The sequence below is a fragment of the Peromyscus eremicus genome, chromosome 7, assembly GCF_949786415.1.
Source record: "Peromyscus eremicus chromosome 7, PerEre_H2_v1, whole genome shotgun sequence".
Lineage (NCBI taxonomy): Eukaryota > Metazoa > Chordata > Mammalia > Rodentia > Cricetidae > Peromyscus > Peromyscus eremicus.
The window spans coordinates 70,544,816-70,688,994 of NC_081422.1; the positions used below are offsets into that span (position 1 = coordinate 70,544,816).

The window sequence follows — 144,179 nt, forward strand, 5'->3', positions numbered from 1 at the left end:
GCAAAATGACTATATGATTATTTTCAAATAAAATCTCTCTTAAATATTAAATATATCTGCTCTTAATATAATCAGAGTGCCTACTGCTCACTATGAGATGAAGAACAACTTTATAAATATGCTTTTAAACTTTTAATTTCATTTAGAAGTGAATACTTGCTTTGGAAGAATTTTGCAGAGAACAAATTTGATATAATTATTTCAATCCCATGATTTACATCTATATAAAATACATTCTACACTTTCCGTTTGTGAATGAGTTAGTAGCAAGCCTCCTCCTTTCCTAACTTCTCATCTCTTAGCCTCAGGCATGCTAACATGACTAACACAGAGTGTAGTATAACTAAATGGGTATGGGGTGGGGGTTGCAACAGTACTGCCAGTGTTGTGGTGGGGATCACTGTCTTTGGTTGTGTGACTACTCTGCCATGCCTGGGAATCCTCAGCCTTTCTCCCCCACTAGACTACGACAAGCTTTGTTTCATGTATTTGTTGTTGTTTGTTTTCAACGATGGGGACTAAATGCTAGCCTAGTACAAGCTGCTAGGGAAGTGCTCAGCTATTAAATCCTGTCCCAGACCTGGACTATAGCCCTTCTCAAACCCTGGCTGCAGCCACCTTCTCTCACTTCCTCTTACCTACCACACCGTGACATTCTTACTTCAGCAAGGGATGACTAACTCATTGTTCCTAACTTGAAGAACACAATAATCTGATGTTTTAGCTCTTAATTTAAATGTTAAATCCTCCCCAGAGATGAAAATGATTATGTATTAGTAGTTGCTGCAAAATTTTTACTTTAACACAGTCATTTTGATTCTGTATTGCACACACACAAAAATCTTAGATACTGTAAGGTTATAAACCTGAGAATATTTAGTAAATGAAACATAAAATTAGTGGCAAATTAAGCTTAATAGTATATATTTCATGTGATTTGGAAAGGTAGATTTTGAATATATACAAATTGTATGCTATTCTATTCATAAATGGTCTTCCAGTTAGCACATTGTAATGATAGTTTTTGTGAATTAAAAAAAAAAAATTAAGTCGATTAACATATGTCTGTTGTTAACCGAGAGTAATTGTTACTTCTTTTATCAGGGAAGGAAATGATTAATTTTCGGTAATTTTTAGCAACCATTTTGAGTTGTGAAATTAAAATAACAAAGAGGTTATAAAAAGAATTAGAAAATTTCAAACCCTTAATTGCCACAAACTTCAGTTCACAGAACTAAGAAGAAATAGCCTAAAATAAATTCAGCTGCAATTTAAACGTATAACATGTTCGAATAAATGGTCCAGGAAGTATTTAAAATTTACTTATTTTCAAAGAGTGATCGATTTAAAAAAAAAATGGATTGACATTTTAGGTTTAGATCAGCTGGATACTAAAACTTCCGTTCACAGAGTTTGTATAAAAGGATTTTTTGAGTCGGGTTTCCTCGTCATAGCAATAAATATTCTACCAGTTTTGAAGCGGTCCTGCCCCGTTGGCTGCTGGGAGTGTGCTTATGCTGGTAAGCACCACGTGCTCTGAGAGTTTTGATACATTATCAAAGTTGCTGATCTGTGTGGTCAAGGACTTCCTGCTCTCTGTGCTTGTGCGTCCCCTGGCGAGACGATCTCCTTGGCGATGATGAACCCCGAGACAACAAGAAAAGGCAGCTTTAAATTCCTCGCGAAATTTTCCTGGCAGACCAGAGAGAATGGAAGGAAAGTGAATTATGCATAAACAGCTCAACACCTAGTGCGCGAGGTACAAATGAGTCGTTCCCTTGAGCCAAACTAACAGTGAGGTGGAGCATTTTGCATCAATAAAGGAAATAGAGAAAGGAAATTAAACGATGAAGTATTTTCCTATGTAATAGTTGGCGTTTGTTTTCTTTCTTTAAAGTCAAAACACCCTGTGTTTCTCGTTAGTTTTTAACCCTGTAATAATACTAAATGGCTCTTAGAAAAAGTTGCATAGACACCTAATTGCTTCAAAAGCCACGAAATCTACATTGTGTATTACTAAATAAACAGAGATGTGTTATAGTATAAAGATGCTGGTGCTGTAAGAGTTCAACAAAATAGAAAAAAATAAATTGAAGTATTTATGAAAATTCGCTTTCATAATCCATGTGTGGCAACATAGGAAAAGAAAAAAAACTGGAAAAATCTTAGGAAGTACTTATTTTAAGCTATTAGTAAGATTTTAGGCATTTAAGAAGATGAAATGATCACCTTTATTAGAGTGAAGGGAGTTATTGGAAACTGTTTTTAATTCTCTCTGTGCCTAAGCTATCCCACTAGGCTTTTGAGGGACTAAGTGTGGTGACCATTCACAGATAATGGTAGACACGCGGCAGGTGGTAGTCTGGGGCCCCTCTGACTCCCTTTAACCTTATACCGGAACTCTGCCCTGGTCTGTGCCTTCTGCTTCCAGCTCTTGTCTCTCCACTTCCTAACATGTGTCCCCTACTCAGTGCAAGCTCAGAGCACTAGCCAGTGTGCACCAATTCTTTTCAAGTGACAACCTTGCTCTTCAGAAATAAAATTGGGTTTCCTTTTCTTTTACCAACTAAACTTTTTTAGTACATGAAATCATAAAAAATATATATTTCTGGATGTGATATTTCAGTAAATGTATGCAGTTATCAAAGCTTAAATGGAATTCAATAGATGCGAATGTTTGTTATGTATTTATGGTAAGAACACAAAATCCTTTTTCATTTCTAACTTTTTGAGATCTATAATAGATCCTTCTATTTGTAATTTTCTTCCCATCAAGTCTATCTCTATCTGACGGTTCTAACTACTTAGACAAATCATGCAAACCAAAAAAGCCAATATGAATTTGGAAGACACACATTGTTTATTAAATGTACAGTAAATAGTTTTCTCGCATATAAAAATGACTAGTTAGAAATGGAAATAAATAAATAGCCAAGTAATTGGGAACAAAATAGAACAAAAATGTAGCTAACGGCAGCACAGTTCTTATGGGGTCACTTGTAGGTTTCCCAAGCTCCAGTGGGTGGCCTGTGCTCTCACACTTAGGGGCAGCTCTAAGTGGATTTTGTGAGTTATTAAAAAGAACAAGCAAACATGAACTTGGTAGGGGTATGTTTGGGAGATCATGACGAGGATTTGGAGGGAAGAAGTGAGGGTAAATAAGATCATATCTCACTGCATATACATACATATAACATAATAAATAATAATAAATATAACATATTAGTTATAGGTGTGTGTATGTGTATATCTTTTTAACTTAAGTGTTACTTGTGAGCAATATTTTTTTTGATTAGTGAGAATTCTTTAAGTGACTCGAATGTTACCCACAAAAATTAAAGTATAAAAATATCTGAAAGTTGCCGGGCAGTGGTGGCGCACGCCTTTAATCCCAGCACTCGGGAGGCAGAGCCAGGTGGATCTCTGTGAGTTCAAGGCCAGCTTGGTCTATAGAGTGAGTTCCAGGAAAGGCGCAAAGCTACACAGAGAGACCCTGTCTTGAAAAAAAAACAAAAAACAAACAAACAAACAAAAATATCTGAAAGTGGGTTGGTTCCAATCCAGTTTGAATTAGGCTATGCACTTTGACAAAACAACAACAACAACAACAACAACAACAACACCCATGTCTACACAAAACAGATACTTTTCAATCATAAGTTTATGTAAGGGATGCAAGACACTCAAAATTTTCACTTTCCCTTTATCGTTTATTCTAAGTTTTCCAAGAAAGCAGACTAGATCATGCCCTCTGAAGATCTAAGTGGCATGAATTCACTCTCAAAAAGAAGAAATTCAGAACAAATCTAGTCAGGGGCTATCATAGCTCAAACAGAGACTAAGTTCTGCGTCTACTTGAGAACTGCTCCAGGGCATCTGTTCTACAGGCATCACTCTTGAGGAGAGGCTTAAAGAAGAAACATCGAAAACTTACCACTAAGAAAATTATAAATGATGGGGTTCGCCGCACTATTAGCATATACAAGCCAATGAGAAAATGTGAACCAAGCGTAGACAGTCTCTCTGTCTTCAGTGTGTGTGAACATCCCAAATACTCTGCAGGAAGAGAAACAGAAACAGAAAATTGAGAGTGACCTTTAGGTAATTGATTCCCAAGGTGAACACAGCAGTAACCCAGCCCCGAACTCTGTGACAGGCACTGACAGCGCAGTCTCTTTAGAATGGTTTCTGGTACCCATCAGAACCTCCGGGGTACACATAGTGAATCAAAAGCTGGATCAGCTCAGAGGAAAAGGCTGGAATGAGGAAACGCAAATCTCTTGTCAAGAAGATAGAAGCTGAATTTCCCATCTGTCATCTTGTTTCTAGATGTGACTGACTAACCTTATTGCTATTATGCCACGGCGTACATTTTTAAAAATTTATTTTATGTGTATGGGTGATACTCTGCTTGTGTGTCTGTGCATCACTTGTGTGCATGCCTGGTTTCCACAGAGGTAAAAAGAGGGTGCTGGGTCTCCTTTAACCAGAGTTACAGATGGTAGTCAGCAGCCATATCGGTGCTGGGAATTGAATTCTGGTCCTCTGAAAGACCAACCAATGCATTACCCACTAAGCTATCTCCCAGACCCATTGTATATATTTTAATTAGCAGTCCAAAACTGGTCTTCTAAATTCTTCCCACTTTCATTTGTGCATTGATGGATGTATATTTTCTCAACTTTAATGATTCCAGCCTTGTTGAAATTTGTCATGAGATGTCTTTGTATACAGGCAATAACTAATTTTCAGTGGGTAAGATTCCGATAGTCCTTAGGTTCATGAGCTTCAAGTTTTCATATATTATGTTAAACTAAAAAATATATTACAGTACCCTCAAAGGCCACTTTTGAGCAATTTTAACACTGTTTTTCTTTGGTGTGGGGAGATTAGACAAGGGGTAAAAGCACTTCCTGTGAAGATTTAATGACCTGAGTTCAGATCCCCAGAACACACATAAAAATCCTGATAGAGAAGTGCACGTTTGTAGTCCCAGCAATCGTACTGTGAGACTGGAGGTGGAGACGGGAGAATCTCCTGGAAGCTCCTAGGCCAGCTAGGCTGGAGTGTACCGCACCACTGCAGCAACAAAGCACAACCCTGCTTCTTCCATACCTGTGCTATGACATGTGTGCAGCAACACACACACACACACACACACACACACACACACACACCACTAAAAAGAAAAAAAATCCACTGTATTCTATTCTTACAAATCTCCCTCTCTTTTTTTTGGTAGAATTTAATAATGATATCCACTCACCCATCCACATAACTTGCAGCTACTCAGTAAGTCCCAGGATGAAGAGACAAGGTGTTCTCTCTTGGTGGCCCTATCAGTGATTTTTATCTTATGTTTGCTTTTTAAAGAGAAAGGTGCATGATAGAAATGAATTTCTGGGACAAAGTGATGCTCTATAGAGTAGTAGAAGTTTGCAAACCACACACACACACACACACACACACAGTGAAAGAATGTGGACAAATTAAATACACATAAGATGCAATCACTAGTTCAAAACCTCGGAAACACTAGACCACTTTGAGGAAGTTAGTTTTAACCAACCAGGCAAAAGATTACATTACAAGAAAAAGAAGGAAGGACTTTACAGTGTGTGAAAAATAAATGAAAACAAGATTGATGAGCAAGGCAAGGCTAAATTTACATATATATGCAGTAAAAACAAATTTCAAAATTATTTTAAAATGTTTGTTTGTATGAAAATAGGAAGATGGCTCAAAACTTGAAAAAAAGTTTTAAATTAAACTTAAAATTCCCCCCCTAGGAAAGGAGGGTGTTTAATTCAGAATAATAAGATGAATATTATTGACAAGAGGGCATCTGGAAATGATTAGAGGGGGAGGTGCAAGAGCAGAGATAGAAGAAATTCAAATGTGCACCCCACAGAGTGCTAAATCCATTTTGAAAATATTTGATTTAGACTAGCAAAATAGAGGAGAAAGAGAAGGGAAGAAGAGGAGAGGAGGAGAAAGGGAAAGAGAGGGGAGTAAGGGGGGAGGGGGCGAAGAGGAGGGGAGAGGGAGGGGGAGAAGGGAGAGGGTAAGAGGGAGAGGAAGAAGGAATCTACTCAGTGTCGTTCATGTTTATGATGTTCTTAATATCGAAAAACATAAACTAGTAAAGCGCTTAATATATTTGTATTTGATTTCTGTGAGGAATGGAATGAGAGGTCAGGCTTAGCAGAGGCAGAGGGTAAATTATGTCTTGTGAGCAGACAACGTATCTCAGGAACAGGAGCTTTCAAAACCTTATACGTACAGGGCTGTAACGTTTCTGAACAAAAGTTCATTTTCCACTTCTTCACGGAAAAAGCCTTCAAACAACCGAAAACCAAGGTCAAAGAGGAGAGCTCTTTGCAGCCGGTTATACCACCTTCTGTCTGACTCCAGCCAAGACACCTGCCTGTCTCCAAGCTCCCCAGCTGTGAGGAATACCATACCGACTCTGACTTGGGGAAGAGGGACAGGAGCGATTCCAGATTAAGTTCGAAATCTGTTATACCCAGAGTTAAGGTTGCCTTGGGACCAGGGTGTGTGCAACAGGGTTGCTGTTTCCCAGTGAAGCTGGCTGCTGCTGTGCCGACAGACTGCACCCCAGACTGCACCCCAGCATCTGCTGCTCACGTCACTGGTCAAAAGTCCTTTGAACTTCATTGTGCTGTCTAAAGTGTAACAAACTGTGCACTACTAACTGGAAAATGTGCCGTATGTTATAGTAATATACTATGTTAATATGTTATATTAATAAGCAACATATAACACGTGTCACACTATATTATATTAACATAGCATATATATGTGTTATATTAATATTGATACTGAAATCATTCCAATGACTTCAAGAAATAGACATTCTTCTTTCAGTTTAACGTTCAACACAAAATATCTGCTTCACTGATTCTTTGTTTAGTGCCCCAAACAAATTATTCTAATCTCCTTTTTATCCTGAAAAATATTTTTTTAACAGAAAGAATTGTAGTGTGGTTGTTTATATACTTGAGAACAAAGTTGGAAAACCCATTTTATTCTCATGAAAAAGAACTCATAACTGTAGTTGACTTTTGTTTATGAAATTAGTCATTGAAACACAATATTTAGTACTGTTTCCTTCCACTAAGGCTTAGCAGTCAACCCCAAGAGGTTAGGAAAACAACCCTTTTATCTCCCACTCGGCTGTGAATCTTCACTGACTGACCAGAGTACTTCCTTAGCATGCTAGAAGGCTGAGGTTGCCTTAAGTGCTCTAACAACTGCATCACTGAGTGGGCGAGCCAGAAAGTATCTAGGAGAGGGTTTTGTCTGTTTAGAAAGAAAAGAGTTCTTAATTAAATGTCAAGCTGCTTCATTTTCAAGTAAATACACGGGCTTTACCTCTTTAGCACATTGAGGATGCTGATTGGTAGATAGCAAATTGCAAAGACCAGAAGTACAACCATGAGCATCCGGGCTGTTTTCCTTCTTGCTCGGATCTGCTTTATCTCAGCAGCCACAGCGCTAATCCGGGCCTTGCTCTGCTGTCCGGACCCTCGGGGCTGAGAAACCGGCTGCTGCGGCTGCTTCCATTTTCTCTGAACCACAGAAGAAGTTCCTGGAATCTGAAAGGACAGGGGATCCCTCATTGATACTTAGCAACGTTCCACATAGAAGTAAAGATTAAGAAACAGAAGTTTAGAGTTTAGAATTCCCATCTCCCCAGAGCACTGGCTTGGTTGTATGTTTTTAGCATTCATCTAGTCAAACGCCAAATAGACATTTGCATGAGAAAAAAGTTAAACAAGCTTTTGTTATTGTTGTTGTGTTAAAGCATGACAACGTTATCGCGGTCTAAACAGAACAATAGAAAATACATACCATGGTTAAAAAGAAATAAAATATGGAGAGAAAAATTCTAAGAAATCCCGACTATAAATTTTCATTACAAAATCTAGATTCAGATGACACCTACGTTTAAACACTCATCAGATAGTGGGACTGAGACACAGTACACACACAGAGACACGCACACGCACACACTGGGACACACACGCACACAGACACACAGACACAGGCATACACACACAGAGACACACACATACACACGCACACACACCAAAAAAACAAAACACTTGAATGAATTTTTGGTGCATCGATACTGCCATCTGCTGTCACACGGAGACATAGCACCCAACCGGCTACTGCTTTTTATGAGGTTTTCTGCCTCTGATTCAGACAAAGCAAATCTATGCATAGAGGGAACAAAAACAAACTACTCTCTGTGATTTAGTGTTCACATTTACAAAATTGCCTGAAACTAATTTTGCAATTTGTTCTTCCAGAAAGCACACAAGTACAATGAGAATCCTTCCAGGTCTTACACTAATATTCCAAATAGCTACAATTTGTAGCAATTACATTACACAACATGCTTTTTTCCTTTGATTTTCAGTTAGTTGATAATAGCAGAAAGTTCTGCCAAGTACAATATTTTCTTAATTATAATCTCATGAAAATTGATAGACCTTAGCAAAACATTAAAATTCAGCATGTGCCTTTTTTTTTTTTTTGATAAGATGTGCCAATAAGTACACCACTGGGACAGCTTGATTCTGTTCCAGTTGTTCAGTTGGTACTTTCATCTTTTCGCTGCACACTGTACAGAGCAGCGTGTTCCCGTGGCCTTTCAGAATGAAGGTTACATGGAACCCGTGGTTGTTTACACTATACGATCAAAGTCTGTTTGAGAATCTTTCATTTGAGAATGGAGCTTTGCTTTGATGTCCAAACAGATGAGTCTCATTACAGGAGACCCCACTTGACCATATTCTCAGTTCAGGAGATCAGCGATGCTAAGGAAAACCTGCCCTGCAACGGAAACATCTCACAAATGGGTGGGGCCACTTCACCAAAGCGCGGAGAGACAAGAACTGAAACTTCTCCCTCTTCTGTGATTGTCAGCTGAAAACTTTTTAAAAGGCTTTTCAACTTTTATTTTATGTATAGGAGTGTTCTGCCCTCTTGTGTCTCTGTGCACCACATGTGTGCCTGGTGCCTGCATAGGTCAGAGAAAGGTATTGGATTCCCTGGAACTAGCATTGGATAGTTTTGAGCTGCCATGTGAGTGTGTGCTGGGAATTGAACCTAGGTCCTCTGTGAGAGTAGCCAGTGCTTTTAACTGCTGAGGATCTCTTCAGTCCTGTGGCTCTCTTTTCAAAAAGTAGTTTCAGAAAACAACTTCTGTAGAAGTAGCAATGGATCTTAAAAAGTTCTGGAAGATTCTATCACAAAAGCTGGCAAGTGTCTGTCAAGTGGTCTCGAAGTGGTTTCTAAATAAAGCCATACAGATCATTCTGTTTTTGAGTGTTCCCATGAAGGAGAGAACCAATATTCTGCCTGATGACTTCTTCAAGTATCAAAAACATTCCCATGAAGAAAAAGTGCCCTGGGGGAAGAGTTGTGTCCCTTGCAACAAAAAGAGAGAGAAATGTGGCAATGCCACTTTCAGATAAGGACCTGAAGGCAGAAGATGCTTAATCCTTCAACTCATCCTCCACTCATAAGAGAGAGAAGGCAGAGAACCTGAGCAGCCCCAAGGAGAGAGCAGAAAATTCATTAGGAGTCTTTACATCAACTGACACTCAAGACTTGCACATGACCTTAAGTCATGCTCAATGTGTCCTTAAAGGCAAATTATAAATCTCATTTTATAGATTTTGACTGAGAAGATGCTAAGTAGGATATTTCAGATCATATTTTTAATTTGTACAAAACTTCAAAACACATTTTTAGTTGTAAAAAGTTTTCTTTGGAAAATTTACATACAAGAGAGTAAGCAGTTTTTGTGTGTATGTTTATATGCATGTATGTTCAGATTCATGTGTGTGCCCTACTTTGCTAGTGTGCATGTGTATACACATGCACTAGAGGTCAGAAGATGACCTAGGCTGGAATTCCTTGGATGACATCCATTTCATTCTTTAGACAGGGTCTCTCATTGGCCTGGAACTTGTCAAGTAGGCCAGGTTTTCTGGCTAGGTAGTCTGGCTCCTCCTTTCCAGCTCTGAGATTCCAAGCATGTGCTATGATACTCAGAGTTTTTGCATGACTTTGGGAGTATTAAAGTCTTGTCCTGACGCTTGCAAGGCAAGGAATTTGCAGACTGAACTATCACCTCAGGCCCCTGAATTTTGAGTGCATGTCATATTACATTGAAGTAGCAATAATGACATAAAAGGACCAGAGAAGACAAATTCCAGGAGTTTGTCCTTATGGAAGGTCTTTCACCAATATGTCACTGAGGGCTCCATAATAGCTAACTATAGAAAGCAGGCCACACATGACTTGTTCATCACACTGTAAATGAACTATGAAAACTATCTTTGATATGGGAACATACTATAAAAGAAATGTGAACAATAATTATTAGTTCAAAACACCATGGAAATGATGGACACTGAAAAAAGAAATTAAATAAACTGTCAGATAGAGGAGAGGTCATTCATGTTTCTGGACTGGCAGAGTTAATTTTATGAAAATGGCCATATAAATAAAAGTAACCTGCATATTCACCAGGCAAATCCCCATCAAAATTCCAATGACATTCTTCAGAAAACTAGGAAATAATCCCCCCAAAAAAATCACAATCACATGTAAACACAAATGACCATGGGTAGACAAAACAACCCTAAATAGAAAGAACACTGCTGGAGATATCATAGGAGCTGGCCTCAGATTATACTTTCAAAACACAGTAAAAAAGACAGCATGATATTGGTACATAAATGGACATGTGTAGCAATAAATAGGATAAAGAACCCAAGGATAAATGCACATCAGTGGGTACGTAAATTTGAAAAAGGCATCAAGAGCATTCATTGGAAAAGAACAGCCAGTTCAAGAAATGGTGAAGACACAGCTGAATATATAACATTCAGAAGAATGAACTTAGATCCACATCATCAGTCTTCTACAAAAGTCAATTCAAATGGCCAAGAACATTAATTTCAAACATCATTTTTATTTTTAACTATGTGAATGTGTCTGTGTGTGGATATCTGCGTGTGAGTGCACATACCCACAGAAGCCAAAGGCGTTGGATGTCTCTGGAGTTGGAGCTACAGACAGTTGTGAGTTGCCTAACATAGGTGCTGGGAACTGAACTTGGGTCTCCTGCAGGAGTACGACATGCTTTTGACAGCTGAGCCATTTCTTCTGCTCCATGACCTTAATTTAAACCCGAGACTTCTAGAGCACAACATAGGGAATATACTTGTTTTGGGTATTGTCAATGATATTGATAAGAACTTTCTGAATAGAACTCTAATGATGCAGGGCATAGTCCCAAGAATCAAGAAATAGACTTTAGGAAATTTAAAAGTTTCTACACAGCAAGGAAAATTATCAGCAGAACAAACAGATATCCAACAGATTAGGAAGAAAGTCTTTGTCAGCTATACCTCACACAGGGAGCTTGATATATGGAATAAATAAAGCACTATAAAAATTAAATACCCAAACCACAGAACTGCCAGTCAATAAATGGGCTAATGAAATGAACAGCTAGTTCTCAAAAGAAGAAACACGCCGGGCGGTGGTGGCGCACGCCTTTAATCCCAGCACTCGGGAGGCAGAGCCAGGCCGGATCTCTGTGAGTTCGAGGCCAGCCTGGACTACCAAGTGAGTTCCAGGAAAGGCGCAAAGCTACACAGAGAAACCCTGTCTCGAAAATCCAAAAAAAAAAAAAAAAAAAAAAAAAGAAAAGAACAGAAAAAAAAGAAGAAGAAACACAAATGGCCCATAAATGTTTTCAACACTGTTTGACACCCTCAGCTATCAGGGAAATGTAAATTAAAACCACTTTGAGACTCTCACCCCTATCAGAATGACTACTGCCTTAGGCTTTCCTTGCTGGGATGAAATGCCATGAACAGAAACAACTTGGGGAGGAAAGTTCTTGTAGGGTTCACAGTCCATCATGAAGAGAAGTTAGGGCAAGAACTCAAGGCAGGCACATGAGGCAAGAGTTGAGTTAGGGGCCCTGGAATATGAGGCAAGAACTGAATTAGGGGCCCTGGAATAATCAAGAGGAAAGAACTGAGTTAGGGCCCTGGGCGAGTGCTGCTTGGCTTGTTCCACATGACTTGCTCAGCCTCCTTTCTCCACCACCTCTTGTCCTCCCACCCCCACCCCACCCCCACTTCCTTTTATTTATTCTTTGTATCTTTCACATCATGCATCTCCATCCCATTCATTTCCCTGTCCCTTCGTATCCACCTTCTGCCTTTGGAACCTCCCCACCCCAAATAAAATAATAAAATAAAATTTAAGAGAAAAGAAAAAAGAGAGAAGGAAAAAAAATCTCGTCACGGAAGCTGTAGTGTGACACAGCGAGTCACGCAGTCAACCCTTTTATCCGTATATCTTTACTTGCAAGTGTTCATTGCAGAGAATCATTGGTCTGGTTCGAGGCCGCCGGTTTCTGCTCCACTCTCAATGCTGGGCCCTCACTGGAACTCCTCTTGATTATCCTGCTGTTGCCCTGTGTTGTGGAGATCCTGCAGCTTTGGGTCTGCAGGACCGGTTTCTTCACGTGCTCCAGCAGAACACCAATGAGGTGGATGTTCTGGAGAGCTGCCTCTGCTCCTCATCAGCTGCAGCACTCAGGAGGGTGGCACTATGCCACTCCTGCCTGGGCAACAGAGTAGAGCTGACCCTGAAGGCGTAGGCTTGGAAGCTACGACCCTGAGGGCATCAAAGCAGGAGAACCACCCGCCTCTTGCTCTTCGCTGCAAGGTGTGAACTCACCAGGACAATGCCACAGAGCTCACGCTGGTAGTGAAGACATGGGAGAGCTAGCAGACTGACCAATTGGCAAAGACCAAGGCCCAGAACCAGGATCATGTGTTGACCCACCCCAACAGCCTGCTTTCTTATAAGCACTCAGGACCACCAGCGAAGTGGCGCCACCCATGGTGAGCAGGGGACCTCTCAACATTATCCATCAAGAGATTCACCACAGGTTTGCCAAAGCTGATGGGCCAATCTGGGGCGGGGTGGGGTGGTGGGGGGAGCATTTTCTCAATTGAAGTTCCTTCTTCCAAAATGAATCTATCTTATGTTAAGTTGACAAAGAAGCAGCTAGGGTAGCTTCATCAAGAAAACAAATGACAACATGTTGGTGAGACTGTGGAGAAAGAGGTGCCCTTATCCACTTCCGGTGAGAATCTAAACGAGTGTAACCATTATGGAAATCAATATGAGGGTTCCTTAAAATGCCCACCCAGTTCTGACTGCTGTATGACCCAGCCATAGCGAAGATTCCATATTATTCTACAGAGATAGATAGTTACATCTGTACTGGTTGTTGCACTTTTCACAGTAATAAGGGAGGGAACAGGACCAGTCTAGATGTCCATCACCATCAACAACAAGATTAGTAGTGAAAATGTGACGCACTTTTCACAATAATAAGGGAGGGAACGGGACCAACCTAGATGTCTATCATCATCAACAACAAGATGAGTAGTGAAAATGTGACACATGCAGAGCATTGAAGCTTACTCAGCTGTTAAGGAAAAGTTAACTATGAAATTTATGGGAACAGGGATGGTATGGGCAACTATTGTATTAAGTAAGGTAACCAGGTCTCAGAAAGACAAAAATCACATGTTCTTTCTCATCTGGGGCTCTTCACTTTTAATGTTTGTAGAATCTTGATGACTCATTCTGTCCCCTAACAGGTCTGTTCAGATTTTCTAATTTACATCGATCAACATTTGTAATTTGGGCATTTGTTTTGTATATGTTTATTTTATCTATTGTGTTCCCTTATTTCTCCATTAGTATTTTATTATTGTTTTTTTATTGTTTTCTACTATGACATTTAAATTTTATTGTGTCTTTCACTAGGTACTTTTTTGAAAAAAGTATTTTTTCTAGTAGTTACAATATACAGCTTAATTTAAACAATGATTAATACTAACTAATCAAATTTTAATATGTATAAATGTATATTTTTTCCAACATCACTGCACACCCCCTTCATCTTTCCTATAAGTTATATTTATACACTATAAGCTGGATTTTCAGTTTTATTGTTTTACATACTGTATTTCAGGTTGGATATAAACAGAAAAGAATTACAAACAAAAATATCTTTATAGTAATTTTTTAATATACCTTAGCAATTACATTCACTTGTGCTTTTTTATTTCATTGTTGAGCTTGAGCATTGCTTTCCTGCTTCTCCTAGTCTTCTATGACTTTCTGTCTATTTTCTCATACTAGACTGATTAATATTACTCAGATATCACTGCATGAATTCTAATTTCTCTAAAAATGTCGGTGAATAAAAGGTAGACAGGATCATGGACACAATTATAAAACTGAAGGTCTTTCAGTCTTTCAAAAGTTAAAATCCCATCTTACTTAATAGTATACTGTTGTTCACCTCTACTATCTCACATAGTATGACACACAAGTGCTTAATAATATCTGTGGAATTACAGAAGTTTACATCATAAATACAATCTGTTATTACTTCTCAGAAGGCTCAGAACTGGACTGAATACTGAAGTACGCACAAATAGCCAAGTGAGTTAAGCTTAAGAAGTCTCTGAATGAGAGGATCTTGGGAAACCAATCTGCAGTTTCATCATCAGTGAATTTTTTTTAAATCATACTGTCACAGGAAAGGGGAGTGGAAGTTACTGATTTGAGCAAGACAATGATAACTAAAGTTCTTAACAAAGTCAGACAAGGGCACACAATTTGCTCACTAATAATTTTACATTTGCTAATTCAAAAGTACAAAACAGAATCCATGCATCTTCATAACTTTAAGCAAATAGGCTAGGCCCTTCACTTGATGACTCTCTTGATGTGGCCCATGGCAAAGGCAAGGCCTGCCGACTCTGTTTAGAGGCAGTAACAGTGAGAAGCCAAGCGTCGTTCAAGCAGAGTTCTATTTAATTATCCATCTGGGGTCAATTTACTTTATTACAGCTGTAAAGTGGGCTCAGCTCAACTTGCCAATTTCCATTCCAATCTGCTTTTTAAATGTTTTAGTTTCACAGTTCAGGCATTTTACTGCAAATCTTTTAAATCATGTGGATTGTACTAAGTGGGACATTTCATCAAAAAATGTAGATCAGTTCTAAGCCTGTAATACAATTTGAATTTATTTTAAAGTTTTGGGAATATAAGCTTAAATAATAAATAAGCATGTTGTTTATGGTTTAAGAGTCATTCACACATTAGAGCACATTTTTCAAGTTCCTTCTTTGTGCAAGGCAACAGGTAACAGTTGTAGACACAATGGTAACAAGACAAATTGTGTATTACTTTTAAGGAGTTTTAAAGGTACATTAATTTTAAACAAGTGAATATGGAAATATATGCAAAACTACATAATGGGAGATGATCTTAATATCTAATATGCTCCTCAGAACCTCAATCTATACTTATAACATCTGTATAACTCTATTGTACATTAATACTTTTTCTTTGTTGAGAAATTGTCATATTCTAATTTTTTCTAAAAGCGTTCCTCTGAATGGATGGACAATAGACTGCTATATGTCCTCACTTACTTAAATTCTCACTAATTTTTTCTATTGTGCTCATTTTGGCATGTGATGATTAGAAGGATACAAAGATTCAGGCTACTAGGTACTGTCATCAATTAATGGCCTACAGGGATCATTACAAGGCTGCTCTAAAGTCCCATAATGGAAGTTCATTTTAGGGATATTACTCAGTCACAAGATTTGTCACTCAGTGGCAAAGATGTCACTCAAAACATGGCCAGGCTGTGAGTTTGATCCTCTAGCATGGAAAAAAAATGAAGACAAAGGGCAGAGGTCACAGACTAAACAATTCAACACATGCTAATTTAGAAATGTAAACAGACTTAGTTGAAAGTCCAGCTAACAACACAGACTGTTGAGACATTTTATTTAATGATCTGGGTACTTGTTTCAATGACTTAGATCATGTGTATGAATTTGGGAGCTGTGCAACCCACCTTAGCCATGATGGAAGCAAGGCCAGAGATGTGACTCAGTGGTTAAGAACACTAATTGTTCTCCCAGGGCACACATGTGACAGGTGACAGTTCTCTGTAACCCCTATCCCAGTAACTTCTTGGTCCCCACAAGCACTGTACACACATGATCCCCAGACATACACACGTGATTGAATAAAATAAAAATTTTAAAGATGATGAAAGTCACAGGAGTCATTGACAAACTTTGTGTAACTACCAAGTAGCATGCCCAGAGGTCAAACTCAAGCATGCTAGACTGCATTTGTTTTCATCTTTTGTTGTGTTGTGATATTCCATATCATCTGCCCTCACCTCCTGAGAAGGCCCTGTGAACTTGTGCCTTTTGTCAGAGACTACTTAAACATCTGACTCTGGGGCCAACGAAAGATTACAAGATGTAGGCTCATAACAAATTTCAAGAGGTAGTAGATATTTTTTCAGCCTTTTGGCCTTTCCTGAAATACCAGAGTGTCATGTCCCAGAAAGCACCACTTGCATAGACTGGTGGAAGAGCAGCTGACCTCAACATTGACATGAACTGGGAGTAAGACAGAGTTGTTGCTGAGAACAGCATGCATCATATGGTAGAGTAGCCTAGCAAAAGCGGATACAGTAACACATACAAGGAAGTGGGATGTTCCAATAACAAAGCATCCTAGAATGAGTGCCATTGGCTTTAAGTCTGAGAAAATAGTTGCTTGGAATTAAACAAATCACTTCTCATGTCTTACAGTAGTTTACCTTGTTTTCTTGCTTTGTTTTGATGAAAAGATTTGGAGAACAGAATATGACTTGGCTTTGCTACTGGATATAAAAATGTCACAGAAGTTATAAATAAAAATATGTAAATATAAATAAAATATATTAACGTATAATATAATATATGTAAAATATAGTATATATAATATATGTAAAATAATATATATGTGTAAGCATAATGAAAATAATTATTAAAAGAAAAACTTGTTGTAAAAAATAAAAGAAAAAGGAAAAATTAGGAATTGTACAACATACAGGACTAGAAATTGTAAAAACTGTTTGGTTCCAATCAGTGAAAGATGGTCTTAAAAAGGTATTTTGAATACCAAAGATAGAATAAAAAACAAATGAAGACTCATCCTCAAAGACCAAATACGACATTTTAGAAATGGAAAATAATTAATGCTAAGGATGTTTTAAAATGCTGAATGGAAGTCTAGTATTTTACGAGCTTCCACGTATATATGGAAGCTTATAAAATAGAACATTATGTACCTGCGTTTACATATAGATATATTTATATGGAGTTTAATGGTTTAATTGGAGTTACTGCAGGAATAATTCTCCTCCCAGAAGCTATAAGTTGCCAAATAAAAAGCCTCTTGCCAAATGTTGAATTATTGGTCAAGGAAGTCCCATCCAATACTCAAAGCAATGTGGGCTATTGCTGTTGTTCATTTCCTACAGAATTTGATGGTAAGACACTGTTGCTGACAACACATGGAGAAATATAGTGCTGACAGGGAAGCTTCCTTCCTGCTAACTAATTTTCACAGTATCAGAAGGTGTTACGCAGGTACTGGGGTTGAAAAGTCATCAGCAGCCTTACTCAGCTATGACCCTTTGAGCTACAATAAAGACAGGTATTGTAAGTTACACTCATGGATGAAATAATGGTATAAATGTTATGTAGATAATCAACCACTTTCTGGTTAGAATTTAGGGGAAAATTTTAGCAAAATAATAGTGACTGATTCATCCCTGGAGTTTGTGAGTTCCCCTGCCTTGGATTTTTGGTGAGGTATTTCTAGAGGAAACATGGAATATGGCCTTAAATCAAATATTCCTGTTTGTGTGACTACAAATTGGTGTAGGTCTTCCATCTCTTCAGAGAAGTTTCTTTGTTGCTATGGGTGGCAGTTAATTCAGAAAGTTGCAAATAACTAAAATGCCTAATGAGTGTGTGTGAAGTACTCAGTCACGAATGGTACATATCTATCACACCCTCCACCCTCACAATTCAGAGACCCATGCAGGAGGACCTGGAATGAAGAGATTTGTAAGAGCCAGAGGTTATGAAAAACAGGGGCCAAATAGCAACTTCTGAAAATGACAAGACCACTATACTCATGAACTAACAGTAGCTATGGTTGCCTATATAATACATGTCCAAGTTCAAGCCGATCTATTGGGGGCCTATGGAGAGCCTGCCGCAAGGCCACCTCCATGGTAATGCAAGAAAATCCATGAAGGTGGTGAGGGCTAGACTTTTTTTTTTGTCTGAGGGTATTTAGAAATAAGTTTCTATCTATCTGACTGGTAAAATAAGAAAATATACATGCTTTCTGATGCTAACTTTCTCTTTTACTTCGTCTTAAGAAGTGGTCTCTGACTCTTTTTGCCTCTATACAGTTATAAATTTCCATATAGCCATAGTTAAGCATCTTATTTATATAGCTGTCATCATATATCATTTTACACAGTTCCTAGGCATGGCTCCTCTATGGAGCAGCAGTTCTTTCATATAGCTTTCTCTCATATTTATTTATATATATTTATATTATTTATTATTTATATTTTATTCATTTATTCTTTCATCCATTTATTTCCTCATAATTTTCTCATGTTTTTTATGTTTTTCTTTGTCTCTCATCCAAATATGCATACATATTTCATTCATATTTTGCAGCAGTTCTCACACAACTCTCTCTAGCCCTCTCTCTCCTTATTGTCACTGCTGATCCCCGTCAGTCAAAATCTGGACAATTATAAGTTATAGTTTTAGGGCCCTACCCATTCTCAAAACATAAGATAAGTCATGTAGTTTCTCTTAGGCTAGTAATGTCATATTGACCCATGCACATAGATCTAAGTTGGTGAGGGGTCCCAGACATTAAACAACTGGCTGGACCTTGAGCGGTCAGGGTATGTGCAGAAAGGGAGCTATTACAAGGACTATGTCTTAATGAAAACAGCCTGGCTTTGAATTAGCAATAAACAACATTTGGGAATTAGTCTTTATATATATTCTGTAGGGACAGCTTAGTCTGTTTTGGACTAGTTCTAAGGTCTTTGCAAAATGTGTCCTCTGATCCCCAGGTAAGCTTTATTGGGGTACGCAATATGTCACCACAGAGAATATTGAATCCTGTGTCAGAAAAGAAGAATATTCTGGTAATATTTCTGTTCATCAGAATTATACAGCTTAAACAGAAATCCACAGCTAAATGTGTGCTCAGAGATGTAAAACATATTACCAAAAGGCTGTGGGAAGCCCCCCACAGCTGTTCTTATTAGGGAGGCAAGGCAGTGGCACCTGAGAAAATTACAGGCAGAAAACAACCAGTTATCACAGCCAGTGACCCCACGACTTTGCCAGTGAGGCTCCCACTAAGGAGTTTATACGTCTGATGGGTGGACTTGTCAAACATTAGTTGTCATCTGCTGTATATTCCCATGGCCCTTGGAACCAATCAATACTCCATTATGCAGATAGGAGAGGCTCAGGATCTCCTACTCCTATTTGAGAAGCTAGAAAGTTGATGGATGATGGGTAGTATTGGAGGTTGGGAGAAATAAGTTTTCTTTAAGCCTGTGGCTCCTTCGGTAGGTCAGCCATACTTCATTGGATGTCTTCAAGTTCATGAATAAATGAGAAGCACAAATTTGACTCAGTGGATTATAAAAATAAAAAGAGGATATGACCTTGCAAGGGAAAGAGTGTTGATCTGGGAGGAATTAAGGAGAGGAGTGGTGAGCAAACATGATTAAAATACATTGCATAAATATATGATATTCACAAATAATAGAAATGCTACTTATTAACAAAACAAATGGAATTATTCTTAATGAATTAAGATGATCTCAGTAAGTTCTTTCTCAATAAAATATGTTAGAGAAAAGAGACCAACAACCTGTTAGTTCTCAAGCTTAATAAACTCAGTATACTGGCCATAGTTATAGAGAAGGGAAGAATATATCTTTATCACGTCGTATAACTTACTAAACATAAGAAGTTGAGTGATATCCACTTTGCCTATTTATAATTCTCCACACGCTTGTTGATTTCTTTCAAGTCATCAAGATTAAACTTAAATATTACCAGCCTAGGCTTAGAGATCTCCCACTTCACCAAGCTCTGGTATCTTGTGCTTGTATTAAAAGGGCTGTTTCCACTATGTACCTGACTATATCCCCTCTAAAGACTGAATTTACTGGTGGTTTAGTTTAAGGCTGATATGTAAAAGATATTAACACATGACAAATGAATCACTAAGAGAATGAATGAAATCTCATGAATGGTTCAAATTTCTAGTAAATCACAGTAACCCTAATTCAGAATTAAAAAGTCTTCAAAACAACGACAACAACTTAATTATACTGGGTACAGAAGGGGACAGTAGGATGGGTGATGGGGGAGCAGAGGAAAGAACCCTAAGTCATCTTATTCTTTAAATCTACTGTAAATGAGATCATTGAAGTTGAAGATATAACCCATACGTTAAATGTGTTACAAAAATTTCATTTAAAGTACAACCATTTGTATTTACACTTTTCAGGAACTGGAATTAATTTTTGTTACTTATAATGAGAAGTAAAATTAATAATTTTACTCCCAGGGGCTGGAGAGATGGCTCAACAGTTAAAAACACTGTCTGCTCTTCTGGAGGACTCAAATTTGATTCCCAGAATCCACAAGGTGGCTCTTAATCATCTGTAATTCATTCCAGGGCATTCAGTGCCCTCTTCTGGTCTCTGAGAGCACTGTGTGCATGTAAGTGTGCTGATATACATGCAGGCAAAACACTGCATAAATAAAATAACAATAAATAAATCCTTTCAAAAAATTTCAAATCGTTCTTCCCAGATTAAAAAAAAATAACCCAGTTAATTATTAAGGTTGGAATTTTATCAGAAGTGTAGCCTTCTTAAGGCAGAATTTAAGACATTTGCTAAATATTAGTAAAACAGTATTTTCACATCCAGAGTTTCATTACTTTAGAACAAACAATCCTGTGTTGTATATATTACATGAGTTCAACGAATTTTAAATTTGTTTTTATGTACATTCTAAAGAAGACACAGACAAATTATTTGATATTACTTACCTGTCGGCACCAGAGTTTACGGAATATTTGCAGATAAGCCAATACCATAAGACAGAGAGGTGCCATGTACGTCACCAGAAAGAAACAGATGTGGTACATCTTTGGGTAGACGTCACCTGAGGTGAGAGTCGAAGAGTAAAACCTGACATTAGAACGATGGACTCAGAAGAGGGGTCACTTCAGCCTTTCCCTTTGAAGAATAAATACACTTTCTGGAGAGCTTCATCTGCATATTATATACACACAAGGGAAAATAATTTACAATATTTCATTTAATATACTCAGAGAAATAACAATTAGTCATTTCTAAATTGGGTGTGATCACAATTTAACCATGATCAAGAAATTTATGTAATCAAATGGCTCTTTATTTGGCATGCCTGCATTTGGCTAATTAAAATATACTATTTGGATTGTATTATATGTTCATTTACTAAAAGAGGCCTGATAAAAAAATATTTTTTAGTTTTTTTTAAATAAAAAAATGACTAAACCCTTGTTTAAAGAGGAGCTAAATATAAATACAGTTCTCATTAGAATATAAGTGGCAATATTTGAAAGGATTAGAAGGATCAGAAGGCATGGCTTTGCCTGAGGAAATGTGTCACTGTGGGTTGGCTTTGAAGTTTAAAAAGCCCATGCCAGGCCCAGGCTCTCTCTGTACCTATGAAGCAGGATTTAGCTCTCAGCTACCTCTCCATACTATGTATGCTTGCATGTGGCCATACCCCTCACCATGAGGATAATGGACTAAACCCCTAAAACTGTAGGCTTGTGAAATGTTTTCTTTCATAAAAGTTACCTTGGTCATGGTGTCTCTTTACAGCAATAGAATAGTGACTAAGCTAGCTGTGGAATTATCACCTCTGCATTTAATTAAGAAGTGATATAAAGAATGAAGCCTTGAATATTTGATTAAATTCATCATAAGAGCAATTTGTATTTAGGATGCATCATAATAAGTGCATTAATAACCATAATAATGGTCATTTACTTAGCAATCTTGCACTTAGTTATATTACTGGTTATATTTTAAACATATCTATAATTTTAATGGCCTCTGCCATCTTAAATTCATAACTTCTTATCTGGGATTGATTGAGTTTGAGTCTAATATTTTTTGTACTCTTCGCTCTGAAATTATCTTGTTTCTTATTTTTTGTATTGTATTCTGTAGAAAGAACAGCATGGTACATAGGCTGCTGGGAGGTGTAAGAAACCAATTTGAGGTGTCCTTTTTAGACATTTCCTGGGTCAGGAGACATTTATCTGCCCCATTCATTTCTAACTTTCTTTCAAGTTTATCTTGTAAAACAGGCCATTGAATAAAGAGTGATAGAATTCAAGTACTGGAGTAATAACAGATATCATTTCCATTTGAAGTACAGCAGCTTGAACAGCATTTGCTGGGTCAATTTCAAAGCAACAATTCTCTGGTACCTGAGTGGCTTTGAACTATTATTTGTTTTAAAGAAAATACATGCCACATGTACTTCACACACACACACACACACACACACACACACACACACACACACACACACACACACCTTTGAAGCTTATGCATACTGAATCTCTAATAGCTGCATTAGACTAAATTGAACAGGTGGAGGAAAGTAAGTGGAAAATTTAATAACTAGCTAGTAAGTATATATTATGATGATTACTTATGCAGAAAAGTTGATCAAGCAAAATTCTACTACAGGCTAGCAATAGTGTATTAATGGAGAGGTTATAATAGTAATAGTCTTAAAATCTGCTTTAATTCTTAAATTTAGAACTAATTGAAAACTCGATCTACTGAAAATTTAAGTTGCATGTATTGAAAAATATCATTGAGTCCTTCACTTGATAATCATCATTTTCTTCAAAATATATTTGTGAAACATAATCTAGAATATAGTTATATAAAATTTGTTTTGCTTAAACACTGCCTGAATTAGTAAGCAGCATTTTGAAGGCTGATGACTATACATCTGTGTCTCAGACTGAAGACGTAGCTCAGTCAGTAGAATACTTGCCTATCATGATTTGAGTTTGATCTCTAGCATTGCACAAAACCATGTGTGGCGGTGCCCACCTATAATCTCAGAGTTAGGGGGTAGAGGCAGGAGGATCAGAAGTTCAAGGTCATCTTTGGTTGTCTGGCAAGTTTAGTGCCAGAATGGGATAATATGAGAGCTTGTCTCAACAGCAGCAGCAGCAGCAGCAGCAGCAGCAGCAACAACAACAACAACAACAAAAATCAGTGTCTTTATTCAACTGATGGAAGGCAGTATCTAAATAAATTCTTCTCTGTACGAATCTATAGGTCCATATGTCATCTATCTATCTATCTATCTATCTATCTATCATCTATCTCTCTACCTACCTATTGCTATCACAAATCAATGAATCAGACACAAATTTGGATATTTAGAGTGTCTTTAAAATCAGAGAATAAAGAATACTACTCTTCAGAAGAGTTAAGGTGCATTATTTACCTAATTATTCAAAATTTACAACATTCTCCCTATGCTATACTTGTCAGGGACAAGTATGTTAAATATAATTTGCCAATACTCAATTTGACAATTTTTAAACCTTATGGGTTTTTTAAATTTACCTGAATATTTATTGCTTTATTATCATCTCTCTAATGAATATATTGTAACTGTTTCTTGATACACATATATACATATTTAAGTACTTTCTAACTCTCATGAGACAAAAACCATAATTACTCTGACTATAAGGAAGGTTCACTCTATTGGTTTTTTTTTTGTTTGTTTGTTTTTGTCAGACCACCAAAGTACAATTTGTTAGCTCCAGGTGGAGAGGTATTTTCAATCTACAGTCATTGCTGGTTGCGGTGGTTCACCTTTGTGATCCTAGTTTTCAGGAGGCCTGGGCAGTAGTAATTTATGTGTTGAACCATGGGTCTGAGGACAATCTGGGCTTTAGAGTGAGTTCTAGGAAAGCCTGAGCTACAAAATGAGTTCCAAGACTATCTTGGGCTACATAATGAGACCCCTCTCAGATAAAATTCCAGTATCTAAAACAATATTTGATAAACAGTTTGTACTCATAAAACATTTGATAAAGTGATATGAGGTGGTTACTTCTTAGAATGAGTGTTCAAAATGCATAGCTTTCCTTTAAATAAACTTTATCTTGAGGAACTAAGTTTTCATTTACTAATCAAGAAAGTATGAAAATAATCCTGGACATTATACAATTTTATAAATATGGAGGAGTGGGACTGAAGCGAATAATAAACATGGTGAATGGTGATGTTCAAGAGCAATGACATTGATAGTACAGACCCGCATTGCATGTTAAAATTAACATCTCAGACACATACCTTGGTTTCTTCTTCATTGGAGTTATCTGTCTTTTTGTTTTCAGCAACCATGCATATGATGATTATGATCATTTTAGAAATCATTGGTTCCTGCATGGCCATTCACCCTTGGCAACATGGCCATTAAGGGGTTCCCAGTCATCTTGCACCATGTGTGAAGGGTACTTATTTGAGTGACTTCTCAAAGTGATTTGATAGACAGAGGCCAATGGGAGTTTTCTTCCTATATGGTACCATTTGATAATTAAAGCACAATTGTTTTTTTTTTGGTAACTGTTTTTATTGAATTTAGGGGACAGATTAAAAAATAAGAGTCCAAGATCATAAATTAATCTCGAATAGAAGATACTGTATTCTATAGTCAATATGTAAATTGGGATATTAGGGATAGCCACCATATAGAGAAGTAGCGTTATAAAGTGTTTCCTGTGATGTGTGATGTTTTGAGTTATGGTGGCTGTCCTGTTTCTTTGTTTTTTTTCCACAACTTAATGTAAGCTAGAGTGATCTGGGAGAGGCAATCTCAGTTGTGAAAATGTCTCTACCATATTGGCCTGTAGGTTAGTCTGTGTAGGGTTTTCTTAATGATTGATGTGGGAAGGTCCAGCCCACTGTGGTCAATGTCATTCCTGGGTAGATGTCCCTGGGTTGTGTAAGAAAGCAGGCTGGACAAGCCATGAGGAGCAAGCTATTCAGTAGTATTCATTCATGGCTTGTGCTTCAGTTCCTGATTTCAGGTTCCTGCCTTAAGTTCTCGCTCTGACCTCCCTTCATGGTCGACTATAAGCTATAAGACACAATAAACTTTTCCTCCCAAGTTGGCTTTGTCAGTGTGTTTATCACAGCAACAGAAAGCAAACTAAGAGAGTTATAATGCCTCTGCGGACCTTCAATCTTCCAATTTGGGCATGGAATTTTAAATAGTTTCCATGAACAGGGGGTATTCTATGTAAGAATCTTAATATTAATACATAAGATTTGTGAGGAGTTAAGTGATCAGAAATTATTTTAAATTCTTTTATATTTTCCTTACAAGCAGTAAACTATCAATAATTTATAGCTGAATAGCTGAAGAACAAATGAATAGTTCTTATTGTTTGATTATTTTATAGATGATCATTTTAATTCAATATTAATTAATTTTTGCCCTTAGAAGCATTTTGAGTAACTGTGGACTATTATTGAATTGCTTTCAAGTAGTTTTATCAATGACTTTTGAATATCTATATAAAAGCTAGATAATAAAATAGTGGAAATAGATATAAATTTTATGTTTACATTTATTGATACAAGATGTTATAAAAACACAACATGGTACTTAATTACATTTATTGATAGGTTGATAGGATTCTGTAGTTTGGTAATCTTTTCATTAATGGAGTTAATGATGCTTGATTGTGTGTGTAGAGCAATCATTTATATTATACTCCATGAACATATAAATGAAACTCATTTCCAAAATACCTTAGAAATTTTTTTCTGGTATATACTAAGCACTAAGTATTTTCTCTGATAACCCTCTCCATAACCTCAAAGGATTCCCACATTTCAGTAGGACTCTTGCGACTGACATGCACAGTCTGCTTTATAATCTTGAACAGACAGTGTAATCTCTGTAGGGCTCAATTTAGTCATGAATTAAGAAGGTTCAGGCTATGGGTAATGGGATGCTTTCCAGCTAAAATTTACTGTAAAGAAATCATGTAAGAAGTGTCAACTCTCCGCTAAAGTCATTTCTTCAGGTTGCCTATACCCCAGGAGCTATGCTTCCCTTAAGATGGGGGCCCAGTGAGTGGGTTACTGTACTTCCTGCAACACATCTTTTCCTTTCCTGGGATATCCCTTCCCTGCTCCTAGTTGGCAGAATTCAGATTCACCTTTAATACTTTGCTGAAATATTAGCATCTCCTTTGAAGACATTTGTCCAAATGGCCAGGACTGAAGCTGTTCTCTCCTTTATGTCCCTAGTACTCAGTACACAAGTCCATTAATCACACTGTAGTTTGTCTCTCAGCCTCACTGGAGAATGCGCTCTCTTAGGCACAATGCCTAGCACATTCTAGATGTTTTTTGCACATTAAATAAATGGGACATAGGATACTTAAGGAAAATATTTAGGAACTTTCCATTCAGTTTATTTTTGGCTGTATTATTAAATTTATAAAAAATATAAAAGATAAAAAATCAAAAGCATTATAACATTAGAAAAGAAGAGTAAAACTCAGTGAAAAGAGATTTAATATCCTGAGTAACAGGAAATTCAAATTGTAAAATTGTACTTATTACAATTCTGTTTTGATTTGCTTTGGTTTGTTTTGATTTTTTCTAAGACTGAGCATCACTGTGCAGCCTAGTCTGGCTTAGGATTCAGGATCCATCTACCTGAGCCTTCCAGGTCACCTGGGTTGATTCATTTTTCCAATCAGTGTGACTACATGTCTATTTAAAAATCATTCTTTCCTGATGTGCAAATTCTGTAAGTATGAGCAATTTCAGTGTAATTAACTAGAAGAGGCCAGTTTGTTCCTTTCGTGTAGCTAGTGCATGTCATACTGAAACATACAATTTTTATTATTCTTTTTTTCTGTCCATATATGTGTCTTTGCCATGAATGGATAACCATGTTCCCACAGTTTGGGGTTTTGAGGCAAAGAATCACAAGGCCTCCAAAATTCTGCTTGTTTATATATCACTATCATGGGTGCTAGGTGTGTACATATGTACACCATACAGAGTTGACCTCTAACTGATATAATTCCTCACTCAGTGATTGAGTGTCTCTGTGAGAAGGTAATGCTCTCAGAACACTGTTCTAAACTGAAGACAGACAAACAAATGAACACAAACCTAGTTTCCTCTGAGGCAGTTAAGAAACTGGGAACTTCAGATAACATAACGTTGAACCATCTTAGAAATGTCTTTTTATTTTAAACAAGAAAACAAGAATTTATTGGTTTTCTCTTAACATTTTAAGCAAAGATTTTCTTATGGTGTTTCTATGCGTATCTAGTTTCGGGTGAACACCTCCCCTCTTTTCCCTAGCCTCGTTTCTGGCCTATTCCCTTCCATTCCCAGGAAGAACCATTCCACTTTTAAAGTGTATGTGTTCTCTTGCTCTTCTTGCCCCCCTCTCTTAGAGTGTCTTTTTTTTCTTCCCCTCTCATGGGCCCCCTTCTAGTTTCCTGGTGTCTACCTTCCTTCATTTGCACATAAATTAACATTTTCAAAAACTAGATGCTGAGACACAGACATGAGAGAGCACATGTAACATTTGTCTTTTGGGCCTTGGTCCACTCTATGTAATATTTTTGTAGCTCCATCCATTTTTCCTGGATATTTTATTTTTCTTTATGATTGGATAAAATTCAATTGTGATACGTACCACATTTTTCATGGGCATCTATGCTGATTCTCTTTCTTAAATATTATGAATAGAGAAGTATTAACCATAAATGCATAAGTATCTCTGAAATAAGATATAAAATCCTTGAAGATTTTGCTCAAGGAGTGGGATAACTGGCTCATATATAATCTCTGTGTTTTGCTTTTTGAGAAACTTTTGTATTGATTTTCATAAACTGTTAATTTGTAATTTGATTTGTTTCATTGACTAGTTCATTTGTTTTAAGTAATAAATAAGAAATAACTAAAAATGAGTCATTGATAACTCCTCTATACATTTCCATTGTGAAAAATATGAAAATTAAAAATTGTACATAAAGCACTTACAAATGATGTGAATTATTTATGAAATTGTGTTGTGCTTCAACTTTGTTTTCGGCCTTTTGGTGATCTCTTTTAGCAAACACTAATCAAATATATAAGCCTAACTTAGCAATAGTGATGCTAATCCAATATTTGCAGATACCCTGCCTATTTGTGAGCACATGAGCAAAAACGACTTACCGCCCCAGCGCTCGTCACATACTGTAAAGAGGGTGGTTTTATTGGCTAAGCCAGGGAGCATGCTGCTGCACTCCATGACAATGGCTTGAGGGATCATTATGATGCAGGAGACAATCCAGATGATGACGATACTGTTTCGAGCCCGTTTGGCTGTGCTCTTGAACATCAAAGGGTGACAAATTGCATACCATCGGTCCAAGGCAATGCAGCTCAGTGTGAGAACAGACACAGACACTGACACAGTCTGGAGGGAAAGGAAGGAACACGGTTCAGGAGAATTGCTAGGTGTCACAAAGAACGTGAGAGCATTTGCCTTATCAGCAAGGTAGTTACAGCAGAAAAAAAAAAAGTGAATTCAGGGTAGCTTGCTCTACATATTAATTCATGTAAATGACTTTCATGTTAAGAAAATGGATGATGAAAATAGAAAACTAGAAATGCATCAGGAAACTTTGTACTTCCTTTCAGATGTGAAGTAGGTGCTTTGAAACCTTGCAATTTTCTCACATTAAAAGTTTAGTTTATAATATTTGAATCATTACTATATCTACTTAGTTTTGTAGCTTTTCTACTGATAGTTCAACTAGTATTCTCAGAGGGAAAGAAATTATACATGGGTATATTCCCTTTCAATCAAAAAGAATTACATGGCATGTGTATTTTAAATTATCATGTAAGTTTTCACTGGTTACATTTCATTAGCATAAATACCATCATGGGTATCTTCTTTCGTATTTTTAAATAACAAAGGTTAATTTTTTCCAATTTATTTTCAATATATTGCATACAAATAAAAGTCTAGATTACAGAAAAAGAGATTCTGTACACGAGTATGTGCACTATAGTTTGCTCACTGACAGAATTAGTAACTTGCTCCTAAACACATGTAGATCCTCTCGGTACAGACTTGTATGTAAATAACATCACAAGTGATTCTTCAGCTTGGAAAGTTAAAGAAATTAACATTTCAACCCTGTTGATTCCCACATAATCAACATATGGAGCTATCTTTAATAGGGTTAGGGTACAGGATTATGGAATTACAGTTAGTTGAGATGCAAAATGCCCAACTGAAGGCTTCCACACAAGCGCTGTTTGCATTATTTATTTATACTTAAATGATGACATTTATCATGATACTATGATTTTCATGTTCCATTCTGGAGCCTAGAGTTCTAGAAAATCTAACTACATCTAGAGCATTTCTAAATTCTTGGAGGGATAAGTTAATCTTAATAGTTGATGACTATTGAGAAGTTTAGGCACCTTCCCTCTTAAAAGAGCCAATTATACATGTCAGGATTAAGGAATAATGTATATGAAGATTGTTTAATAAAAATCTAATAGGTATTATTGGTTATGGAATTACAAATTATTAAATATGTAATATAGTTATTTTAATTATTCAGCTGAATTTATTACATTTGTATGATTCTTAAGTAATTTAAGAATTTGTCAAAGTATTATAGTATTCACTCACAAATCTAAGTTCTATTGCTTTAGAAGAAAAAAGAAAACATCAATCAAGTTAGTAAAAGCCAGATATAACCAAATACTTCTGTATAGCTTGGCTACATTGAAAGTGTACTATAACCCACATACATATCAGGAGTGAAAGCAATTAGTTTTAGGCTGTGGCAATAAGAGAAAAACTACTTGACTTGAAATGAAAGTGTTGATTCTTTTAAAAGTATTTGTTACTAATTAAAAAAAAAACAATTGTCAAACAGATACAGAAAGGCTGCACTCACTGCTTACCACTGAGATATCCAGTGTTGATACTGGCAACTGGTTCTTACTCTGAATGCATTGCTTTAAGTTCACGATGAGGTCATCACAGAGCTAACAGACTTATGTAAATGATCTAAATAATATATCACAACAGCTATATGAGGTAGGTCTTATTACAATTACCATTTTCAGTAAGTGAATTGCCAAGAGTCTATGTATTTCATCTAGAGATGGCAGGACAGGTATTCTAAACCTAGAGCTGATGTCTCAAGTTCCCCTTCTTTGACCACATGCCTCACAATTCCTTAGGATGAAAAGGAATCATTGAGAAAAAAAAAAACATGATATTCTTGATTATTGAAAAACAAATGCTCACAGTTACTTGAACTAGGAGAGGCTTAATCACTACTTTGTTCAAATGATTTATTTAATGATGAAGACTGTGAAGTAATTAACAGCATTGTTGTTTCAATTTTATTCAGGCATTAACTTGCTTGTTCAGCAAATCTCAAGTGTTATCTTCTTTAATTTTTTTTTACTTTCTAAATATCTGTATTTATTTCTTAACTCACTAACTATTTTGCCAGACAGTCCTGACTATAATTGAAAACATTAAAAAAAAAAGATTCCTCAAAAAGAATTACCTGTAAATAAGGAATGACCTTACAGAGGGACTGTCCAAAGAACCAGGTCTCAGTGATGTCAACAACGAGAGTGGCTGGAAGGCAGGTGATGGTCACGAGCACATCTGCCAGGGAAAGGTTGACTATGAAGTAGTTGGTGACTGTTCTCATGTGGTGGTTCTTCCACACTGCCACACAGACTGGTATAGAAAGAAATAGAGATGGGGAATAAACATAGAGACTAGGTAGCAAAGAGAAAAGTCAAAGGAATTAGCGCTGTTACAAAGTCCATACACATGAGCTGAAAAGGAGAGAGTTTAAGGCTGTGCTGTGCTCATTCAGTTCATTAATCTCTGGGAATTTGGAATCTAAGGTTAATGAGCTCCATTGACCTGACACTATATTATTTCCTGTTCATAAGAGCTGTACTGTTTTTGAGTTGTAAGTCAAGTCAAAGGGCAGCCCCTGATTGATCTTTCTATTATTTCAATACTCAATTTGTAGAAAAACATCAAGAGATGGTTGCTGGGCACATGTCTTTAGTCTTATAGAGCCTCAGCTCCGGGAGGAGGTAGAGGCAGCAGAGCTCTGTGAGTTCAAGATTAGCCTGGTTTACATAGTGAGTTCCAGATCAGTCAGACACTGAATAAAACTCCATACAATGAAACCCTACAAAAATTTAAAAAATAAAATAAAATAAAATAGTTGCTGAGGCTGAATTGAATGAGGAGAATTAGAGTTAGTAATCTTCAAAGAGACGTGATTGCCTCATCCATGACTTTGACCCATGTTTTCCCACAAATCTGCTTTGTGGACAACCGACAGAGGAAAACTCTTAACTACAGGAGAGAAAAACAAACAAACAAATAGAACAACCTCCCATCATCCAGCCAGGACCCAACCCCTACTTATCCAAACACTTAGCCAAACAGTTGACATATTTATGTTATTCTGTTTGGACAAATCTTACAGGAAGACATTAGCAGCCATGTTTCAATATGTGAGATAATTGAGACAAAGACATTTGTTGGACTTGTTTAAGAACTCATAAAGCATAAAAGCAGTTAATGACAGATATTAAATTCCAAGTGATATATGTGTTCTTTCTCCACCTAGGCTGTCTTCGCTTTTTAAAATGAAGAGGTTATAACAGAGTATATTTAAATTATAAGCTACAATCCTCTCTTTTTCATTACTCTTGATGGCTCTGAACATCACCCTGAAATCACACATTGTTGCCTCTTCCATGCACTGTGGAAAATTCCCTGTTTAAAGCTGTGCTAGCCCAAATGATGCTGTGACTGGTAACCTTAAGAAGTAGAATAGAAATACAAACACCTTTTGTTAAGCTTAAGTACCTGAAGAAGAACTTATTTTTGACAATCATCTACCATTTGGACTTTCCTATCTTGGAAAAAAAATTCTTTCACTAGTTCCTAACGCTGAAATTGGCTATCAGCTCTCAATTGATGTAATTTAATAAAATATTTATATTTTGGAAAATTTAATTTTGAGTACTTCGAAAGATCCTCTAGTTTCAGCAATATAACAGCTAAAACATCAGGTGGCCTTAATTAGGATACACTATAATATTTTCACTTGTGATACTGCCAGATAAGTTATTTCACATAAATATTTGAAACACACACATATCCTAACAATTAAAAAACATTACTATGGTTTGTAATAATAAAATGGGAAATCATTGAATATTTCTGGTACTTTTTATTGTATGCTAAACTGTACAACTTAGACCTAGAAAAAAACACAGTGCTTAAAAACACAGTTAATTATACTGTCCCTCCAGACCTATATGAATGCTCTTCCTTGCTTACTCCTAACTTCTTGTGGTCTGATGGCAATCATGGCTGAGTCTGGAAATCTTTACCTGTGTAACTCCAATCTCTGCCTTTGTGATCCCATGACAGTCTCCTTTGTCTAGATCTTTGTAGTCATCTTCTTACAAGAATCACATCTGTATGGAGTTACAGGTTCACCCTAATGCAGTATAAAACTTCATCTTCACAAATTAGATCTTCAATGACCCTATTTCCAAAGAGGATCACCTTTGCAGGCTGGAAAGGTGTCTCAGTATTTCAAAGCACTAGCTCTTAGGTTGGTTCCCAGCACCCACATGTCAGAGGCTAACAACTGTAACTCCAGTTTCAGGGAATCTGTGCTCCCTTCTGCCTCCTCAGGCACCATACATGCAAGTAATACACAGAAACACATTCAGGAAAAACACTCATACATGTAAAATAAAAATTTAAAAGTATGTGTATATAGAGAAAGTCACTGTCTGGGACAATAGAGACCAGGATTTCACTGTATCTTCTGGAGGTAAGCAGCAAAATTGAACAGTCACTATAATGAATAAGTATTTAAAGACCACCATTATGCCTATTTTCCCAGTCTTTTCTTCTCCACCTAAATTCTTAAGACTTTCATATGTACCTAAAATTCTGTATCACTTGTCATTCTGGTCCCTGTATTGTAAAGATGATCCAGATTATCAATTATGACTCTCAATGAGCCATATGTAAATGAACATGCTTCTAGGTGTAGTATGCTAGAGCAAGGAACACGATGACTGCTAAGTTTTCTATCTTACTATTATCATTCCAATGGCATATTGCTGTTCCCAGAGATGAGTGCATTGCTTAACCCTTATCAGAGAAGCTTCTTTTTGCAGTACATGACAACTAATACAGAGACCCAAACTGGACCATGTGCAGAGAGTGACAGACTTTGTAGCATCAGTCCTGGGATGTCTTCATCTAATCCCTCCCCTTAAGGCTCAGGGATTGTTGTAGAATATTATTTTAAGGTGTGTTACTTTTGTTTATGTTGCATTTGCTAAGCTCTGTGAAGCTGTGCTACTTTGCCTGTCTAAAATATCTGATGGTCTAATAAAGAGTTGAATGGCCAATAGTGAGGCAGGAAAAAGGATAGGTGGGGCTGGCAGGCAGAAAGAATTAATAGAAGAAGAAATCTGGGAGGGGAAGAATTAGCCAGAGAAGGAGGAGGACATCAGGGGTCAGTCACCCAGCTACACAGCAAGCCACAAAGTAAGAATAAAAGTAAGGTTATGGAAATAGAGAAAGGTAAAAGCACAGAGGCAAAAGGTAGAGGGGATAATTTAAAATTAAGAAAATCTGGTAAGAAACAAGCCAAGCTAAGGCCAGCCATTTATAATTAAGAATAAGCCTCTCTGTGTAATTTATTTGGGAGCTTGGTGGCAGGCCTCTCAAAAGAGCAAACAACCAATAACAAGGGATCTACGTGGAAGTGGAGGCAGAAAGATTGTAAGGTCCTGAGAAGGTGAGTGACTCCAAGAACACAACATATTCTAGACATAACAGGTCAGATGCATGTGTCAACCCAGAGACTGTGGCAGATCTGTGACCCCAGATGGGGTTCCAGCATTCAGAGAGGAAGTGAACACTGAATCCCACAACTGACCAAGAAGTCATTTGCAATTAATATCTGCAGGCAAAGCTTTCTTCAATGGGGTGTCACTGGGTATATCAACTACACTCAAAGTTAGGCTTCATGCCCAGGAGTGATGGGCAACACAAAATGAACTCTATAGGTTTGTTTTTCTCTCTGGTGTGTATGTGTGTGTGTGTGTGTGTGTGTGTGTGTGTGTGTGTGTGTGAGAGAGAGAGAGAGAGAGAGAGAGAGAGAGAGAGAGAGAGAGAGAGAGAGAGAGACAGAGAGAGAGAGAGAGACAGAGAGACAGAGAGAGAGACAGACAGACAGACATAGACAGACAGAGAGAGAGAACATGAAGTTGGGTGGTTAGGGAGTTGAGGAGGAGCTGGGGAAGGGGAAAGGATGATCAAAATATATGAAAAAATAGAACCCAAAGTCATAGAGTATTGACAACCACACTAAAAGGGGCATTCTCATTTCAGCTAACATAACCAAGAAAATCCCTCACAGACCCTCTCAGATGCTTGTCTCTGGTGATTCCAAATGCTGCAAAACTGAAAATCAGAATTAACCACAACACATTATTATCCAGTAGAGGTAACAAAGGAAAAAAATCAATAAGGAACATTATTGGAAGAGTAATGGAGCAGTTCATATTAGAGCTTTCTGTGCGATTGTGTTATTCTGTCACTTATAATAAGTTTAGAGTTTGTATTATGTCTGCCCCAATATTTATAGATTATGACTCTGCTTACTCACAGGGCTTTGCTTCTCCATGAACTTTCGACATTCTCCTCATATACAGCAAGGTGGTTCTATCTTCATTGCCCTGGCGTCTCTTGTGAAAACATTGTACAGTGTCAGGATCTGTTTCTAAATGGCCTGTAAACTACACACAACCCTGCAGGTATGTTTCATAAATCTGTGCACATGTGTATTTGTTTACCAAGCTACAACAACAACCACTTTCTTTTTCCACAGCATGCCAAATTCATCAAAAGCTAGGCTTGTAGCCTTTGCCCAGATTTTCTATTTCCCTGAAATGTAATATCCTTCCTTTTTCCTCCAGTGATCAATGCTTGAAATCTCCAAAATATCTTTCATCTGTCATGTTTTTCCTAGTCCTATTGAAAATATTCAATGTCACTCTAACTATTAGCACCAGCAATGTCATAGCCTCCTGAAAGCTTCTGACATGACATGTGCTTTGACCTTTATGGACAGTGTTCTTTGATCACATACTCTAGTTACAACTCTTTTAACTTTCACAGGAGCTGTCTCTATAGGAAATCTTCACCCAGGCTTTCTTTTTGGTTAAATTAATATTTAATTGTAGATGAAGTTCTAAAAGGTCTTATTAAATAAAAAACAAGGAGCCAAATATAGGTGTGAAAGCCTTAGATCAGGGAAATAGGGAAAGCCACCAGCCAACCTTACCTCACCAACTCTGCAGCTTCCAAATGCGAGTTACTTCCTGTCTACCCATGCCTTTATTGCCTTGCAGTTCTGCCCTCTCATTGGCTCTCTTAGCCCAGCTACCTAACTTTCTACACAGCTCTGTCACTTTCTGTCTGTCTGTGCAGACTTCCAAGTCTCTATGGTTGGTGCTGGGATTAAAGGCATGTGTCACCACACTTGACCCTGTTCCCTAGTGTGTCCTTGAACACACAGAGACCCTGCCTGCTAAGTGATAGGATTAAGGGCGTGTGCTACCACTGCCCAACTTCTTTGTTTACTTAAAATGGCTTGCTATTTCCTCTGATCTCCAGGCAAACTTTATTAAAGCACAAATAAAATATCACCACATTTAATTATGTAGTTTCTCACTCATTTTTCCCTCCAACTCCTGCTGTAGCCCCCTTGCTCATTCTCAAATTCATTGATTCTTATTCTTTAATTACTATTATTATATATACATGTATGTATAAATAATAAATACAACATGCTGAGTGTGTTTACTATTTCTTGGATATATATGATTAGGAAGGCAACCACATTACATTAGATAGTCAACTGGAGGCTCATCCCAGTAGAAGACTAATTCTGTCTCTCTTAGTATTCCGTACCTGCCTGTAGTTCTTTGTCTAGGGGTGGGATCCTGTGATATTTCCTGCTTCCATGTTAACATATCTATTGGTGTTGTCATTCTTCATGTCTTGTTTAGGCAGCCATGTTGATAAGGTATCATGAGTGTAGCTTCCTTGTCATTGTTAGGAGATAAAATTGCACAGCAGATTTCCCAGTCCTCTGGCTCTTGCAATCTTTACTCTGTTCTTGAAATGTTCCCTCAGCTTTAGGTATGGGGGTTGTGTTATTGAAGTATCAATTGGTCCTGAGAACTATGTGATCACTTGTTCTCTGTATTTTGACCACTTGTAGCTTTTCTTAATGATCTTCTCTGATACAAAGAGAAGCTTCTTTGATAATGGTTGAGAGAGATACATATCTGTGAGTGTAAGGGTAAGTGTTTAGATTGCACCTAGAAATTATATTAGTTTATGAAGGTGGCAGTAGTAGGCTCTTCTCTAATATTCATGACCTCACTAGCCCCAGGTAGTTGACCAGGTATTTAGTACCAGTATGGTGACTTCCTTCCTGTTAAGTAGACTTTAAATACAATTAGACATACCTTGGTTACTGCCAAGATATGATTGCCATTCTTGGGCCTTTAGGGATATCTTATTATAGTGGTCACTGTTGTTATTCATATTTATAGGCATCACAGCTGTGTAGGACTATCGATTTCTTTCCTTCCTTGGCAGCTTGTATTATGAAAGCCAGTCCCTAGGGAGGAGACTTTGTGTATCATCTAAGTTTACTCTTTTGAGCCTGGTGTTGAAAGTGCAGTGTCTTCAGAAATAGGAGCTTACCCTCAATTTCTAGGAGGCAACCAAGGGTGGCAGATATAGCCATATTATTTAGTGAGTCTCTCGGATGTCCCTGGCCAGCAACTCTAAAAAGGTTTTCCTGTGTCTGGTAATGGGATTTTTGTTAGTCTATGACTCTTGAGGGGAGCATTATCACTCTAAGTACTTCATTGAGAGCATATATATATATGTAAACACATATACTAATATATACTTCATGTAATTTTAGAAAAATATAAATAATATGATTATTTTTCAAACATCCTTAATGCCACTTATCCTTCTGTTCTCCCTCTCCTTCAATATATGCTTCCCTCCTCCTGCCTCACCCACACTTCTCCCATTTCCTCTTCATAGCATCTGAATCCTTCTGGTCCTCTCTTTACCCCAAAGTCCCTTTTTACCTCTTTGGTTTCTATGGTTACTCCAGCTTATATACTTGTATCTGAAGATTTGGTGTTAAGGATAAAAGATGAGGTCAAATATGCGGTATTTGTCTTTCTGGATCCAGGTAACTGCACTCAGCATAGTGTTTTCTAGCTCCAACATTTCCTTGCAGATTTCACTTTTCTTTGCAGATGAAGAGTATCCTATAGTGCATATGTACCACATTTTCATTAATCATTCATCAGTTGAAGGGCATTAAAATGGTTATTTCCATTCCCTAGCTGTTATGAATGAGTGGCAATAAACATGGCTAAGCAAGTATCTGTGAAGTAGGATATTGAGTCCATTGGGTATATGCCAAGGAGAGGTACAGCTGGATCATATGGTAGATTTATTTTTAGCCTTTCAAAAGTTCTCCACACTGATTTCAAGAGTGGCTGCACCAGTTTACAATCCAAGCCACAGTGAATGAGATTTCTCCTTTCCTCACACTCTCTCTAGCACTGGTAGTTTGTTGTTTTGGTCGCTCTTCCAGGGGTAAGATGAAATCTCAAAGCTGTTTGAATTTTCATGTCCCTAATTGCTAAGGATGAACATCTTCTGAGATGTTTCACAGCCAGTTCTATTTCTCCTTTTGAAAACTGCCTGCTCAGATCTATAGTCCATTATTTAAATGCCCCCTTGCCCTGACTCTTTGATTTTTGAGTTCTTTATGTATTCTGGATGTTAATCTTCTGTCAGACATATAGCTGGCGAGGATTCTCTCCCCTTCCCTGGGATTCTTCTTCACTCAACTAAAGGTTTCCTTAGTTGCATAGAAGCTTTTAAATTTTATTAGTTCTTACTTGTCATTGTTGGCCTGCATTCCTGGGCAACAGGGTCCCACAAAGAAAGTCCTTTTCTACACATATATCTTGTCGGGTAATGCCTATGTTTTCTTCTAGCAACTTAAATGTTGCAAGTTTCACACTGAGATCTTTGATTCCTCCAGTGTTAAATTTTGTGCAAGGTGATAGATATGCTAGTATTCCTGGCATCTCCAGAACCCGCTGTCTTTTCTTCAATGTATGTTTTTGTACTCTGTCAACTATGAGATGACTGTAGTTATGTGTTCTCATGTTTGGGTTTTCTGTTTTGTTCCGTTGTTCTACATGTGTTATGTGAAAACCCACAAGAGTCTGTTAAAGGATATCAAGCATTTGTTAAGATATAAAATGGGGACAATATACTCCCAGATACAGAACAAAGTAAACAGCTGTTGCTGTACTCCGTTCTGCCCAAGGGTGAAGGGAACCGACCGACCAGTCTCAGAACACCCAAGAGAGTTAGTGTGCCCCCTCCTTAATCTTAAGTGGTCACATACCCAGAAAGGGCCATGCCCATTGGGCCAGATAGCCCAAAGGTCATTGGTTGAACAGAACAAATTCCCACAACATACATGTCTGGTTTTGTACCAATATCAAACTGTTTTTAATACTGTGACTCTGTAACATATCTGGAAATCTGGAATGGTAATCCATTTAGAATTGTTTTTCTTTGCATGTTTGATTATATTTGTTTTGCTTTGTTCAGGGTTGCTTTGGCTCTCCAGAGTCTTTTCTATTTCCATATGATTTTAGTTATTTTCCCTCCTATTTCTGTGAAGAATATTGTGGGGATTTTCATTTGGATCCCATTATTCTATAAGATGCTTTTTTGGAGAATGGTCATTTTCACAATTAATTCTACCAATCCATGAGCATGTGAGGACATTCCATTTTCTAGTGTCTTTCTCAGCCTCTTTTTTTCCAGAGATTTAATATTTTCATTGTTGAGGTCTTTCATCTTCTCAGTTAAATTTATTACTAGATATTTTACTTTCTTTGAAGCTCTTGTGAATGACGGTGTGTCTATAGTCTTATACTCAAAGTGCTTGTTGGTGGTATATAGAAAGGCTAAAGGTTTTTTGTAAGTTGATCTTCTATTCTGCAACTTTGCTGAAAGTGTTGGACACTTCTAGAGGTCTGGTGGAAATTTGGGGGTCTTTTATGTATAATATGACACCATTTGCAAATAGGGAGGATTTGACTTTTTTTCCCTATTTGTATCTCTTTAACTTCCTTTTCTTGCTGCTTTTCACCTGCTGGTGCTTTAAGTACCATATTGAAAATGAGTAGGAACAGTGGACAACACTGCTGTGTTGCTGATTTTAATGGTATTGTTTTCAGGTTTTTCTCCATTTAGCATGACATTTACTGTCGTCTTCTGTTGGGTTTGTCATATATGAACTTTACTATGTTGAAGTACTCTTCCTTTAGTCCTATACCTTGAGATTTTTTATCATGATGGAGTGTTGGATTTTGTCAAATGCTTTTCCTGCATTGATTGAGAAGATCATGTAACTTTTTTTTTACTTTGGGCCTGTTTATATGAATTATTAAATTTATTGACAGGTGTATTGGCCAATACCTACATCTCTGTTATAAAGCCTACTTGATCATGATAGATAATCTTTGCAAGTACTTTATTGAGGATTTTAAAAGTCTATGTTCATTGGTCTGTAGTGTTTTTGTTTTTGATGTTGTTATTGTGGTGATGGTCGTGGTGGTGGTGGTGATGGTGGTGGTGGTGGTGGTGGTTTTACCTGATTTGATATTAGAATAACACTGGCTTCATAGAAAAAAAATTAGAAGTATTCTCTCTCTCTCTCTCTCTCTCTCTCTCTCTCTCTCTCTCTCTCTCTCTCTCCCCAATATCTGAAGAAGTGATGGCTATAGATTGTCTTTGAAAGCCTAATAGAATTCTTTTGTAACTCTTTCTGGGCCTGAGCTTCTTAAGTTGTTTGAGGCTTTTTATTTCTGATTCGGCCTCCTCATTTGTTTCAAATCTGTTTAAGGTTTTTGTTTTTTGTTTTTTATTTTCCCCTTGGTTTAACATTCATGATTTGGGTGAATCTAGAAATTTATCAATTCTTTTAGATTTTTCAATTTAATGGAGTACATTTTTTAAGTATTCTCTCATAACATTATGTATTTCTTTAGTATTCTTGTGATGTTCCCCTGTTCATTTTGGATTCTGTTCATGTGGGTTTTATCTTTCTTTCTTTTGGTTAACTGGGCCAAAGGTCTGTCTATCTAATTTATCTTCTCAAAGAAACAGTTCTTGGATTTCTTGATTCTTTGTATTGTTCTCCTAGTTTCTGTTCAGTTAACTTCTGCTCTGACTTTCATTATTTCTTGCCATTTACTGGATTTGGAGTGGTGAGTGCTTGTTTTTCTCCATTTTGAGTTGTGACATTAAATCTTTTATTAGTGCTCTTTTCGAGTTTTGAATTTTTTGTTATTTTTTGTGTGCATGTGTGCTTTGTCTGCATGTGACTCTGTGTGTCATACACACACACACACACACACACCAATATATGTATGTGTGTGTGTGTGTGTGTGTGTGTGTGTGTGTGTGTGTGTCTGTCTGTCTGTCTGGTGCCTGTGGAGGCTGGAAGAGGGCTTTGGATACCCCAGATCTGCAGTTACAGATGGTTGTGAACCACCATGTGAATACTGGGCATCAAATCTAGGTCCTCTGGAAGAGCATCCAGAGCTTGTAACCTCAGGGCCATCTCTCTAGTCACTCTCTGACTTTTTAACATAGACACTTAGAGCTATAACTTCCCTCATAGGACTACATTTGATATGCTCCAGAGGTTTCGTTGTTCTGTGTTTTTTTTAATTTTACTTATTTTCTAACCATTCAACATTCGTAAATGAGTTATTTAATCTCCATGATCTTGATATTTACTAGAGATTTGCTTGCTCTCTGTTTTAAGTTTCTTTGCATTATGGTCAGATAGGATACATGGAGTTGTTTTGACTATTCTGAATCTGTTAAGGTTTGTTCTGTTCCCAGGATGTGGTCTGTTTTAGGAAAGCTTCTATGATCTGCTAAGTAGAATGTGTATTCTTTGATCCAAACATCAAATATGGAATGTTTGTTAGAATATTCTGTAGATATCTGTTAAGTCCCTTTGATGTATTTTGTCATTTATTTCTAAAGTTACTCTGTTTAGTTTTTTTTATTCTTCTGGTGACCTATTAGATAAAGTGGGATATTTAAATCACCTATTGTTAATTTGATGATGCTATTCTGTGTCTTTAATTTCAGTAGTACCCTTTTTATGAAATTGGATGCTATAGAGTTGGGTACATGTATGTTTAGGACTGTAATGTTTTCTTTGTTAAATGTGTTTTATTAGAACAATGTGTCCTTTATTTCTTCTGATTTGTTTTAATTTGAAGTCTCTTTTGTCAGATATTAGGATAGCTACTTCTGCTTGATTCCTGGTCCCATCAGATTAGAAATTTTTTGTCCATCCTTTCACTATATGGTGGTACCTATTTTTAAGCTAAAATGTATTTTTTAAGACAACAGAAAGATGGATTTAGTTTCTTAACCTATTCAACCAGCTTGAAGTGTTGAGACTATTAAAGTTTAAAGTTACTATTGAAAGGTATGTGTCAATTGAAGTCACTTACATTTTTTGCTATTTGTTTTTTTAGCTGTAATTTGTAATTGTAATTTCAATAATTATAGTATCATTTGTGTTCTTCCTACAGTCTCTTGCTTATTCCTCTCTGCATTTCATAGTATTGCTTCCAATAGTCTTTTTAGGGTTAGTTTGCTAGACTTGAATTCTTCCACTTGTATCAGAGAAAGTTTTCCTTCCTCATCCAACAATGGCAGTTAGTTTTTCTGGATATAGCAGTCTAGCTTGGCATCCACAGTACAACTTGGAATACATTGTTCTAGGAGTTTCTTATCTTTCTAGGACATTCTTGATTTCAAAGTTTCCACTGATAAATCAGTTGTTATTCTGGTGGATTTTTCTTTATGTGTTTTTTTTTTCAGCTTTCAATGCTGTTTCTCTGTTGTGTATATTTAATGTTTTAACTATGTTTTGCTGTGTTTCTTTTCTGATCTTGTCTATTTGGTGTTCTGAATATTTCTTTTATCTATATGGGCATACATTTCCTTAATTTGAGGGCATTTTCTTCTGTGATTTGGCCTATGCCATTGACCTTGGATTATTCTTTCTAACCTATGTCTATAATTCAATTAATTTATCATTTCCTGTTATCCCCCAGTTTCTGTACGTTCCTTTCTTTTGCTTAGAAAATTATATTATTTCCTGGTATGCTCTAATTCCTCTAATTTATCTTCAAGTTCTATATTTGATCTTTTACTCAGTCCATTCTACTTGTAAGGCTTTCCCCGGGGTTTTCCAGTAGGGCACAGTTTTCACATCTATCTTTATTTCAGCTTGTGTTCTCTTCATATTTGTACTTCTTTATTGAATTTGGTTTTCAAAACCAGGCTCATGTTTTTGGTTTTCAAAATCAGTCTCATGTTTATTTTTATTTTGTTTTTCTTGGGCATCACACAGAGGTTTATCTCTTTATTGTCTTTAAGCTTATTGTATTATTTGTGTCTTTGTAAAACTTCTTGATATCTTTGATGAGATTTATGATTTTTCTTATAAGTTCTCTGGCCTGGGGTTTATCTAGATAATTTCCATTAGAGAACATTGTTGCAGGACTGATGGATTTGGGGGAGGCTTCCTGTATTGATCACATTATTTGTATTTTGTGATAAGACCTGGTCCTGGGGACTTCTTTTATTGTTTCTGTGTCTGATGTGGACATAGCAGGCTGGGACTTAATACTCAGTGAACTGGGCCCTGGTGCACCTTATTTCATGACAGATTGAGCCTGAGGGGTGGGTGCAGCATGGGAGGGATGAGGTCAGGTGGTCACAGAAGGCCTGGACTGACATGCAAGATGTTTGTCCAAGTCGGGAGCCTGGGGGCCACATGAGTATGCCTCTCCACAATAGGCCTGGGATCCTGGATGTGGAACGTGGGTGAGATCCTAGTATTGTGGAGGGTTTGTAGTGGAAGGATCAGGTGGACCCACCAGGCTGAACCCCAGTGCAAGATGTGCAGTTGGATTGGGGCTGCCATATATATATGGCAAGGGGGATGAAGTCAGGTGACTCTCGCAGGGCTGGACTGGTACTAAGCATCTGAACTTGGATATTTAGAAGTGTTTCTTGGTGTGGACATTTGTTCTCTTCTGTGTTGAGTGATTATTTGGTTCCTTGTTTAGTATTATCCCAACCTGTCAGGTTGTGGATAGTTGAATGGTGTTTGGTGTTCAATCTTAGGGACACTCTGTTTTGGTTCATTGGTGGGGTATCTAGAGTAGTCTTAGCTGGGTGGCAGTTCTTGTCAGACTGCACATGATGTGGGGTGCCCAGCAAGGTAGTAGGGGATGTGACTGGCAGATAGGCAGAAGGGAAGGTGTGTCTGGAGACATACAGGCTCTTCCAAATGGAAACAGCAGGATGCAGATGCTTGGTGGAGTGGTAGGTGGGACTACAAGCAGATAGATGAAAGGCAGACTTCTCAGCCAGTCTTCCTATTACTAGGTTCTAGTGGGAATTGTCTGCATCTAACAGTCCCCCATCCCTACCCCAATCCCCTGGTGAAACACCCAGAACACCAGAGAATGCTCCCATCTCACTTGCCTGTTAGGCATCTTCTGTGCACAGTTCAGAACTCAGCAGGTTTCCAATACACAAGAGGACAAGGCAGGAAGATTGCAAGTTTCAGGCCAGCCTGGGCTACATATCTAGGTCTTGTCTGAAAATAAAAACAGCAGTAACATTGTGCATTTAAGCAGGTAGATTTTATGTTATAGATATTTCATCACAAATTATAGAATTGCCTCCCATGATAAGAAAAGTCACAAAGTTGTTATAAATGATTTTTCTGAAAAATTTTATATAACAATTATCTCCTAGAATTCACCTTATTTTAAACTGATAAGTATAAATTATTAATAATATATAATAATGGGACATTACAGTATTTTAAATATATGTATTATTGTATAATATTTAAAACAATATGAGTACGTCTGTCTACTCACAGAATTGTTATTTATTGTAAAAGTTTCTAAATCCTTTACTGAAGCTTTTTTAAAAGTATGGTAATTATTTCTCCCTGTTTCTACCCTACTGTGCACCAACACACCTGAACTTCCCTCTCCTCCAACTATGACTAGTAACCATGGATCATGATTTTTCTCATCCACACCTACCCTATTCTCCTTAGCTCCTAGAACCACCATCCTATTCTCCTTGATTATGAGATCAGCTGTTTTTTTCAGATTACTAATATGAGTGAGGTCATGTAAACTTGTCTTTATGTTCAAGGCTTATTTAACTTAACATTAAAACCTCTAGTTTCATCCACATTGTTGCAAAAGACAGAATTTCATTTTTTTGTGCATTTGTAGTATTTAATTTTGCTCACTTAACATTTTCTTCATTCATTCCTCAGATGTTAGACACCATTGCTGTTTCTATTTTTTGACAAATGCAAGTGGTGATACAATGAATACAGCAGCACACATCTCTGGGACCCACGATTTCATTTTCTTTGGCTATTTATTGGCAGTGGGAGTTGTAGAAAATTTCAAACTTTTCTTGGTAAGTTTCTTCTTCCCTTTGCCTTCTTACCCTGACCCTCTGCCACCTGCAAACCCACAGGCCCAGTTTCCTACACAGAGCCTGCAAACCCTCTTTGTGTGACGGCCACTTTTCCAGCTCTCTTGGGTGACTTGATTTCCCTTCACGGCTGTCTACAAACTCTCAAGCCTAGTCAGACCTGTGCCTGCGACCCTCTTTCATTTGTGAACCCCCTTTGGCTCTCCCGGGGATGAACCCCTTTATTTGTGGTACACACAGAGCAGTAAGCCTTGAAACCATATACAAACACACAACAAAAATGGAATCTGTAGGATACACGCACATACACATATATATGTACACACATACATACGTATGTATATACGTACATAGGTATGTGTATACACATACATATATATGTCTGTAACAATAATAAATAAAATTGGCTATTAACTAGAAAAGTGCGGGTTTGGGAGGGGCTCAAGGGAGGGTAGCTGGGAGCAGCTGAAGTGAGGAAAGGGAGAGGGGGAAGTTATGTAATTCTATTTTAATTAAAAATATATTTTAAAAATAAAAATTACAGTTCCACTATGCTAATGTAATATCAAAAACATAAAACATATGGCCCATTGTAAAAAGTTTCATTGTAGTCTGTGAAACCAAGAATTATTTGAAACATTTAAAATTGCAGCATAGATGGGCAGTTTAGGTATTTGCACATTATTTACAATGCAGATATACTAATGAAATGTTTTTAGTGATTTTATTGTTTTCTAATTTGAAGCACTATATAGAATATGCATTCAGATATTTAAGAAGTCAGTCTCCTATAAAATACTAATCATTTCAGGAAACTTGTCAAAAAATAGTGTAGTTCCACCCGGTGCCACAAAGTGTCAGTGAAAGCCTTTGAAGCCACCTACTTTGACAATTCAGGGATTTTTTTAAACATTAAATCAATTGTAATTTTATTATAATGTAGAAATTAATATGTTCACTTTAAGTCAAATTCATATGCCGGAAGGAATACTGAAGAAAAAAAATAAACCATCCAATACCATCCTAATTTAATGGAAATGAGTTAGTTCAGATGAAATGATATATTTCTTTGTGAAAGAAAAATAAAATGAAGAAAGCCAGCAACAAAATGTAGGTGGGGGAGATTGCAGTTACCTTTTTTTAGTTTCCTGTGTTGAATCATTCATGGAATCATTATGAGGTAGATCAAAGAACCCAGAAAGTGAGCACCAATGTTTTCCTAACTCCAAACACCACGAAGGCACTTGCCCTTGTTCATCTCCACTTTGTGGAGTGTGGCATTGGTCCTTCTTACTGCTGCTTTGGGTTTTAGCTCCTTCTTCATATTTATCAACAGGCTTGTCACAACCTGTCTCCATCTCCACACCTTGGCAGAGTTTATACATCTCTCTGGCTCAGAAACAATGCACAGACATGGCATTTTCCTATTTATATGCTTCATGGCTGGGATCCTGCCAAAAAATGCTGCTGAATTATGAATTTGTCACTCAAAAGCTTAACTAATATTAATAGGCCATAAACTTTTAAAAATCAAGGTGCTATAAATGGACAGATATTTAAAATGACTTTCAGTTTTTATTTACTTAAGAAAATATAGGTCTGTAATTTAACAAATATCTCAGGTCTTCCTGGTCCTTATGTGAAAGTGGTCAGTCTCTTAAAGACTAAGAGTGTCACCATGGTGCTGATACTGTGAGGCAGTGTGGGAATAATTACCACACCATAGGGAGAATTGCCTGGGAAGGTTTAGAAAGACACCACACACACACACACACACACACACACACACACACACACTCAGTGTAGAGAGGAGGAGGGAGAAGGGAGTGGGAGGAGAGAAGGAAAGGGAGGGGGCGAGGGAGAGTCTAATGACAAACTCTTACAGAAAGAAAACAAACAGTTAAAAACGGTGCTAAACAGGTTTAGCACCTGCCTCTGAGTGCCACCCTGATTCTTAGGTGGGGTGGGTAGACTGAATCAGAATAGGCTCTGCATCTTTTGGGTAAAAACTTTCAGAGAGAAAAACAGTGCAGTTATTAATAGGTATGAACAGACATCTAAGTCTTCACTGAGGAGATGGCTCAGAGGTTGGGTGGTCAGGGCGTGAGTGGCCACAGCTGTGGTAGTGTCTGGGTGTAGTGTATAGTAACAGTATCACTTCCGTGTAGTGTGTATTGCTCACTTCTATCTTTTTCGTTCTCCACAGGTAAATCACCACAAGTCCCTATTCTAAGGCAGTCTTACGTAACTGTACCTGCACTTCTGCCCAGTTTCAGAGCTATTCAGTGGCAAACGGTCAGTTTTCATTTCTGACCTTTCTGTGCTCAGTAGTTGGCACACACAAGCAACTGATCCTTCTAGTGACGTTTGGCTTCTGTTCAACTTCATGGCAGAAGGAACTCATATTTTGATTATTTTACAGAAAAATTCTTTCAGTATAAGACACATGTAATCTTGAATTCCCTTATTTTTTTCTTCCTTGGTTATTGTTATTAGTCCCCACAACTCTAGTGTTCATCTCTAGTATACCAACAGTTACAATCAAAATTCCTAACTCCAGTTCTTGGGTACCTTTCTGTACCTCATATCTTCCCTCTATAATTTTGATGTTATAATCTAGACATTATCTTGCAGACTATGAAAATGACTGACTGGTTTAGAATAAGAGAATGACAATATCCTGCTTGTAGTTGTCAAAAAAAAAAGAACTTGAAAATTACACGTGACTTTAATGAAATATCAGAAGGATCAACTTTGACACTATTTTTAATTTCCAATTAAATCAGCTAATGATACAACACTAGTAAAATACTAGTGATAACAGTGGAGCTGAAATACAATGCTTCAGTGGGGAAAGGATTAGTTGAACGTGATATAAACATGATATGATGATAATTATTCCATGTGGTGTCCAGCAGCTGAGGAGGTATTCATGATACTCACCGAGCTGCAAAGAAAGAATTAAGAGGCTGTGTTCAGGAGCAGGGATATAAGATGAAGAGTTCAACCAAGTACATGTGGTTTGAAAACACATGTAAATTATCCTACTGTCAACATCCAGTTGACACCTGACCTTGTAGTTCTGTTTTTCAGGAGACATATTTCATTTAGAGGTGAATATTTGTGATTCATCAGAATAGAGGCAATGATTAAGCAGTTCAATGGCTAAGAGCAACCAAGGATAGAATACAAATAAGACAGCAAGTTCCTAAGTCATCCAGAAGTTGGGGAATACTCAAGAAATGCCAATTGTCCTCTGAAGTCACATTGATAGCGTTATCACATGCAAAAAATATATTCCTGGCAGTGGAAGATAAGTTTGCTGCAGAGCAAACACCCTACATGAGACATCTGGAACCTATGACAATAAAACCTAGGATCATGCCACCTTGCACATCCCCAGTCTCCGCTAAACCATCAGAATCACTAATTGGTCTCTTTGTTACTGGAAGACTATCATCAAGGAAATAACCAGAAGGACCAGTGTCTTTTGATGAAGTATAGAAGAAGAAAGGCTCTAGCACTCAGATCCTTTGTTACTACAAGCTAAGGATTTAGAAGAAAATTGAGAACTGAGCTCTTGGGAGACTTTTAGCAGAAAACTGGGAAATTCAAATGAAAAGAGTAAAATTGCTGGATCCCAGGCTGATCAAGGCAGTTAACATCTTTGGCTCTTGAACTGAAGCTCCAACCATGAATTCTAAGAGGAATGACTGTATCAGACATGGGCTCTAAATGATGAAGTTCATCCATTGACTAGACAGAAGTATTCTGTCCTGATACCAACTGCCCAAAGAAAACAAATTCTGTACAGGAAAAAAAGATAGCATTATCTGAAGCATCAAATAATTACTACAATGTTTTTCATGCAAAATGTCATTCCACTTATCTAATAAAAAATCTGCAGCTGTACAAGAAGGCAGCACCACATAACCAAAAAATCTATACAGGAAAAAAATGAGAAAATTGAGGTTGACTGTATTGACAATTGTAATACATTGCATGTTGTTATTGGGACCATCAGACAATAATTAGAAAAATTTGAAGAGAGTGCAGAATTTAAAAATGTGAAAAAACAACAAATAGAATTCACTGATTAGATGGAACAACGCAGTAGGAGTATTGAGCCCAAATAACGTAGAGAAAAACAGAAAATGCAGAAAAGTATACAAGTAAAATGTGGTGAAAGTTTCAGTATATAAGTAATTCAGTTCTTGACACACATGTAGAGAAAATGAAGTGAAAAAATATTTTAAAAATACTAGTGAGGAAGGTATATTAAACAAGATTTGACCCAAACTGAACTGTAGTATCCATTCACAGATTTAAGAAGTGGTACAAATCTCAACAAAATAGACATAAGAGAAAGCCTTGCTTTCTTATAAAATTGCTAAAAAGCAGCATCTGGGATAATCTTAAAGTACACACACACAAAAAAAAAATCACCTTTGAATAGTCATAATGTATGGTGGTATTTTCTTTGTGCACCCCAATAAAGATTATCTGAGGATCAAAGGAAAAAGACAGCCACTATAGTAAACATAGAAGTCAGGCAATGGTAGCACATGCCTTTAATCTTAGCATTTAGGACGCAGGGATCCATCTGAATCACTGTGAGTTCAAGGCCATACTGGGAACAGAGCCAGGCGTGGTGGCACACACCTTAAATTCCAACACTAGTTAACCATAAAGGTCTGGAGGTCTGTACAGACAGACAGGAAGTGATATAGCTGGGTGGAGAGAGGATGTGAAATGGCAGGAAGTAGATCTCTTTGGAAACTGAAGAGTTGGTGAGGTGAGTTTGTCTGTGGCTTGTCCTATTCCCTGATCTCTCAGTTTTTCACCCCAATATCTGGCTCCAGTTTTTTATTAATAGACCTTTTAGCAATTTGTCTTACAATAATGAAACTGACAGTTAAATTATTAAAACATAAATTCTAGAAGCACTTTACCATACTAATATAATTTTTATGGTGCCAGGGATTGAATGCAGGGGCTTATGCATGGTAGTGCCTTAACTATTGATCTTAAAAGATAAATTCACTGCAGTTATTCAGTATAAAGTAATACTGCTTTACCTTGTATTTTAAGTATCCCCAAAAGTCCATGTGATAAAGACTTGCTCATTAGGGATGTTATAAAGCCTTTAATAAGAGGAGCCTAGAGAACACACACATACACATCCATATATATATATTCCTAGAGGCATTAGGGATTAGGGGTATAACCTTAAAACAGACCATTGACTCCTAGTCATTTCCCATTTATTGTTTGTCACTTTCTGCCCCTAGGTGTATGAATAGCTTTTTAATAAACTTTTTATCACAAGCTGATTACTTCAGACATATAAAGCTCATTAACACAAACACTTAATTTTTAAGCCATGAAAAAATGAATATGTAGGTCATAAAATATATGTAAAAGTCAATTCTATTAGTATTAAATAATAACCAGAAAAATAAACTTTAAAAGTTGATAATATAGAGTCTCTGAGTATATAAAGAGAACATGAGAGAAGTTACTCGATGTGTCTGTTTGAAAATGCCAGTTTTTGTCTGTTTGAAAATGCCAGTGTTTGTACTTATTTCTTGCAGATGGCTTTTGCTGCTGTCATTGCTGTTGTCGATATTTTCAAGCCTTTAAATTGCAGGATCACATATGCATATATGTATTATTGGGGAAAATGTCATGAAAGGAATACTTCTTTGTAACCACTGTCCAGACAAAGAAATAACTTATGGTCACTACCCAGATGAGACGTTCTTGTGTCTTCTCTCACAAAATCTACTCCATAACCAAAGAGAAACTCATGTACTGATTTGCAAAACAACAGATTAATTTTTCCTGTTTTTATCTTTATCTAAATGGAATAAAAGTGTACATGTCATTGTATACCTTGTGATTATCACTCTACAGTGCTTTCAAGGACATTCATGTTTTATGAATAACCCAGGAGCCATTACTTGGATTGTTGAATAATATACCAAGAATCGTTATTGCCTTATCACCATTCCATGCCACTATGATAAACATTTTGAATTATTCCATTTCAGGATATATAGGCAGGCTGTGTCTACATTCTGGTTATACCTTACTACATACACATAGGAATATTTCTACTATCTCCATGAATAAAAGTGCTTTTGCAGAACATGAAAGAAACCATCATTGGTCCTTAACTGCCAAGAGCAATGCTTGCTGCCGTTAAGTCTTTATTCTCTTTAGCATGTGGGAGCAAACCTCAAAATACAGTTATTCTACACATTTGACTCACACTTAGTACTGTCGGGTATGTTTTTACAGGTTATAGATTTTTTTTTGACAAATTTAGTACATTTTATTTACTATTGATTTTAATTTTTATTTATTTATTGGGAATTTGAGAATGGGGTAGGAAACTACTCTGTGGGTCTCATTTTAGAGATGTCTTATGAAAAGTTGTTGGGAACTTCATGACTACTTTAGGATGTGATTCCTTTTAAAGCTAGCATGATTATCACTTGGTTTATTTATATTTAGACCCATTTTAAAACTAAATATCCTTTAAATAGTATTTTGTGAATGTTCATATCTCTAATATTGTCTATTGTGTCCTTAATATTGTCTGGCTTTCTTTTGATTTTATATGCCATTTTAAATTAGTGATCTTTCATTGTTGTATTTTCATTAGTCAGAGACTCTTTTAAGAATCTAGTTGATGGTCAGTCAGTGATTGTTGAGTGGTTGACATCGTGTAGTACCCATGTGACTCATTGTTCTTTTTATATAGAGTAGTTATCACAAATGCTCAACTCAGAAGAGAAAAAAAAAAACTAATGTAAGTAAATAGTAACACCTGCCCTTTCTAGTTTTTCAACTTAGATCATTGCACACACATAAACCCATTAAACGACGTCAAAGAGCATCTTAGCTGAAGGCTGAAAACAGCAGACTAACCTTTTAAATAAGAGTATGGGACACATCTTCACCTGATCAGAAGGCAGGCGACAACTTTGTGTCACAGGGTAAAGTCCCTTCTCTACCATAAACCACACTAGCTTCTGCTTTATCCCGATTTGTATTCAAAGAACACAAATACATTTATTGCTTTAGTACTACATGTCTAGCTTTATTAACTTTACTAATTGTAAATAACAGTTGTCTTGTTGCCCTTGAATGTGCTTGCAACAGCTGAAGAAATAATTAAGAGCAGCAGCTATTTGCGTTTTCCCTGAAGATGACTTGCTTTAACCTTTTGCAAAAATACAGCATGGTTTGCTAACAAACAGTGACCACTATTAGTCTATTTGCTTCTTTATGCTTCAGTGTTAACATGGGTGGGGGTGAGATATGTGTGCCTCTCTTATAGCGCTGTTTCCGTGAAGAAAGGATTTCTCACAGTTTGGTATTTAAATGTACGATAGATACTAACTAAAAATGTATATTTCCAACACAGTAGAATATAAGGAGATTCTTTATAAGCAATCTCTGGCATGTGATAGCCAAGACTTTATCACTGATTATTTCAAAACTTTAATTGAAGAAATTTTTGTATTCAATTTTAAAACTCGACCTTCAGTTAGATATCCATAAATACTCCCTAGTTTTTGAGCTCTTATCAACTGAGGAAAGATGTCATCCTTTCAAACATCATGTTGGAGACAGATTGCTTAAAAAAATTCAACTCTACCCAAGAGGTGAGGGGGTGTCATGTCACAGGTGACATGAGGAACAAAAGCAATGACACAATCACCACTACTTTAAGGCTCATGCCCCATAGGTTCCGTGACAGTTGCAAATGAATTTGGAATTGTGGAATGAGTTCCAATGAATGAATGTGTAACTATTGTTATCTATTAATTACCCAATTGACTAAATAATGTTTTCTCATCCTAATTAATGGGTATAAAAGTGAATTACATGGAAAGTATTGTAAATAGATGTACACTAATAGATGTAAAATATTTAAAATGGTAAAAAATTGCACAGTGTATAGTGTTATGGTAAACTAAATGTTGAAAAGGAGGTCAGAACTATTTAAACCATAGAACAGCACCTTACTGTAGTTTTGATTTGTAGAAATTTTCCCGTTGTCAGTCCACCATATAAATCACCCTCACCTACATGTGTATTGACCACGTAACACAAACAAGACTACAGGTATGTGATTGATAGCAATATACAGTTGGTTTCTAAACTTATCTATAAAAGTGCTGGTAATTTATGTAGAGAATTTTATAAGTCCTTTCTACATGCTCTATTTTCTGTCATTAATGTATCTGTTATTTTTTCTTAAAAAGTGAATAGGCATTGAAAAGAAGCATATTAAAGAAAGTCATTTTATAAAAACAATAAGAGTATTAGATTGTTAAACCCTAAAAGGTTTAAGAATGCTAGTGAATGCATGGATTTTCTAAGGAATTTGTTTTTACATAATATAGACAGTTAAATGAGACCTCCATGGAAAGATGGCATGTGATAAGATCTCAGAGCCTATAAGTTCAATTTCTGTGAATTACTGGAACATATTATTGGGATTTTCTTGGTTTGTGTCCACCGACATTGTTAATGAGGAAATTGTTTCCTATGAGAAGGCATGCTCATGAAAAATATTGTGCCTCTAACTTTTCAGTAAGTCAAGTGCTTTGAGATGCAGAAATCCTTACAATTTGCTCTACATTTCAAGCCAAAGATACAAGGAAGAATCAGACTCTGATGTCCAGGCTCAACATGATAAAACCTTACGATATTATAAGTAAAGTTTAATATTTTGTTCTTTCCTTATTAAAACCTAGTTATTTCTAAGTCTCACATAAAATATTTTCAACATCTAAGCTTTGATTTTCTTTTATTTTCCCAGTCTTATATTCTCATCATTATTCTGGACTCATTTTTCCATTCTGTAGTGATGCATTATGATAAAATATATCTTACATTCCAGACCTGAAAATTTTGCTGGACCTCACTGCCACATTTCCTTAAGGCATATTATTAACTTAATAATACTGAAACTTCTAGCCTATGGTGTACTCATCCTGTCTGGTTAACCAGTCTTTAAGAGAAAAATTTAACAAGCTACCTTACTTGCCTTGGATTTCCCAAGTAATCAACTTTTACAACCTAAGCTAATGCATAGATGTAATCTCAAATTATCTACTCTTCCATGGCCTTGACTCAAAAGTAATGCATACATGTTTATAAGTGTGTTATAATAATCATTTGGTGACAACAAAAATTATATGTGGAAAACAATCTTATAAATGAATATCCATCATAAATATTGAATACAACATGCAGCTATTTCTTGGCAAAAATTGATGTTTCTTGTACCATTTGCTGTCTGGTTAAATTGGTGTCAGTTAGAGTCTGTTGCAGTCAGTGACTTAATCCCTTGTAAAACTCTATTAAATATTTCTGTAAAGCATTCCTAATTCCTTTCTCATGTGATCCTTTCTGTCCTGTTCAAAAATATAGTTTATTATATCATTATGCTATCATCACATAATCTGGTATATATTGGTCCACTTAGAAAAAAATATTTGTAATAACAGTAAGAAAATTAGTAATTTTAAATTTTGTATTCTTAGTATTTCTTTTCTTTTTGAGATTAGCCTCATCAACATATCTGTGCCTTAATATAAAGCCCAAGGCCATGATTAGACAGCAATGCAGTTCAAAACAGTTCTTAATTTCAAGTACTCTGTTAGCTCATTGTGAACTCTAATAAATAATACTGTTACACAAACATCATTTAGATACATGGTTCTTTTATTTATGTGGTTCGCCTAAGTCTGGTGCTAATTAAAACATAAATCATCAGGCCTATCTAACTATACCCAGAAATACTCATGTATTCATCCCATTACAAATGCAATCTGAAAGTCTTGGATACTCATCACATCAGGAAATGGGAAGATTTACAGCAACTCAAAGTGTAGCATTGAACTTCGCCCACACAACTAGAGCAGAAATCAATAGCTGTCATTGGTAACACCCTCATACACCTTCCTGTTCATACAAAACCCCACGCAGTGCAGGGTTAGGTCTAAACATTAAGGGAACAAATTTATGAGTAATACAGTCTCCAACAGTGGTTTACAGATAAAATTCAGAGTTCTGCTCTTTTTTGTTGTTAAAAAAGTAGCTCTAGTTAATACACCAAATGTACTCTCACTAGTTGGCAATCCATATTTGTTCAAAGCTTATCCAGATATAAATCTTAAGCCATATCATACCATGATGTCATCAAAGTGCTGTGACTGCCAGTGAAGATCTATTAAAAGAAGTAAAGGTGGCCTCATTATAAATGCTAGTTTTGTTCTAGGATCACAAAACCTGTCAACTCTCCTACTATCTGGAATTGGAGAATTTTTTTTAAATGGGTACAGATTGTGTTTTGACATTCTTCAATAAATTACTGTGTGGCTTCTTTATTAATACATACCCATAGGAGACAAAATAAAAGGGGCTTTGTTATTTTCATTATAAATAATGTAGGTTACTTTATCCAACCTTCCACTCAAGACAGAAAGTCTGCAGTACCATCAGAAATTGTACAGTAAATTACTTAACCATTCAATGTGTTTATAATTTTTTATGATGTTTCCTCTGTTCCACCTTTTACAACAGTTCTTAGATGCTCATTCCTATTTTAAATTACATTTTTCTTCCTACTGTTTTAACTGGAATAACCTACCTAAAACAAGGTATATTCCATATGCTCACAATCTGATTAGTTGTTTAAGTTTATTTCAAACGGCAAGTATACTTTGAAAAATTCAAATCCATATTTAGAGACTCCATAAGGTAGCTATTGAAAAGAGAGAAAATTATTATATTTGTAACAAAGAACAAACTCTAACCTATGAATTTCTGCATTTAACTGAGTTCCTGGCAAAGAAGATATTCAGTTCTGAATATTATGTTTGACTTAAAATGACAACAAATGCTTTCATTAATGACTGTCTTTATTTTGCAAATTAAGAACCACTCATGTAAAATAGAATTTAAGTTATATTAATTTGTTGACTAACATCAATTGGATAGACTTCTGAATACAGTCCTACTGGTAAGTGAATTGAGTGGGTTCAACTTCAGTAATCTATGAATTTCCTTATCTAAAAAGAAGGATTCTTAGACTTATAAAGCAATTGACAATTGTCTTCAGTCTTCTTACTTCATAGAAAAATTAAACAAAGGTTGAGAAGGATAAACTTATTCTGTATGATCTCACAATCAATTACTTGTAAAGACAAAAATATGATTGAATGTGTATTCTAAACAGGTGGATAGTTTACTGTATGATAAGCCATAAACTTAGAAAATTACCTTAACTCAATGTCATAATACTGCAAAATATATTCCACTAATCATTCAAATATTATCATCTTTTCTGTTTAACATGGTATTTTAAGATGAAATCATATTAATACTTTTCTAAAATTAATTTAATCATAATTTTCTCTTTCTTTTCTTGTGGTATTGTTTTAAACCCAGTGTTTTTTGTATAGTAGACAAGAATAAAAATAATGACCATATATATATATATATATATATATATATATATATATATATATATCTCACTCAGGTTTTCAATAAATATCATGTATGTTATTTTTTCTTTATTAATTATTATCTGGTTAGAATAAACCAGGGACATGACCATCATTCTCCTTATGAGGTATGTCTGAAATGAATCTGTGGCTTCATGAGTGTTGATAAGCAGATAATATTTTTATCATATCCTTGAACTCCTTTTTCTTTCCAGAACAAGCTAGATACCAAAACATGTGCTTTTTGTTTGTTTTGTTTTTATGGTGCTGGGACTTGAACCTGGAGTCTTGTGTACACTAGACAAATATTACCAATGAATTATATCCCTAACTCTATTTATTATACTCTCAGTCTTACAGTTTCCATTAACCTTAGTTTCTACATCAAACTCTTTATCATTTCCTTATATTTACTTTGTATAGTGCATAGTTAAATATAGGTTACATATTTTCCTTTCAAAGGAGATATAGAAAATCTCGAGGTACTATCTCAAGCATGACATTGCTTCTAGTTATAATTATCTTACAATTTTACATTTTTTTTATAGTTACCATCAGTGTTTCTCTAGATTGCTTTGTCAATGTTTTCTATCTGATGAATTCAAATGAATAGCCAATAAATACATCCAATTGTATGTGCCAATTAAAAATTTTAAAAGCTTGTAATCTGTATAGCTCCCGCACATGTATTTTTAAAAACCTCTTTGAGGTACAACTTAATTATTTCCATTACCAATTAGCTAAGCAAACTATAGAGCTGTGAATGTCAGGTCATGACCATTTCATGCCCACAAATCTATCTGAGAACTCTTACATATTACCAAGTTCAGCTGCCAGCACAAGGTACAGCCTTGGCCCCTCTAGACACAGCTTCTATGTGCTGATTCTGAGGAAATACTTCCTAGAAGATTTGACCTTAGTGATGCTGGTCTCTTTTTAATCATAGCTTAGTCTTTAGCCCCAGCTAACTAGTATCAGTGTTCCAGAAAAGCAAAGGCTTCACTGCAATGGTTCTTAATTCAAAGTACCACATGAATGGTCCCAACAGCGGCTTTAAAGACTCTCAAGAATTCCCTCTGGCACTTTCCCAGCCTCCATCATCTGCACTGCTCTCAGCATTATCTTCTAAGTTCCCACTACAGCTCATTAAGTTCTGAGCACTCAATGGCTTCTGTAGCCCAAAGTTTCAAAGTCCTTCAACAATCCTTCCCAAAACACAAGGTCATGCTTGTCACAGCAATACTACATGAATGAACTGGTACTACTTTCTATCTTATTTGGGTTTCTACTGCTATGCTAAAACACTGTAACCAAAAGCAACTTGGGGAGGAAAGGGTTTATTTCAGATTATAGTTCCACAACACAGTGTATCCACAAGAGAAATCAAGGCAGAAACTCAAATAGAATAGGCGTCTGGAGGCAGGAACTGAAGCAGAGGCCATGGAGGGTTGTTGCTTACTGGCTAGCCCTTCAGAGTTTGCCCAGCCTGCTTTGTTATAGCAATTTGTTTTGTAGCATTTTCACTCCCCCCGCCCCGGAAATATTTCAGCCAATTGGCTAGCTCAGACTTCCTCACAGTGACTCCTGCTCAATCGTCTCTTAGGCTTTGCTGCCTTCCAACACTGGAGTACTTTTTATCTTGTTATTTGGATTTTTCTTTTATTTGCCTAAATTAACATTTATGGTTGTCTCATCTACATGTTACTTTATGCTGAGAATGCTGAGCTGATTTTTTTTCAAGTATATTCTTCAGCCTGGATTTTACATATTACAGTGTTGATTGACATTCTTACAGGGGTGTCTACTAGACATATCTTAGATTGGATTAATTCAAATTCAAACTTTGCTTATTTAGGACAATCATTTTGGTGATATCTTTGAGTGTATTCTCTCTCTCTCTCTCTCTCTCTCTCTCTCTCTCTCTCTCTCTCTCTCTCTCCTCCATTCTCACAACCTCTATGGAACAAATTTCTTTGGCTTTACATTTAGTATATTGAGTTATGATAGTTTTTTTTATTGTTACAACCTGGTCCAAACTGTCATATTGTCTGTTGCACCACTAGAGAAATCTACAAAATACGTCCATATTACTACTCTTTGCCCTTGTTTAGCTTAGTTTCCTTTAGAATAAGACTCTAAAAAAAATCTCAAACTTCAGATAGTCTGAGATGCACTTTTGAGAAATACTATTAGGAAATGGACTATTCTAGTAAAAGAGTGAGACAGTCAACATGTATCGAGAAGGCCCTCTAGATGTGTGTGTGTGTGTGTGTGTGTGTGTGTGTGTGTGTGTGTGTGTGTTTGTGTGCGTGCACACACACACTTTGCAGCTCTCTATACAAGCTACATGAGCGTTAGAGTATCATCAATCAACTTCCATGAATGGAACAGTGTGTGGGCTCAAGGGCCATCCTCAGTGTCACTTCCAGCATGCCCAATATGTGCCTGTAAGAGGATTTAGAGTCTCGGAGAAATTTTTTTTGGTGTACCCCAAAACCTTTCCTGTGAAAAGTAGGAGGTGAGGCTGGAAGGCAGTTTATTGACTAAGAGCTGTTGCTGCTCTTCAGGAAGACTCTGGCTCAGTTCCCGGCACCCACATAGCAGCCTACCACTGTCTATAAGTCCAGTTCTTGGGGCTCCAACACCCTCTTCTGGCCTCCAAGGGCATTGCATTCACGTGGTACACTTACATACATGCAAGCAAAATGCTCATAAACATTAAGAAGCAAAGTATTAGGGGTTGACAAGAATTGTTCTGGGCTCTGGTCTCAAGTTTGAACCTGCATTCTCAGTGCAGGCACAGCGTGATCCTCGGAATCATGGAATAGGGATATGGCCCATTTCTGCTCAAATGATGTATCTCTATCCTACCATGGGAAAAAATGATCAAAATGCCCTGCTCAAACATGAAGTCCTTATGACAGTTAATATGCTCCTATCTGATATTTTCTTTGTTTCTCAACTGCATGTATATTCACATAGCATTTAATATTTTAAAAGTGAGTGAAATTACCAAACCATGTAGTTCACAGAAAAATGACTTCAATCCTATTTTGGAATGCCTGTCTTATGAATTCATAATTTGGAAAGCCCTGTATTAATAAATGGCATTATTCTGAATTGAATCTGCGGAGAAAGGCTGCCAGCACTAAAGTGGTGTAGTACTCCACTGGGACTCGTTGTTAAATGCTAGGTCTGGATATTGGTCTTCCAGTTAAAAATGAATGAAAGAGGGGAAGACGCAGTAGCAAAGTAAAAATAACTCTGGCAGGACAATAAAGAAGAACCATATTTAGAAAATACACTAAGAAACAGATGAAAATATTGGGAACTATTTTGTTTAAGTTTCTAAAAGGTGAAACTGTTATGGGGTCCACTCCAGAAGATGAAGAATCTAGAAACAATTTAAGATATGGTCACAGCACCACAAGGAGCTGGATTAAAATGAAAATGTCCAATGAGTTGTGTTGGTTAGTTTTATGTTAACTTGACATATTTTAGAGTCATTTGGGAAGAGGAACTCTCAATTGAGAAAACATCTCCTTAAAATTTGTCAATACTCAAGTCTGTAATGCATTTTCTTGACTAATGATTCATGTGGGTAGGCCCTGCTCACTGCAGGCAATGTCACTCCTGGGTAGGTGGTCCTAAGAAAGCAGGCCAAGCAAGGCCAGAGGAGCAAGTCGTTAAGCAGCATTTCTCCATGGCCTCTGTTTCAGTTCCCATTCCCAGGTTCCTGCTTGAGTTCCTCACCTGACTTTCATCAGTGATGGAGCGTGACCTGAGAGTTGTTAACTGGACTTAACCCCAAAAGATCACTCTGCTGCTGGACTGAAAATACAGGCTTAAACTTGAGATCAGAGGCCCTGTCAATTCTTGTCAGCCCCTAATACCTTGTTTCTCAATGTATGGGTTTCCTCCCAAAGATGTTTTTGGTCATGGTGTTTTATGACAGCAATAGAAACTCTAACAAGTAGTGAGGATTGGAAGATGACTTAAAGTACGTATGAATGAGGGGTGACAGAATCTAGGCTCAAAACTATAAAGAGAAATAGTGGAATATAATGAGATGTAACTCTTCAAGAGAAGATAATAGAAAAGAAAAAAAAAAACAGACAAAGATACCATTTAAAGCTGGGCATAGTAACACACGCCTTTAATCCCAGTACTCAGGAGGCAGAGGCCTGTGGATCTCTGTGATTTTGAAGTCAGCCTTTTCTAGATAGCAAGTTCTAGGCAAACTGGGGCTACATAGTGAGATCTTGTCTGAAAAAAAAGTGTGTACCATGAAAGAAATTTCAGCACCAAGAAAACAATCGAAATATACTTTAAAAAAATACATTTAACTTTTATGTACATTAGTGTGAAGGTGTCAGATCCCTTGGCACTAAGTTAAAGACAGCTGAGAGCTGCCATGTGGTTGCTGGGAATTGAACCTGGGTCCTCTAGAAGAGCAGCCAGCGCTCTTAACTGCTGAGCCATCTCTCCAGCCCCAAAATACACATTTTTAAATATAGTACTCACACCAAATAAAATAGATTCATAAAATTTGAAATAAGAATGATTACAAGGAGTGGAAGAAAAATAGTTGTTTTCATTGAGCAAAGGTAATAGCTTTTTCTAAAATAATTTTCTTACATCATCAACATGCAAAGACTTTAGGGAAATAGAGAATAAGATTTTAAAATTTTATGAATAAAGGATCTTACGTCCAATCATCCTTAAGCTAACTTGCTTGTAAATTCCATTCTCTGATAGAATAAAGGAATTTTGCAACACAAAATCAATGCACATATCAAGCCAAAAATGACAATGGAAAACAAATTGAATAAACTGCAGTTGAATACTGAAATTAATTCAATAGCTAAATAACAAATTGCATTTTAAAATATGTATAGAGACTATTTATAAAACATATCATGTTATATAGAATGTATTGACACTATATAGATATGAAGTCAAATTTACATTAAATATTTTGAGTGGAAATAATCTGAAATTACAGTTTCAAATTTTAATAAGATCAAGAAAAAATTTTAAAGAAATATAAGGAATCATACAATGCTATAAGCATGATTAAAGAATTCAGACCAGTGACTGGCTTTACACAATATTTTTTGTACTTAAAGACAAGTGTTAATAGAATTCAGTTTTAAGTGCCAGCTTCCAAATTACTACGTAGTAATTATAAAAATAACATAAGAAAAAATAGGTAAAATAGAATATCTAAAGAAATGAAAATGAGAAATTATATATTAAAGAACAAATAAATGTAAATAAAAATGTTTTTATAGGTCATGTCATGTGGATCTACCTTGATTGTTGCAATGGGATGGACAAATCCAGTAGGCAGTAATGTTTCCTTGGGCAAAGTACAGCAGTGACAAGGCCTGTCCAGCAGCAAATGCAGACTTCAATCCCTGTGCCTTATTCCTTTACATTTGGAACTCAGGACACACAATTCTTTGATAGATTCATTCAGGTACTGAGCAGTTGGTAGTTTGCAGTGAATCACATTCTGATGGATTTAGAGTTTCCACTGACTCATTAAATCCTCCCTTATGAATTTTTCATTTCATTCACTCAAACAAGAAAAACCTAGAATTTTAATATAATATCTTGGTATCTTTGTCAAATCCTCAATTACAGTGAAGGTCTATTCCTCGCATCTTGAAATTATTCTCAAACTATTTCTACTTTCAATTTTTCTCAAAATAAAACAAATGTAATTATTTTGGAGCAAACATAAGAAATGCTAAACATTTTGAATTGCATCTAACCTGAAAACCTTCTTCCTGCTGTCTAGTTACTATGGAACCAGAAAATTCTATGCAAGTTCCCAAAACTGGTAACTAATAGTCTTACCCAGATGAATCTATGAGCCACAACAGTGACCAGCATGGAGCCATATCCCTGTAAGTACAAGTGGCATTTACATATTGGTGGTAGCCAACAATTGTCTGTATATGGACTAGAGGCCCACTCAACAGGAGGGAAACTATGCCAGGTACTAGAAACTTATCATGGATCTTAGAAAAGAATGTACTACTGCCACTTTGCTAGATCAGCACAATTCCTCACTAGTTTCTAAATTTTATCCTTATATTCAAGATAAGTGAAGCTATCAACTTTCATTAATGAAGCTTTTCTTTACATCACATAGAGACCTTCACAGCAAACCACAACTAAGTATAATGAAGATATCAATAGATAGTGGGAAGCCCAGCCCCAGTGGATACATCTACATCACAGTTCTTGCTTGTATGTCTCAGGGAACATGGGAGAAGTGGGGGCCAAAAGATTGTAAGAGTCAGAATACCAAGAAGTCTGCAATGAAATAGTTTCTCCTCAAAATGATTTTAAGAGCAAGACAGAACAATAACAATGCCCATAGATGTGCTAAAGTATAAGCAGGAAGATTTCATGAGGTCCCACCCCTAGACAAAGAACTATAGGCAATTAATGACTTCTGGGAAAGGGAGAATTAGCCTCTTTCAGGGATATGCATGAATATGTATGTATGTGATAATGATAATTAAAGAAAAAGGGGCTGTAATTTTGAGAGTGGAGTCAGGTAAAGCATTTGAAGAGATGGTACTTGGTGAGGTTGGAGAGAAAAAAGGGAAGGGGAAAGTGATATAATTCTATCATAAGTAAAAGTTGTATTTTAAAAATTGAAATATTAAGAAATGATCAATTCCTAAATGCACCCTTCTATGGATTTTCTTAATGCTGACTAGGAAAAGGTTTATGAACTAGGACAAGATAGGAAACAATTTAATAGATTGAAATAAATTCTATTAAAAAACAACAACAACCTAGGAATTGTTTCCTAGCAAGCATTTGTATAACTTGAGACAGAAGGCACGGATTGTGTTCCCTAAAACATTCTATGCATAGTTTCTTTAAAAAGAAAAACATAGACTCATCTTTCAATTTTATTTTACTTTTTTTTTTTTGAGAAAGGGTTTCATTATGTAGCCTTGGTTGGCCTGGAACTCACTACATAGACCAGGCTGACCTCAGACTCATAGAGATCTACCTGTCTTTGTCTTCTGAGTGTGGGGATTAAAGGAGTGTGTCAATGTGCCAAGCTCATCTCTAAATAAATGACATGACACGTTGTGTTTAATTCTAGACTTAGTTTTAAAATTCAGATTGGTTTTTCGGTCAGATTAGAGGCAGACAGGATTTAAATTAGTGTTGTGGGGTTAAAATCAGGTGAAGAACCAAGTTTAAAGGCTCAGTATCAGTGAACATGTAGGGTGGTAAGTGAGGTTGAGTTGAGTGTTAGTGCTACCATTTTGTTAAGATACTAGGTAGACTGAAGACTACAATCCCCCCATTCATCAATCAGAGGCCGGAAAAGCAATGCTTTCAGTGTGCCCATTACATACACTAGACAAAGTTATTTAAGTCTCTCAGGGCTGCAAATCATCAGAGGGAAAAGTCAAGGTTTCTTAGTTACCTTCCTTCTTTGTCCCTTTCCCCTCGCTTTCTTTTTCTTCCTTTGTTCCTACCAATATAACACACTTTTGTTCCTATTTGACTTACTACTCTGAAGTATATTCATCCAGATCCAATGAATATAAACTAAATACGGCTTATATAACAGAGAAGGTAGAAAAGCCTTAGTCTGACTAGATCTATGAATTCGTTCATTTTAGATTTTTTTTTCTAATCTCTGGAAATTGTTCTCATGGGCCTCCATTGTGATGACCATATTCCCATAGTATCATAGTTTCAATTTTCACAGTTGTGCTTATCTGCAGCCAACTTCTGCCAATAATAAACAGAAAATTTTAGATGCATACAACTTATAATGTTTAAATTCTTTCAGTCTGTGGCATGACAAAACCTCATAGCATTCTAATCTGTTCTACTCTAATGGAAAATTTCCCCTTTGTCCAACATATACATGTTGTATATCCTACTGGCTTGTTAGCTACTTAGAAGTCACAATTATTGGGTTATTGTCATGGATCTCAGTACTTACATATAGAACACCTAATTTTACTTAGTAATTATCTCCAAATGAAACAGCATAAGTGGTAGAAATTAAGATAAGCCAAAGAGACAAAGAGAGGCCAAAAGTATCTCTTTTAAGTGAAAGGATGAAAATTCTCGACTTAATAATGATGCTGAGATCTTTGGTAAGCTTTCTTCTTCTTCTTCTTCTTCTTCTTCTTCTTCTTCTTCTTCTTCTTCTTCTTCTTCTTCTTCTTCTTCTTCTTCTCCTTCTCCTCCTCCTCCTCCTCCTCCTTTTCTTCCTCCTCCTCCTCCTCCTCTTCCTCCCCCTTCTCCTTCATTTTCTTCTACTGTGCCTTACTTATAACACTTTTTTTTTTTACTATGCCCGACTTGTAAGTATGTACACACAGGAAACACACACACACACACACACACACACACACACACACACACACATTCTTGAGCTTCAGATATCCATCAGAGGGTACTACTATACTACTATAGGTGATTTCTTTTAAGTAGAAAAGAAAAAGGTTTTGGTCATCTTTAGGTCTAATGATTCACACTAGTAAAAATCTTACAAGAACAAATGTGTACTTGTTTTTCACAGATTTATGAGAATGTAGCACACTGTGGGTTCCTCTTGGGTGGTCTCTGATCTCTTGGGGTGAGGGGAGGAGGATGAGAAGTCAAGTCTGCCCTGGATCTCTGCACCTCCACCATCCTTCCACACAGTATAGTAAGGGAACTGTTTCCTAAGAGAGGTTCCAGCAGGGGACGTTGAGCAGAAGGGACATGATTGCTAGGAGACAAAGCCACTAGATCCTTATGCTAGAGCAGACATGTAAAATCCTTGATGTTTTAGACATTTTAGAGACATTTAAATTTGTGTTCCTGTTCACTATCTATGTTGTTTTTCTCACTGTTCTTAATTTAAGCTTTGTCATCTAGGTTTATATTCAAGGAAACTTGACACATTATATTCCTCATGATACCTTCATCTAAATTCCCTTAAAAAGTCAAGTCATTTCCTTATATTTTCCTTTTCATTTTATTATCTTGCATTGATTTTTTTCCTTCCCTGAGGTATTTTATATTTTAATGCTTTGTTTTGTTAAGTCAATTTCTTACTGATTTTTTAAATTCTATTTTCATTCACTACTTTGTTCTACCTTGTTCCCAAGAATCTTCATTTTCTTTTTTCCCTGTCCATTCTTTATTCTGGAAGAAGATGACTCTCTAGTTACTGATATCACAGTGGTTTTGATAGTATTTTTTTTCTGGAAAATCTGACATGCTCCATGAAGTGGAACTTTGTCTATATTATTAGGTATAAAATATTTTATGAATTACTCCATGCTTGTTTTTCAATAACATTTTGCCTTTCTGTATGGTTGTATTTCATTTAAAAGCTGCTCTGTTGTTCTTTTAAAAGGTCTAAAAGGTTAATCCATTTGGTTTAAAAAGCATCATACTTAATAAGGAGATATAATTAATATCTAATTGTTGTGGTGTCATACTCTGGGCTTACTCAGTGACAGAGACACATGAGTACAGAAACAGAACATCACAATGCTGAATAAAACTCTGCCAGGAACCTCCAAAAAGTCTCATTTGTGTTCTCTTGATGTTGTTAAATGTATTTATTAAAGCCCTGAACTCTAAAATCAATAGTTTGAGTCTAACATTATTTAGAGTAAAGTAGAAATATATATATTAGAAATGTGTTACTATGTTAGATCTGTTGGGGTCCAGATGACCACAGTTCCTTTCTAAATACAAGCCATGACCTATATGTGGCCACATGACTGTGGAAAACTGCAGGTATAAGGTAAGGCCCAGGCAGAATGTTCTCCAGGGAAAAGCAAGGCCACAGGGGTAGGGAAACAGAGGAGGAAGAACTCACAAAGGGGGGCCAAATGGACTGTTCAAGCTCTGCTTGTAGTGAGATCTCTAGTAGCTATAGAAACAATATTATCAACAGGTGTAGGAAAAATAAAAACTGTTTCTTCTTGCAGTGAATCCAGAGTCTTGTGTCTCTGTCTAACTATACCTTCCTTTCCAGGTTCCTGTGATACTCACAGCTGTGCTGGCCATGGCACAGAAGCAATTAATGTATTTGAAATTTGAAAATTGGGACATAGATTAACCATTGTATGTTGAATCATTTTCAAATTTTTATTAAATAATCAGAATTTATAGGTGATATGCTTGTTATGATTCAAATAGAGTGGGTTGCAATATGAAAACACATATGTTAACAAACTCAAAGTGTTTTTTATCATATCCAATATGAAATATCAGCATCTTTTAAAGCCAATGGCTACTTTGCAAGTGTTTGTGTAGAAATTCATTCTAGACTAAACCCTTGGATCTCATCTTTGAGGGATGCTTGTTAAGACACAGAATGTCAGAAAGGAGGTCAATCAATAGTGTATTCCAAAGAGGTAAATAAAGCATTCCATCCTGGAAGGAAGCCCGTTAGGTTCAGGAAGTAAATACTTCAAAGGATACAAGAAGTCCCTGAAACTGACCAGATACTCCTAGTCTCCCTCTCCTCAAACATATACAAGCTATAAGAACTGTTGAGAGAAACTCTGTGACCAGCTAGGCTGCCTGGAGGAAACAGCTCAGCTGAAGCAGCCTGACAGAAGCAGAAATCTACTGGGCTTCCTGGAAGATGCTCAGACCAACTTTTCATCTCATTTCAAAGGATACTGTCCAACACATTGAGCTGCCTGCAGGTTGTGCCTTGGACTACAGGTTTCCGGTTTTCATCAGCTGCCATCTGTGTTGGGACAGGGTTTTGGTGCAGTTGCTGCATTTGAGTCATTTCTGAGCCCATAAGTAACCCCTCAACCCTCGCTCCTGTAAGTAAGCCCAATGAAACAAATTGGTTCACTTAGCTCACCTTTGGTGGTATTTTTACTTTATCCTGTCATAGGTTCCCTGTCTGGGGTGAGCAGAGGTTGTTCGTGTCTCCCCAGAAACTGTCATACAAGAGAAGCACGAACTCTTTTCTCTTGTGTGACTTTAAATAGGTAAACTTGCAAACAGCCTGTATCGCCAGTAGCATCCACAGACATTATAAAGGTGAACAAATAGGAGAAAAGTGCTTGCTAAAGTTAAACAAACACCGTAGTTTGATACGTGGAGTGGGGAGGAGGAAATACTTTTCCTTGTTATTGGTATGATATGACGAATTGTAGGTAGCAGAATTATGGCTTGTGTCCAAGCTTCTTTAGCAAATTTTGACTTTTCTCTCACCTCACCTGTCATTCACTTCCTTGATGTCCAATCTCTGGCATCAATATTTTATTTTCATCCATTTAATTCACACACACACTCACACACACACACACACACACACACGCACGCACGCACGCACGCACGCGTGCGCGCGCGCAAGTGTATGAATATATACTCGTATGTCTCAGCTCTGTATATAAGACTGGACATCCTGCAGTGTTTTACTCTAATTATTACATCCCCTTCTTCCCTATGATGCTGCTAACTCCTCAAGGTCAATGATGATATATTGTTTATAGTTGATGCTTCTAATATCAAGCAGACTCTAAATAATAGACTCTCCTGAGTGGTTTCATGAAGGATGAATGACTATTTTAACATTATTGAGATTTACTTTATACACACTTGACAGAGACACACCACCAGTTAGATCTATCTCAGCAGAACATCAGGATGCAAGCTGTGAGATGAAATATTTTTTTATTGATAAAATGATTATCCCAAGTTTCCAAAGGAAATAAGTTCTTGTGACCTCGCTTTTGTTGTCCAAAAGCTTCTAGCAATTTTCTTCAGTTCTCAGATCTGAACACAGATCATCTTTTCTTGTACTCATGATGAGCATTGCAGTTTTAATTATCATGCTGATGAAGAAAATAGCCATTAAAAGTATAATATACGTTCAGCTCTTGTACTGTATTTGGATCTGCAGATGGATATAAGACATTTAGAGATAGTCTACAGAAAAGAAAGCCAATTATATTTGGCAATGGAGACATTTAAATATTTTAGCATCCATACTTATCAATACTAAAATTAAACACAAAGCAATGAATTGTGTTCTAAGGAGCATAAACTTGTGCTGAAAATAACCTTCACAGGAAAGGCCAAGAAAAGCTTAAAACATTGTTATCATCATCATCATCATCATCATCATCGTGGAAGTGAAATGGGAGCTTCAAACTTTAGTACTTTTTAAAACTTGTCATTTAAAAATACTATCATTATGACTGAAAGGGAGAAGAAGACCCACACGCATGCCCGGGACATGCCCAGGCACCAAGGAGAAAGCACAGGCCTGCCTCTGCAGCGCCAGACAGTCAGGCACTATTATGGTGAACAAATGAATGGTGTGATATGGGAGAGAGAGTGTGAGACAGAATGGTTCATGTCCTGTGGACAGAGGCAGATCTGAAGAAGTGAAAGTGGTGAGGAGCAGGCTGAGGTGGGCGGTTTGCTTGGCGCCAGGGATCATGGTGATATCTGGGTTTGGGTTGCTGCCAGGATGCATGTCTGGGCCTGTGGCCCTGCTGCAGCTGTGGTCTGTGTTGATGTTCAAGGCTCCTGATACCACCAAAAGCCAAGAAGATAGGGCTACATAGAGTTGTCCCTCTTCCCCATTGGATGCAACACTAGGGAGAACTGGCCCTGCCCCTCCCTGGCTACAGCACTCAGGAGAGCGGGTCTTATACATTGCGTTGGCAGTACTACAGAGCTGACCCTATTCGAGAGGGTGTGGGCCAGCTGGCCTTGACGGTGTGAGAATGGGAGAATGGGTTCTGTCCTCCTTGTCTGCCTTGTGGTGTTGTGGGTGAGGAAAAGATGTCCTCCCCTCTTCTCCCTTCGACCCCATGTGGCAAGCAGGGTTGCTGACCGAGCCCCTCACTAGCTGTAGTACTCAGGAGAATGGGCCCTGCACCTCACCTGGGCAGCACAGTGGTGCTAACCCTGTTGACGGGGGCACAAGTGAGCCAATGGGGGCTGTGAACATGGGAGATCCAGTCCTGCCCTTCATCTACCATATGGTGGCATGGGCAAGGGAGAGAGAGTTGTCCTTGTCACCTGTTGCAGGTGGGAGAGATGGTCCTGGAGTCATGAGAGTGGGAGAGCTGTCCCTGTCCCTCAACAGTTGCAGTACTAGGGAGAGCAGACACTGCACCTGTTCTGGGCAGCACAGTAGAGCTGGTCCTAGTAGAGTTGATAAGGGTGAACGAGCTCTGATGGCATAAAAGAAGGAGAACTGGTCCACTCCTTGCTCCTTGCTTCATAGGGTGAACCAGCCTGGACAATGCAGGAGAGCTCCCCCTGGTGGTGAGGACAGGGGAGACCTGGTGGGCTGACCAACCCTGCAGTTATCCAGGCCCAGAACCAGGGTTATGAGTTGGCTCACCCAACAACATTCACCCCATCTATGATCTGTTAGAGCATGTCAAGGGGCCATTCCTGCAGACCCAAAGCTGCAGGATCTCCACAACACAGGGCAACAACAGTAGGATATCCAAGAGAAGTCCTAGTGAGGTCCCAGTGTCAGTGGTGCAGCAGAAGCCAGAGGTCTTGAACCAGACCAGTGACTCTTTGCAATGAACACTTGCAAGTAAAGATGTGTGGACTAAACGGTATGCTGTGTGACTCACTGTGTCACACTACAGCTTCCACGATGAGAATTTTCCTTTTTTTCTCTTTTTATTATTTTCTCTTAAATTTTATTATTATTATTATTATTATTATTATTATTATTATTTTCTGGTGGGGAGAGGTTACAGAGGCAGAGGGCAGCTACTAAGGGACAGGGAGATGAATGAGATCAAGATGCATGATGTGACAGACACAAAAATAAATAAAAAGAAAGTTTAAAAAATACTATTAATTGCACTCTCATTTCCTTAAAGTATATGAGAAACACAGAAAAACACAGAAACATTTATATATATGTATATATATATATATATATATGCAATATATAGGAATATTTGATGTGTTAAAATCTGAATGAATTTACTTAGTTTAAAACAAAATAATTCTCTAACTTAACTGTAACTGCTATAACTCCAGGCTTGTATATCTTGCTCCATATTTCTCAAAGACATACCTTTTGGAAGAATGTTAGCAAACTCTGAAAAAATTGAAGAAAAAGATTGGATTAGATAGAGCTTGCCAGGATCTTGTTCCTTCCTTTATAATTAAAAAAAAGAAATTAAAGATCTTTGGGTGAAAATTTCATGTTTGAAATATTTGTATGGACAGATCCTTATACAAGTTTTTATTTCTCATCTTAAGTTATTCTTTTAGTATTTTCACATTTTAAAATTTTTTCTGAGAAATTTTAATGCTTTCCAAACTTCCTGTAATCCCAATATATGACAAACAACTTCTGAAATTCATGACTTAATAAATCAGAGCCACTACAAATGACCCAGAGCTTGGCTTCCATACTGCTTTGCTGGTGACACCCCTTTAATTTTCATATCATCACTTCAGTTCTTTCTGTGACTTAACTGATTAACTGCATTTGCTTTGCAAAAGCAATATGTGTGTGTAGAATTTGTTTAATGGTTCAAAGGACACAATACAATGAAGTGACTTCATTTTCATCTTGCAAAGCTGACTTGTTATGCAGAAAATACTGAAAGAGTTTTTTTATTACTAATTCTATTTTGCAATGAAATTCACTTAGCATCTCGGACTTCAAACATCTTTTCTCGTGTAATGTTGTGTTGTCTATGACATAAGAGAGCATGCTAATATCCACAGTTATAGCTACACATTAGTTATGATATAAGAATATTATTATCAAGAAAATTTTTAGAGCTCTGATACCTTTAACTTCTTTTATCTCCTCCATCTTTTCCTATTGGCCCTTTTGTTATATTTCCTTGTTTTCTAGCTTAATCCATTTCAAAACAGATCTCCAATTCTTCCGTTGGTAACTATTGGCATAATCAACTTTCATTTTATGTGAAGCCATTTTTCTTTCTAGTCATCTGCCATCTAACACTTGTAGGTTCATCTTTACTATTTCCTATGGCAAGAATTTTTATCTTCTAAGGCCCTAGACAAAATGTAAATTTCTAAGTCTCCAGCCCTTGGAATTTTGATTCAAGAGTTGAAGTACAGGCCTTGAAATTAGATTTCTGATGTGCGTTTAGCTTTGGTTTTCTGGATGTTTTTAAAGTACATGGTTCAAGATGATTCTTTTCAAGTCTTAAGTAAATATAAAAGGAAGAGAAGAAGGCTGTTTAGAAGAATCATCTGTGCACAGGGAGTTTGGATGGAAGAAAATGAAAATTAAAAAAGCTATCATTGAGAAATAAAAGAGTGAACTACACAAAGCAGAATGAGACCAGTTAGGAATTTCTCCATAATGAAACCAGCCTGCACCCTCAGCCACACCAAGCTGCTAATACTGAGCTAGACTCCATTAAGAAACTGTGGTGAAGGACTCCAAACACTAGTCACTGTGAGTCCAGGAGAGGGAGTTTGCATCACTAAACAGCCAATCAGAGACTGAATTCAAGGAGCATGCCAAAAGAGGAAAGTGAAACACAGGCACCAGGACAGAGGTCATGGAGTTTGAGGTTGAAAAAAAAAAAGACTACTGCCATTACCCAATGAAGAAAGACATTGGAACTCTAGAAAGAGCATGGCAGAATGGGGAATGACGGGAAGCTTCCTGACAAGAGCAAAGGCCCCCAAGCTGAATGTCTGGAGACAGCAGCAGGAGTGTGGTAAGAGTCTGAAGAGCAGAGATTCTCAGCATCTCCATCCTAACCACAGAAAATAACTAATCTTTCTTTATACAAATCACAAACATACCAAGAAAGAAATCATAGAAACAATACTTTTCACAATTGCCTCAAAATATCTGGAGATAATTCTAATCAAGCAAATGAAAGACTTGTATAATGAAAACTTTAATAAGTGAGGAAAGAAACTGAAGAAACAGAAAAACTGCCCATCTTCATGGATTGGTGGGATTAACATTGTGAAAATAACCATCTTACCAAAAGCAACATACAGATTCAGTGCACTCCTTAAAATTACAACATAGTTCTTCACAAAAATTGAAAAATACTTTAAAACTTCATTTGGAAACACATACACACAAACCCAAGACAGATAAAAATAATCTTTAATGATAAAAGAACTCCTGGAGATATCACCATCTCATATTTCAAGTTGTACTACATAGCTATGACAATTAAACAAAAACAGGATGGTATTTTTATAAAGCAGGCACACTGATTAATGCAGTAGAACTAAAATCCCAGACATAACTCTACACACTTATGAACACCTAATTTTTGACAAAGAAACCAACAAAATAAAACAAAAGAACACACTAGATAAATAACAACATCTTCAACAAATAGTCATGGTCAAAATAGATGACTACATGTAGAAGAATAAAATACATCTGTGTCTATCACCTTACTCAAAACTCAATCCCAAATGGATCAAGGACCTCAACATAAGACCTGACAGAAGAGAAAGTGGAGAATAGGTTTGAATTCATTGTCACTGGAAAAGACTTTCTGAACAGGTCCCTGAAAGTTCATGCATTAAAACCAATGATTAATATGTGGGACTTCATGAAGCTAAAAAGCTTCTGTACAGCAAAGGACACCATCATTCAAGCAAAGGGGCAGCCTACAACATGGTAAAAAGTCTTTGCCAATGGTACACCTGACTGAGGGTTAGTATCTGGAATGTACAAAGGATTAAAAAAACTGAGCATCAAGAAAACAAATTAAACACAATTACAAATAGGTTATAGAAGTAAACAATTCTTAAATAATGAAGCACAAATAGTTGAGAAATACTTTAAGAAGTTCAACATCCTTAACCATCAGGGAAGGGAAAGTTAAAATTACTTTGAAATTTCATCTTACCCAAGTCAGAATGATCAAGATAAATAAAATAAATGAGAGTAGTATATGCTGGTGAGGTTTTAGGGAAGGGAGGCACTTGTTCATTGCTGGTTGGGATGCAAACTGGTATGCCCACTATGGAAATCAATGTGGAGGTTCCTCACAAAGCTGAAGATTGATGTACCACAAGATACTGCTGTGCCATTCTTTGGCACATGCTCTACAACCTACTACAAAGATACATGCTCATCTATGTTCATTGCTACTCTATCCATAATAGCCAGAACTTGGGAGCAGCTTAGATGTTCATCATTTGATGAATGGATATTAAAAATGTGGTACATTTACACAGGAGAATATTATTTAGTTGTTAAGAAAAATGAAATATGCAGGTAAGTGGATGGAGCTAGAAACAATCATACTAAGTAATCTAGATTCAGAAAGACGAATATAAGAAAAAAAGATGTTTTCTCTTATATGTGGATGCTAGCTTTGAAGGTTTATATATGTGTGTTTCATTCAAAACATTCACAGAGGTTAGGTAGCAAATAAGTGACTTGGAATACGAGGGATGTTCCAATGAAGAGGAAATAGAATATGGTGTTATAAAAGAATAAAAGATAAATTGTAATAGGAGGATTATAATTTGGGAGGGATTGGGAGGGCAGGTTAGAGGAAAGGATATGGAGAGGGACAACTAGTGCTAAGACCTTTTGGAAAACCATATGGAAAACTATTACTGTAGAAGCTCGCCAAAATAAATACACATATAAATGGACTTGAAATTTAGTTACCATATAATGGGAGAGACAACACAGTAACCAGACATTATATGCTACCAAATAAAGTCCCCAGTATTGAAAATGGGGTATATCTTTTTTGAGTCATTGACCAAAGAAATCCCATAGATTCCACCAAACATTACAAGTTATTGCTAATGATATTGGTTATCCTCCACAGCCTGACTCTGGTAAGATCCTGTTTTTGATGACGTCCGTGCTTCTGTCATCAAACATGGAGAAATTGAGCTTGTGTTCAACCAGAAGCTTCATCCCTACTGGCTAGCGTTCATAGTGCTGCAAGGTGCTGTATGCACTACCAGTGAAGAAAAATAAACATCCATCTCACCCATCTACGAATCCCGTGAGATACAACAGCATAGGGCAATAGTGACACAAATAGGACAGGAGTAACCAACCACTTTCACTCGTGTGTAGCTTCAGTCCTGCTTTGTGAGATGGGATCTATTCCCCACACTGTTAATTAGGCCAAGAACTGGAGACTAGACAGTAAGGAGCCCTAGTGGATAACCTACAATTATTCTGCTAAATCAGTGGTTCTCAACCTTCCTAATGCTGCAACCCCTTTAACACAGTTCCTTACGTTGTGGTGACCTCCAATCATAAAATTATTTTGTTTATACTTCATAACTATGACTTTGTTACTATTATGAATTATAATGTAAATATCTGATATGCAGGATATCTGATATTTGACTCCCAGAGGGGTCACAACCCATAGGTTGAGAACTGCTGTGCTACATGAACATAGCAATAAAACAATAACTAATGGAATATTGTTATACCCATAGATCAGTGTATCTCTGAACCCTTATCAGAGAAGTTTCTCTTTGCAGTAGGTGGTAATTAACACAGCAAATCAAAATTGGGCAATGCAGAAAGTGAGATACTTTGGAGCATGAGATATCTGTATCATACTTCTCCATTCAAAACTCAGGAATTTATGTAGAAGAGGAGGCAGACAGACTGTAAAAGCCAGGGGTGGACAGGTAACTCAAAGGAAACAGTGCTTTCCAGACCAAAAAAAATGGGCAGAAGAACATACAAATCACAGAGACTCGTGTAGCATGCACAAGACATGCACAAGTTTAAAGCTGACAAAATCCTAGCCTGGAGAAGAGAAGTAGAGGGATTGTCCCATCCCTAATAAAGATGGTCTTTAAACTGATAATTACTTGGGAAGGAAAAATAAGTTTTCTGATGTGATGCACAGTGTAGCAATTGCATTTCAGGTAAGGCAGCATGCTCAGGAATAGTTGTCCAACACAAAATTCACTCCATGGTTTCTGTTCTCATTTTATCCTTTTCATTTCTTTTTTCTTTGTGGGATGCGTTTTTGTCCCTGTTTTTTACTTTGAGAGAGAAGTAATATAGAGTTGGGTGAATATGGAAGGGGAATCTGGGATTAGTTAGTGGAAGAGAAAGAAGATCTCCAAAAATATCTTGTGCAAAAAATTTAAAACAAAAACAGACCAAAACAATCTAACTCTTTATTGTCTGAAGAAATGCATGTAAGTAGGAAAGGTATCCCCAAACTGGAAATCAAAGGTTAGAAATGGCAAACAAGTTGGCAGCTTTAATCTCCTATTGTGAGAAAGTAGACTTCCACCCAAAAACTGATCAGAAGACATAGAGGGAACCATTACATCTTGGTAAAAGAAAAAAATCTTAAAGAAGCTATACCTATTATAAATATTCATAAAACAAATGACAAAAGAATAATGGATCACACAGTTCCTGACACAGTCGTAGAAGAATTCAAATTTCTCTGTCATACCCAAATGTGCCTTATAAAACCAAAGTCAGCGAAGAATCCTAAAAGGTGATTTCTAGCCTAGGTCAACTGTATTTAGTATGTATATACAAAATCTTCTACTTCACAGATAGGGAACGAATATTCTTCTCCATGCCACATGAGTCTTCTCTAAAATTGAATGTATTGTAGGCTACAAAGCAAGCCTTGACAAATACCAAAAATGAGTTGAAATATTTATAAAAATCTATTGGATCATTATGGAATAAAACTGGAAATCATCAGTAAGAGTAACCTCAGAAACTAAACAGATGCTTAAAATATTTGGAGATTAAACAATATACTTATGAATTAAGAGTGGGTCATTGAAGAAAGCAGAAAATTTTTTTTAAATGATTGGAACCTAATGAAAATGATAGAGGAAATTCCAAAGCTTCTGGAATATAACCAAAGCAGGACTAATGTGAATTTTATAGATATAAGCCTTCCCAGCAAAAAATTCAGAAGCATCTGAATAACTTAATGATGTACCCCAAGTTTCTAGAAAACCAAGAAAGGCTCAGCAGGTAAGGGCACTTGTCATCAAGCATGACTACCTGAGTTTAATTCCATATGGTAGGAAACAATCAACTCACACAAGTTGTCTTCTGACTTCCACATGGGCACTGTGACACCCAGGTGCCCACACATATACACAAATACAAATATACACACTAAATAAATAAAATAGAATAAAAAACAGAAGAAGCCAAGTTCAAACCCAGTAAATAGCAGAAATAGTAAATAATATTATGACAAAAGATAAAAAAATGAACACTAAAAGAACAAAATATAGACTTGATCAAAGACTTGATACGTTGAAAAGGTTAACAAGATTGACAAAATCCTTGTTAAATAAACCAAAGAAAATGAGAGGAGCCAAAGCAATATATTGAGGGATGAAGAGGATTCATAACAATAGACTTCAGTGAAATCCAAATTATCAGGGAATACTCTGATAACTTATATTTTAGAAAGCTGGAAAATCTATAAGAGACCAATAATTTATAAATGTGTATAGCCAAAAGTCATACGCCAGATGTAGCAGGAATCTTAGAAGGTCTTATTAATAAAATCAAACCTGAAGCCAGGTATTGGGGTGAATATTGGAAGATCAGAGAAGCAGAACAAGCCACAACTTCCTCACCTTGCCAGTTCCTCAGCTGATCCTGTTTCCTCAGACTGGATGTCTCTGAGTCCTTATCCAGAATGAATCTCAGCTGAACTGCTGCTCGAAAGCCTGAAGCTTAACCAGCTAAAAGCTTAACCAGCCAAATGCTGCTGGTTTCTGGTCTCCACACCTTATATATCTTTCTGTTTTTGCCATCACTCTCTGGGATTAAAGGCTCACTTCTTGGGATTAAAGGCATGTGTCACCATGCCTGACTGTTTCCAATGTGGCCTTGAACTCACAGAGATCCAGAGGGATTTCTACCTCTGGAATGCTAGGATTAAAGATGTGAGTGCCACCATTTTCTAGCCTTTGTATCTAGTGGCTGTTCTGTCTCTGACCCCAGATAAGTTTATTAGGGTGCACAATATTTTGGGGAACATAATACCACCACAGCCAGAATTTACAGATCAATTTTTGTGATGAACAAAGATTAAAAAAAATTCTAAACCGGGTGGTGGTGACCCACGCCTTTAATCCCAGCACTCAGGAGGCAGAGGTAGGTGATCAGGGTGAGTTCCAGGGAAGGCTCCAAAGCTACACAGAGATAGTGTTTCTCTGTTTAGTTCTTGCTGTCCTGGAACTCATTTGTAGACTAGGTTCCCCTCGAACTCAGAGATCCCCTTTCCTGTGCCTCCCAAGTGCTGGAATTAAATGCATGTACCACCACTGTCTGGCAAGATACAAAAATTCTTAATTGTATATTTGCAAATAGTATTGAAGAGTACAACAAAGAGATCATACATCATAATCAAGTTATTTTCACCTCAGGGATACAAATAATTTCAACATGTGAAAGTCAATAAATGCATTATCAATAGACGAGGACAGAAATTAAGTAACCATCTCAATAGATTCAGAAAAAAGATGTGGGCAACATTCAATATGCTCTCTTAATAAAATGTCCTGGTAGATCTAGGAAGATATGGAATATGCAATAACATACTGCAGGACATATATCAGAAACCTGTAACCTAAATTATACTATGTGGAGAAAATTGTATTTTCTCTAAAATCTGGGATGAGACAAGAATACCCTACTCTGCTCACTTTTACTAAATGCTCAAAGTGTTAGCTGTAGCAAAAGGTAGTAAAAATATGAAAGAGACAAAAATAAGAAAGTAAGAAATCAAGCTACCTGTATTTATAATGGCATGATTCTATATTAAAATAGACCCTACAGACTCCACTAAAATGTTTTTAGATCTGATAACCACTTTTAGTAACCACCACCTAAAAATCAGTAATACACTTGTTAAGAAAAAAAATTCATTCATAATAGTGTTTTTAAAAAATACTCAGGAATAACCCTATCCAAAAATGTGAAAGATCTATACACTAAAACACTTTGAAACACTGAAAAAAGAAAGCAAAGTAGATGGTAAATGGTAGAAAGACATTTTTTTTCTTCTGGGTTGACAGGATTAATATCATGGAAATTGCTACACTAAAAAAGTAATCTACAGATTCAATACAATAAGTTCAAATGGCTTCACAGAACCAAAAACACCCCAATTTTTAAAACTCATGTATGAACACAAAAGACCACATATTGCAAAACCAATTCTCAACAGAAAGAACATTGCTAGAGATGTAACTGACCTCAAACTATACAGTAGACCCATAGTGAGAAAGACAGCATGAGATCAGCAAATAAATAGATATGTAGACCAATGGAATACAATAGAGGAGGATCCAACAGTAATCCAAGACACCTAAGGCCATCAGAGTTTTACAAACGTGTAAATAATATACACTGGAATATAGGTTATTAAAAAATGGTGCTGTTAAAATCAGAGAGCCACTTGCAAAAGAGTTCAATTAGATACATTTTTCTCACTCTACACAATAATCAATTCAAAGTAGATCAAATATGTTAATTTAAAACCTGAAATTGCTAGAGGAAAACTTGCTAGGGAGGCACATCAAGATATAGGAATAGGGAAAAATATTCTGAAGAGAAATAATGCAAGAAACTCCAGAAGAGTTAACAAATAGGATTCAATTTAGTTTAAAAGCTCCCACACAGCAAAGAAAAATACCACCAGAGTGAAAAACAGCAGACAGAATGGGGAGAAAATATTTGTCACATTTATTCCAGAAAGAGGGTAGATATATAAAGAACTGCAAAAATGAAACTTACCAAACCCTGCCAACCAATAAATGGGTCAATGACCTGAACATACAGCTCTTAATAGAAGATACATAAAGTGCCAATATTTTTAAAAGCATTTAACATCCTTAGCTATGAAAAAATGCAAATTATTACTACTTTAAGAGTCTATTTCATCCTAGTCAGAATTCCTATCACCAAGAAAACAACCCTTAGTGAGAATGTGAATAAAGAGGAACCCTAATTTACTGCTGATGGGAGTGTAAACTGATACAGTGACTATAGGAATCAGTGGTGTTGTTTCTCAAATATATATATAACCCAGTTGTGCTACTCCTGGGCATATACTCAATGGATCCTATATTGTATAAAAGATACTTATACTTCTATTTTTTTATTGTTCTCTATTTGTAATAGCAAGAAACTACTATCAATAGAAGAAAGAACAATAAAAACATGGTATGAATACATGACAGAGTTTTATTTAACTTTATAAGAACAAATATTTGGCAAAAAATAAATGGAACTGGAAAATACTATACTAAATGTATTTGGGTGAGTGAGTGTAGTTATAGGTCATGAAGTCAGAAAGAAACTTGTCTTTGTTACTGTTCCTGTTGCTGTTAAAATATCCTGACAAAAGCGACATGTGAGAGAAAGGTTACTTGGCTCTTGGTTCTGGGTTACACTTCATCATGGTGGGGGAAGACAAGCAACAGAAGTTTGGGGGAGCTGATCATGTTTTGTTCACATCCAACAGCAGAGCAACCTGAATTAATGTGTGCATGCTAGTGCTCACCTTGCCTTCTCCATTTTATGCAATCTGATTCCAACATAGGAAATGATCCTGCCCACAGTAATTAAGGTGGGTCTTCCCACAAAATTAAAGTATCAATCAATCCTTGATAGACTTCCTTAGAGGCTAATTTTCATCTAGATAATCCCTCACAGGTGTGCATTGGAGGTGTTGAGTGATAATTGCTACTAACCATCACAGGTATATGGAGGGGGGTGGAAAAGGAAGGAGTAGGAAAGGGTAATAGAATACATGTGAAGTGAAAGTGTAAAGGTAAATATTGGGGGTAAAAATGTATAAGCAGGAGGAGGAGCTGAAGGAAAATGGAGAAGAGAAGTGGTTATGGTGGAGAACCAACCGAAACAAAGTGGGAATAGTATAGCACATTCAAAATGAAAATAGAGTTGGGGGAAGTTGAGATTGTAGGGTTTAAACAAGGAGGGTAAGGGGATAGAAGAAAGGAAGGGGATGAGTGTGAGAGGTAACTAAAACCTAAAGATGGAAGAAACAGTTAAAAAGAAATCTTCATGTCTTTAATTATGAATCACTTTTTTAATTGAATGTAGGTATCCTGCACGGGTAGATAATGCTAATTTCAGAGCCATAGATGATCAAATAAAAATCTCAGTGTAAGGTATAAGTTACCTCTGTATGAGTTGGTGGTCAGGTGTGCCATATAAACCTCCAAACAGCATAGACTTTTGACTTTGGTCTTGGTTGCTCACCTGAACTAGATGATAAGACCCTATCGGTGAAGATGTCTTATGACAAAAGACAAACCTTTGTCATAAGCAATACGGAAATCAAGCTGGAACTGATCTGGAAGCTTCATATATGCTAGCTGGCTCTTGTACTGCTGGGGTTATTATGTGATAGCTGAGTGAGAAAAGTCATGAACAACATTTTTCATCAGTAAATCTAGAGTATTACAGGATAAACCTACCAGGCAAATTGGACTCATTAGGACAACAGTGGCATGACTGTTATGGACTTAACCAGCCACTCCCTGCTTGGTTTGGAGACCTGCTCCTTCAGATAGAATTCATGCCTGCTACTGGAAATCCAAATATTCATTACTGGGGAGGTCATAGACACTAGGGATAACTTACTACTGTTATCCTGTAAAATGGACATGTATTATATTGTCTTCTAAATATTTACATTTACAGGCTTAGATAAGTGTTGTTCTCAGCCTTGATCAGAGAAGCTCCATTTTGAAACAGTGTTTGTAAATGCGAAGTCTCCTAGCTGTTCAATGAGCTGAGAATAAGTCACTGTTGAGTGTCCAGCTCTAAATGGTAGACAAATGTCACCCTTCCAGGGATCAGTGAATGTCACAGAAGAGGAAGCAGAAAGAATGTAAGAACCAGATGATTAAAAGGAAGGGTGTGAAGCCCTGTCTTCTTGGTATGGCAGATGCTGTGATTATTAACTCACAGCAGTTGCGGTTCTCTGCACTAGGCCTCTCAACACTTAGTCATGGATAGTGGAAGGGATTGTGGGACCATATCTATCCCTGGAGAACTATTGGCTGTTGATGGATACTGAGAGGAGTGTCATTGTCTTCAGTGGGTAGTCATTGGTGAGCCCGATGCTCCAGGGATAGATTCATACACATGCCCCTATGACAAACAACTTTGCTTCACCTAAGTGGGTCACAAAACCAAACCAAAATGATATGGAAGAAGGAAGTGGACTTGTAGGAAGGAGGGGATAGAGCATATTAGAAGACATAAGAGAATATAGGTCGTGCATGTAATCAGGATGCATTTAAAACAGGCAAGAAATTGTTGATGAGTATATGGTACTGAAAAACAAGAGAGAAAATCACAAGGACCCTATTACTTTCTTTTGCTAATTAAAGAAAAACTAAAAAACAAGCAAACATTTATCTGCTTTATGTATTTTTACATTCAGCTTATGTAAGAGTCAAATATATATGTGTGAAATAAAATACATGCTCTGTACAACCACAGTAAAAGAAAATAGAGTTTGAATGTACTGTGCATGTGGGAAATGAAACTCATTGGAAGCTGGATGACACCATGGCGGCATTCCTCTAGCAATAGTGACTCCAACTCTTGTTGCCAAGTTTCTTCTTCTATCCACCATACCTTTTTTTTCCTTCACAGATTTCCTGTTTACTTAATGAAAAGACAAAGTAAGATAGTACCACACTCTCTTTGGCAAAAACCTTCTATTAACTATCATTAGGTGCTCTTTTTTTTTTTTTTTTTTTTTTTTTTTTTTTTTTTTTAGCTCCTTTACTTCCTCATATCTGATGAGCTGCCAGCTTCCAGCTCTATACTATCTTTTGTATTTGGTTCATTTTATTTCTATTCATCTGCTATGTGGACTTTACCCCAATAATCACTGTCCTGAAGAATCCTGTGCAGATTTCCCAGTTTCAGGTGTCTCATATCTTCATTCTTACCATGCCTCAAATTGCTCTTCCTCCCAAACACTCTCACATGTGACAATAAGGTCATTTAAAAACAACTCCAGGGAAGTTTTAGAATTGCAATGTCCTCTTGATGGCTTTTTCCTTTGATGAGTATGTAATGTCCTTCCCTATCGCTTCTGATTAGTTTTGCTATTTTGTCAGATATCAAAATGGCAGGATTTTTGTTCTTTCAGTCTACCATTAGCCAATGCTACAGACAAGAAACACAAAATAAAGACCCACAAAACCACAAAGGAAGCAATTCAAAGAATCTAAAGAAGTATTATGCTAAATTTATCAGAAAGCATGTGAAAACCAAGGTTTTATTGGGATTTCTAAATCACTTTTTGGCAAGATTTATGTACAATTATTATGCATTTTCAAGTTATGGTACATTTACTACTTTACCAGCTTTAATGGAATGTTTTTGTACTCTTAGAATTTTTCAAAATTCTACTCACACGTCAACAAATCGAACATCATATATTTCCTTTTCAGTGAAGGCTCTGACCCCAAGTCAGACCTGTTATATACTCTGACTTTGCATTTCCCTCTTCAATATCTGCCATACTACAGTCTATTATTTATAGCTTAGACTCAAACATACAATTAGAAAATCCTTGTAAGTAAGGATCACGTCTTATTAACTTTTCTATTTCCTCTACAAAATGTAATAAAAGAGATTGCATGTTGTGGGTGTTCAATAAATATTTGCTGAATGAAATAAGAAAAGGAAATAGTTCTAAATTGAATAATCCTAGAAAATCACCATGTTGCTGCAAGACGTATTTTTCTGTTTGCCTCTCACTTCTACATGAGACTTAGTGTTCTATAAAGCTCTGCTGCTTTTGATTCTACTTGGGTGATGAAGATGTGCTCTTGTAACTTGAAACCAATAATCTTTAGGGGGTTTGATTGTTGCTAATGACACTCGGTACTTAAAGTTATTGTAAGAAGTCCTTTTACCAAGAGGGAAAACAGCATCTCTGGCTTACCCCTTCTTTTATCTTTCCCTCTTTATCCCCTGTAGCACCTATGAACATAGTCAGTTAAAGATCACTGAGCTCATGCTGATTATGGAATTAATGACCCTTTCAGTTAATACTAAACAGTTTGATTGTTCCTTAAAGTCCACGGATACTTTCAACTTGTGTACACTTAACATATGCATATCAAGAATAAAAATGGAGAACAGAATGAAGAAGTTAGGTACTGTTTAGGAAGGAGAAACTACTCAGAAAACTAACACAGTAGTGACTCTCTAACACTGAATGTTGCCACCTAGGGAAGGGGCAATAATAGCTCTGTCATACTTGTGACTGCAGGACTAAGCTGGACTATTACAAACACTCTGTTGAAGAATTATATAATGAGGGCAATATATTAGCCCCTCCCCAATCTAATTCTATAAATTGTATTATAGTTCACTGACTGGTAACAATAAACATTGTTGAGAAGGCTGCCTTGGTTGATTGATATCTGCTAGACTTAGTGACATTACCCTTCTTGGGACAAAACTGCACCTTCTTGGGACAAAATTGCATAATTTTATTGAAGTTTCTGGAAATTAAGAGCCAGAGTCAGTCAGAGCATTATTTTTGTTTCTCTTATTGTCATTAAATTAATTTTCTTGGGACCAACCTGCTATTATCAACATTGGTCTTATACTTCACCAGAAGTATGATTTTTTTCCTTTCCTTTTTTTTCTTTTCCTCTTTCTCTATTTTAGTGAAGCCAGAGCTTGTAATTAGAGCCCTGGACATTTGAGTTGAGTGCTCTGTGACTGATTTACTTCTTCAGTTTCCCTCCCTCTCTCCCTCCCTCCCTTCCTCTCTCTCTCTCTCTCTCTCTCTCTCTCTCTCTCTCTCTCTCTCTCTCTCTCTCTCTCTCCCCCCTCTCCCCCCTTCCAATTTTCTGCACAGAAAACGTTCACAATTAGTATGATTTAATTGTGACACAGGTACATAATGAAGAGTTCCCAAAGTTAAGCCTCTATTGGCATGCTTGAAACCCCTTGTACTCAGGTAAGGATGTTCTTGCCTAACAGGATGTCAGAGTCATGGTGACATTCGGTTTCAGCTCTCATCATGCATTTGGAACACAGAACTCAAGTGTATCTGTAGACTCATAAGGTAACCAGGGATTATTTTGAAACAAAGATAGTTAAAATGAAGTTTTGTTACGTTATGTAGCCTCAGATATTGCAGAAACATAGAGTATTATTTAAGAAGATCTTGGTGTACTTTCCATGAAAAAAAACAAAACCCAAACCTAAACTCTTTCAGTTGAAAGTTTCCCAGAGGAGTAAGATAGTTTCCTATTATAAGTTTCTGAGCAATGTTGAAGGGCTTGTACTGCTAGGGAGAGATATCTTAAATGGTACCTATCAATCATTGCTTTAGTAGTTATAACATAAATCTTTTGATATGTGTGTTTCCTTAAAACACAGAACAAAAGTAGGGCTGAGAGGCTTTTTAATGATATAATTTATACTCTGTCATTTGTGGGGACCCAAGTTCAGTCCCAGCACCAAAAACAAATAAGTAAATACAACATATGTATTTCTCTTTTCTATGTTCTTTAAAATTTTTTAATTCTTTGAATTTCATACTTTATTTTTTATCACATTCACTCTTCTCCTCAACTCTTTCCAGGTCCACTGCCCATTCTGTAATGACCCCACTTTGTGTCCTCAGATTTCTTCTTAATAAACCCATGAAGTCCAATTAGCACTGCTTATATACTCCGGGGTGTGACAGCGTGTATTTGAATGAGGTCAACTTTTCAGGGCCTATACTTTTAAAGAAAACTGCTGAACTCTTTCCCTATAGCTATAAATTACCAATAGCTCCTTAGTCAGGAGTGGGACTTCATAACCAGAACACTCAACTGGATAAGATTGCTTATTTTTATCCTCCAGTGGCAGGAATTACACCTGCCATCATTATGAAAACTATCCAGTAGGGATAAATCCTCCAGGTCAGGAGCAGCTTGATTTCTCCATGTTCCATGACTCACGTGTGTGGTGTTTCACTGGTAATAATTAAAAATATCCTTTTGAGTTTGGGAAATTCAACACACTGAGAATCTGGAGAGGAATATTACAATTGTATAACAACATCATGTTTATTTATTTTTGTGAGCATGTTGATATGTATTTGTGTATGGATGGGGACTTGCCAACATGTGCATATGGAGGTCATAACACAACTTGTGGGAGTCAGTTCTTTCTTACCACATGGGGTCCAAAGACTGAACTCAGGTCACTGGGCGTGGGAGTAGATCCTTTTACCCACAGAGCCATCATACCTACCTGGGATACTACAGTTTTAATCATTGCTGTGTTTTCATTATGAGCCAAGAAAAACAAAGCTTTTTAAACTATTCTTGCTTTCAGAAATTTTAAAGTATACAACATTGCCAATCTAGAGAGAAACCTTTACTCCTGGATCTTAGGCATGATGCACAGGCTGTTCTTGGTCCATGCCTCATCACAACCCAGACTTCTCTCCTGTCTCTCCTTACCTGTGCTAACTCAGGAGTTATCAGTTGTTACCAGTCTCTTTGCAGTCCCTATTATTTCACATCTCTGATTTTACGTTGTTTTCTCCGACTAGAATTTCCTTATCCAATTTTCTTTACCTAGGTAACTTGAATTTACTCACTAAGACTCGGGTTAGTTGTCTTCTTTTCCTGTATCTCTACCTAACCATGCAAAGATGCTTACCAGTCTTCTCAGATGTTTCTATTTCTTTATGTGCACCCTCCATCAGAGCTCTTGCCACATTCTATTGAAACAGTTTGTATGTCTGTCTCTTCAACTGGGGTGTATGCCCCTCAGATTTCTTCTTTGTACCCTTAGTCCTAGTACAGTCATTGGCATAAAACCTCTCAATATTTTCAGCTGACTCTATTGTTATGCCACTGAGTACTGAATTTCTCTCATTTCCCATATTCTGACTTTAATTTGCATTTATGCAAATTAAAATACCATTTAGTAACATACCTTTTCTGTGACAGAGATACACATCTCCCAGCCTCCTTTGCAATTAGATGGATACAATGTGATGTTATTAAGATGAAGCTCAATAATCATGGGCATGTTTGTCAAATCATATTTTGGTTAAAGAATCTGTTTTGGTTTTTTTTTTTAGTTACTCCTAGGTCACTCTTGTCATACCATGGAAACCAGGATATGCACATCAACTTACCTGAAAACCTAATTGCTTAAAATAACCAAAGTATATTCTGAATTCCAGAGGGGCCAAATATTGGTATGGAACTTGGATGGACAACTCTGCATCTGAGTCTGTCATTAAGTTTCAGTCAATTGGGCCTGGAGAGACGGTTCAGTGATTAAGAGCACTGGTTGCTCTTCCAGAGGACTTGGGTTCAATTCGTGGTTAACAGTCTTCATTTTCTCTTTATGGATGGAGAGTTTAATCCCACCCTGGTAGGGTTGCTTCAGAAGAAAATACTTAAGAGCAAGAAAGAAAATATGCATTCTAGCTAAAGTTTCTAATCTTTTAAAATGTAATCTTGGAAGCAGCATACTCTTTCATCTTTTGGATGCTGTTGTCATCCAGACCCAAACAATGATGATGTGAATTTATAGGAGACAAGGTATGAACACCAGGAAGCAAGGGTGTTAAATGCTGCCTTGATAGCTGGTTATCTCAGATGCCAGGTGTTGAGATGGCACACAAACAGTGGGTACATGGACCATGAGTCATTGGATGGAACAGACTTTCTTCCTGCATTATTTGCTAACTTATCCAGACACAGGGCTGAAGAAATGGCTCCATGATTAAGATTATATACTGCTCTCGAAGAAGACTGAAATTTAGTTCCTGGCATCACATGACACTTCTCATAAGCCTGTTACTTCAGCCTCAGAGGATTTAGCATCACCTTCTGGCTCTGAGGGCACCTGCCCATACATTGTGATGCACATAAACCCACAAAGGCACACAAAGGCAAAAATTAGATTTTTGAATTTAGATTCAAAAATCTAAAAAAGAAATAATAAACTTAAGTGGTACCAAAAATTAGGGTTTATTGGCTATTATGGCAGGAACTTGTTATTCAGACCAATCACAGTTGTAAGTGGTTTAAATGAAAACAGCCTATGTATAGGCTCATATATTTGAATGCTTGGTACGCAGTTGGTGGAACTGTTTAGGAAGAATTACGAGTTGCTGCCTTGTTGGTGGAGGTGTGTTATTGGTGTAGAGTTTGAGGTTTCTTTTCCTCAGGATATTCCCTATTAACACTCTCACTCTGCCTCATGCTTGTGGATCAGGATATAAGCTCTGAGCTACTGCCCCAGTGCCATGCCTACCTGTGTCCTGCCATGTTTCTCACCGTGATGGTCATGGACTCACTTTCTGAAACTGTAAGCCCCAGATAAACTCTTTCTTTTTAAGCTGTCTTGGTTATGGTATTTTGCCTTAGCAATGAAAAAGTAACTGAAACCAAAATCTTCATGTTAATCTGCCTACGGAAAAAGACTGATGACTGGGAGGGCTTTGGTCTTTCAAGGACTTTCAGCTATTTCTTACTTCAAAGCAAGACATTGAAATCGTTGTCTTATTTTGACAAGTTATTGAGTTTGATTAAATGTGATTGTGTTCCCACAGTTCAAAGCTGGCTTAGCACAAGACTGGGAAAAGGTCATCTGTGCTCCTGATCTTGCCCCCTGGAATGATAGGAAATGGACAGTTTTTCTCGCTCTGAGAAAACAGCTAAAGGATATTTCTGTGTGCCATGCTTTTTTTTCATAGTGACTTCTAAGTACTTGAATCTTTTAAATTAAATACAACTTACCTCAGAAAGGTGCTCTGATAAGTAATGAACACAAAAGTATAGCAAGATTTTCTAAGAATAAATACTCTCCGTAAATATTAAACATGGTTTTTGGGCATTTACTATTAAAAGCAAATTTATTAGCAAAGACTCAATCACAGTGATATCTAAATGAGAATAAGGAACAAAGCAGACACTTAATTTGAGGAGCTAGATTTTTATGAGGTAATAGATCTAATGATAGGAATGTAATGCAAACTAAAATATCTATCAAATTTGCATGGTCAAATTAATAACAACTAAGAGCTGTTTAATAAAGTATTAATGTTTTAAATGCATGATTGTGTTTGAAAACAAAGAAAATGGATAAGGGTCTCTGGATTACATTAGGTTTTAAGTGGATTTTTTTCTTATGTTATGTCTAACAATAATACTTTCAATAACATAAATTCCTTAACCATGATTATCTAACATTTTTCCCCAGTGAGTCAGCTCCCCAGAACAGGCAAAAGCATTTTTGGCAGTACCTATTTTACCTTGAAACTTTGTCTTGTAATGTAACCCTATCCTGACCTTGATTGGCTTATCAAATGAGCTCATCCTCCGAGCTGAAGAAGTGTAGTCTATCAGAGAAACACTGTGACAACATGCCAGGACAGTACTGCATGCTCTCTAGAGGGCACTGGGGCATTGCCTGCTCCCTTCCTTCACCTGTGCTTCTCCTGTCAAGCCTAGATGATAAAGAGGACATGTGAAGTATTAGAACATGGAGCATCGGTTCTGACAAATCCATATTTGAGATTTAGAGCTGCCACTTTCTGTGTAACTGAACTTTCAGATTGGTTAAAATTGCAGGTTTTTTTTCCTCATTTGTTAAACAGTTATTGATTTCTGCATTTTAATTTGATTGTGTGGTGGCATCGAAGCATATGTGAATGGAGCCTAGCACATGGGGCTTGACTCATAGTAGTCCAAAAATGGTCTTCATTTTTCTTTGAGAAAAGGAATGGGAGATAAACACACCAATCATCCATGTCGCATGTTCCTGACTGATCCACCCCAGTGAGTCATTACTTATCGAGCAGAGCAGAGCAAAGAACTCTGGAATGCTGAATCAAGCAACAGAGGGCAACTCCACTCTTTCATTAGACAAAGAGCATCAGTGGTGGGTGGTTTTGAATATGAAGAGCCCAGTGAGAACTCAGGGAGCTTGAGCACTAGCATGGGAAAATTGCAAGCATAACTAAGGTGCTGGATGATGAAAATTCCTCAACTACATTAGTTATGATCTCCTACTAAAATCAGGAAAAAAATCAGAAACCTGAGACATTGTGTTTAATTTTAATTTTTATTTTATTTATTTATTTATTTATTTATTTATTTATTTATTTATTTATTTGGTTTTTTGAGACAGGGTTTCTCTGTGTAGTTTTGCGCCTTTCCTGGAACTCACTTGGTAGTCCAGGCTGGCCTCGAACTCACAGAGATCCGCCTGGCTCTGCCTCCCAAGTGCTGGGATTAAAGGCGTACACCACCACCGCCCCGCTAAGTGTTTAATTTTTAGATTCAGCACCCTTATAGATTTCTTATTTATTTATTATTCTTTGGCTTTCTCTTGCTACTTTTAATTTTCAGGTAAGTTGATGTGAATATCTAAAAGTTTCCATGGTCGGACAAGAGTGACCTAGGAAAAACAATATCCTAATTTTTTGACTGAAATATAATGTGACAAACATGCTCATGATTATTGGGTCTAATCTAAGAACATCACAAGGCTGGGAATAGAGTTGTAGCTTAGCCAGTACCACTTCTGGAATATAAAATTAACTGTAGAAAGCAACTACATTACAGATATGCCTACCATGAACAGAATTTTCCTTAACTCATATTGGTTAAATCCTTAAGTGACAATGTGGTTTAACCTTGTTGAATCAACATATTGTAAGTAATTATTTAGGACATTATTGCTAGAACAATTTACTGACAGCAACTACAATAAACAAACAAACAAGTAAGACATAGTGCAAGCAAGTATAATCTGTGAGAAAAAATTTTGGCCAGGCAGTAGTGGCTCATGCCTTTAATCCCAGCACTAGGGAGGCAGAGGCAGGCAGATCTCTGAGTTCAAGGTCAGCCTGGTCTACAAAGTGAGTTCCAGGACAGCAAGGACTAAACAGAGAAATCCTGTCTTGAAAAACCAAAAAAAATAAATTAATTAAATTTAAAAAAAATAAGAAGGACTTGCATGGAGAGACAGAAAGGCAATGCTAAGCATACAATACCAGAAGGATGGGTATATGGATCTGACAGGAAAGGAAGAGTAATGCGGCCAACTCCATCTTACTCATTTCTTTTAGAAAAACACTCCATTGAGGAAAGGGGTGAGAGCAGAGGCCTGAAAGAGCTGCATAGATCAAGTTAGGCTGTGGCAGCAGAAGATGGTTCCCTGTTCTCAACAGGGAACACTTCACTAGTGGAAGTAAAGGAACAGCAAAACAAACAAACAAACAAATAAAATGACATTAATCCGTATTTACTATTTCAAGAAAAAATATGTTGGCATGCTCTTCTTTATATCAAGGGAAAGTATTATATATTATTTGTGATATGATTCTTAAATAGCAACTATTACCAACTTCAGTTTGTAATTAGAAAAGGGAAGAGTTGGAGAGTTCAGAACTTAATCGTGGACACACAAATAGCAAGAACATAACTAGATGAAGGTCCATTGTTTGGATGGTTTCTTTTTTTGAGGTAATGACAGGGAAGTTTGGAATTTCCCAGGTGAAACAATATCATTGAGCATGGAGGAAGAGAGGCAGAGAAATGAATATTTTCCTGGCCATTTAACATTTGAGTGAATAGAAACATCTTTCCCTCCAATTTCTTCTCAAGGAATAAGGGCTAAAGATTACATCTAACTTCTTTATTTTAGTGTTCCAAAGTATTTTCCTTCTTACACACATCAATTTTATAAATAAAATATTGCTCAAAATATATCAGTTAAATAAGTAGGTGAGTGGACTTGGATATAAGATATAGAACCTTACCACCTACTGCTTCCTAGGACTTCAAGTTCCATAATTAGACATGCATATGACTTTCTGCTGGAACACAAACACTCATCAACTCCCATTTACAGTAATTGTACCTTTTTGTGAATGACTTTGTCATTTGTTTCCAGGAAACTGCTTTCTATCTCTGCAAGGAGCATCCTTATAATGAAGTAGGGACATAATGATGGTGAGAGATTGTCAGGAGGAAAAAAGAAGAGGCTGAGTGATCAAGACTTTGCTATTATGCTTAGACAATATTCTACTGCATCAGTTAACAAAAGGACATTGTCAGAAAAAGGACTTCTAGTTAATGGCATTGCATGTGTAAGTTCAGCAAGGTTGATATTTTCCAAGCAACCAGTTACATGAAAGTGCACATGTTATGTGAACCTGAGGGTCAGTAAGTACATCTGCTGCCTGTACTGTGTTGTGTCTCCTTCATACTCATAGCATCCCTTTATCTTACATGAGTAGTGTCACTTCTCCTGATACCCTAAGTAGATCTATTTGTACCATGAAGCAGAAAGGTAATTCTTGTTCTAATCCGTCTTGCAGATTTGACAGTGACATCAAAGATCAAGAAGTCTGTAAGTAATGACGGTGCTCATTTGTTTAAATGTCAAACCCAAACCTCACCAACTTTCAGGGAACATGTCAGTAAAACATGAACTTCACTTCACCCAGAGAAGATTTCAGTGTTATTCAGATGTAATTCAGTCCTGCGGGAAATAGCTGTCAGTATCTAGAAACTAGAGTTCCTTGGGTAAATCTTTCTTTTTAGCTGAATGGAACTGGGTGTTTAAAGACTTGAGGCTGTGGACAGTTGACATTATGAAGTAGCCTCAGTGTAGACATATTACTCTTCCCCCAACCAGAATATGAAACTATGCAATCAGGCCATGAAGACTGTATCACAGAGTCTTTGCAAAGCAAACTAGAATACATCAAAGAAGAGCACATTTATCACAAGAGTAAGCCTGAAATAAAATTGGGGAAGAAAAATGGTGTTGGTTTATAGCTTTTCTTGCTTTTAATTTTTTTTTTAACTTTTCCTGAATTTAAAAGCAGTAATATTCCTTCCTAGACAGGGATTTCTTGTGAAGTGAATGGTAGTGGTACTTTACTGGCAGTGTACATGGATCCAGAGGAGAAAAGAAAATTCATCCAATAGGCTTTTTGCAGACAACCCAGAACAGAGAATCTATTCTCTACATGCTTTCTAGCTCTAGAGTAGAATTACAATTGAGAATTCTGGATGTGAGGTCAGAACAAATGGGGCTGAATCTGAATTATGTCCTCTAATAAGCCATCATTGTTTTATCTTCTAGTGTGGTTTATTTTAAGATTTAAGCAATAGAGTCTCTGTCAAGTGGTCTTGCAAAGGTAGATACTCAATGCATGTTCAATTTGATCATTCACTTAGCAATAAGTATGGGCCCCATGCAGTAATTGCTCATAGTACTCTGTTTATAGCTGTGACTCTGAAGATGACAAGGTGGGAAACGGAACAGATACAACCATTAAAATCTTATCCTTATAACAAGAGCTGAATCACATCTACTCACATGTCCATTCACTTTCATTGTAGACTAAGAAGATTGACTTTATTTTTAATCTTAAAAAAAAATCAAAAGAGCAAAAGTATCCTAAAATAATAAAGAGCAAGCTAAAGTTCTCAGAGATTTCTTGCCTCATGACTAACACTCTCTCTAAAGAACCCCTCTCTCAGGCACACACTGTCAGCTTACCTACTGTGAATTGGAAGAGAAGGTAAAGCCAGGGTAGCATTGAGAACCTGGTGAGTTCTGTCCTTCATTGCTACAATCGTTTTTTTTGTTTTGTTTTGTTTTTTGTTTTTTACTTCCCAGTTCCCAGCTCATTTCACATCCCTCACCCCCTACCCTCTACCCCCCCCCCCCCCCCCCCCGTTTGGACTGGGGAGATTGCACGGTTGGTCTTCTGGCTGTCTGCCTCCTCCTCCTCCTGTCATTTTCAGCAGACTTCCTCCACACTGCCCTCTGCATTTGAAAAGCCTCCTGGTCTCCATTCATCAAGGTACATACTCCTTCCATTCACAATTTAAGTCGTAGCTCCCTCCCTGAAGGAAGCTCCTTTTCTAACAGAAATTCCCCCATCCTGTCCTAATGAAGCCACCAAGCTCCCATAGCTTCCTTACTCCTCCCTCACTTTATCCATCAGAAACTGTGGTTGGGAGCGCAGTCATGAGAGAGCAAGGAAACCTGTGTTTTTCACAGACCAAGACAGACTCTGACATTAAGCTTAGTTTCATTGTGAGAAAAAAGCACCAGTTGGTACAAATATTTTTTGAAACTGATAACAACCACTCACTGGGGGAAATATGTATTGGTTGCAAGGATGGATAGATGGATGGATGGATGGATGAATGAATGAATGAATGAATGCACGCATGCATTCATGCATGCGTGCATGCTTGAATGGGTGGTGAGGACGAGCTCCGGAGCACTTTTCTTGCTCCTCCTTCCTCCTAAGGCTCCAGGCACGGTTTCTGTTTAATTCCGCTTCTGTGATTGAGCGCACTCCTGTCTGCCTGCCTCTACCTCCACTCTGCCCCTTCATTACCACTTCTTGACCCTAGCCTAAGCCTCCTTGCTAAAGGGCATGGTACCGAGCTCGCGAAGGCCTTATGACTTCATCAGTTTTTCCGGATGCAAGCCCTCCACAATAAACCCACCCAGCCTGCACAAAAGCATTACAGATTCCCCTACACTCAGCAAATCCACCTGGAGGTCCTTGTCCCTCTCCTTGGGCTTATAATCTAGGTTCTCACACAGAAACAGTTTCCCTCTTTTCTCTGCAGACAAACATAATAATCATTCTAGAGATCGTTCCTAGTTTGTAAAATCAGAAAACTTAACAACAACCAAAAAATTATTAGAAACCTCACCCAAGAGCAGCGACCTCTTTGTTTGCACCCCAGGAGAAGGGAGGGGTCTCCCAGCCTTGCAGTCTGGGCGGAGGGGAGGTGACAGCCTTTCTGGAGGGTTGCCCGTGACCAGACTCACCCAGGACGTTCCCGATGAGAGCCACGACGAACACGATGATGTACCCTGCGATCAGGACCCACTCATATTCTTTGGGGTGTAGGTATTCCCTCCACAGGTACCGCAGGAATTCCTCGTCGTCATAGTCCGTGGGGTTTAAAAACGGCTCTTGAGTTTCATTCAGCTCCGAAGCAGATGACCAGTTGCGACGAGAGAGGGAATCCTCCAATTTGGTGCTGGACATCACGGACTGGTCCTGTTGGCCTCAGTGCTGCAAGCTTGTCTCTGCCTGCCCCATGAGCACCGGGGATCCGCGGTGGGAAAGGCTGCGCCGCCGCGACTAGGGGCTCCGGAGCCGGGAATGACGTGAAAAGTTCCTGAGCCAATGCCTCCGGAGTCCTGCGCCCGGCAACTTCGGCGGCCGCTTCAGTGTCTTTGCAGGGGATTTGCACCAGGAGAAGCTGCTGAGGAGCTAGGGAAAGGGAAGGGGGAGGCTGCAGCAATGACTGGGAGCAGAGATTTACCTTGACCTCAGCTCCAGCTCAGTCACTCCTCATTCCAGCAGTGAGTCCTCAGCCCACAGCCTCCTCCAGGGCTGAGGGGCAGACAGATGAAGCTGAAGAAGAAAAAAAAGGGGAAGGGGTAAAGATAATTACCTTAACTTGTTTCTTTGTGGATCAAATGTCCTTTTTCAATCACTTTCCTCCTGTTTTACATGCAATTTTTATAATATACACTGGCATGCATAAGCCTGTGGACATGGCTGGGAGGTCAACACATGGTTAACACAGGATCCATTGCTTAACTTGTCTTTATAATGCAAATGTACAAGTAATCATGAGCCACTCTAGTCTCAAACAGGCCCATGCAAAAGTCATTTCATCCAAATATTTTAATATTTAATACAGCATCGCAGTGTTTATCATGTGCCAAGTTGGCAGTGGCTGAATTGCTAAGGCATTGCCTGCTACTCCTTATCAAAAATGAGGAGAGGATCATTTTTAATTGAAGGTTGTATTTAATAGGGATTTGCACTTTCAAGGGCAAGTGTAACAAAACACAGCAGAACCTCCTATTATTCTGCTAAATGGACATAGTATTAAACTGACTCCTAATGACTTATTATAGTAATAGATTAAGGCATCTCTCAGCCCTCATCAGAGATGCTTCTGTTTGCAGTAGATGATGATGAACGCAGAGATCCAGAACTGGCCAAGGTGCAGAGAATAAGAGACTGCAAAATGTTTAGCCCTAAAAGGAATACATTAGACCACAACCACTCCTCTCACAGCTCAGGGATCAGTTGGGGATCAGGAGCCTGAAAGATCATGAGTGTCAGAAGCAATAGATGACTGCAAGGAATCAATGTCTTCTGGACACAGCTGGGCAGCTGCACATGAGAACTCACAGTGGTTGTGACAACATGCACAGGACCTGTGCAAGTCTAAGCCAGAATAAATCCCAGCATGGAGAGGAGAGGTGCACAGGAAGAACCTATCCTAGCTGAAGATCTATTGGCAGTTGTTAGTTGCTGGGAGAGTCAGTATTTTCTAAGAGTATATCATCTGGTAAGTCTCCCATCCTTAGTGAAAGACCCTGTAACCAAAAATATCTGGGTTCAAATTAGTCTTGATGGGTTAAAAAAAATAAAAACACAAAGTTGGGAATGTAGGGAAGGCAGGGTAGATCTTAGAAAAGTTGGAAGAGGGGAGTAAATAGGATGGATGTAAGCACAAAATTCTCAAAAAACTAATTAAATGATGTATTCATGTATAAATTTAATTTTGTTAGAGTTTTACAGAGATCATTTAAATGCTAATGTTATCATCCAAAGAATCATTCATTCCTCCAGAACTGCTGGCACCCGTGAAAGTGGGGAGCAGACCTTCTATAGGCTTCATTCAAACCACCTAATACAAATCTGGTACCTGTTGATGGCTGGTGTCTTCCTATGACTTTTTAATATTCATCTTCCTTTCCTACACTATTCATTTCAACTGTGAAGGCTTGCTGCACCTTTGATTAGATTTACACTTGTTAGTGTCTGCAGATTCCTTGCTATTGGTGATCTATAAACATGGGCTCCATCTGCTGCTTCTGAGTCACTGTCATTAGCTGTCATTGTATGGCATTTAACCTGTCTATACTTTATCTTCCATTTAAAAGTCTTCTGCAGTGATTAATCATGTCTGTGTGTTACCGTTGTCAGTGGGGGAGAAATGAGAGCATCTTCAAGACTTTATTCCAATGTGTGTCTTAGGTTATAACAAGCCTAGATTTATCTCCAGTCGACGAACATTCCATTTCCTCTTCTCCGTGCTTTATCAGATACTTTCGTTAAAGTCTGTGGTACTCTGATGCCATAAAAATTCCACTGAAACTTCCCAGTTATAATGTGATTTCCATTTCTCTAAGCACAAGAGAGATGATAAATATCTCAATCTTTCCTACTGTTACCGACTGGACCTCTTCTTTATGCCTGCTAACATCTTTTACAATTTTCTCAGGTTATCACTCACTTTGAAATCTTTCTACTGTACATAAGGTAATGCTGTCAACCCAGTAGCAGGGCAAAATATTATTTCTGATTCTAAAGTTGCCACATTAAATCCTCTAAATTAATTATTTTCAAAACAATGTCTTATATTTGTCAGAAGTCTGAATCTGTTTTTTAAATAATATTTTAAAATGTATTATTTCATTGTTTTTGGTCTAAAACCAAGTATAAATTACATGATTTCTCAGCACAAATATTATTTGCTGTCCATATAAATTTCTGCATTAATACTTTCCATAAAAATGAAATGTATCTTATAATATTCTGAATAATTTCTAGCAGATATCTTTGTCCCTCCTAGTAACCTGAATATATTAAAAATTAGTGAGAGTAAGGAAAATAGGCCACCAAACCAGATTTTTTTTTTATTTCCTAGTGGTTTTACTTAGCTTGCTCAGCAACTTCAGAATATGTTTTCTGTCCCATCTGCTATTTTCTTATTTCTAGTATGAAATCATTTTGCTGTCTTTTTTTCTAGGCCTACCATAACTTTCTGGATCCATTTCAGTAGATGTTTCTGAGTATTTACTCTGTTTCCAGTAATTTGCCTAGAAACGAAGGCCACAAATATGAGTAAGATCACCCTCAATGACCAGTCAGTTAACTGGGTGATACATGTTTAGGTTTTCAAATCTCTGAGTTGATGAGGTAGAAAGAAGCACACAATGCCGTGAGGTCACAAAGGAATACATTAGTCAGCAAACAGAAACCCAGAGTGGATGATTTTTGTCACCAGAGGGAGACCTTTAAGCAGAAGAAATTGGAAAACCAGAAGCAAAAAGGTGAAATGAAGCAAGGTTGGCTTTGGAACTACCACTGGTAAGAGTGTTGCGATTATCTTGGAAAGACAGAAATGGGGGATGGCGGGTCAGCAAAGCGCTGCTGTAGGAAAAGAGGCTAATACAGGGCTGCGGGAACTGACTGGAGTTGGATAATACTTGAAAGTATGAGTATGAATGTAGAATTCTACTATGAGATAATAAGATGACTTCTGAGTTTAACTGTACATTAAGACCACTTTTTAAGATACCTAGTAATTACATATACATTAAGTACAGTGTGGTATTTCAGTATGGTATTACAGGATATGTACTAAGTACAAGTGAAATGACCAACTCTGGGTAATTAGCATATTCATCACCTAAAAGCTGCCATTTCTTCCTGGTAAGTACATTCAAAACCAATTCTTTTAGCTACTATAAAGTAAACAATAAGTTGTTTTTAGGCATGGTCACATTTTTAGGTATTCCTCCTCCCCAGCTGTAATTTTGGACATGCTAGCCAACCTCTCCCCCCTCTTTCCTACCTCTTCCTATTCCAGTCTTTGGAAGTCACTGTTTTATTTCTTGCTTCTATGAATGAGATTTTGACAACAGGAACAGAGAAGCATCCCATGTTTGACTCCTTGGTACTTATCACTGTCTGCCTTCCTTCTCTGTTGGAATGAGACCGAATGCCCTCAGTAATGACTTCACTGAGAGTGAGTATACCCAAAATGAGTGCTGACATCTCTATACCACAGGCACACATTTTCTTACAACGCACTCATGAACTAAATCCTAAGAAGTTCAGAGTTACAGAGGTTCTAGAAGTCTGTAGAAATAGAGATGAGTACTCTTGATGAAGTGTTACTTTGGGATTCTACTGCAAATGGAAAACTTCAGATAAGGGAAGATTCAGCCATGAATATAGTAAAGGCCACTTGCCACAATTTACTGTGAAACATGTGTCCTCTCTACCTGTATCTTTCTATTCTCTGCTATTGCCCTTTTTGAAAATTAATCTATTTTGACTAGTCATATATATTCAAATACATATCTATTCAAACTCTTATACTTCTATTACCCAACTCCAGTCAGTCCCCACAGCCACAGCTGCAACCTCTGTTCCAGTTGCAGAAGTATAATATATGTATTCACATGCTCACCATCTTCCCCACACAGATTCCCCCTTTCATCAAGTTCCTATATAAATTTCATGTCTTTCTGTATTATTTTTACTGTTGCACTTTAGTTTAACTGGGGCCATTTACATGAGTAAGAACATGTAGCTATCCCATGAAGCATGAGGCACTCATGAGTGGCTGTGTCACAAATGACAATGACTTCTCTCCCAGTAGCACTCAGTTCCCATTAGCTCCCCTGGATGCAGTGGGGCCCCACAAGCTCCTCTTGTAGCTTGGACTCAATTTTGTTTTTACAAGCTCAGTCTTGTTAAAGTTCTGAGTAGGCTGTTGTGGGTTCAGAAGTGCCATGGCCACGTCTTAGTCAAAAGACAGCATCTCCTAGTTTTCCTTCCTATTACCTAGCTCTTACATTCTTTTCAGCCCCTCTTCTACCATGTTTTCTGAGTATTGTAGGGGGTATATGGGTGTTCCATCTATGGCTGAACACTCAACACTCACATGCTCTCCACATTTTGACTATGAGTCTCTATATTAATTGAATTAATTGCAAATAGAAGCCTCTTTGAAGACTGTACCAGTCTATGGTTATTAATTTGAGTACTGTGGAGACAGTTTGACAGCATGTCTGTTTAAGAAAACAAAAGTAGTAGTTGGGGAGGCCATAGGCACTATGAGTAACAGCATTAGGTATTAACTTACTCTTATGGGTGGGCCTCAGAATAACTAGAAATTAGTTGATTATTCCTTTAACATTCTTTTTTTTTTTTTTTTTTTTTTTTGGTTTTTCGAGACAGGGTTTCTCTGTGTAGCTTTGTGCCTCTCCTGGAACTCACTTGGTAGCCCGGGCTGGCCTCGAACTCACAGAGATCCGCCTGGCTCTGCCTCCCGAGTGCTGGGATTAAAGGCGTGCGCCACCACCGCCCGGCTTCCTTTAACATTCTTGACACTATTGCACAAGTAGTACCTCTGTCCTGACAAGTTAGTATTACAGGTTTCAAGGTCCAGAATTGGGAAAGATTTCTGACTTTCCTTCCACAGATGGCTGCATAGCAACTTGAGGCATTATGAAGGCCATACTGCTTAAAGGCAGGTTCCATCTCATTTCCCATATGGTGTCTTTGAATTTTGCAACCAAGGTGTCTCACACTCTTTGATTGTGTCTTATCTCAAAAAGGTTCTGTGTTCCTTTTTGCCTTTTGTTCTGCACTATTGAATGCTTTTGCATCATGACTCCTTCATAGAATTGACTGTTGTGAGATATTTGTATACTATGTGAAATATTGCTGTGATTGGTGTAATAAAAAGCTGAATGGCCAATAGCTAGGCAGGATTTCAGAGGAGAGAAAGGAAGAGGAAGGGGAATCTAGGCACACAGGAAGAAGCCAAGAGACACAGAAAGGAAACAGGAGGTGGAAGATGAAAGAAAGATAACACCATGTGATAGAATGTAGATAAATATAAATGGGTTAATTTAAGTTATAAGAGCTAGATGGGGACAAGCCTAAGCTAAAGGCCAAACTTTCATAATTAATAGAAGGCTTCCCATTGTTTTATGTGAGCTGGTGGCCCAAAGAAAAATCCAAGCACATATGGAACCCAGCATGGGGCTCAAATATCTAAACATAGGACCTAAGAAAGCTACGAAAAGTTCTTGACAAGGAGCCAGATGTGGCTTCCTCATCCTGCAGTCTCTTAGGCAGGTTGGTGTTCAGAGGCATACAGAGATGCAGCTACCAGCTGCTTCCCATGGGCTGGAGCCAGCTGCCAGCACCATGTGTTAAGCTGAGCCACACAGTAGCTGACACGGCAGCTTGAGATTTGTGTCACATGGTCAGAGAACACTGCAGGTGCTTAGTAAAGCCAGGTCCAGACATAGAAAACCTCTAAATAAGCACAGTGTGCTTTAAAATGTGCTTAGATGCTAAAGAAAGAAAAGAAAATGGGTACTGACAGTCATAAAAATAGTTTAAAAATAATAAAGTGTAAAATAATATAAAAAGAATAAGCCACATAAAGATGGGAAATATGCAGGGTGTCTGGATACTATATGGTGCTTTGTTGACTTTGAATTTTTAAATGTAAATGTACAAAAAAACAATAACTACTGAGTCTCAGCCACTACCTGCAGGCTTGAGAATATAGCTGTGCCCTGCATGACAATTTAGAGGTTTTGCATAGACAGACAAAAAAGGCTAAAGATACACAATAGGACAGATTCAGGGAAAGAGGTCCTCAAATGTGTTACAGTATGTTTAAAATATATATGTAGGGTTGGGAGAGAAAAAAGAAAATATGTAGAGAAAGTCCTTAAAAAAGAAATAGAGTAATAAAGAAAATATAATAAGCCACATAAAGATGGAAAATAAACAGAGAGTCTGGATACTGTATGTTATTATGTTGACTTTAAATTTTTTGACAGTTAATGAACAAATGATAATTTCCAAGAGACATTTGATTATAAAAGCTGTAGGATTAAACCAACCTATATATTTATAAAATGTCTTGACTTCAAAATTTAAGTCAAAGGATATATACGTTGCTTTGGAAAAGAGGTTCTGCTTTTGTTTCCACAGGATATGAGAGGCTCTGGATTCATTCTGGGTTAAGGAAAATCAGGTTTGATTGAGGAAGACCCCCTGAAATCCTAACTACAGACATGGGAAAATAAACTTAAAGTAACTACAAGACACATAACATATATTTTACCTGCTCAGACACAAAACAAAAAAATTAGTCTTTGACTGGCTTATGTACAACGCACAGTTTATATCTATATTAATACAGAGATGTATGTTACCTTTAAATGTTTATATATTTTTAGAGCAAAGGGACCAAACACCAATAAAAATGATGGCCCAGATGATCCAGCAACCAAAACAGCTTTAAGGCCTTTGACTAAGATGATCCAGCCTCACAAAATACTACAGTTAAGACTTAACAATTATGCTAAATTTTCTCAGGGTCCCCAAAAGATTAACAGCATCCCCAACCAACAGGAAATAGCCTAGAGAACTACACCCACTTTCCCAAAAATATATTATGGATGTATGTCTTTGTTTAGAGGGTTGGTTATAAATTGTTAATGGTCATAGTCAATCTCTTTCTATAGAAGAAAGGGGGATATGATAAAGAAATGATGCAGAAAGGGTAGATTATTATGATGAAAAAGAAAGGGTAGATTATTGAATCTACTTTAATCTAAAAAACAACTGCTAATTTCAAAATATTTTACATTGGTATGGATTTTAGTTTATTGATACAAATTTAAAGTCAGTTTTGTTATATTGTATGTATATTTCTATTCTTGTTTAAGGTATTATGTTTATGCAGCTCATTTAAAAATGTAATGTAAAATTAAAAGGCAGATTAATAGTTGGGTCATCTATAATAGTCAAACTTATAGCCATATTTGTTAGGGTTTCTAGGTATACAAAGATATATTTCAATTAGATAGGCAATCTTCAAACACTTAAGAGACCTACAGAATATGCCCTTGAAAATGATCTAAGAACTTAGACTTTTCTCAACAGTGAAAAGTTGAGTTCCAGTGATCTTGACAGCTGAGCCATTTCTCCAGACCTTTAGAATTTCTACATAAAATAGGGATTTCAAGCTGAGGGGATGACCCCATGGGCAAAGGGTTTGCTGTGGAAAGCTAAAAGGATGACATGTAATAGTAAGTCATGAGGAGTCTGTCGTCAACAATATTTATCATGTCTGCAGGCATGCACCAATTACTTCAAAGAGGATGATGGGCATCGAAGAAACTCCTTATGGAGCTTGCTTTCAATGTGGCAAAGTTAGCCACTTGGGCAAGAAACTGTTCTTGCCTGGACTGCTTGACAGTACATTACATAAACTGGACATGCAAGACCCATAGGAAAGTGACTGTTGAACTTCACCAACACAAGGCAGGATGGTCCATCAGGGTTCCTGCTTCACAGAAGAAACTGCTGGACATTCTGCAGAACACAGAGGAAAGTGACTGATGAACTTTGCCAATACAAGGCAGGACAGTCCTTCAAATTTCCTGCTTCACTGAAAAGTCTGCCAGATACTCTAGACCTGTAGGCTGAAGATGGATGCCCCCAAATTTCAGAAGAACTTTGGGTGACTGTCCAGCAAGCCAGATGTCTCTGTCATTTCTAGAGTTTTGGAAGTTGCTTGCAATGCACTTTCTATTTACTCAGGTAATATATCCTTCTGGGGTCTTTGATGGAGTTGAAGATTAGATAGTTCTAATTTTCCTTAGTTATGGTAAAAGGTAAATTAGATATGAAACTTCAGACTCACAAAGATAGGATAGATGATAGAGTATTCTCTTTAATTTTGCCAAATACAAATAGACTAAATATTTTCTCTATAATTCTTACTTGATAACTGTTCTTATGTATATAATTTCACTATGTTAAGGTTAATACATTCCTTTTTAATTAGGCAAAGAGGAGGAAATGCTGTGGACTATGCTCATTGTTCATAATAAAGCTGATTGGCTGATAGCTGGGCAGGAAGAGATTGAGCATGAGAGCCAGACTAGAAGAATTCTGAGAAGAGGAAGGGTGGAGTTGGGGCAGATACCAGCCAGCCACTGTGGAATCAAGACATATAGAAAATGAGGTAACAAGGCACGAACCATGTGCCAAAGCATAGATAAGAAATATGGGTTAATTTAAATGTAAGAGCTAACTAGTAATAAGCCTGAGCCATTGGTCAAACATTTATACTTAATATAAGCCTCTGAGTGATTATTTGGAATAGTTGCGGGAAGGAGCAGGACAGAGAAAAACCTCTGCTTACAACTCAGAGACACTGGATTATGGAAACTGGTAAATTAAACCAACCTATATATTTTAAGAATGTCTTAACTTCAAAATGGAAGTCAGAAAATATGTTGCTTTGGGGAAGACATTATGGTTCTCTTCAAAATTAATAAAGATCAGATTTGATCAAGGGAGACTGCCTGAAAATCTTGACTAGAGACATTAAGAAAGAAACCAAGAAAGACTACAAGACAGGTGATGTGTATGCTGATCCCTCTGTATGGAAACAGCTCTGAGATTGAATGAGACATGATAAATATTGTTGACGACAGAGTCCTCATGACTTACTATTACATGTCATCCTTTTAGCTTTCCACAGCAAACCCTTTGCCCATGGGGTCATCTCCTCAGCTTGAAATCCCTATTTTATGTAGAATTCTAAAGGTCTGGAGAAATGGCTCAGCTGTTAAGATCACTGGCACTCTTCCAGAGGACCTGGGTTTGATTCTCAGCACCGACATAGTGGCTCATAACCATTTTCATCACAGAGGATCAGCTCTAGATTCCAGGGGCACTAGGCATACAGTTAGTGTGCATACTTACACACAGATAAGACAACCAGTAATTAATTAACTAATTAAGTTTTAAAAAGATTTAGTAACACTATGTTTAACTGAGGTGATACCATACCATTTTACATATCAGGACATTCATTGTAAGATAGTTTGACTGTCTTCATATTTCTTTTCTTAAAATTTGCATTAGATTTTTATCTGTTTATTTTTGTGCAAAATAGCAAATGCAAGACATTGAGTATGTGTGGAGGTCAGAGTATAACCAGGGATCTAACTCAGGTCACCAGAGTTGGCAGCAAGAACTTTTACCAGCTGGATCATCTTACATTCTTTTTTTTTCTTTCTTTTTTTTTTTTCAAGACAGGGTTTCTCTATGTAGTTTTGGTGCCTGAACTCACACAGATCTGCCTGGCTCTGCCTCCCAAGTGCGCCACCACCACCTGGTTCCAGCTATACATTCTTATCCCTGTGTTTTCTGACTTAGATTATGGCTATTGTGGATGGCATGAGATTCATTGTTCTTTTTACTTGCATTTCTCTTGTGATTAAACATACTATACTAAACATCTTTTCCTTGGCTACTTGGCTATTTGTTCATCAAATTGGTGAAACAATTACTCAAATTTCAAATTATATTCCTTTTTTTATTTAAGTAGATTATTTGCCTTCTGTTTCCATGCTATAGACAATTAAAATATATTCTAGGCAATATACTCTCCTTATCAAATATATAATTTTCAAGTATTTGCCCCGATGTATAATCGTCCCTGTGAACTCTTTATAATATTACTTGATGTGTAATTAACCCATTTTTTAAAAAAGGTATGTTTACTTTCTGTGTCATTTTTATTTTAGAATCATTGCCTAATATATGATCATGAATAATTACAGATGTATCCTTCTAAAAGTTTTATAGTTTTAGCTCTTTGTATATTTGATCTATTTGGGGTTCATTTTTGTATATGGTGAGGGGGAGGATCAAAACTCACCCATTTACATATCAAGTTATTTCAGTAACATTTTATCAAAAGACTTTGCATATCCCACTTTTAAGAATGTGGGCACCCCAGGTTAAAAATCAATTAGCCATAGATATATGGGTTAATTTCTGTCATTTCTATTCCACGTTTACCTTTATGTCAACTATTGCAACCTTTAAAGTACTGTGTCTTTGTCACATATTTTTATGATTGGGAAGTGTGAGTGCTGTAGATATCATTCTGTATAAATAAAACACTGATTGGCCAGTGGCCAGGCAGGAAGTATAAGCAGGACAAGGAGAGAGGAGAATTCTGGGAAGTGGAAGGCTGAGGCAGAGTCACTGCCAGCTGCCGCCATAACAAACAGCATGTGAAGATGCCGGTAAACCATGAGCCACGTGACAAGGTATAGATTTACAGAAATGGATTACTTTAAGCTATAAGAGCAGTTGGCAAGAAGCCTGCCACGGCCATACAGTTTTAAGCAATATAAGTCTCTGTGTTTACTTGGTTGGGTCTGAGTGGCTGTGGGACTGGCGGGTGACAGAGATTTGTCCTGACTGTGGGCAAGGCAAGAAAACTCTAGCTACATGTGAGTCTGTCAGCTTTGATTTCTTTATAAGGTTGTTTTAGCTACTAATAAAATTCCATGTGGAATATATACTCTACTAGTCCATGTCAAACAGAAAAAGTATTCGGAACTTTGATAAGGCTTTTGTTGATTAATTTTCAAATTACTGCCATCATAAGTCTTCCTATCTATGAACTTGGGATCTTTCAATTTATTTAGGACTTTCAGTTTACTACCTTCTAAAATATTTTATATTATTTGCATTGAAACACATTTTCAATTGAATTTAGTTCTATAATTTTATTTTTTCAGATGCTATTGGAATAGGAATTTTCTTATTTTTATTTTCCTATTGTTCCTTGCTAATGTACAGAAATATAAGTGTGTTCTTGTATTGCTCTTATGTCTTACATTGTTATAGGACTCACTAAGACTCTGTGTTTGTGTGTGTGTGTGTGTGTGTGTGTGTGTGTGTGTGTGTGTGTGTGATTATAGCATCTGCCAGTGGTAATTTTACTTCTTCCCTTCTAAAACCTAGATGTATACACTTTTTTCTTTTCATACCTAATGACTAGAACAATCTGTGCAATGTTACTAGAAAGTCATGAAACTCCCTTTCTAGTCCTAATCTTATTGGAGGCCGTTTTCCATCTTCTACAGCACAATGTGATGTGTTGTTTTGCTGAGGTTGTTTTGGCCATGTCCTTTGTCAATATGTAGCCTCTTCCTATGGTGTTTTTGATGAATTGTTTTGGTTGTTGCTGTTGCTTAATCATGGAAAGGTATTTGCTTTGTCAGACTGTTTCATGTCCATTGAGATGATTGTGTGTTCTTTACTTATTTTTTTACTATGGCTTGTTACTTGGGTTCATTTTATGAATTTAAGCAGTATTACTTTACTGAGATGAATCCCATTGCTTCATGTCATAGACTCCTTGTAATATCCCTGCTGGATTCAATTTGTTGATAATTTCTGAAGATTTTGTATATGCCTTCATAAGAGACTCTATTCAGTCATTCTCTGGCCATATGTTTAACCGGCTTTGGAAGCAGCAGAGCACTTTGTGATTTTTATTTCAATTTTACTTTTCACTGGGTGTTTGAATATAAAACAGTCAATTGATAATTTAGAAATTTTGATTGTTCATTTCTGGGTTAATCACTCCATATGGCTGTAAACTTTAAATCACAATAATCATGTAATGTTATGGGGAATATTAGCATAAGAAGAATAACAAACAGCAGTTTGGGAAAGAGCTGTACATTAACTAGGATTATTATAATTAATTGGTTTTATTCATTGTCACAACACCTTTGAAATCAGTCACAACCTTCCCAGTTGTCCTACAAGAATCTATTGTTAGTAATAATAAATATGATAAAAGATTTATATTTTCAAGAATATGTATGAAAGAAGAATACACAAAATAAGGACCAAGCTCTTGATATGTATTAGCTTATTTTTATCTTTATAACACTATAATCAAAGTACTGTTTATTTCTATAATTTTCAAGAGAGTATAATAACTCAAATTTGGATAAGTGATGCAAGGTTATACAGCTAAAAAGTTACAAATAACAGTTCACCCTATGACATAGTATTAAATAACAGAAATGAATCATTTTTCACTCATATCATATGTTCACGGACTATTAAAAAATAAGAATCATTTCTCAAATACCCAATTGGTTAAAATTAAAATAAGAATAAATAAACCTATCTTCTTCTAATACCATAAAATTAACTTTTCTGCTGTTTTAAACATTAACTCCCTTAAGTGCCTTTTATTTACTGCTTGAATGAACTGTCACTGGCAAGACGCTTGATGAAAATACCTGACCACCACCCCCTCACACCTCAACAGTGAATAGCACTTAGGCCTTGGTAATCCAGACAAGTATTTTATAAAATGAAACACCATACACTTACATAAAACATTGAACATTAATACTGAATATTTTTTCTGAAAGACAAAAAACAAATCCATTGTCTGAAGTTTTATTAATAAGGATGTGAATTGGAATAAATCTAAATGTTCTTGGCTATTTTCTGTGCTAACACAGAATACTATTTAAATACAAGTTCAACTCTTGTAAACAACCAAAATTCATTATTTGGTTTTAGTGCTTGGTATTGAATGCAAAAAAAAGGGGGACTGTGTTTTAAAATGCAATGAACACAATGTCAGAAAAATAAAATGAAAAGAAACTCATTATAAATTGGTAATTAAGCCTAGATTCGTTTTACTGGTTTAAACCTATTGTGTGGTTTTTTTTCATTTCTGTTAAAAAATCATTAGCATTTTGACAGGAATTATGTATCTGTAACTCATATCAGGTTCTGTAAATTGTTTGAAGTAGTATGAACATGCTAACAGTATTAATTTCTTCAGGTGTGTCTTTCATTTCTGTCATTGGTGTTTTACAGTTTTCACTGTATAAATCTTACATTTCCTAGATGTATCTTTTTATCTTATGTCATTACAAATGGAATTTTCCTAATTTCAGTCTCTAATAGTTTTATAATTATCACACCAAAAAGAAACAGATTCTTGCACATTGGTTTTTGTATGCTGAAACTTTACTGAATATACTACTTGATTCTAAGTTATTATTTTTATTTTGCTTAATCATGGAAAGGTATAGGGATCTGTCTCTGCATTATTCATTACACACTTCAAAACAGAGCTTCTCTGACAGGGGCCAAGAGAAGCATTAGTCTATAGCCATAATCATAAACAGAAGACAGGTTGATATCATGACGACTTAGCAAAAGAAAGTTCCCCTCTCAGGGCCCATGACCTCATAGCTATGAGCCTTTGATGCAGTTTACATACCAGATGTGTGTCACCTCCTGTAATGTAGACTCAAATACAATCACAAAACAAATGGTTTTCCCCTTAACTAGTCCTTATTTTTTAGTCTTTGATAATATGTTCTCAAAATTAATGAATTTAAGTGTTAGTGAAATACAACGTCAAAATAATGCTAACTTACCAAATTCTCTAAACAATTTTCAACCACAAGTTCTGAAAGCCAGGTTCATTTATTGAAGTGGTATACAACATTTCTTGAAAAGAGTACACTAAATTTCACAAAGATATGACTAGATATAAATAGGAAACAAGGATAGACAAACCTTCTTCCAAAGTATATTTAAATTTATTCTAAAACTGCTCATAGAATTGGTGTTCATACTAGAACATCCTTAAATGACATAAATGCTGCTTGACACACATCATTTCAAAGCGCCACATTAAAAGGTTCATGTTTAAATTTTAATTCCTTGTTCATCGTTAGAGAATCTGTTTGGCCTTGGTAAGATATTCTGTCTTATCCTTAGTTGGTCCTTCTTGGTCAATCAAAAGAAGAGAACAGAAAGTACAGCTGATATTAATTGTAATGAAAATTTGTCCACCTCACTTCTTACCCATAGTTCTGAGCAACTGCAGTTGTTAGTCAGATGTTGAAATTGCATTGTCACAGCTGCACGATGTCAGAGCAGATTCCTGCTGTGCATTATTCAAGCCTATTGAGTGTCCACACTAGTCCAAACATTAAATGCACTGAAGATGCCTTTTGAAACACAGCGATGATTATGAGCACTCCTTCAATTGCATGATTTTTTTTCCCCCAGCAATAAAAAATGTTGAGGTAATAGAACAGAACAGAATTTGCAGGAATTGCAGACATAAGAAGTGATGGGGAATAACCAATTTAATAATCAATTGAACTGGTCTCTGTGGCATGGGAACTTCCTCTTTGAGGTTTTCTGGTTATAATTGCACTAGGGTAATCAACCAGAGGAGTGATAACCTTGCTCCAAGGCTGTAAGCATCACCGTAAATGTTTTGAACCAAAGATGTTAACTTTTTTGGCCTCATGACAAGATATAGATTCAAGGTAAAGCTAAAATAGGGGCAAAAAAAGAATATATCTACCAGAAATAGCCATTTTGCTTTCTTAGCATTTAATTTCTCTATAAAATTGAATTGAAATGAAGTTCGCATTCCCTAGCCGTGGTTCTTAATGTCTGGTAGTTGGTACAGTTGTTGAAGCATTTAATTACATGTGATGGACTCTATCCCCTGCTAAAATGTTCATAAAATATGTGTCACACTGTGTGATATCTATCCATATACTTTCAAGTTCAAAATTTCAACCTAGTCAGGCACAGGATTTGAAGCATCTCAGAGAGACAGGGTTTTCCTATAAGGAGAACTCAGGAAAAAGGAAGAAAATGTCACCACAAATTGCACTGGAACTGGAGTTTGGCTTTCCATTCTGTGCCCGAGGTGGGCTTTCTCATCATTCATCTCCAGGGCTGTCCTAGTCACCGGCCTCTGCAAAACTGTCATAAGCAAGTTTGTAGTAAGCACCTACAGGACAAGAGGAGAGGAGAGGTTTGGAGGTCACTGCCTGACAGCCAGTGAATTTAAAGCAAAGAGTACCCACCCTATGATTTCCAGTCAGCAATTGATATTCCAGAGTCCAGGTAAGTGCTTCTGAAGAGAGATGCTGTAGAGATGACAAGTATCATTATGCTCTTCATCATCTTTAGTGGTACCTTTCCTTTCATAGTTTCAACACTGAGCTATCTTCTGACTCAACAGAATGTATGGCCTATGGTTTTTCTCAGTCAGAATTTACTTTAAGAAGATTGTTGTATTCCCCCCCCCCCACCAAGTTGAACGAATATATACTCTCGTTTAGATACACACATTCTCCTATACAGATATATATTTCTGTAAACATATGTGTGGAGATAGATACAGTGATAGAGCAGAAGACTGAACGATAAGCAGAATACTTCTTGAATATTTTTGTATTTTAAATTAATTTTGTCCTATGCCATCATTGTGTTGCTAGAAATTGAATCCAGGTGACTCTCATGCTAGGTAAGCTTTTGATCACTGAGCTGCATACTCTGCCCATTTTGCAATATTTTAATAAATATTTTATTAATTATTTGAGAATTTTATATAATATATTTTTATCATATTCACCCTAAATCCTCCCCTTAACTCTTCCCAAAGCCCTTATTATCCCCCACTTAACCTTCCAATTTTGTGTTATCTATTTTTTAACTTAATAACCCATCAACTCCAATTTGTTCTGTCAATATATTGTGGGGCAATCTGCTGGTATGTGGTCTACCCACCAGGAGCCACACCATGAAAGAAAACTGACTGTGCCTTTCCCAGAAGATATCAGCTATTCATTGCTGTGGATATTGCTCTGTGTATGAAACACTGACTGGCCTGTAGCCAGGCAGGAAGTATAGGCAGGACTAGCAGAGAGGAGAGAGGAAAAGGAGAGGAAGGCAGAGGAAGGAGACACCAGTTGTCCTTCAGGGAACATCATGTAGAGGCAACAGGTAAAGCCATGGAACACATGGCAACATATAGATTAACAGATATGGACTTAGTATAAGAGTAAGAGCTAGAGAATGGTAGGCCTGAGCTAATGGCCGAGTAGTTTAAGTAATATAAGCGTCTGAGTGATTATTTTATATGTGTGTTGTGGGACTGCAGGGGCATGGTGCAACCTGGAGAGAAGCTCTCCAGCTACAACTCATAGCTCCTCAGATAGGGGCACCCATGAGCCCCCTTCTCCATGCTAGAATGGTGACTGGTTTAGTTTTATACAGAGCATATGCGAGTGACCACAGCTACTGGGTGAGTGTATGAATGCAGCGGTCCTGCCATGTTATGAAGATACTACTTGGCTCTAGTCCTCCCCAACTTCTGGCTCTTGTAATCTTTCTTCTTCCTCTTCTGCAATGGCCCTGAGCCCTGAGAAGAGGTGATATAGATGTCCCTTCTGTGACTGAGTACTCCAGCCACTAACTCTTTATATTTTGACCAGGTCTGAATCCCTGTGTTAACCACCACCTATGACACAGGATACTTCTCTGATGAGGTCTAAGAGCTACACTAACCTACCTACCACTGAAATCAGTTACATAATGTTGGAGGATTTTGCTATTTTAATTAATTACATTAAATTACAATTAATTAATAATACAATTATTGCAAACTTTCAGTGTTGGAAACATACATTCCTTGTTTCCATTTTTTTTAAAAAAAGGAATGATTTCCAAAAAACGATTTCTACCTTACCTTCTCAGACAGACTCGAATGTCCATTGAAACTTCAATGGTGATTTCAGTAAAATAGCTTCACCAGAGCTAAGCTGCTTACCCCCAGAACAGAGTACTGCACATGGCCATGCATTACTATCTTCAAGTACCAAATTTGAAGAGATGCTCTATCAGGAGAAGGAGGCATCAAGTTCATTGGACAGAGCATCAAAATGGATCATTGAAAGACTGTAGTAAAACATTATTTTAAGGTGTGTTACTTTTGTTTATGTTACATTTGTTTAACTCTATGAAGCTGTGTTACTATGCCTATACAAAAGACCTGATGGACAAATAAAAAACTGGCCAATAACAAGACAGGAAAAGGATAGGCGGGATGGACAGACAAGGGATATAAATTTAAAAAAAAATCTGGGAAGAGAGATCTAAAATCTAAGATCCAGAAAAGGAGAAAGACATCAGTTCAGCTACCCAGCTAAACTGCAAGGCACGGAGTAAGAATAAGACTTACAGAATAAAGGGACAAGAAAAACCCAGAGGCAAAAGGTAGATGGCATAATTTAAGTTAAGAAAAGCTGGCTAAAAACAAGCCAAAATAAAACTGGGCACTTATAATTAAATATAAGCCTCTGTATATGGTTTATTTGGGAGCTGGGTGGCAGGCTCCCCAAAAGAACAAAACCCCACAACAACAAAAGACAGCCTAATTGGTTCATCCACACTTACACTAGTATTAGTTTGGCCTCTTACTAATTGTGTCAACTCCCTGAAGCAAACACACATTGGTGTGAGAGTTTCAAAATAACAATACCTATTTTATAAGTTGGTATGAGTCGTTGTGAGTTACCAGGGAAGCACTTAAGATCTTCTGACCCATGATGATAAATACATCAGATAGTAGTTATATATGTGTGTGTGCACATGTAAAGTTATGATATTCTTTCTAAATCATGTTGATATAGAGTCCTTCTTTACACCAGCTGAAAAGGAATCATTGTATGATGCCATTTATTTTAATCAAGTATATACATTATTTATGAAAAATAATTAACTTATTATAGATGGATTTCTAAACGGTCTTATTAAATAAAAAACACAGAGCCAGATATGGGGGTGAAAACCCTATTTCTGATCAGGGAAAATAGGGAAAGCCACAGCTAACCTTACCTCACCAACTCTGCAGCTTCCAAATTTGAGATACTTCCTGTCTACCCACGCCTGTATGCCTTGCTGTTCTGTCATCTGATTTCCTCTCTCTGTCCAGCTACATCACTTTTTCCTCCTGCCCAGCTCTGTCACTTCCTGTCTGTCTGTACAAACCTCCAGACCTCCATAGTTAACTAGTGTTGGAATTTAATGTGTGTGCCACCACACCTGGCTCTGTTTCCAGTGTGGCCTTGAACTCACAGAAATCCAAAGAGATTCCTCCCTGCCAAGTGATAGGATTAAAGGCGTGTGCTACCATTGCCTGACTTCTTTGTTTACTTATAATGGCTGTTCCTATTCCTCTGATCTCCAAGGAAGCTTTATTTATTAAAGCACAAATAAAATATCACCACATTTTCCCTTTTTTGTCTAATAAAAAATTAAAAAGTTATAACTAATATAAGAAAAACTATATACAATAAGTACAATAACTATATACAATATATAAAAGCAATAAACACACCAACAGTGTCTAGTCCATTTGCATTTGACAAATTCAGAGAAAATATTCCATTATCTATCCTATATCTTGTATTACCAACAGAAAACTATCTTATAATGTCTTTCAAACTTGACACACTTAACATCTCTTAGTGAGTTTCTTTTCTGAATTTCTTAACAAGGAAAACTGTAACTATAACTATCTAATCTTCAACTCCCTCAGACACCTGAGAAGGAAATAATATTACCTAGTAAAACAGGAAGCACAAACAAGCGACTTCCAAAAAACATGAGTTATGACAGAAACAGCCAGCTTCCTGTATAGTCACCTGAGGTTTCTCTGCAACATTGGGGCATCATCTTTGGCCTACAGGCTTAGCATATCTGACCAACTCATTTATGAAGCAGGATGTACGCAAGGCCTACAGCTTGACCTCACATTTAGTGTAAGTATTCCATGTATCAGATACACTTGAATTCTGCCAGTGTTGTGTCTTGATTCAGGATTTTAAATTCTGGAAATTGCTGGTGTTTTTGGAATTCAGCTTCTCATTCTTCTCGGCTTGTGGGTAGCTTCATCTCCTTTATTAAATGCCAGTCTACTATTAAGAGGCCAGACTCTGTCAGCCTAGTTACTCCTCCAAGTATAACTGTTCCAGCTACTGTTCCACTGCACACCAGGAACCGTTGACCCACTGCCTGTTCAGCTGCCTTTTGAAGGAAGGGCCACTGTACCTTTCCTGGATTGCAAAGCCACTTCAGCAATGGTGTCATATTGTCCTGGCCTCAGAGGATGCCTGTTGCCAAAGCTGTAACCATACTTGTCTTGGCAGGAATCAGCAGTCCCCCCACCTTGTGTGTGTGTGTGTGTGTGTGTGTGTGTGTGTGTGTGTGTGTGTGTGTTCTGCTTATCCATTTTAGACAGCATACTGTCAGCAATAACTGCTCGGCCATTAGCTCAGGCTCATTACTGACTAGTTCTTGCACTTAAATTAACCCATAATTCTTATCTATGTTTAGCCATGTGGTTTGGTATCTTTTCTCAGTTCTGCCTTGTCATCTTGCTTCCTCTGTGTCTGGCTGGCGACTCCTGACTCAGCCTTCCTCTTCCCTGAATTCTCCTTGTCTGCTTATCCTGCTTACACTTCCTACCTGGCTACTGGCCAATCAGCATTTTATTTATTAACCAATCAGGGCAACACACATTCACAGCGCACAGAACAATATCCCACAGCAACTTATACTTTATATTTTATGAAAATATTAATACACAGATAAACTCTAAGTATAATAATAAATGCGTTATTTTATTCATATACTTAGAATCAAAACAATAAAAGTAAGTATTTAAGAGCTTTGAGAAAGTAACTATATAATCACTTTAAATATTCTCTATCTTATTGTTCCTCAAGTTATCTGTGCATTTGAAAATCTGCCTAATTTTCAAATCCCCAAACCAAGGGAAATTCCCAACCCAATTAACTCTGAGAAAACATCAGTAGTTTGTAAAGATCCCTTGGTTATTCCAGAGCACAGCAGAACTTGAGCCTCTGCCATAAACCCTCCTGACCTCATATGTGGTACATGCCCCCAAAGCATTGGAGCCACCACAGAACTTACTAGCAACGCAGAAAAAGGAGCCCCATTCCAGACTACCAAATCTGAGTCTAAGTCATTAGTGCGATGCCCAGGTAACTCATACTCATGTTGAAGCTTGAATCACATTGTATGACATCCAAAAAATAAAAAGATCCCTAAGCAGAACAACATATAGTAACTAATTCTGGCAAACACATTGGCTATAACACATCCTTAAGAAGAAAAGAAACTATGGAATGTTTTCCACCAACCTTTGCTCTAAACTTATATTCTGGTATTATTAATCAAATATCAGTTACTTAATCTGCAATGTTAATTATTCAGTCCTCTTTCCAATAAAGTATCTTCCATTTCCCCAAAATCCATTTAGCATTTTGACCTTGAATTGTCAGTTTTTTTTTATAGATCCGTGTTGTGAAAATTAATGTCTGCAAACTTTTCTGTATAGTCATATAAATTTTATAGCAAGAGGGCATTTATGCCATCAAATGAATAAATTATTACTTTTATACTAATGCCAATGTACTATTTCAAGTTCTTTTGTATTCAAACTAGATATCTTAGTTGATATCATCCTTTTGGAGATAGATATTAAAATATATCAATGCCATGCAAATCTGATCACTATTTTCCACCGTTGAACCGTTATTAATTCTATAATATTTCTGAAATACCTAGTATGCACCAAAACTTTTACAGGAAAAGTTTTTATAAAGGCTTACTTCTATTACCATATATCACCAAATTGGAAATTTGGTTACAGACCCTTTGAAGAACCTAATGATACAGTTTTTCTGCATGTTCAGGTCAAATTGCTTTCTAAATATGTTTATGTCCATAGACTTGTGATATTCCCATCTTTGGTCAGAGAAGCTTCTAAGCACAGTAGGTGGTGGTTAATGCAGAGGCATAGCACTGTTCAAGTGTTGAGAAAAATGTGACTTTGTGAGATTAGCCATACAGGGAAATTTGTATAAACCTCCTCCCACAAAACTTAGGGAACTTCATGGATGAGGGGGTAGACAAATGTAAGAGACAGAACGCTAAGAAAAACAGTGTAAAATGTTTCCCTCAGTGTGGCATGGTTATTACACACAAGACTCAGCAGCTGTGGTCACCTACACAAGACCGTCACACAGTAAGCGGGGTAAAAATTCCAGCATGTAACAGGAAGGGCCATCCAAAGTCCCAGCCCTAGCAGAAGAGCTATAAGGGAGGAGGAAATGACTTCCCTTTAGAAATGTGGCAACTGATGGGTCCCTATGTCCCAGTGGATGACCCCGTGATAATGTATATTAGGGCAGTACCAATTGGTGGGAAAAAATAAACAAACAAATGAATAAAGGGGTGAAAGGAGGGGTGAATACGGTCAGATACATTGTATACGTGTAGGAAACAGTCAAATGATAAAACATTCTGTAAGGGTAGATAGATGTGATGATACAAATTGTCTATTTCTGAAGAATGTACACCAAATTTGCTTTGGAAAGAGATAGCTTCAAAGTGAATAATGGAACAGGTCTAGAAAAGTGACGAAAGAGAGCTGATTAGGTGTTTATCACAATAGTCTATAAATGTGTTGGGTTCATGGGAGAGCAAGACCACCAGAGCCTCACTGAGACCAAAGCATGAAGCTTTATTGAGGTACGAACTGCCCAGCCGTCTCTGAGAGAAGGGAGAGCAGAGGTACCAGAAGGAAACTGGGGTTTACACAGGGTGGTTTAAGTTGGGTTGGGAGAGTGGCAGTGGTGGGAGAGCATTAAGGGCAAAGGGGACTGCTACAACAAAGAAACTGTCACAAAGAGAAATTTTTAAGAGAGGACCTCTGGTCATTAAGATAATGGGATGCTGCAGGAGGTAAGATAAACATGCTGTGGTCTTGGGTCATATTCCTGAGATGTTCAGAAAATGCAGATTTTATTTCCCCGAGAGGGCTGGTTCCCTCTTGGCCAGAGACTTGGGCCAGCCTAACAATATGCATATATAAATATGAAGATGTAAGGTATATTAGCAATAAAATCAAGTCTACAGGCTGAGTGGCTTAAAGAGTACAAAGCACGGGATAGACCAATTATGCTCTGGAGACTTTTCTTTGCGGTGATATGGTGAGGTAAGGCTAAAATACAACAGAAGAGAAAGTTTGGAGAGGGAGGAAATTTGATGAGTTTCATTCTTCCATGTTTCCCTTATGGCTCAAGAAGACAGTGACACGTACCAATCCAGAGCTCACAGAATGAAAAAGCTCAGCGCCACTGGTGCACACAGATGCTGAGTGGCTCATATCATCAGGAAATTGATGGAGAGCAGTCCTGAGCCTATGAGCTTATGGGCTATAAACATTTACAGAGCACAGGGGAGAAAATGATTTTGCAAATGACGTTGAGAAAGTGCTGCACTGGAGATAGATGAAGCAGGACAGGACTGAGTAGCATGGTTTTGTAACAGTTCCCTTAGACATTAAAACTTTCCGTGGTACAGACAGTTTTTTAAGACCTACAGTGTTATTATTATTAATATATTATTATTATTGTTGTTATTAAATGATGTAAAAAAACGGCTCTTCTAAGGGGGAGCTTGATAAGACACAGGAGGTAAGCCGGGCAGTGGTGGCGCACGCCTTTAATCCCAGCACTCGGGAGGTAGAAGCAGGCAGATCTTTGTGAGTTCGAGGCCAGCCTGGGCTACAGAGTGAGTTCCAGGAAAGGTGCAAAGCTATACAGAGAAACCCCGTCTTGAAAAAACAAACAAAAAATAAAAAGGGAGGTAAAACAACAGGATGCTCTACGAAATAAATCATTCATTTCTGAAACAGCTCAATTCCTTCAGGAATTCCCTGAAACTGACCAGGTACACTAGACTCCTTCTTCCTCCAGCTTACATAATAAAGACTTCTGAGAGACACTCTCAGACAAGCTGAAATGCCCAGAAGCAGCAGTGACTATCTGAGCCGCCTGGAGCAGGCTCAAGTGTGGTGCCGCCTGCAGGTTGTACCGTGCACTGCAGGTTTCCCCCTTTAAAGCTCTATCACGGTTTAGGGATGCAGCTGTCTTTGTAATGTTTCTGCTTCTGTTAAGTAACCCCTCACCCATATTTCTGTAAATAACTCGAATAAAATACATTGGATCACCAAGTGGTGGGCTTGTTTTTGTCAACTTGACACAGCTAGGGTCACCTGGGAAGAGGAAACCAGTTGGGAAAATGCCTCCATCAGATTGACCTGTAAGCAAGACTGTGGGGGGGCATTTTACTGAGTACTATTTAATGTGAGAGGGCCACCAGCTCACAGTAAGTGGTGCTACCAAATCTGGGGGGAGCTGGTTCTGAGTTGTGTACGAGATAAGCCGTGGAGAGCAAGCCAGTAAGCATCATTCCTCCATGGTCTTTGCTTCAGTGTCGGCCTCCAGGTTCCTGCCTCAAGTTCCTGCTTTGACTTCCCACAACGGTGGTTTGTGATATTTGTAATCCAAAGAAACCTTTGATCTTCGAGTTATTTTTGGTCGTGTGGTCTTCATCACATGGGAAACAGACTGAAGCAGGTAGCACCCTAACTTTGGTTTGTCATGGATTCCTTCTTTGTTAGGTCAGCTCTCCCCAGGAACAGTGTCACGGAACTTGGCGTCACCTACAAATTCTCCTAGGGCAACTAAGATGAGACATGTGCCAACAAATATCTTTCATAGTTCAGTCTTTCCAAGTGTGATGTTTAACTAACATGGGAATTCAATTCCTTTGTGAAGAGCTGAAGAGTAACATAAAATCAATGTAGTATGTGATAAGAAAAATGGACAGTGACTAACTCCAAGACTTAAAGCCATTTGAACTTGGGAGTTTTTGTTTGTTAAGTTTTTTGTTCTTTTTTTTTTTTTTGATTTTTTTTCTTTTGAGACAGGTTCCCATTAATAGTTGTGATGAGGCTGATAAGTAACAACTCATTGGTGCCAGGTTTCTTGAGTTTGTATATTGGTTATATATATATATATATGTGTGTGTGTGTGTGTGTGTGTGTGTTGTGTATGTATGTATATATGTGTATGTGCACATATGCATGCATTTATATACACATGTGTGTATATGTATATATTTATACTCACATATATGTATACGTGTCTATGTATATACACACACACACACACACACACACACACACACACGCATATATAGGTGTGTGTGTGTGTGTGTGTGTGTGTATAATCCTTAGTGTAACTCTTCCCTTGTCTCAGTTTTTGTGTTAAATGGAGCACACTGTTATCTACCCTATAGCATTGTATTCAAAGGTTCAAACATCTGGAAAGAAAGGGCAGAGCACACAACTCAAAATAAATGGTGCTTATTCTAACAAATGTTTTTCAGATTGGCTAGGATTCTGCAGGGACCCAAAAGCCACACCCAGAATTTAAAATAAGACAAATGTAAAGGAAAGGACACTTCTAAACAAGCCAGTTCCTCTCTGTTAGTGTGCAAATTCCACTTTATCAGGAAACATTTGAAAGTGATGCCTTAAAAGAGACAGAGGGAGAGCTGGGGATGTGGATAGGGATGGAGAGCTTTGCTAGCATGCGTAAAGCCCAAGGCCCAGTGATGGAATCCCAGCACCAGGGATGGTTTTGGGAAGATAGAGACTGGAATAATGGGATAAAAGTGTCATGGAGGATCCAAATAGTGGGTCTGTGGGATCTACTGTGTTGAAATAACTACAGAAACTGGAGGGAAGCATCTTATTCTGGTTTCAGGAAAAACATAAAAGACATTATAAATAAGGAGGACAATTTCTAAATGAGAAAGGCAAATATCTAGAGCATACTATACAATACTATAAGAGTTTGGGAGCTAATCTCCCAAGTTGTTTGGCATATTACTTAAGAATGCCTGAAAAATATTAGAAACTGCCATTTTATTAACCTAGAACTTTATAAAGGGTATTATTTTATATAAGAGTTGTAAACCTTTCTAGAAGTATAGAAATTTTTTACATAATGTTCTACATGCAATTTAATGATATCTATCTATCTATCTATCTATCTATCTATCTATCATCATCATCATCTGTATATTTATGTATCTATCATCTATCTACTTACTTTCTCTATGTACTTACCAATCATCATGTACAAATTCCTTATCTATCAATTATAATCTATCTTTATCCATTTATTTGTTTGAATATTGTATCTTGGTTATAATATGTTACAAAATATGTACATCTCAAAATTATTATTTCTTCACCCTGACATATTCATTCTTCAGGCTGACCAGTTTTAACAAACTTGGTCATTGGGTGTTTCTTTGAATAAAAATAATATGGATGCCTTTGAATTTTGGATATGGTAACACACCACCAGAAAGAATGCACCATTACTCCAGCTTTGTGTATGTATTGGAACCAGTGCAATTTCATTAGTTAAAAAAATGGTAAATTCAGGGCTCAGCAGTTAGGAGCACTTGTTCTTACAGCGAATCAGGGTTCAGTTCCCAGCACCTACATGTAACTCCAGTTCCAGGGCATCTGACGCCTTCTGATGACCTTTGCAGGTACCAAACATGCACATGTTGCACAGATGCATAAGCAGGCAAAACAATCATACGCATAAATTAAATAAATTTTAAGAAAATTTCCCCCAAATGGTAAATTAAACTCTTGAAGTACTGTGCAGCAAAAACAAGAAAAAAATATTTCTTCTGTCAACTATGTGAACTTATATATGAAAGCTTCAAAACGCTGACTACACAGAACTGTATCCAAGAAAATAAATAACATTTATGAAGCTCTATTACTTTTCTAGGCAACTATGACTCAACAGGAGAAATTTGGACTTAAAGTTGAAAGACATAGGTTAATGTTTCCACAGTATACTTCTACAACCCTGTCTCTGCACCCCAAAGTAATGTTAAGCTTTTCATAGCGTGTGTAGTGTGTGTGTGTGTGTGTGTGTGTGTGTGTGTGTGTGTGTGTGTGTTTGTGAGACTTGTGTATGGAGGTCAGAGGTCATCCTTGGTATGACTCCTCAAGTACTGTCTATATTACTTTTTGAGATGTAGTCACTCACTAGGACCTGGAGTGACTGATTTTGCTAGACTGGCCAGTAAGTTCCAAGATTCTGCCTATCTCTGCCTCCCAGCCCTGAGATTACAAGCACTCTGTGTCTGGCTTTTTACGTGCTTTCTGGGAATCAAACTCAGATCCTTGTGCTTGCTCAGCAAACACTAAGTCTCATCTGTATTTTTAAAAGATAGTAATATAAAACATTTACAAAATATAAATGTCTGCAAGCTACTTATAATTGTAAATGATATGCTTTAGTGTTCCCCAAGAATATCTTGATGACAGTAAAGAGCAACTCCCCCCACCCCCACTCTGTCTATCTGTCTGTCTTTCTCTTCTAGAGAAAGTCCTGAACTCCTGGAGCTCAAGCATCACAAACTCGAACTACGTCATCCTCCTGAATATCTCAGATTTAAGGCATCTGCTGTTGTCCCTAGAGAAAAGCCATGTTTCTAAAAGTGATTTTCGCTTTTCTCTCTTCACCTCTATCTGCTCTTGAAATGGAAGATTTTTTTTCTTTCTCTGTGAATTAAACTCCCCAAGAAACCTTCACAAAATCTGAGTTGGGTGCTTGGAGTAAAACTGAGGAATCAGAAATAAAAAAAAAAATACTGGAGCAAAGGATAACTTAGTGGTCTAGGGCTCTCTAAATGCTGGACACTCCCAGCAAGTTGTTTCAGTTGTAAGCCTTAGCACTGAAAATACACTGAGAACCAAGAGACTTGGTAGAAAGATAGTAAAATAGAGAGTCTGGAAGAGACATCTTGTTGGTTATGCATTTCACTCTAGGAGACATGTGGAGACACCTTGTTGGTTATGCATTTCACTCCAGGGAGACTGGCCGAGAAACCTGATTGGTATTCATTTCATTCTGAAACATCTAGATTAAATTCTACAAATCAGAACACCATTGCATTTGCTCTGGGTATTGTTCCGATAGGAGGCCAAGGAGCTAGGACATAGGCGGGGACATTAAGGTTTGGAGATACCACTGTAATGTTCCATATGATCAAATAAACCACCCCAGCTTTCAAAATAATGATTGAAATTTTACAGAAAACATTTTAAAAAGTTACCCCAACAGCTGTTTGTATTTCAAATCGGTCAATTTTGTGCCTTCTGAGTTTCAAAGAAACACTTTTTTTTTTCTAACGGAAAAAAATGAAATGATCATTAGATTCCACCTACTTTAGTTGGGGACTAAGTAATATGATTTCCTGTGGTCTAGCTTGTTGCTTGTTTTTCTTTGACCAATATAGAGAAAATAAGAAGATTTAGCTGAAAATGAAATCAGGTCCAATATTATGGATAATAATGCTTGGCACCTTACAACACAGTGCTTTGAAATTTCTGGTCTATGCAGTGCTTTTATTACACATTACTTTCTTTGATCCTGCAGGACTATGTGTGGAGGAGGAGGCAGGCACTATTGTATTTTACTGAAAAATTGAACCAAGACTTTGTTTTGTCAACTTCATTAAGAAGTAGTAAACAAATAACCAAACAGACACAAAGTTTAGTCTCATAAAAATGCGACTCTCCAGCCTCTGATTATTTTCTAATGCCAGTTGGCCATACTAGTCACAGTCACTGGATGTCTTCGGTATAAGATAGGTCTCTGATTGTTGCAGCTGTCCCCTGGTTCTGCTTACACACCAAGCCCCCCTAGTCTGGTTTTCAGACTGTAGATGGGGTGGTTTTCCAAGCACAGTTATCTATTGTCCTTTCTCTCACTTCCTTCAATGGCCAGCCAGTTCAACAGAAGGAGGATCCATCATTGTCCCTCTGACCTGTGAGGCCCTTCAGAATATAGCCTTCAGGCCTTTTCTTCATGCCAAGATCTAACCAGGTTTAACCTGTTCCAACTGAACATAACCAGAATCTGAACTTCAGGCCTTTCCTTCGTTCTATTCCATAGCACCATATCTGCTTCTTTCTTCCTAGGCTGTTATTATTGTTATCATTATTGAGATTATAATGACACCATTTTCTCCTCCTTTCCTGTCATTCCTACAAACCCAGCCATATAACCCCTTGCTCTCTTTCAAATTCACAGCCTCTTTTTATTCATTGTTATTGCATGCATAAATGTATATACATATATATTCCTAAATATAACCTGTACAATTTGTATAATGTTATCTATAGGTATGTTCTCAGGGCTGGTCATTGGGTAACCGACTGGTGTGTGCTTTCCTAGGGAAGATTGTTTCTCCAATTACCAGCATTCCTTAGTTGCCTAGTTCTTTTTGTAGGGTTGTGGCCTCATGGTCTTTTCCCAGTCCAGTTTGTCTATCATTCATCTTGTTCAGCTTGTGTCTCAGCAGTTATGTTGGTGAGACTTTATGGGTATAGCTTACTATCAGAGACATATTAGTCTCACAGCAGACTCCCTGATCCTCTGGCTCTTACAATCTTTCTGCTCCCTCTTCCACAATATTCCATGAGCCTTAAGTACCGAAGTTCTTTTGTAGATGTATCCATTGAGACTGGGATCCACAGCGCTGCATTTTGATTGGTTTTGGTTTCCTGTAAATCCATTGTAAAGAGAAATTTCCTTGCCAAAGGGTGAGGACTGCATTTCCCTGTGGGTATAAGGACAGATCTTTAGAATGTAGGTGGGGACTATGATGGTTTGTAAAGTCTACCTGGGCTTTTGAGTTTGTTCCTGAAATACTCTTCTCAGACACAGCTGCCATCTACTTGCAATCACGCACTTCTATCGCATACAGCTGGTTAGGTCCTGTAACTGTCATCTCCTCACAGAGACTTGCATATTCCAGAGTCCCCCAAACTCATATTCACTCCCTGTCACCACTTTTTCTCTATTTCTAGCCCCTAGGAGCATATCTTGCCAACAAATACATCTTAGATAAAACATGAGTAAATAGATGGACGGATCCAGTTGAGAGGAAAAAGACAGATCCAGGCTGCCTTTTTGCCCATATTGGGCTGTTCATATGGGGCTACTCATCACTGGGCTAGGTATTTGAGGGATTATTGTGATACACATCCTTTCCAGAAATCTCTAACTTTCTGGCCGCTTAGGAAGTTCAAATGGCACATGTAAATTTTTGGCTAAAACTAAGATGTAAAGGTGTGAGTTATATTTTAGAAGCAATCAGTTCATGTAAAAAGTTACTATAAATCACTATTAATCTTCAAACATCTGTTTCTCAACTCACTAGCTAGAACTGAAACAACAGCATGATATCAGGCAGCGTGGATATACTGCTTTGTATTTTTGACCAGATATTTTCTTCAGTACAAATATAAACTTAATAAATTAATAGTTTCTTTTGAACCCTCAGAGATGGTGGCAACTTGCACAGTCCATGCATAGGTCTAAGTCAGAAGGGGTCCCAGCAATAAGAAGGGAAGTGGACATACGCCCCCATCCCTAACCCAGAAGCTATCCCAGTTGATACTGTTCAATGGAATCTCACTATGTATACAAACTATCCATAAGGACAGACCCCACGCCCAGCAGTAGATGGCCATCACAAAGTGAATTCAACAGCATTTTAGGAGGATCCTTGCTCATAATGCTTTGTCTAGGCATTTTATATTAAATTTTTTCTTATTTCATCCTATTCTGTTTTTTTATTTATCATATTTTATTTTATATTACTTTTTTATTATTTTTAGATGCCTGTTAGTATTCTAATGAAAGAAAGAAAGAAAGAAAGGGTATGTATTTGAATATGTGGGGAGTTGGGGAGGGTTTGGGAGAAGTTGGAGGAGGAACTGTGATCAAAATATAGTGTATGAAAAAAATCTATTTTCAATTAAAAATTAATAGTTTCTTTTATTTCATCAAATTATGCTTTTATTTGATGAAGTTTAGCCCTGGAGGGAAAAGCATGTGAGTCTCATAAACACAGCATGCTGTTTAAAAAAACTCTTGTTAGATGCTGGAGGCAAATATGCAAACTACATCATTTTGAATGCACTAAGTTTTATTTTGTGAATCATGTAGGATATCTTTACATGCAAATCTTTTAGGACTAAAACAAATCTTGGTATCTGCTGTGGGGGGTAGAAAAACTGAGCAATATAGCTACCCATTCCTCCCTTAAGGCAAAGGTTGCATAATCTGAGACAATATGAGAGAAATCAGTCCCCATGGACTGGCTTATCAGAGTCATTAGGAATATTTGGTTATCTCCATCTAAGGTCCCTATAAATATCAGGGAGTGGAAAACAGGAAAACAAAGTGTTACTAAAGAACTGGTAACAGGAGAAGCTGTGCTTGATCTATAGTTCATTGGGCCAAAAATAATGATATTTACAGTAGAGATTTCTTTTAAGTTGATTCATCAGGAACTTGGTGCCTGTGGTGGATTGAAAGAAAATGGTCCCCATTATTAGAATGTGTGGCCTTGTTGGAGGAAGTGTTTCACTATGGGGGCAGGCTTTGAGATCTCCGATGCTCAAGTTATACCCAGTGTCTCAGTTCACTTCCTGTTGCCTATGGATCAAGATGTAGAATTCTCAGTTCCTTCTCCAGTACCATGTCTGCCTACATACAGTCATGTCCCACCATGATGATAATGGAATAACATCTGAACTGTAAGCCACTCCAATTAAATGTTTTCCTTTATAAGAGTTGCCACGATCATCATTGCTCTTCATAGCAGTAGGAACCCTAACTAAGAAAAGGCCTTTTAGTGGTCTTGACCTAAATGATGTAGACCAGCATCTGAATACAAAACAGTATTAAGGAGATATTTTTTAAGGGTAAAAATAACTCTGGGTCTCTTGAAGCCTAATATGGAAATAACCATGTCCAGCTGGACTTTCTAAGGAAAAAAATGATAAAAAGCCAAGTGCTAGGGTAGTAAGTTTCTGAAAGCCTCCAAAGATCGAGCAACAGTTCACAAAAGGTATTAATGATAAAATAGTCCAAATAAAAAGACTAAGAATGTCCTGGGGTAGGCAGTCATCCTAACAGGAAAATATACTAGTGACACAGATATGATAGGATGAAAAGGTAGATTATTGAATCTACTTTTAAAGAGCAACTTGTTTAAAATGTTTTACATTGCTATATATTTTAGTTTATTACAAATTTAAAGTTAATTTTGTTATACTGTATGTATATTTCTATTCTTGTTTAAGGTATTATGTTTGTGCAACTCATTTGAAATTATATAATTAAGAAATACAGATTAATAATTAGTCATCCATGATAATCAAACTTATAGTCATGTTAGTTAAGTTTTTTTTGGCATACATAGATATATTTCAATTAGGTAGGTAATCTTCAAACACTTCAGAGACCTACAGAATATGGCATTTAAAATACTTTAAGAACTTAGACTTTTCTGGACAATGAGACACATCTGCTCCTGGCAGCACCAATTTACTTCAAAGAGAAAGATGGGCACTGAAGACACTCTGTATGGAGTTTATCTTTTTTCTTGGAAAAAATAGCCATTTGGGAAAGAAACTGATCTTACCTTGACTGCCTGACAAAATGTTGTATCAACTGGACATGCAGGACCCATAGGAAGGTGACCACTGAAATTTGCAAAGTGAGATGGTCCTTCAGGTTCCTGCTTTGCAGAGGAGACTGCCAGATATTCTCCAGGACACAGAGAAGTGACTGAGAGACTCTAGGCCTGTGGGCTGAAGATGGATGCCCCAATGTTTGGATGACTATCCAGGCATCCAGCTGTCTCTGTCATTTCCAGAATTTTGGAAGTTGCTTACAATGCATTTCCTGTTTACTTAGGTAATATATCCTTCTGGGGTCCTTGATGTAGTTGAAGACTAGGTAGTTATAATTTTCCTTGGTTATGATAAAAGATAAATTAGATATGAAGCTTTAGACTCACAAATATAGGATAGATAGACTATTTCTTTAATTTTGACAAATACAAATAGACTAGATATTATAACTGTAGTTCTTGCTTGATAACTGTTTTGTTATATGCAATTTTACTGTGTTAAAGTTAAAACCTTCCTTTAGACAGAAAAGAGGAAGTGTTGTGGGATGTTGTTCTGTATGCTGTGAATATGTGTTGCTCTGATTGGTTGATAAATAAAACGCTGATTGGCCAGTAGCCAGGCAGGAAGTATAGGCAGGACGAGCAGATGAGGAGAATTCTGGGAAGAGGAAGGGCTGAGTCGGGAGTCACCAGCCAGTCACAGAGGAAGCAAGATTACAAGGCAGAACTGAGAAAAGGTACCAAGCCACATGGCTAAACATAAATAAGAATTATGGGTTAATTCATGTGCAAGAGCTAGTCAGTAATAAGCCTGAGCTAATGGCCCAGCAGTTATAATTGATACAAGCTTCTGAGTGATTATTTTATAAGTGGGCCATGGGACTGTGGGAGCCTGGTGGGACCAGAGAAATTTTCCAGCTACATGATAGAGATGGAAATTGTTCACTTAGCCTGGGGCTTCCACCAAATCCAGGAGAGGCTGAGGAAGACCCTAAAGTTGGTAGCTATAGCTGCAGCGCAGTTCTACCCCAGAACCTTCCAGACTAGGACCTCTCACAACAGAGAGGTGTGACTGAGGGAGTGTCAGTGATGGTGGCTGCAGTCCAGAGCCTGTCAGATTCAAGGAGACAACTGAAGTGGCAAAGGAGGCAAGGCCCTGCTCCCCCGGGACCTGTGTCAGGCCAAGCAGCTTAAGCCAGCTCTACTTATCCACTGGAGGTGGGAGATGCCCCATGGATGTGCCCCAGGGTAAGGAAACAAGCTAGTTCCTGGAGAATGATGACTGATTATAGAAATTTAGCTAAGGTAGTGCCCCTCCCCCCATTCCATGCCACAGCACCCAACATCACTGTTCACAGAATTTGATTTGGTCTTTCATACATTGCTGTCCTAGGGTTTCTATTGCTATCGCGTTGAGGAGAAAAATGGTTTATTTCAAGTTAAGAGTCTATAGTCCACTTGAAGAAAATCAGGGAAGGAAGTCATGCCAGGACCCTGGAGGCAGAAACTGATGCAAAAGCCATGGAGGAATGCTGCTTACCACTGGCTTATTTCCTGTGGTTTGCTCAGCTTTCTTTCTTATAACACCTAGGACCACTTGCCCCTGGGGGCACTGCCCACAGTGACCTGGATCCTTCTGTATCATTCATGAATGAAGAAAATGCTCTCCAGGTCTGATTACAGGCATTTTCTCAATTGGGGTTCCTTCTACTGTTGTTGCTTCCTGTTACTGTCCTTTGTAACAAGTTGACATAAAACTCAGTAGCACAATCACCCAATTCATTTGTGGTAACAGCTACAATTTTTATTTACCTATTTATTTTAATATTTTGTAGCCCAGAGAAGACTTCCATAAGATTAAAACTACACGCCCCTCACAATGACAAGCAAATGTTTTTTTTATACTGTTTTTACAGCTGGCTTCTTTGATTCTAAGGCGTGACATTGTGCAAATCACTTATGTAGCCACTCCCCCAAACTTCCAGAGTTCAGGATGGTATTGAACTTTCCCCTAGCCGGGTTCTTGTGGTTACGAAGAACAAGAATAACACACGGCTCTGCATGTCTGAAGCATCAAACTGGATCTCAGGAGTCTCTAACGTTTTGCTACTAGCGGAAACAATTAATAAGCCACCTCGCTATTGAACTTATTCTCTCTGTCTCTGCTGACACGGAGGGCATTATCTTTTTCTCTCTCTGATGGCACCTAAATTTTAACAGCAGAAGGAAGTTCTCCACTGGCTGCCATTCAGGCTGTCACCACTTTAAATACAGCCAGCATGCTCTAAAGGGTTTTTATTCCTTGATTCTGTCATTTCTGTCAAAAGATAGAAATTAATTTCAGGGAAACTAACCACAGGGAATTATTTCATCATGTTTTTCTAGGGCTCAGTTTATGATACAAGGTCACCATGACAGACGTCTTCTAGTGCTCACCCACATCTGATTTCCCCTCCTCTGGCTCATGTGACTATTTCTGGATGATGGGTTGTGAGAAGACATGATGAGGAGGAATTTACTTGCGGCTATCCGACCCTTCAGAGCACTTCTCTTGCCTCAGCAGCTGAAGAGGCCTCGGCTTCCAGATGGAGAAGATCAACCAGCCAGCAAGGGTTCTCATGAACAGCAGACCACTTGCCAACAAAATGGGGGCCAGTCAGGATGAGTGAGAAGGAAGCTGTTTGGGCATAAATTATTGAGATTTGGAAGAGAGTAAAGCTGTTTTTGCCCCCACCACACTCTAAAACAGTGACTATGCGAGATAATAGATGTGTTAATTAACTTAATTGTGGTACTCCTTTCAAATGTATATGTGCATTTAATCATCACTTTGTTTTCCTTCAAATATATTAATTTTAATTTCTTAACTATAACATAGAAAAATATAAAATTTAAAATAATTGTAATTATTGTAAAGATTGTTGTGTAAGAGGTATGAAGTCAAAGAAAAAAGAAAATAAGAATATTTTGCAATTATCAAAAGTTCTGGATTTTCATGAGGAAAAAAATCACATTTACTTAATAACTTTAGACCAACTGAGTGAATATAAATTATTTCACAATTTCTGACCAAGGGAATGATCTTCAATACCTAATTTTCTGTGATGTTTGAAGCAATAAAATAAAACCAGATAACACTTAAAAGGACTGTAACTATCTGAATTCACTCCCTCACTTAAATTATTGAATTATTTGAGAAGGAAACATTTTAAGTCTCTAAGAGGTAATTTTATTCATAAATTGTAAATTATGTTTGGATTTAAAAAACAGCAAGGCAGACAGAAAAATAAAATAATATTGCTTCTCTTGTTCTTAGGGCTACAGTGATTGATCATTACCAACAGATGCTGAGATGAAAATGTTAGCCTTGGGTTCATATCCTATAAATTATTCCTGCAGATGACTATGCACCAACTGAAGAATGCTTTCAGAGGGACATGAGATTTTTAACATGAGCATGTGTTATTTCTGATTCAATCTGTATGCCTTCTTTATGTTATAAGCACTAGTGTGTGTGTGTGTGTGTGTGTGTGTGTGTGTGTGCATACCTATGCTCTTTCTCTCCAACAAATATAAATGTATGCAAACATAGAAAGCAAGCTAGTGGTAAGAACATGCCTGTCAACTTCAATTTTGCATGCATAAAAATGTATGAGCAAAGGGAATGAAAACATGGAGCAAAGAGACAGGAAATAGAAAACTTCATGCATTCCACCAAGGTAAAAACATTCACCCTAAAATAAGCTCTACCGTTACATACACTGTATGAATTTGATTTTTATATTCAACATAAATGTGTTTCATCTACTGGCAATTAGGCATGCATTGTCATTCCACCAAGCTAAGAGGACTATAGCCCAGGGGTCTCAGCACTTGAGGCTTTCATCTGATGTTATTATCTGTACTAGCTTTGATTGACATAAAACTGGGTAGCAAAAACACCCAATACATTTGTGGTGACAGCTACAATTTTCATTTACTTATTTACTTTTAGTATTTTGTAGCTCAAAGAAGACTTCCATAAGATTAAGACTATAGACCCCTCATAATTACAAGCAGATGCTAATTTTCATATAACATAAAAACTCTATCATGGATCTACATATTTATGTAAAAAATTATTGCTTTGATTTATTTCCACCCTAAAACATAATTCATGAAAGTTACTGTTAATTACACACAAAGCATTACCACTGTGGTGACATATTGTGTAGCAAATAAAATTTGCCTGAAGATCAGAGAACAGAACAAGCCACTAGATTAAACATAGAGGCCAGACAGTGGTGGCACACACCTTTAATCCTAGCATTCAGAAGGCAGAGATCCATCTGGATCTCTGTGAGTTCAAAGCCACCTGGACTACATGAGATTGACTCGGTCTAGGAGAGAAACAGAGCCAGGCAGTGGTGGCACACACCTCACACACCTTTAATCCCAATACTTGGGAAGCACACACCTTTAATCCCAGGAAGTGATGGCTGGGTGGAGAGAGGTATATAAGGCATGAGAAGACAGGAACTAGAAGGCTTTTCCCCTGAGGAGGCTCATTTGGCTAGAGGCTAATCAGCTGAGGCTCTTTCAGGCTAAAGAGTTGGTGAGGTAAGAGGTGGTGGCTGTGGTTTGCTCTGCGTCTCTGATCATCAGGCATTTTTTATTAGGGTACACAATATATCACCACATACCCCTTTCAGAATCCTTTTGTTTTTCTTTATCATTTACCCAATGAAATAATGATAGTATTTAATGATAATAATGGATTATTCTGTCAGAGGCATTCTGTCTTTTTCCATTGCACCTCAGTAGCCTTCCTTAATTTAGGGACAGGTGCTGACTCTAACAGCATGGGTGTAATACTGAGCTTCCTCAATGTGGAAGGACTAAATGTTCACATATTTAATTTTACTTTGGTGTTGCCATCTATTTCTCTGTTCTTGAGGCTAACCTTGCATTACTTATGCTGTTAAACTACTCCAGGTATGGGAAATACACTGGTCAATAGTCTCCTCTCATAACAGAAGTACACGCAAATGATCAATAACTACCATATTTTGTACTTTGGACACCTTTAGAGTCTACACCATTACTTCAGATAGTCTTTAACAGTCACTCAGAGCTAAAATCTTCTTGCTATCCCTAATTTTCTTGTTGTTTTAGAAATATTTTGGGGGCTGGAGAGATGGCTCAGAGGTTAAGAGCAGTGGCTGCTCTTCCAGAGGTCTTGAGTTCAATTCCCGGCAACCACATGATGGCTCACAACCATCTGTAATGAGATCTGGTGCCCTCTTCTGGCCTGTAAGCATACATGTAGGCAGAACACTGTATACATAATAAATAAATAAATAAATAAATAAATAAATAAATAAATAAATCTTAATTTTTTTAAAAATTTTAACTCAAGGGTGCAGGAGGTACAATTGACCTCAACTTTATTTTTATTATGATTGTTTATTGTAACAAATTATACTATAGACATCCTCATTCACTTTTGCACATCTTTAGGAAAAAAAATCTATGTGATGAAGATTTTATTTATCAAAAAGTTATTAGTTTTCTATAGTGTCTCTAATATAAAAAGAACTAAAAAAAGAAACAAGAAATCGAACAGCACAACTAATATGTGTATTTCTCAAAAACAGCAAAAATATTTATTTGTGAGCTCACAATACTGATCCTAGCTATTGTATTTACTTGAAGAACTGAAACAGATACTTGCACATGAATTCTTATTGTAACACTATTCAATAGCAAAGTTACAGAACCGTTTCTGGTGCCCAGCAACAGAAGAATGGATAAAAAAAAAAATGTGGGCTGTATACACCACAGAATGTTTTCAGCCCCAAAAATGCGGAAATAATTTCATTTGTAGGAACATGGATGCATTTGGAAATAATAGTATTAAGCAATTTAAGAAACACAATATCAAATAATTATATATATATATTTATATTGCAAGTAGAAGGAAAACTTTTTATTCTTTCTATTGCTGTCTGGGGGAGCAGCCTCCAGCAGCGCAGGGCTCAAAGGAAATCCACAGAGTTGGTGCATACTAGACTTTTCTCTCTGAGGGGGTTAGGGAAAAGATGCTCACACTCTCTCTTGATGCTTTCCTTTCTTATTCTCTAGTCTTCGTTCTGTGTTCTATATTCTCTTTTCTTATCTCTATCCAGAAATGGTCCTTATGTCTCTCTTGATGTTTTCCTTCTCCTTCTAACTCTCTTGCTGTTCTCCTCCTAATTCTCTCATTCTTGATGTTTTCCTTCTAACTCTATCTTTAATTTTTGATGTTTCCCTTCTAATTCCCTCATTCTTGATATTTTCATTCTTGATGTTCTCATTCTTGATGTTCTCCTTCTAGCTCATTTTAAGTCTATCTTTATTCTTTTTCTTACAGCTTATATACCTCAGTAAAATCTTTCAGGCAATATAAAAATTACAATGTGATTACATTCTGTTTTTCAAGTGAATGATTACAATGGATACAAGTAAAAAACAGCATGTTATCCATATCCCTTATATAATTAAACGTTTTACATATTACATCTGAAAACAAATTATCCTACGGAACACACATACATTCATACCCAAGCAACTTGTTATAGATTAACTATGTACACAAGCAAGATATTCTTCTCAGTAAACTCTTTAACTGGCAGGCTGCATTTTGCAGTTACAAAGAAAGGGCTAATTACTTTATTACTTATCTTAAAATAATAAAGTATAAATCTGATAAGGAATCTTAAAGGAATCACAAACCTAAACTTTTATATTTGAAAAACAATCAGTCTTTAAATCTTTAGGCTACATACCAACTTGTTAATAGTTTTTTTTTATATCAGGAGATTGAGGGCAGAAATGGGTATAAGGAGTTAATCATCACCTTTGGTCGTCAACCAATCCTAGCAAGAAAGGCACATCAGCCAATGATAATTGGGCTGTTTTGTTCTTGTTCCCTGACCTTAATGAGTTCTTATTCAACTATGTGCCTTTCTAAAACTTTAGATTGTCTTCTTGGGTTTCTCACCTCAAAGTTATTTGACAAAAACATCTAGTCTAAACTTAAGTTATTTTCAAGGCTTTGTTTCAGCTATGATGCCCTTTGAAACCTGTGAACATATCTCTCAACATTAAGATTAAAAGAATTTAAACTACCTGAGCTACTGGGACTCAGTTGTTTTTCTTAATCATTAAGCTAAGCCATAGTGTGCTCCTCAATAGAAACTCAAGTGTTTTAGCTGTGTGACACTTCCTTGTTTTATTTTTTATCATCAAAACTCTATTTAAATTAGCACTATTATTATCAATTAAACAGTACAGCTTAGGAAAAGTCATCTTCATAATAGTTCACAGGTAAAAAATGCTTAGTAGAAAAGGATGTTTCCATGATAAAAACACACTATATTACAGGCAGTGGGGATCTCCCCACACCCATTCACACCATGCCAGATACCAGAGAAAGATGGCAGCAGCAAACATGTGAAGGCACAGCAGAAGCAAAAGACATTCTAGGATCTGTGGTCTCAGGGCCTTGCCTATCTGAGATTCACCCATCAGGGAATTGCCTCCTGGAGGGCTGACACCTTGACCTTCAATTGCCACCTGCTGCTCCTCTGACATGGCCACCGGCATTTTCCCCAATAGTACAGGTGGCTACAGACGGGTGACTACCCACATGGAGAACACTGAAAAAGGAAAGTTATTGAAAACAAAGTCCGTATACTGTCTGTCAGTCACAGTGAATCTGTGCTGCCTCTGAGATTCACAAATGAAGAGATTATACACAAGATATACAGGTCTTCGTAATTTAGAGTAATGTGTTAGAGATGAAAGCATATAAGTCAGTAGAATTGATCGATGCTTCTAATATGAACAGTGGTGAAAGTGCTAATTGCAGGAGTCCCTACGAGTGTCATACCAGGCAGAGAATCTCTGTGAAGAGGTGAGAATGAAAACTTGGTTCAGCTTGACTTCAACAGGATCAAACTTTGGGAGTCTGATGACAGGTGGTTTATCACGAGCATATTTAAACATAGTACAATTTGGGGAAAAAGTTTCCTGGTGTAACACAACCCCAGGTGCACAAGGAGGCATAATTACATTGAAACTCAACACAAAGTACATGTCATTTCTTCTGAGAAGATGGATTCTAAAGATAGGTTACCTATATTAATTAGCTCAAGGGGCTAGGGAAGGCTAGGCATGGTCTCAGTCATATAGATTGTGTAAAGGTCATTTGGGCTATTAGCCACCTCTGGTCCTGTATGTGGGAGCTTGGCGGAGCTCTTGGCTATATAGATAATATAAGGGTCATTTAGACTACTAGTCACCTCATGTCCTGGTTGTGGAAGCTTGATATGGACCGGACCAACAGATAAACTCAGATCACCAAGTTATAATCACCTTTAATTCCCAGCTTTTGGAAGGGAAAACAGGTTATATGCCCTTTCCTTTGAAAGGACAATCCTGCGTGCTTAACATTCCTGATTTCTCTGGTGATCCAAAAAGAGAGAGAGTAACTTGCTTGAGGAAGTCCAATTCACTTAATTTGGGAAATGAGTTTTAAAAACTTAGCATGGATAAATGAAAGAAAGATATGGTGGAATGAAATTCCATGAAGAACCCAGGAGCAGATATGAATAGGGAAATTAGTTACTCTCAGAGTCAAATGCCACAGGATTTTGAACAACATCTCACAGAAGGAGTAAAACAACTAAATAATATCAGACGGAGGGATGAATGGTCAATTTGTATTTTGGATTAGACACACCGACAAAAGCCCAGTACTGGATTTAAGAGCAAACATGCCTGGAAATAGGGAGTGCAAATAGGTTGGCATTGCTGTTGCCTAGACTACCAGCTGGGAAAAGATCATCATAATAGAAAAGGATGGACCAGAAATCATTTAGGAAGTATGATACTATTTATCAGTCTATGGAGAGGGAAAAAGAAGGTGGCATGATTTGTAGGTCAGTAGTTTTAATGGAGAAGCAAATTATAGAGACAATTACTATCATTACTTCATCCCATTAGCTTTCTCTTATGATGTTTTGCTATGTATCTGGAACTCACTATGCAGCCCAAGCTGACCTCAAAATCATTATTCTTCTGTCTCTGTATCTTTAGTTGTAATGCCACCATACCTAGTATAATGGTTAACTTTGACTGACAACTTCATGAGATTCAGAATCACCATGGAAACAAGTCTTGGGGCATGTCTGTGAGGGATTTTCTAGACTAGGTCAGTTGAGGTGAGGAGATTCACCCTCAGTGTAGTCTGCACATTTCCGTGGGCTAGAGCCTGGGGCTGAATGGAGAAAGGGAGCTGAGCAGCAGTGCCTACCTGTCCTTGCTTCCCAACTGCAGATGCAGTGTGGACAGCTGCCCCAGGCTGCGTGGCTTTCCTGCCATGATGGGCTGCGTTCTGGAATTGAGCCAAAGGCATCCCTTCCTTCATGAAATTGCTTTAGTCTGATTTTTTTTTTCAGCAGTAAACAACTAATACATCTGGACATTTTAACTGCTCTTAATGTTTCAAAATCTACCTTAGGTATAGTTGATTAAGTAAGGTTTTACAGTTATCTTACCCATTGGGGGTAAGTTTGCAGACAGTGAGAAATTTTAATTTTGAACATTGTAGTTTTAAAATTACTGTGATAAGGGGATATGATCATCCAGATTTTGTGATATGAATGAGATAATTTAGGGCTATGTTTGGACTGGCGAGAACATTTGACAAATGAAAAAGTGTGGTGAAAAGTAGGGTAGTTGATAAAATTGCCTGAGTAATGTGAATGAAGCAGTGGCCACTAGCTTACTGGGGAACACAGTCTTTTCAAGGTTGAGGCCGAGAAACAAATGGTCATGTCAAAACAAAAGCAGAAAGACCAGAGTTCCTGAAGAGAATTATGAAAGTCTTAAGTATTTTTTTTCTTTTTTTAGAAATGGAGGTTTTAGCATCAAATTCAGAAAAGAGGTGGGTGGTTTGGACTCACAGATTGTGTGACACTTGAATCTATTTCTATTATTTTGTGGGATTTTCTGTAGCTGTTTATGGTCATTGTACTCTATTAAATCAGCACCCAGAAAGCCATGCAGCATGAGTTAAGGTTCCGTTTCTGTACACAGGGCACAGCAGACGATCCATGTGAAGGAGAGAGAGTAGAACAATTATGAGTGACCCGAGTGAAGGTCACCAACCCTGACACTAATCCCTTGTTCACAGTTCCAGATTCAGCACCAGTCTCTTTGAGCATTTCTTTTCTTGTGGGGGAAGATGATGACTGACAGCTATGATACTGGTCCTTCCTGATGGTCCTTGAGAGCTATGCTAAACACCAAACACAGCAAAGTAGACTGAAGGTCCTTCATTAGAGTGTAAATTTGTACATAAGTATTAAACATATCTGTGTTTCTGCTAGTTTATCTATCATCTTTGAAATCCTCACTGCTTAGTTTTGAATGTTAAACATTGTCTAAGCAGTGCCCAAGTTAAGGAAATAATCATGAGCAAGCCGTACTCTATACATTTAATGAAGTTATTGGATGAGTTGACCTCATATTGTAAATGTATTCTTCTTGATTCTGTCATTGATATTTAACTGTAGACAGATGTTCTAGTCTGTCTGTGTGATGCTTTATTTAAAGCATAATATCTGATGAGAAAGGAAACCATTTAGCTCTGATGGGAATCTGCTCTCTGTGGCCTACAACCTGACACTCTCCCTTTTTACGTAATTATCATTCTGAATAGTTTGTGAAACAACTTAAGCACTCAGAACTCATATCATTAGACTCTTAGACCCTCTCATATAATGCCATCGAGTGGCGGCTCCTGAATAAGCAGCAGCCACTAGAATATGAGTTTGATTTTTTTCACTCTTTACAATCCTATTCATAATAATTAACTTTTTAATTTAATCCTTTAGAAGCATGTGTCCAGGTCTAATTGAATGCATCATTAGAGTTTCTTTTACATCAGTTATCTTCCCGTTATTTCAGGAAGATGTATTTTCAGTTGTGATTGGGTGTCGGTGGTTGTTTTCTCCTCTTTCTTATTTCTCTCCTCTTCTGCATAAACCTAGGTTTTCTCCTTTACCTCTTCCACTTTTCCCCCCTTTCTCAAGGAGAATTTTATTAGATAGTAAGAGAAAAAGCATAGTATGGGTTAGGCAAAATCCTGGCAGCTGCCAGGAGGAGATATGAAGAAAAAGCCACATCTACCAAGGAAGGCGTGGAGTAGAAATAGCTTGTTTAGAAAGGAAAAGGAAAAGGAAGTGGTGAGTGAAGCGAGGAAAGAACTCCAAAGCCATTTTTCTTCTCGACCTTTACTCTTTCTCCCTAGGACTAGTTGACTCTTAGTTTTAATGTTCATTGTATATGTATACTGGGGATTGATACCTTGGTTTTCCTGAAACTAATCAGATAGTCGACCATTGAGCTACACCTACTGCTCCTTAATATATATGTAATATATATATTTAATATATATAAATAAATATATATTTAGTAGCAAGATGATTTAATGAAATCAAAACAGTCTTATGATCATATATGCCCCAAATTAACAATTAAAACCTGTTGAACTCTGTAAACTCTGCTTCATTGGCTGACAATGAGAAACACTTCTGCACTGAACTCAGATTCTGCAGACATTTCTCAGGTTCACAAGGAATTGCATTTCTCTGTGGTATAAACAAATTTTTACTTTTTAACCACACTACAAACAAACATGATGCCATTTTCTAATATTTACCCAAAACTGGAAACAAGTCTTAGCACAAAATAATCTCTGGCCAGCTTAAACACTGAATTTTGATTAAAATTTCTTGAATTTTGAGGCATTGTGAAGCTCTATGTAAACACACTGAGGAATTATTAGTAACTTATGCATACATGATTATGTACGTCTTACAGAAGAAATCAATAAAAACCTAAAAGAAAAAGAGTAATTTAAAATACAAATAATATATTTAAATATAAACCTGTAGTAACATTTTAGAGAGCTATCTATGTATTATTTATGTTTCATCTATTTGTGATTCATCTATCATTTAAATTTTAAGGAATGGCCAGTGTCTCTACATCTGTTAAGTTCTTCATAGCAATCATTGCTGCGGGATGGTCTTTCTGTATGCTGTGAATATGTGTTGCTACCATTGGTTAATAAAGAAGCTGCTCTGGCCTATGGCAAGGCAGAATAGAGCCAGGTGGAAAATTCAAGCAAAGGAGAAGGAAGGCCAAGTTGGGGAGATACTGTGAGCCACTGTGAGCTTCCACCAGGAGAAGCAAGATGTGAGAGACCAGGTAATGTCACAAAGCCACGTGGAAAACATAGATTAATAGGAATGGGTTGAGTTAAGTTGTAAGAGCTAGTTAGTAATGAGCTTAAGCCATAGGCAATACAGTTTGTAATTAATAGTAAGCCTCTGAGTGGTTATAAGTGGCTGTGGATCACATGTGGGAGAGATTCATTTGGACAGAGGGATCCAGATGGGACAAAAACTTCCGTCTACAAACCATGTTGACATGCCAATTTTTTTTTTTTTACATTTAATAAAAGCCACTGGATAATGATTACAGCACTGAAAAAGTTTCCTGCATTTTAGAGACTATGTCAGATTCTGTGTTTGCACATATACAAAAACAGAGTTTAACTAATACTACTGGAGAACTGTCACCCATATTCCTGACACATGCCTAACCTTCTGAGACTTTGATTATGTTGAGGCATTTTCAAGAAGTAAGGAGCTGTCACTGGTAAATTAGAGCTTGGAAAGCAGACTTACTTGCCCTCAACTTCTTCCTATTAACCATCAACTTAGACTGCTGCACCCTATGTTTTGATAGTGTTGGTGTCTTCTAGTCCCTGAGAAAAGACTCATGTTTCTGTATTAGACAAACAGCTGGAACAGTCCAGGTCCAAGTCCGAAGACAGAAGTGTGTCAACACTGGACTGAGGTGTTTTCCTTGTTGAATTATGACTTTAACATCTGAGAAACGTTACTAATACTGAGTATTAAATGAGAAAATAAACTAATACTTTAAAAATACTCTGTTATGGACAACAGGAAGAGTAGCATTTTCCTTTTCCATGTTAAGATCTTCTCTTTGTTCTAAGTTGTTGAGCGTTGTCAGTATGGAGAGGGGGAAATCTGAGCTGCATTTAAATGTTTGGATAATTGCTGTTGTCACCTGGGCTGTGTCAGGGAGCTGTAGGCAGGGGCACTGTGAAGGAAGGAGTACTGTTAGTACTGGTGAGCTGACTCATGCTGCATCTGTCAGGGGGAAAAAGAAGGTGTACAATCGTTCTGAAAGTCCTTGGAATTCACAGAGCTAGATGGTTGCTCAGTTTGTCAAAGTATAAGTTTATCACAGGATCAATTAAAAAATCTTGTCTTCACAATAAATCCACTACCATCATGAACTATTGTGGTGGTATTGTGTTCCCCAAAATATTGTGTACCTTAATAAACTTATCTGGGGTCAGAGAACAGAAAAGCCACAAGATACTTAGGCTAGAAAATGTTAGCACACGCCTTTAATGCTAACATTCCAGAGACAGAAATCCCTCTGGATCTCTGTGAGTTCAAGGCTGCATTGGAAACAGCCAGGCATGGTGACTCATGCCTTTAATCCCAGAAAGCAGCCTTTAATCCCAGGGAGTGGTGACAGAAAGCAGAAAGGTTTATAAGGCGTGAGGACCAGAAACTAGAAGCATTTGGCTGGTTAAGCATTCAGGATTTCGAGCAGCACAGTTCAGCTGAGAGCCATTGGGATGAGGACACAGAAGCTTCCAGTCTGAGGAAACAGGACCAGCTGAGAAGTTGGCCAGGTGAGGTTAGCTGTGACTTGTTCTGTCTCTCTGATCTTCCAGTGTTTAACACAATACCTGGCTCAGGTTTGATTTTATTAATAAGAACTGTTAAGATTCCTGCTACAAACTATTTTTAAACGCAATTGCATTTGGTTTTATCTCTCATCCCATGAGCATACTGATAACCACACAAAGGCTAACATGGGTCCTTATCTTCAATTTTGATATTAATGTTACTTAAGCTTAGGCAAAATTATTTAAAGTATTTCCTATTGAAATTATGATGGATAACTTCAAACAGGAAGGCTTTAAGAATAGAAATTACTGAAGATGCACAAGGTCATGACAGTCATTTAGAATTCTGAAGTACTTCAATAGCTATTAAATTTCTCCATACATAGACTCCATGCAAAATGACAAAGGAGCCACTATTCGGGGGATTAAGGTTACACTGGAGCATGCTTTTAAGATACTGGTTTCATTCACTCTGAGATCTCAGTGTGTAGATCTCAGGTGTCTTGAGTGAGAACCTACAGCAAAGTAAATACTCTTATCAAACTCCTTCTTGCTATATACTCATATCTAAACTTCCCTTTAAATTGTGTCACTGAAGGTGTGCTGTGTGGAGATAATAAGAATAAAGAAGAGGTAAATAAGAAAAAGGAGCAGGATATACTCATGCAACTCAGGTATATGTCTATTCATGTCTATATGGAGAGCGGTGGAAAGAAAGAAAGATGTCTTAAGTTCTTGTGGGTGTAGATTATTTTGGAAACAAGGAAGCTAATAGTTTTGGAGATCAAAGAATAGGAGACAAGAAGAGTAGAAGGATGTTCCCTTTGTGTCACAGACCCTTGGTAATGTGAGCATCTTTGCACGAATGCTAATCTTCATTTTAAAATAAGAATATATTATTTTATTTATTACCCCATAAGTAGTGGTATAGATTTTGAAAAATAAGTGCAAAAATTTGTACATATAAACAAAACATCTATTTCAAAAAGAAGCATGAATGAATAAGCAAACCATTTGTGGGCACTTTGTGGTCCTTGGAAGGAGAGAGCTTGCTGAATAGAAGGTTCTTTGATGACTCTCTCTCTGACTTGCAGAGAAGGTCCTATGTGTTTGTCAATGTTGTATGCACACCACTGAGTGTGCACACCATTGACTTGAGTGATGACAGTAGCAGGGAGATTCAGAACTGTCCAGGGACCAGCAGTGGATGGGCTGGATTTAAAGCTGAGTTTTGGTGGAGCTGATTTGATGTTGTTTTCCTGATGGTGCATAAGAAAACAGAACTTATAAAATGTTAGGTGCATCTCCTGACTCAGCCCTTGGGATGATTTTTCAAGTGTGGTGGTTACTCAACAAATATTTGCTGAATTCATCTTTAAATAAGCAGGAAAAAAATGTACAATGAATATATTAAATACATACCTTGAATGCTGAACGGCTACCATTTCAAGAGAAACGCACCTCCCCCCAATATATTCACTTCTCAGTGTTTTCATTTAGCCAAAAAGAATGGTTTCAACGGGAACTTGATCTTTGTCATTCTATCCTCACTGACCTTGAGCTTCCTCTCCTCTGACAGGTTGGCTGAAGGAGGTACTGTTAAGAGCTTTGAAACTCAAGGTTGAATCATTATGTTGCCTTGTGGGAAAATGTTTGGTATAAAGAGACAAGAGCCATATGAAGTGGGTAACGTCATGCATTTTAAGTAAGCAAAATAGTCCACAGCTGGCCAAATCAATGTGGTGTTTTTCAAAACCATTTCCATTAACACATAGACACTATAATAATCTTTGTGTTTTACGTAAGCTTTGTTTGACAAAATAACCCCCAATTAGATGGGAGCACTTTAGAGCTGGGCCTGGTGGGGCAGGACTGGTAGTCCAGCATATTAGGAGGCTGATACAGGAGAATCACAAGTTCAAGGACAGCCTGAGCTATAGAGTAAAGCCTCTTCAAAATAAAAAGAGAAAAAGAGGGCAGGGGATAAAGCACAGTAGTGATAGAGTTGAGGTCCTGAGTTCAATCTCTAGTATGGAAAAACAGAGGGGAGAGGTCTGGGTGTGTGTGTGTGTGTGTGTGTGAAGGGGGGGAGGTTGAAAGATTGAAAAAGATTGGAGGAGGAAAAGAAGGAAGGAAACAGGAACTTTAGGTTCAAATTTAGAATGAGAATGACCTTTCTTGTAAGTAACTTGGGTCTTAACTCATGCATAAGCCCAGAATAAATCATCATATAACACAAAGTGTATACTCAGGCTGGGATTTCCCGGAGTCAGCACAAAGAGCTACATTGTCTTTTGTCAAGTATGCATGGCTCAACTCTCAATGCAGATTGTTTTCAATAAGATTTTCAACAGGAAACTGTGGTTGTTGATTGCCCCAACCTTTTCAGACCATAGCTCTGGCTCTTCCATGACTACTAGGTCACACTATTAACAGTGAAAAGCATAGTTTGTTTCCATGAGTTTATATGTATTAGAAGTCTCATGTCCTGTAACACCAAGACAAACACTAGGAAATCACAAGCAGTTGCATGCAACACATGATTCAGTAAACTCTCTAAAGTGTATAAACTGTTGACTAATCTTGGTACTACATACACACTGAGCTGAATGTTCTGCATAAGGCATTGTACAGAAACTTCAATGCAAAACCTAATATGTGATGCTACTTTCATCTGAGTCATAGATAGAATCACCACATGTATGATAGATTCTTTCATTCCCAACTGTGCAGACAGGTTTCCCCAAATGAATGTTGAGGGCAAATTTGAACCCTTAAGTTTGGGTTAAGTTCTAACTACTAAAATTCCTGAAAAACCTTAAATTATAACCCATAACATTGTCAGAAAACCTTTCTTTTTTGATGTTAAATAACTTCAGGCAATAGTTTGCTACATTTTATAGTTTTTTTTTTAATGAAACAACATTTCAAGGAAATTTGGGGGGACATGCATTCTTCTGGACAGTATAGCACTTCTCGCTAGAAGGGACTAAGGATACTCTTGTAGGCATGATTGTTGCTGTGGCTTGCCTCCACTGTAGCCCATGGTAAAACTGGGTGACAGTAAAAGATAAGTGATAAGTCTACAGAGTTGGAGCTTAATACAAAGGTGAAACACGGTTTAAAGGGAATCTAATGGAAACATATAATGACAAAATTATCTCTCAGGGAGAGAATTCTATGATCACAAAGATTTATCTCTTCACTTAGGTGAGCACCTTCCATATTGACTCCCAACACGGTAAGAAAGCACTTCTTTCAATACATACCCCACATATCCTTTTGATCCTCCTTCTTACAAAATCAAATATTTGCTTAATCAATAAAAATGTCCCCCAGAGGACGTGCTTCTTCTGTTTCCACTTCAATATTTCTGCAAAGTGACACCCCTCATCCCCATGGATTTGCATTTCCAGACAATTATGGAACATCTAACTGCACACAACAGATCAAGGCAAGGCATACATATCAAAGCTTTTCCTGATTTTGTGCCAGACATGAAAAAGATCTTAGTTATGTAATATAGTCTGAGATTGTACACAAAAGTCCTGAAAACCACTCAAAACCACCACACATTTAGAACTTCAAAAGGCAGGAGGAAAAAGCATACAAATGGTTCTGTCTCCCTTTGTTCTTATATTCTTTGGTTGTAAAATAGGAGCTCACGGAGTTCCATCAACACCAAGAACTACTGATATACAGCCATGCCTTAAATCCTAAGATAAAAGCCCCGTTTCCTGTGCCTGGCATCCTTAGCTCTTCCCTTATAGCTTATGTAAAATGTATAGAAATAGCTTTTTCC

At 37.3% G+C, this 144,179-nt stretch overlaps 1 protein-coding gene across 1 annotated transcript; it reads right to left on the reverse strand.

Moving 5' to 3' along the window:
* Positions 1 to 1,300: 1,300 nt before the first annotated feature.
* Positions 1,301 to 97,535, reverse strand: Hcrtr2 (hypocretin receptor 2). The gene is made up of 8 exons (XM_059267020.1): positions 97,403 to 97,535; positions 94,383 to 94,977; positions 30,757 to 30,935; positions 28,382 to 28,625; positions 21,133 to 21,248; positions 7,396 to 7,619; positions 3,935 to 4,056; positions 1,301 to 1,692 (listed from the first exon to the last, which is right to left on the reverse strand). The coding sequence occupies exons 2-8, from the start codon at positions 94,603 to 94,605 to the stop codon at positions 1,466 to 1,468; spliced, it is 1,335 nt and encodes a 444-aa protein (XP_059123003.1). The 5' UTR covers positions 94,606 to 94,977; positions 97,403 to 97,535; the 3' UTR covers positions 1,301 to 1,465.
* Between the last annotated feature and the right edge of the window lie 46,644 nt (positions 97,536 to 144,179).

What these genes read in the sequence shown, in the direction of transcription:
- Hcrtr2 (XM_059267020.1), bottom strand. Translation starts at nt 94,605, where the DNA reads ATGTCCAGCACCAAATTGGAGGATTCCCTCTCTCGTCGCAACTGGTCA. An exon ending in TCTCATCGGGAACGTCCTGG is followed by an intron (nt 30,936 to 94,382) that starts GTGAGTCTGGTC and finishes TTTCTATACCAG; the next exon opens with TCTGTGTGGCAGTGTGGAAG. An exon ending in AGGTCATTCCTTATTTACAG is followed by an intron (nt 28,626 to 30,756) that starts GTAATTCTTTTT and finishes CTTTCCCTCCAG; the next exon opens with ACTGTGTCAGTGTCTGTGTC.